The 144,179-nt window shown below is 32.2% G+C and overlaps 9 protein-coding genes and 1 long non-coding RNA gene across 14 annotated transcripts; 5 read left to right on the top strand and 5 right to left on the bottom strand.

The window, feature by feature from the left end:
• Positions 1–34,957: 34,957 nt before the first annotated feature.
• On the bottom strand, positions 34,958–40,651 carry LOC107430424 (uncharacterized). The gene is made up of 5 exons (XM_016041257.4): positions 40,140–40,651; positions 38,826–38,887; positions 36,550–36,640; positions 35,950–36,052; positions 34,958–35,853 (listed from the first exon to the last, which is right to left on the bottom strand). Exons 1-5 carry the CDS (start codon positions 40,451–40,453, stop codon positions 35,122–35,124), a joined length of 1,302 nt encoding a protein of 433 aa, XP_015896743.3. The 5' UTR covers positions 40,454–40,651; the 3' UTR covers positions 34,958–35,121.
• Positions 40,652–49,270: 8,619 nt separating this feature from the next.
• Positions 49,271–57,784, top strand: LOC107405405 (lon protease homolog 2, peroxisomal). Its single transcript, XM_048463720.2, has 17 exons — positions 49,271–49,630; positions 50,272–50,384; positions 50,470–50,578; positions 50,906–51,075; positions 51,842–51,933; positions 52,303–52,482; positions 52,574–52,657; positions 52,954–53,081; positions 53,373–53,574; positions 53,692–53,898; positions 54,204–54,334; positions 54,543–54,756; positions 55,036–55,338; positions 55,661–55,855; positions 56,104–56,349; positions 56,887–56,988; positions 57,358–57,784. Exons 1-17 carry the CDS (start codon positions 49,524–49,526, stop codon positions 57,439–57,441), a joined length of 2,667 nt encoding a protein of 888 aa, XP_048319677.2. The 5' UTR covers positions 49,271–49,523; the 3' UTR covers positions 57,442–57,784.
• Positions 57,785–59,340: 1,556 nt separating this feature from the next.
• On the bottom strand, positions 59,341–61,670 carry LOC132804292 (uncharacterized). Its single transcript, XR_009639420.1, has 2 exons — positions 61,190–61,670; positions 59,341–61,079 (listed from the first exon to the last, which is right to left on the bottom strand). It is a non-coding gene; the product is annotated as an uncharacterized LOC132804292 (long non-coding RNA).
• A 1,255-nt stretch (positions 61,671–62,925) lies between these two features.
• On the top strand, positions 62,926–65,853 carry LOC107405406 (large ribosomal subunit protein uL2mz). 2 transcript variants are annotated; one of them, XM_016012452.4, is made up of 3 exons: positions 62,926–63,081; positions 63,324–64,313; positions 65,443–65,853. In XM_016012452.4, the coding sequence occupies exon 2, from the start codon at positions 63,369–63,371 to the stop codon at positions 64,263–64,265; it is 897 nt and encodes a 298-aa protein (XP_015867938.3). In that variant the 5' UTR covers positions 62,926–63,081; positions 63,324–63,368; the 3' UTR covers positions 64,266–64,313; positions 65,443–65,853. The 2 variants fall into 2 exon arrangements, with proteins under 2 accessions (XP_015867938.3, XP_015867937.3); XM_016012451.4 differs by having other exon boundaries at positions 65,315–65,853.
• A 4,857-nt stretch (positions 65,854–70,710) lies between these two features.
• On the bottom strand, positions 70,711–86,596 carry LOC107405408 (uncharacterized). 3 transcript variants are annotated; one of them, XM_048463716.2, is made up of 23 exons: positions 86,307–86,596; positions 84,412–85,425; positions 83,500–83,615; positions 82,202–82,410; positions 81,628–81,747; positions 80,545–80,673; positions 80,304–80,429; positions 78,567–78,622; positions 78,350–78,449; positions 78,028–78,145; positions 77,725–77,934; positions 76,979–77,303; positions 75,427–75,520; positions 75,086–75,194; positions 74,710–74,975; positions 74,454–74,578; positions 73,907–74,141; positions 72,985–73,173; positions 72,609–72,892; positions 72,111–72,321; positions 71,783–72,022; positions 71,569–71,648; positions 70,711–71,216 (listed from the first exon to the last, which is right to left on the bottom strand). In XM_048463716.2, the coding sequence occupies exons 2-23, from the start codon at positions 85,236–85,238 to the stop codon at positions 71,057–71,059; spliced, it is 4,329 nt and encodes a 1,442-aa protein (XP_048319673.2). In that variant the 5' UTR covers positions 85,239–85,425; positions 86,307–86,596; the 3' UTR covers positions 70,711–71,056. The 3 variants fall into 3 exon arrangements, with proteins under 3 accessions (XP_048319673.2, XP_060674177.1, XP_048319675.2); XM_060818194.1 differs by having other exon boundaries at positions 86,406–86,596; XM_048463718.2 differs by lacking the exon at positions 86,307–86,596 and adding an exon at positions 86,131–86,287.
• Positions 86,597–91,348: 4,752 nt separating this feature from the next.
• LOC125418865 (uncharacterized) lies at positions 91,349–92,110 on the top strand. Its single transcript, XM_048463548.2, has one exon. The coding sequence runs from the start codon at positions 91,349–91,351 to the stop codon at positions 92,108–92,110; it is 762 nt and encodes a 253-aa protein (XP_048319505.2).
• A 1,929-nt stretch (positions 92,111–94,039) lies between these two features.
• LOC107409346 (regulator of nonsense transcripts 1 homolog) lies at positions 94,040–106,591 on the bottom strand. Of its 2 annotated transcripts, XR_007237893.2 has the most exons (30): positions 105,748–106,591; positions 103,496–103,747; positions 103,245–103,415; positions 103,063–103,113; positions 102,774–102,866; positions 102,524–102,619; positions 102,351–102,401; positions 102,152–102,270; positions 101,591–101,699; positions 101,350–101,472; positions 101,198–101,269; positions 100,467–100,538; positions 100,300–100,366; positions 99,781–99,923; positions 99,631–99,702; positions 99,411–99,539; positions 98,496–98,651; positions 98,266–98,379; positions 98,062–98,160; positions 97,867–97,944; positions 97,251–97,385; positions 96,827–96,901; positions 96,611–96,728; positions 96,084–96,457; positions 95,912–95,974; positions 95,748–95,819; positions 95,307–95,438; positions 95,102–95,221; positions 94,737–94,998; positions 94,040–94,611 (listed from the first exon to the last, which is right to left on the bottom strand). XR_007237893.2 is itself a non-coding variant. In XM_048463719.2 (29 exons), the coding sequence occupies exons 1-29, from the start codon at positions 106,312–106,314 to the stop codon at positions 94,867–94,869; spliced, it is 3,855 nt and encodes a 1,284-aa protein (XP_048319676.2). In that variant the 5' UTR covers positions 106,315–106,591; the 3' UTR covers positions 94,040–94,866. The 2 variants fall into 2 exon arrangements, 1 of the variants encoding a protein (XP_048319676.2); XM_048463719.2 differs by having other exon boundaries at positions 94,040–94,998.
• Positions 106,592–107,479: 888 nt separating this feature from the next.
• LOC107406210 (cytochrome c oxidase subunit 6b-3) lies at positions 107,480–108,775 on the bottom strand. The gene is made up of 3 exons (XM_016013313.4): positions 108,340–108,775; positions 107,824–107,905; positions 107,480–107,692 (listed from the first exon to the last, which is right to left on the bottom strand). The coding sequence occupies exons 1-3, from the start codon at positions 108,540–108,542 to the stop codon at positions 107,639–107,641; spliced, it is 339 nt and encodes a 112-aa protein (XP_015868799.2). The 5' UTR covers positions 108,543–108,775; the 3' UTR covers positions 107,480–107,638.
• A 2,516-nt stretch (positions 108,776–111,291) lies between these two features.
• LOC107409034 (putative invertase inhibitor) lies at positions 111,292–112,231 on the top strand. The gene has a single exon (XM_016016467.4). The coding sequence runs from the start codon at positions 111,519–111,521 to the stop codon at positions 112,083–112,085; it is 567 nt and encodes a 188-aa protein (XP_015871953.4). The 5' UTR covers positions 111,292–111,518; the 3' UTR covers positions 112,086–112,231.
• Positions 112,232–115,916: 3,685 nt separating this feature from the next.
• On the top strand, positions 115,917–116,689 carry LOC107404742 (putative invertase inhibitor). Its single transcript, XM_016011732.4, has one exon. It carries the CDS (start codon positions 115,955–115,957, stop codon positions 116,516–116,518), a length of 564 nt encoding a protein of 187 aa, XP_015867218.3. The 5' UTR covers positions 115,917–115,954; the 3' UTR covers positions 116,519–116,689.
• The last annotated feature ends 27,490 nt before the right edge of the window (positions 116,690–144,179 follow it).

Here is a 144,179-nt window from a genome sequence, read left to right as displayed (position 1 = left end):
TCTTTACACAGGTGATTTCTCTTGGACTTTGTATTTGTATACATATATATATATATATATATATATTTATATAGTACCATGCTTGTTGTGCACCTCCACAACTCCTCTACAGTCTACCCACCACTACCTATGCCTTTTTTATCACACCAAAAACACTCCTAACCCATATCTCTTATCACAATCCCACAAGCAAATCACCATTTCATTCTTGTAACTTTTTTACTAATTCTTTTTTCTATCGTTAATTTTTAAACATTTCCTACATAAGCATGAAGTGGCTCTGTTTCTAACAAAGAAAAAAGGGTAATTGTTTTTTTAATATTATAGCTTGCAACACAAGATAAATCACCTATTACACATAAAATAGTAATAGCTTGCAATACTATTTATTTTAAAATAGTAAATGAAGAATTATATGGAACTATATGGTGGGCAATTCTAAAATGTATATAATATAGTATAATAAAATGGACATGTATTTTATTTTATGATTCATAAACCTAATGCGAGCTAACAAACAATATATAATATTGGAGGATTAAGTGATGTATAATCATGAAAGGACAACTTTTTGAGCCGTGACCTGAACCAAACCAAGCACACACACACACACACAACAACAACAACAACTTGTCATTTCGTGTTGAATTAACGGATAAGCAATAGTTAGGCTCATTAATTAATTTCATAAATCACATTTTTTCCCTTTTAATTTAAGTGTCAAGACAGGGAATTAAAGTCAGAAGCACCAGTAGTTGATGATCATAATATTCCTATATTGAAATCAAAATGGCATTATGTTTATATCACGGTTTTAATAATTGTACTTGAATACAATCTTCTAAACATTGTAGTTGAAAGCGGTAAATTTTATGATGGTAAATTTAATTTGTTGCAAACAAATCAATACACTGTTGTGACCCAAGTGCATATATATATATATATATATATGAGCAGAAAGAAAAAAAAAAGAAAAAAAGAAAAAAAGAAGAGCTTGTTATTCCAACTTTCTATATATATTTTGTGTTTCATCTTTTCTTGCAAGCTATGTAAAATAAGCACATGGTGGCTGGTGCTATCCATGAATGCCAACAATCAATCCATATAACAAAATGATTAATTCCATAATTTCTAGCTATGTATATATTATTGCTTTAATTGCACTATTTCATTTGACATATATATTATATACAAAAAATTTCTTTTCTTAATAAAAAGAATAATAATATACATAGAATTAACCAAATGGCATAGAACCAAAAAAGTCCAACGAAAAAAAAATTGAAGAAGATGGAGAGGTAGAGATTTTATTTATGATGATGTCAGTGGAAGAGAGGGGTGGGTGGTGCCACAATTTATGAGGCTGTGTGTATGTGTGTGTTTGTGAGTACCTTGAGTTTCTGACCCTCTGCTTCTGTGATGATGGTGCAAGTCACAAGAAGCAACAAAAGAGGAACAAAAAAATTAAATTTTATTTTTTCGCCAAAAAAAAAATAAATAAAAAAAGGCAGCTCATGGAGGGTAATGAGGAAGCAATAGCAGTATAGTGATGTGGTGTGGTGTGGTGGGGTTGGGGGGAGTTTGGTATTTGCTGCAAAAGTTTAAAGCTCTCTCTTCTTACACTGCAAAAACCCAACCTCCTCTCCTTATTCATTGTGGGCACAACTTTGATGCAATCTACAGGGCACCATGCTTTGGGTTAAAGTGCTTTCATTTCATTTTATGGTTGTTAATTTTTTTACTTCGTTCTCGGTATGATATTTGTACCTTCATTTTCGTATGGGTGGGTTATTAAAATTTGTGTATGATTTCTTCAAAGTGGAAAATAAAATATAAAAATTTTAATAATAGAGAAAAAGAAAAGGTAAAAGAGAGAAAAAAAAAAAAAAAAAGGAACAAAGAGTTTGGTTTTGTTAATAAAATTTACACATTTTGTGGATATAGATAATAATCTTATATATATATATATATATATATATATAAAAAGTGAAAAAATTCAAATTTAAAATTATTATTTCAAACAATAATTTTGTCATTAAATTATTCTAATAATAAAATAAAAATAATAAATTGAATCACCAAAATTTCAATGTAAAATTGGAAGCAAATAAAAAACGAAAAATATATTATAAGAAAATTAATTTCATGTCAATGAATAGTACCCACACAATTAAAAAGACACTAACTAAAAATCCTAGATCCCTGAGTTTAATTAATTTAAGACCTTCAACAATTTTGGCAGTCTATAAATAGTAACTCAGCAATAAAAAAATTAGAAGTAAAAAATAAAAAAGGAAAAAGATTTTTTGCAAGTTCCAGATCATAATGAATGTGAAGCAAAGTTTTTTTTTTTTTTTTTTTTGTGAATATACGAAGCAAAGTTCTGATTAAGAACAAAAAGTCATAAATACAATAAAGAAAAAAAATAAAAACTGAGTGGTCCCTTAATCGGACGGATCATAAGAAAGGTATCAGAATAATAAAATAGCACTGTGCCCATCACATCATGTATATCTGTAAAATAACAAATAATAATAATAATATGGAAAAATTTATAAAATATATGTACAGATCACAAATTTCTATATACATATGTAAGCCTATCAAAGAAGGCAGTTTTCACTGTTTATGCTGCCTAATCTGACACATATGCCTTATTAAGGGTGATATTTTTCTTTGGGACCAACCTTTCAGGGATTATGACTCTTATTACTCGCATACCCATTTTTTTTTTTTTTTATTGGCCCATTTTTGGTGGGGGCATAATAATTATTCATCAATCTTTTCTAGTTTTACAATTCATGTAAAATCCACATGCTCAGCACTGGTTTGTCTTTTTCTGTTAGTACAAAAATAGAAAAAATATAAATATAAATATAAATATATATATATATATATATTTTTTTTTTTCCTGGGTTAATATCATTTTGCTTTATGAATGTTTGGTCTAAATTCAATCATACTCTTTTGGTTTCAAAACAATCATCTATCTTTCAAATAGTTTCAGCACATTTTTATCTACTTTTTTAACTTATTGTTGTTCACATTTTCTTTCTAGTTTAACATTGACTTTTCTATTATTATTATTGGCATTTTTCAAAATTAGAATGTTTTGTTGAAATAATAAAGGTAAATTTAACTAGTGGGTTGGGGAAAAAATATCCCTTTATTTTTTTATTTGTTTTTAAAAAAAATAAAAATTAAACAGATTGATGAAGATTCAAGTAATTTACAAATTGGTCAGATAAAACAAGATGGGAAAGGAAGAGTGACATCTGACAAACAGGGTCTCTAATGAGTGTAAAGGCTTGAGGAGCTGATAAGGTATCATTTTTATTTATTATTTTTAATAATTTTATAAAAAAAAAAAAAAATTTAATCATTTTCTCTGGACCATAGTCAAGGTAGAAAATTTTTACTGGCCAAGTAGTGGTACACGATTTGCTTTAGTGTTAGGGTTTTGACTTTTACAACAGACCAGGGTACATATTTGAGATATTGAAATTCTTTTATAGATTACAATATGGAAAAGAACATGGGAATTTTTGTAAACCATTGAAATTTCTTTTTTTTTTTTTTTTTTTTTTTTTGGCATTTAGTTCTAGCTATTTTGAATATTCTTAAAATCTTTTTAGCATTTTTTTTTTGGGGCTTTTCTGTTGATCCCTTTGAATTATGTTTGGTAGCAAAATTTCTGAAATAATAATAATAATATTAAAAAAGGTGGATGGAGAGAGGAGAAGAGAAACTGATCAACCGTTGCTGGTAGAAAGATAAATATTGGAGAGGGGAAAAGAAAAATAAAAGCGACAAGAAACCTCTCTATAAATGAATAAATCCTTTTTTTCTGGACATACATATCGGAAAGAGGAAAAGTTGTGAAGCAATGAATATAGATTTTAAAAAGAAATGAATGTCCGTGAATTAATTGTATTGCTTAACTTCTGTATTTTCTGTATTTATCGTATACATAATAATTTTTATTAGTTGAAATTAATATGTTTCCATCACCGGGTATCACTTATCACTTTTCCAATTATATTTTTATGTTTAAATCAAAATTGAAGTGTCACTCTTAGCATTTGCCAATACAGTTTTCAATATAATATATATAAAAAAAAAAACATATTTCCTACAAATCAAAACTATATATAATTTTTTTTTTTTTAATGTTCAGATATCATTTTTCTCATTTCGTTAATTTATTTTTTAGACGTGCCCTTTTAGTTTATGTTAGATTTTTCAACCCCTATATATAGTCAATTAAGACTAATTCACCTTTATATGTAAACACGAATTTATAGATATTTTTGGAGAACGAAACAGGTGGGGGTTGAGCTGCAAGTAATTATTTTAAGTTGATACCATCTTAACTTAAAGCAAAAGTACAAGATAACTCTATTTTATCACATTATTAATCTTTCATTTTCTAAGTTGAATCCCTAAACTCTATATATATATATAGATTGCGCCCCCCCAACTATTGCACAATTTTTTTCAACACAATGGTTATATCGTGTTCCCTAAACTATGTTTATTGGTTCACATTTCACTAACATTAGGCGGCAAAAAAAAAACGGGGTCCATAAGAAGGAAGGCATAAGCAATGATGCTCACAAGGACCCCCCCAAAAAAAAAAAAAAAAAAAAAAAAACTAAAGAAGAAAAATGCAAATAATAACAAATTAATCTAGAGGTGTACAAGGTGGAAATTATAAAGGTATATATGGAAATCATGAATTATGAGAAAATAGTCAATACAGGGATTAATTAAAAATCCAAAATAATGTGGAGACAATGAAAGCAATTATAAAATTAATTATAGCAAACATATGCTATATAAGAGCTTTCCCAATTAATATTGACAATCTGTTTTTGGACATATTTGAATAGATTTTTCAATCTTATCATCAATTACAACACATATTATAATCTAAAACAGAATGGATGATTATATGAATTATAAATACAACTTTTTTTGAGATTGAAACAAGTAGTTTCGTATTTCATTGTCCAGCGGTCAATACGGCCAATGCAATTTTCCAAAATATAATATAATTAAAAAGAAAAGTATAAAGCATTATCTTTAAGTACTTATAAACATTAATCTTATAAAGTCTCCTTCTGTAATTTCAAAAGGGATTCTTGGTGAACAAACAATTAATAATTGTCTTATACTATATGTATATATAGATAAACATATAAATATATATATATATATATATATTTTTTAGGCCTTGAGGAACACACGTATAAAGAAAGCGATTTGATGGAAAATATAATAGAAAGAAGAATAAGAAGAAGAAGAAGATGATGATAATGATGATTGTGAGGTAACAGTGACTAAGATGCCAAGCCAACTGCAAATATATAAGCAATAAGCTCATGGGTTGTGGCTAACTTTTCATTATAACAACTAGCAAAAGCACGAGCCACAACCCACATATGACCCATGACCCATTAATTAGTTTCCTTTGTCCACACTTAGAAGCAAAAATATGCCACTACTAATTACAAATTTTATAGATTCTCTCTCTCTTCTTTCTTCACAAGGATTTCTTTATCATGGGGGACCAGAAAGGTAGGCAAGGGATTGATAAGGGTGGGGTGGAATCAAGCCGTGGGTTGGCAATTCTTTGGAATGCTAGTGTTAAATTGGCACCATATTGACTTTGGATGCAAACAAAGGAAGCTTCTCTTACTCTTTCAAAGGTGCCAATGGAATATATGTTTTTAAAATTTTATACATATAAGTAATTATTAATTTCAACCATCTAGCTTCCGCCTTTTAGCTATTTTGTTTGCCTCTTCTCCTATAAGGTAGAAAAATGAATTGTCCCTTTCAAATCCTAATTTTTGGAATGTGAAGGACATGGTAAAATTTTGATTCTCAATCAACAAAAGCTTGTAAATCGTAGAGAAGTAGTTGGAAAAAGAAAAATTAGCACAAAGAGTGAAGAAAATCAATTTTAAGAATAAAAAGCTATATATCGAATTCACATAGGTACTATTTACCCCATATGAAATCCCCACCAACTTTTGTTCTTGACTTTACTATTTACACCCCTATTCAAATTTCAAAACGTTTATATATATATATATATAGTCCTATTTTATAAAAAGAATCAAAGTAACATTGTTTCAATTAATTGGTGGTACCATATAGTTCTGGATTTTTCTATTCATCTCTTTTATCATTGGCTTCCAAATTTGAAATATTCATGGTTAAAAGTCATTGTGTTATTGCATCGGCTTAAAGGTAAGATGTAATCAATAATGGTTTGAAAAAAAGAACAAACCAAAAGGAAAGCAACAATTATGCAAAATCTCTTAATTGAAATATTTGTCAAATGGGTAAGGCAAAAATCTCTTTCTACACTAGCTAATAGCTATTGCACCTTTCTCATTAGCTTCGTTTTTCTGATTATTTTAAATGCGGACACAAAAGAAATACAAGAACACGTTCCAATATCTTGATGCATCTATATTTTGTATTCCTCATGCCTAAAAATCAATAAGAGAAATATATATATATATATATATACATGACTAAATATTTCGTGGACTGGCTCTAATTTGCTCTTGCCTTTTGTCAGTCACTAAGATATAACTGGATGTTATATGAATGCAATTTCATTATTGGGGCTTTTAGAATTAAACATAAAATGGAAATTTTATTAAATTTTCAATTAATTCATGCTTTTTTTTTCTTTTTTTTTTCTTTTGGCAATACAACTCTTGCTAGTTACTTAGTTCAATTTTAATTAGAAGTTCATCAAAATTCAAAAGTTTTATGAATCTACAAATATATGCTAAATATTTCCATCATCGATAAATTTAATTATAAAAAATGGCAACCTTATATGGGGGTTCTAATTAAAATTTTATTGGATTTTACAAACAAGAAAGTAGAAATCAATTAATCATACAGATTTTCCCTTACTCTCCATCTTATTTAGGATCTAAACAAATTATATTATATATATATATATATATGTAAGCCTCAAGAATTTGGAATCCCAAAATTCCTATTTGGATGTTCATGTGGTGGGAAAATGATCAAGTACTGTAAATAATGGAAAATCAGAATATTCAGCAATCTCAATTATAATAAGAATAATAATAATGCACATATATATATGTGTGTGCTAAGGGTCTAAAGATAAGAGAGACGTGTAAATGTATGTTGGATTATATAATTAATTTTCTTTCTCTGTCTGTATCACTTTCTCGCACTTTCTCTTGCTCTAGGAAAACGGGACGCATTAATAAGTTTCACGCGTCAGACATACACATGCACTAACAAAGAACCAAAGAGACTCTCTCTCTCTCTCTCTCTCATGTATGATTCTCACAGCTTTTCTTTCTTTGTTAGAATCCAACAAAGCTTCCAAACAAACAATAATAATCACTCAAAAACTGGTACCTACAACACACCATCTTTGGCATCTTCTTTTTAAATTTACTATTTTCCCAATCACATACATTTTTCTTTGGGAAGTTGCATCTGAAAAAGTATCCCACCAAAAAAAAAAAAAAAAAAAAAAAATTTCCCTTAAGTTTAAAAAAATCTCACTTCTTCTAAAAGAGACATACAAACAACAGAATTCTTGGTGCTGTTGGATAGAATAAGCAAAATATGCTTATCTTTTAATTTTCTTTCTTTTGTTTGTTTTCCTTGATTCGTGGTGAGGTGCTATTTGGGAATAAGGATTTTTTTGTTCCCCAAGAGTTTTTTTTTGGCTTGATTGGAAATGGGTTAGCATTCAAATTGCTTAAGTCATTATCAAAATGGAGCAAGTAAGAGCAACATGTTTGGTTTAAGTCATTTTCTGGAAAAACCCTTTTTTTTTTTTTTTTTTTTTCTTTTTGCACACAAATATAGGCATATGTACATGCAATTAGATTTAAACATCTTACACCCACCTTGAATTCCTATACAAATAGAGACCATTCCATGTGGGGCTCTTTTTTGGTATTCAATTACTTTTTTCTTTTAACTTCATTCAAAATTGTCATGCAAAAGAAAAAAAATAAAATAATAATAATAATGGTGGATTTACCTTTCGTTCGTGTTTGTAAAAGGAGTTCAAACTCTTAAAACCAATAAGCTTCTTATCTGCCATATCATTTTCACTTGTGATCACCCAAATTTGACCAAAGGGGTTCTGTGGAATTTAATTAATTTTGCTTACAAATAAGGTGGGCTTACCAATAAAAGAGATTGTGTCTAACAAGAGACTTCGTGGAATAATTATCGTTCTTAATTGAAAGCACAAAAAAATTGAATAAAATTGTCAACTAGGACTACTTAGGCATACACATTTTTTTTTTCTTAATTTCTCCTTAGCATAGGAAACTGTATAAGAAATTATTATGATGAGGAAGTTGTATTTAATTGAATACCTAACAAAAATAGAGGGATTTTCTAGTGGATCAACACTAATGATGTCTAGTAAGTAAACATGTAAATTCACTTTTTCACTGTGACGAATCAAGGTTTCAACAACTTCGACTTCTTTTAACAAATAAATTAATTAAATGTGTAATTAATAAAACAAAAAATTGTATAGTTTCTTATTTACACTAGTAATTGGTTATTAGTTGGAATCCATGTTGATATGAGGGCTCATTCAAATTTTTTCAACTTTTTAAAACTAAAATCTGCATAAAAAATAAAACTTTCAACCAATTAATTAATAGACACATAAACAAATGGAGCCTACAGATCACTAAATAATGATAATTAGCATTTTAAAAGATGATAAGTTAGAACTTTTTTATTTTACATCTAGGAAATAAGACTTCAAACAAAAGAGATCCCTTTGAGATTTTGATCTATAAAAATGGGAAGTGGGCATACATATTAGCTAGCTTTCAGAGACAGATATTTATAGAAAGGATATGTTTCTTTTATGAGATTTTTATTTTTCTTTTCTTTCATTGAGCCCTTGGAAGATAGCTAAAGATGATGTGAGAAGGCATGCCTCCTTGGTGGGTTGGGTCAATTCTAAAATCTTACATATCCCCTCGTCCCTCCCCACAACCTCATTCTCAACCAACATTATAATTAAGAAAGAAAGAGAGAGGCTCTTAAAAAAATAAAAAAATAAAAACGAAAGTCATTTTTTTATGGAAAAGAAAGAGAGAGAGAGAGAGAGAGAGAAAGAAAGAAGGTCTTTCTTAGCTAGAAGAAGTAGTAGTAATAGTAGTACAACTCCCCCCACCACATCCCACAAACAAACACCTTCCCACCCATCTCAAAGCATATTGGTGTCAGTATTTTCCTTTCCTTTCTTTTGTTTTCTTTTCATTTCCTTTCCTTTCCCTCCACGTTTGGCTTTGATGCCTCTTGACCTTCTCTTTCATTCCATCACTCACTTATTTGGCACATATCCCCAGCTCAAAATTTAATCACTTCCTTCCTTCCTTCCTAATTTGTTCACCTACCTCAGTTAAAATTTTCCAAAGAAAAAATGAAAAATGAAAAAAAATTAAAGAAAAGAAAAGGATGCATGCATGAGAGATAGATCGTGGAGAGAGAGGGAGAGAGAGAGAGAGAGAGAGATGGGACAAGCTTGGCTTTGCTAGAATCTTTTTCTCCCAACTAGATTTTTTTGATTTTGTATTAATTAAATGGGGCTCTCATGTTTTCTAACTTTCTTTAGGTCCCAAAGCAGTTTTTTCCTTTATATTTCCTATCACATGCATGTTACATCCTTCACCTTGTCATCCTTTTGGAAGATCTCACTCTCTCTCTAGATTAATTTCTCTTATAAATTTGACCTTAATAATTAATTGTTAACTCAATTTGTCGATGCTATAATTAAAATAGGAAAATAAGAAAGTCTTGGCTGAAAAAGTCCCCACCTAGGTAAATATTAATAAAAATGGTTCATTTTAGAAGAATGAATCTCCATGTTTCTTCTTAATGATGAAAAATTAATTATCGAACCCAAATTAACTCCTCTAATGGTCACCAAGCAATTATAGTCAATCTAGAAAATTTCTAATTAGCTTTTTATCTAGTTTGTGTTGACTTGGGGATGCAAAAACTTAATCAGCTAGATAAAATGTGAGCTGATATTCTCTATCCTCCAATAACAGTTTTGTGGCAAACCCGCTATTTAAATCTAAAAGTTTCAATCCTACATTCCCAATATAAAAAATAAATAGATAAAATTTCTCTGTAATTGAAAAACAAAATTGAGAGAGTTAATTAAATAAGAAATAAAGAAAGAGCAAAGTGTCATTTTGATCATTTTAGTAGCTTTTAGTAACAAGTGGAAAGATTGTTGGTTTGTGTAAATCTGCCTGCTATTGCGCCTTGTAGGCATACTTTTTTCCCTGAGACATCAAATCCAAGATTTGTAAGTTTTCAAATGCATAATCAATATGCTCAATCGTGAAAAAAATCTGTAAAGTCATATGGCACAACCAGAAGAGGCATCTTTCTTTATCATGTCTATAAATTCTGTATCCACCTCAATTTCCCAACTTAATAGGTTTTGTATTATATATTATACATCTAATATACAAAATTTTTCTTCTAAAAATCTAAAACAAAATTTGTTTAGAATTCACTCTGTTACCAATGATAAGGCTAGAAAAAGCTCTATCACTGGTAATAGGAAGCATTATGAATATTTTGTCTAGAATTTTTTGGATGAGAAAAAAGCTATGTATAAACATGTATATATGTCCACAAATACAGTGCAAACTAAAGTTGAGCAAAATGTTTACTTGTCTCTTCATATAGTCATGCTATATTTACATTAATAAACCATGTAATTCATGTTTGATTCTTCTATTAATGATCTGAGTTTAAATCTCTCAAGTATATATAAATATAAAGAAAGAGACTGAAAAACTATATTGTACATGGAAAATTTCATAGATATAATATTAAATGGAAGGGAAGCTAAGTGTCATGTATTTTAAGATTTTAATATCAAATTATTTATTATAAATTTAAACTTTTAAATATTTAGGTTAGATTAGTAATATTTCATAAATATTAAATATTAGTTATAATAGTTTAAAAAAAAAAAAAAAAACACACACACACACACAAACACACATTTTTTCTTTTGCTCCCATTTTATATTGTGCATGTCATGGGTTCTCAAGATAAAGTTAGCAATATTACTTAGAAGATCATAAATTATTTATACATGAGTAATACTAAGTCTAAAATACATATATATATATATATATATAAAGTGTTATGTGTTAATATTTTTTTAGTTAACATAGTAACATAACCTAGTTATAGATAAATGAACTCTTGAAAATGATAAATGTAACAAAACATAAGTCAATTAAATATTGTCAGATTACACTTGGTATACATTTTAATAGATTTATTTGGTATCTTTAGAAGTATTCTATGTATAGAAATAACTTCTATTCTAGTTAGCTTTGTCGCCGAGACTCTAACAGTAAATTGTATAATTTTTACCATAATAAAGAGACACGCTTAAATTCAAGAAAATTAGATATTCTTTCCAATTTTTCAGGATCTTAGGATTAATGGGTCTAGAGAATTAAACATAATTATAAAAGTACACAACACTGTAACAGCCCAGACCATCCGCATCAAGATATTGTCCGCTTTTGGCCCGGTCCGCACGGTTTTGCTCTTCCCGACCCCAGAACAACGGTGGGTCACAGGAAAAGGCCTCTTAAAGGGAAAGGTATCCACACGCTTATAAGCCATGCTTCGTTCCCCTTTCCAACCGATGTGGGATGTTACAATCCACCCTCCTTAGAGCCCAGCGTCCTCGCTGGCACACCGATCCGGGTACTGGCTCTGATACCACTATAACAGCCCAGACCACCCGCATCAAAATATTGTCCGCTTTGGGCCCGGCCCGCACGGTTTTGCTCTTCCCGATCCCAGAACAATGGTGGATCACAGGAAAAGGCCTCTTGAAGGGAAAGGTATCCACACGCTTATAAGCCATGCTTCGTTCCCCTTTCCAACCGATGTGGGATGTTACAACACACACAAAAGAACAAAAATTAAAAGAGACAAGAGATTTAATGTGGTGTGGCGATCAATCTGATCTCTATGTCCACGGAGTGTACCAACATTAAAAAAATCCACCATCAAAATATTCGAAGGTTTACAATGGTAAAGTCTCTATACTCTAATTTATGATGGGTTGTTTCTCTCTCTTTTTCATTACACAAGAGCAAAAGTATAATTTTTTAATATTAAAACTAGTGGTATATTTATAAATTTAATATAAAAACCCTCCATTTTTTATTATTGTAATCTTCACGCATAAAAATCTCCCACTTGAAGATTGAAATACATAAGCAAAACCTCCCTCCTGCACTGATTAGTGGATGCGGTTGACTCAACAACTGTCCTTAATCTCGAAGACCAAATGGAGCTATGCATAGTTTTAGTTTCTTTGTTATCATTGGTTTCGTCAACATGTCAAGAGGATTCTTACTCCCTAATATCTTTATAAGTGTTAACACATCATCCTCAAGTTAGTATCTTTATAAATGTTAACACATCATCCTCAAGGAATGATATGATGAAGTAATAACGAACTTCTACATGTTTGGTCCTAAGCTCCTAACATGGTATGTTGAGTTTTTGGCTAAATGTATAGCACTTGATTATCATTATACAAAGCATACACTCTCTATTTGATTCCTAACCCTTCAATAAATTCTCCAACCAAATCAACTCCCTGCTAGCTTCTATAACTACCACGTACCCTACTTGTGTTGTAGACAAATTAACAATTTTTTTGCAATTGAGAAGTCCAACTAATGGCAATATTATCCAAAGTGAATACATTACTTGTACTGCTCATTTTATTATCTAACTTGCCAGCAAAGTCTACATCTACATATCCCTATACTTTCAGGTCACCCCTTGTAATGCATAAGCACTTCTTTGTAGTACCCCTCGAGTACCTAAATATCCACTATACTGCTTCCTAATGCTGCTTGCATGAATTTGACATATATTTGTAAACTACTTCCACTGTATAAGCATATGATCCAATGCCAACTATGGCATACATCAGACTTCGAATAGTTGAGGCATATGGAATCTTAGCCATGAGATTTTTCTTCTCAGCTATTTTTGGACTCTTTCTTTAACAACTTGAAATGATTAGCCAAAGGTGTTCTAAATGGCTTATCATCATTTGTTCTAAACCTTTATAATACTTTATGAATACACTTCTTTTAGGATAGCTACAAACACCCTCCTATATATCTATGTTAATCCTCATCCCAAGTATTTATGTAACATCCCGTCCCAAAGTACATAGGAATTTTTGCACGTTGATTGAAGTTGACCATTGACAAAGTGGGTCAAAATTTTGATTTTTTTTTTCCGGATGGAATTTCTTGTTGACTAAGGCCCATTGCGGAGTACACATCGACCCGAGTTTGTAGATTAGTAGCACATAAAAAATAGAGTTACCATTTGAAAGTTACGAGCAAGATAAGTTGCGGTCCAAATTGTCCAAGGGTGTTAAGTTTGACTTTTTAATCTTGTAAGATTTTAGTTTGACTTTTATGTGTATGTAAAGTACCTGTTGAGACGAGTCCATAAACTAATGGCACGCTAATTTGGATATCTGATTAAAAAGTTATGAACTTGCAAAGTTTTTCGGATACCACATTATTTTATATTATTTTATTGGTGTGTAAAATGTGTGCCACATGTCGAGCTCTCAGCCAGTCCCGTGAGTGCATAGTGACACCCACGGGAGGGCTTCTTATGGGCTCAAACCCATGTGTGAGCTGTGTGAGAAGAGAGAGAGAGCGAGGAGGAGACAGAGAGGAGAGAGAGAAGCCACCACCCACGGCTACTCTTCGTTCATCGTCCTCCAGCCCCTTCTTCCTTACACACATCTGACCACCACCTTGCCCCTTCCATTTCCGGCCAGCCCACCAAATCCCACAGCCAGCCGACCGCCGACGCTCCCAGATCGGGGCACTTTCCGACAGCAACCCCAAAACCTTCCCACATATATTTCTCCCCAATCCGGCCTCCGTTTGCCTCACCGTTGGTCCCATCAGTTCATCCATTCTTTAATCTACCTTTCCTCCAAAAATCATGGCCAATGGCCACCGGACGCGCCGCCGGCAGTGACAGTTTCCGATGACCACAACAGCTCGTTGGGAAATCAATTTCCGGCTAGCTTCCAATCACACCACCCATCTTCTCCCACTAATTTCGATCCCCTGAACTCAAATCCGATGTCCTTTTTCTCCAATTCTTAATAGATTATGAGAATCGAGGGTTTAAAATCCGAGAGATTTTCGACGAGATTCTGGCCACTACAGATCCGATCTCCAGAAAGTAAGACCAAGTCCATAATCCTCGTTTCACAAGCTTTGATTCGGTATATCATTCGTAAATTTTGGTTGTTGTTTGTGTTCGCTTCCCTGGGTGTCCGTTTGTGAGTTACCCGATTAAAATATTAACTTAATCGATTTTATGTAATGTTGATATTTTAGGTGCACGTGTGGGTAGTGGAGTTGATCCTGAAGAGGATCTTAATTGATACATGTGCTTGAGGTGAGTGATCCACCTTCAAAATTATTTTGGGTTGATAAATTGTGTATATTTTGTGTTGATTATATATTTGGAAATTATATTTCATTGTTAAATATTTAGTAAATTTATATTTGGAATTTTGATGCCAAAATCGAATGAATTATAATTATTTGTGCATTAAGAAATATTTTAATTTCAAGAATTTTATGGATATGGGATTTTGTTAATAATTGTTAAATTTTATTGTTGGAATATTGTATAATTAGAAATGTTTTCATGTGAATTTTAATATATGTTTAATATTTAAAGGAATTTCCATTTAATTTTACAATGCCGATTTATGATGGTTTTAATATATGTGTTGTTGCCAAAAATATATTTGGGATTTTAAAGGAATTATGGTTTAAGGTTTTTAATATATTATTGTTGAGTTTGATGTTGATTTTATGATGCATAATAAATGCGTTTACATGATTTTAAGAATATATGAATTTCATATGGTTTTAATATTATTTTTGACATAATGGTTTTAATGATTTCAAAAAAAATATTTGTTTAAGTTGGTGCTTCCAAGATATATATATGTATGCACTTAAATTATTAATTGATTGATTTTATGGTATTGGAAAATTTGTATAATTATATCAATGGATTTATGATAAGGATTTAAGAGAATGTGGGTTTGAAAAATAGTATAATTCCCATGGTGAATTTTGAAAAATTTAGTAATTGATTTTAGACGCACTTATACAGTACTGGTATTCTATACTGTATATGTAGATAAGCACACAAGTTGTAATGTCTCCTGTGAGTTGCTATGGACCTGAGTTCAGGCAACTTTTACAAGTCCACATAAGCCACCCCCATCCATGGCCGAGATGACTGTTTAAGCAGCGGCACTGTCGGTACGCCGAAGTGACTGTATGCAAGTTTCTCTCTTAAATGTCCCGCTAGACGATGCTCAGGACGCTGGGTATCGTAGGCATCACTGATATATAATATGGTGCGTTAAATATTTTTCAGATATAAATTTTAAATCCCAAAGTTTTAAAGTCGTGTTTAAATTAAATGTATTTAAATTTTTTTATCACCTATTTCTAATTAGTATTTTCTAAAATGTGTTTATTGATATTTTATGTCAATTATTTTAAATCAATATTTCTGAAATGCATCTTGCCATATTTTTATTATATAGATTGATTTAATATTTCAAAATGAATTTTATAATATTTTTACCACTTATTTTTTACATGGCTGTTTGTAACTTATTAAATTATTTTTTTGACATTGTTTATATTGAATTATTAAATCAAATTTTACGAATTATTTATTGAATTTCACTTTTATGTTACATTCCTCTAATGCAAGCATTTTAAATTTATTTTATTGTATTTTATTTGTATTTTGATTATTTAATTGCTTAGTTAATTATTTTCTCGATTTTGCAGTTACAATAATGGGTTTTGTGAAAATATTTTAAAAAGAGAAACTTTTCCAACAGAGCATAGTGTGAGGGTTTTGAGAGAAAATTATTTTAAGTTACTACTATTAATTATATTTATGCTTATTTAATATAAAATAAATAATTTGGTTATATTTTATTGTTATTATTAATTCATCATATAACAGATGAGGTCACTCATTAAGATGGCTAACATCTCATATTTTTTTTCTAAATCCGTTCCCTTAGGTACAAGAATTGGTAGACGTTCGTCCGGAGCAAGCTTGACCTTCATTGCGGTCGTGTTTCGAGGTGTTCTCTTTCTTTTTATTTATTTCTATTTGTAATATTTCTTTCTACCCTATGTTGTATAACTTTAATACTTAATTGCATCCTATAATGCTATGTATGTTATATTGGATATATTTTATTAAATACTGCATTAGTTCTCTATTTAATTTACTGAAGTGCTGATTATTGTGAAAATGAATTATAGTAAGGTGGGAGGAATAAGGGGATATTTCTATAAATGCATTTTGTATAGGAAATTTTGTGGTAAGTCCAACCCTTAAGAAGGATGCTGTTGAATTTTCTTTAGAAGGTCCGATAAGGTTTTCCCTGGAATTGGAGCTTATCTAGAGTTCCAGTGATGAATCTTGGATGGATCCTGACATTTATATCTAAATCTTTCATCTCAAATTTATTACCATTTCTTCAAATTATTGATCTCATTTTTATCCAGCTACTAATATATCATCGACATAAAATAACAATATATATATAACTAGAACCAAACCTTCTAAAATAACAAAAATGGTCAGTATTGCACCTATGATAACTATTTTTCTTCATAAGGCCATCAAACTTTTTTGTACCACTTTATCAGGGCTTGTTTTACACCATACCAATTTAAACACCAGATTATCTTTGCCTTTCATTACAAAACCCTCTGTTACTACATATATACCTCATCTTCTAGATCACTATGGAGAAAATCTATTTTCACATTTAGTTGTTCTAAACGTAGATCCTTTACTATTACAATAAACAAAATCGACTGAATGGTAGTTAGTTTCACAATTGGAGAAAGATGTCTATATAGTCAATTCATTTCTTCTGGTGAAAGCCTTTTACCACCAATCAAGCCTTATATCTCTTAGAACCCTTATGCTTCTCTTTAATTTGATATACCCATTTACTCTGTAAATTTTTCTTACCTTCTGAGAATTTAGATAACAACCAAGTCTAGTTATATATCAAAGACTTCATTTTTTCATTCATCGCAATCTTCCACTTGTTTGTATCATTCACCTAACATGCCTCATTATAGCATTCAAGTTCACGTCCATCTATAAGCAACAAATAATTCAAATATTTTTGTTTGGTACTTGTGGTTTACTAAATCTTCTAACTGGAATCGGATTTAGTGGCAAATAAACCTCTTGTGTAGTAATTTTCTCAACCTAAGTAGTATGACCGATTTTATCTACCATAATACCATTTGGAGCATCATTTGGCTCAAATAGGTTCAAGTTATACCAAACTAGTAAATTGTGTTGCATCTCCATCTTTATATATAACATTCTCATTAAAAACTACATCTCTAGTTTTAATAACTTTTTCTATTCTAATTGTCCTAGAATTTATAATCAAAGTAGAATTTATAAAGTTATTACCACCATAACCAATAAAGTACATTTTACTGATTTAACATCTATAAGTTATTTCTACTTTGATCACTAATATGTATATATGAGACACAACAAAATACCTTCAAATAAGAAAGTCTCACCTCTTTTCCACTCCATATTTCTCTCGGTATTCTATGCTCTAACAATACTATTAATCTGTGGTTAATCAAATAAGCTACTGTCTTGACTACATCTACCCAAAATTGCTTCATAAACTTGCATGTAGATGCATACTCTTGGCTTTTAAGTTAATGTTTATTTATCCATTCTGCTACACCATTTTGCTGGTGTGTCATTGGCATAGCCCTCTCCAATTTAATTCCATTCTCGTAATAAAACTTCCTAAACTCAGTATCTTCATACTTTCCACTATTGTCAGATCTTAACTTTTTGATTTTAAATCTATCTCATTTTTCACCATGGCCTTTCACCTTTTGAACACCTCAAATATTTCGGTCGGATTTCTACCTCATAAAGTATATCCATCCTTTGCACAAATGATCATCAGTGAAAGTCACAAAGACTTTCCACTCATTGATGGTATAGAAGTTAGCCCCTAGACATTAAAGTGAACTAGCTTAAGTTTCTCTTCCTTTTGAAATTTTATCAATTTTCTTGAAATTAACTCTTTTTTGTTTCCCAAAAGTACAACTTTCACACATATCAATCTCAACTAATTTCAAACGAAGTAGTTTCCTATTCGAATGCATAATTTTCAGCCCCTTGATACTTTTGTAGCCAAGCGTATGGTACCAAAGATTAGAATCTTCTTTACTTTCTATACCTATAAAAAAACCACAACCATCTTTTTTCAAATAAAGACTATCATTTTTCTTACCGCGAGTGGCAATCATAGCTTCTTTGGAATCTTCCAAGTATCACCTGAAAAAGTTGTCATATAACCTTCTTTAGCTAGCTAGCCATAGAAACCAAGTCCTTTTGCATGCCTGTTCATCACTTAGATATGGTTTTCCTATTGTTTGAAACATAATTCTCAAGTAATTATTTGTTTGGGGTAGCATGAAAGGATGTTGCTAAATATAACACCCTTGCAACTATCTTGCTTTCCATGAAGCAACTGAAAGCATCATTTGATTCTTTTGAAGCAACACTTACTTCTGTCTTGTCAGTAATGGCCTTTTTAAAAGTCCTGCCCTGATTCTAAAAGTGTCTAAGCTTTCTACAATTCCACCTATCAACACCTTTTTTACTTCATCTCTGTTGATTTCTTTCCTAATGGTAAATACAATGCCTTCTGGATAGTCCCTTATTACATCTTTTAGAAGCCAAAATTGGTACCATTGAATTCCTCAATGTTTGCATAAATCTTTTTCTAAATCCATTGCTTCCACTCAAACTATGAGTTGAATCTTCCAACCTTTGGTTTACTAACCAAGGTTTTGGATACTAGGTGTTGAGATTTAGGTTTTCATCCTAAAAAGTTAACTATATAAGGGGATTTGTGAAGCCCCACATCAGTTTGAAAGGGGAACAAAGCATAGCTTATAAGCGTGTGAATACCTTTCCCTTGCGAGACCTTTTAAAACCTTGAGGGTTGGGTTGTAAGAGGATTCTCCAGACCCAAAGAGGACAATATTGCATGCGGGTGGTCTGGGCTATCACAGATGGTATCAGAGCCGAACTCGGATCGGTGTGCCAACGAGGACGCTAGGCCCCAAGGGGGGAGGATTGTGAAGTGCCACATCGGTTGAAAAGGGAAATGAAGCATGGCTTATAAGCGTATGGATATCTTTCCCTTGCGAGGCCTTTTAAAACTTTGAGGGCTGGGTTGTAAGAGGATTCCCCAGGCCCAAAGAGGACGATATCGCATGCGGGTGGTTTGGGCTGTCATAGGATTAGCTCAAGCCTTATATGCCCTTTAGAATCCCTATGTTTAGCCAATGTAAGACTTTATTTTCACACTTCAACAATCACATCCTCATACTTAAGACCATTTTCCCTTTCTCTTTTGAGCACCCTTCAAATTGACAACCACTATTTTGTATTCATCTCATTGAGAGATTTCTGTTGTGGCTATATGTTCTGCTCTCCACCAAACAGCTTCATGAACATGGCTTTCTCCATGTAGGAGTTGGTATAAAGGTCCTCAATGCCCCATCACTTTGCATGAACTTTTTATCATCAAGTTTCAACCATCGATTATAAGGTTTGTATTCACCATTATGGTCCATCATATGAGGCCCACCATCATTCAATACACCTCGGGTTCATTTCATACTTATACATGGCTTTGTTTGGGTCTTAACTCTAATACTATTTGTTGGGAAAATTTAGGAGTTCTCCCTAATTTTTCAACATCTTCCAACATCTTGAAATTAATGGAACTAGAAAATTAAACAAAAATATCAAAACTTACATCACACACAAAGACTAGAAATTAAAAGAGTTGAGAGATTTACCATAGTTTAATGTTCAATTTGATTTTAACATCCATAGAGTGCATTGGCACTTAAAAAAGACATTATCAAAATATTTGAAGATTTACAATAATGAAATTTCTTAATTTCTGGTAGCTTATTTCTCTTTCTTTTTCATCACCCTGAACACAAAAGAATAATAAGGTTGCATATATTATAACTATTATTTAATATAAAAGTCCTCTTTTTTTAATCTTCATGCATAACACAAATTACAGTGGACGTGCCCATAATGTAGAACTTATAAATTGTATATATATAAAGCATGCAAGAATTTATTTTAGTAAAAGTTGATCATGAATCTTTGAAGCTAGCTTGATTTTCAATTTTTTTTCTCTTAGAAGTAGCCTTGAAAAAGTATTGATATTTTCATTACATGCTTCGTCGTGCTGCTCATTTATGACCCGTTAAAAGAATCATTAACATAAAATTTTATTTATAACTTCATGTCACAAGGAATGCTTCATTAAATTTGAGTGATGACAAAATGAATCATGAACAAAACTGAAGGAAAACTAATGCTGTCATAGGAAATTGAAAATTTAAAAATATATAGGGAGATGTGTCGCATAACACAATGTGTTAATTTTATTAATTAGTATATACCACATCATACACATGAAAAGTAAACAACAATACCACAACAAACGTACACCAATTTTCAAGGAAACAAAAAAAGACATATATACACCAATTTAAAAAGGTATTATTATATACATTTTGATACCAACTTAGCACCTTTTTTTTTTCCTTTAATTTTTTGGATTAATTTGAAGGGTCAAGGTTTATCCAAGCAGACACACATCTATCAACTAATCGCTTCTATAGAGTGAATATTAGACCTAGCAATGTGTCATATTGAACCGTATTCGTGTGAAATTCAGTTAGCCCAAACACAATCCATTAAACTTTCATATTAAAATAGAAAATCCGAACCCATACATTAAACTATCGTGTAACCCATTACCCAACCCGTTAACCCATTAAGAATACATATTAATTTGAAAATTCAATTTAACTTTGTGAAGTCTCACATCGGTTAGAAAGGGAAACGAAACACTCCTTATAAGTGGGTGTGGATATCTTTCCCTTGTAATGCCTTTTAAAACCTTGAGAGCTGGGTTGTAAGAGGATTCCTCAGGCCTAAAAAGGATAATATCGCATGCGGGTGGTCTGGACTGTTACAAACTTAGTTTTCAAATAATAAAATGATGTTTTTTAAAAAAATCTTGTAAAAGACTTGTTTGTTTTTATATTTTTTAAAAAATTAAACTAAAAAACAACAAATCAATACGTGTTTGAAAATAAATTAAATAATTTTAATATTATAAAAATTGTATAATTAAAAAATATACCTCTTTAATGGGTTTAATAGGTTTATCGTGTTTCATCCTTTAAAATCTATTAATTCATTGAATCTTATTGGGTGATACTGATACAGATCCGACACGATATCATCAACCAAAACCCATAAATTATCGTATAGGTTAGTATCGTGTTATCATGTCATGGGTTCGTATCGTGTTATTATGTTGTGTGAGATTCAGATGTAAAAGTGATCCTCATAATTTGAAGGGTCAAAGTTTATCCAAGCGGACACGCTTCAATCAACTAACCGCTTTGTAGAGTGATCCTCATAAGAATCGAATCTTTATTGACAAAGAAAAGTAGTGCCTCCCCTTCCAATTCGACTAACCCCTTGTGGATAAGAAAGTTCATTTGTTTAAACATTTATAAGGCTAACTTTGCAAAAAAGATAATAAATAATAGGCTCACATGCATATATAGATTTATGGATCCTATTATGTAAGGCAATAAAACAGTAATAGGCAAGTTATTTCAAATAAAAAAATGGAATTGTAACTTTGCTCTTTATCACAATAGATCAACATCCTAGTTTTAGCATTTACCGCTAGAATTTAAAAATTTATAATAATCTAATATGAATTTAGTGATATGCTAAATCATGTTTAATAAAAATAAATTTAAAAATAATTTAATTATTAATAGAGACAGCCTAATAATGAAATTATCAAATTAATCCGATGTAAACATGATAGAATATATATTTATATATATATATATATTATATAGAAGAGTTTGATATGATGATGCTTTGAGTAGGAATGCCTTACAGCAACGACGTTCTATGTGCGCCAAACATATTTGCAAATAAATTTTTGATAATACAATTTTGTTTGTATATTTTCTCAACTTTTTTGGACATGTCATGTTTCAAATTATATGATCATAATAAAAATACAAAAAATATGATCTACTGGGTTACCTAACTCACTTTATGATTGACTATCTAAGAGTATGATCTCACTTTATGATTGACTATCTAAGAGTATGATCGATAAATTATATATGACAATATTAATTTAAAATATTTTAAATTTCTTATTTAAATTTTTTTTAAAATTTTTTAATACTAAAAATTTAATAAAAATGAACTTTTTAATGACAGTTAATTAAAACAGTAAATAGCATTAGATTTTTTGAAAATAAAAAATAAAAAAATTATGCATTTTCTTCTTTACCTTTATATTACACCACATCAGTATCATGTACTACAGATAATGCATTAGATCAAAACTCAATAATATATTTCCAATAATATTTTATATTGATTTTGTTTTATGCGGCATGGTACATGTGTTTATGAATATGAATTTTTGATAGACAAAGTAAAGAGTAAAAAACTACATGCTCGAGCAAATTCATTGATTTACTGTCAATTTTTTATAAAAACATTTAAGCTACCGTGAAATGGACCAAGTCTGTCAACTAATTATATGTTGTTACATCACTTGGTATATACAAAATATTAGTAAAATAGCTAGTAACTATAACAGGATTTTTCAAAAAATAATGTTTTATTAAATTATATGATAACATTTTACATATATCTTAATAGCTCCAGACACTACAGATTTATATCTTCCTAATTCTTACCCATTCACAATTTGTCAAAATTTATATATATATATTGCTAGGAATTTTGATATATAAATGAATGTACAATAATATATAGAAGATTAATTTAATATATATTTACATACATATGTATAGTTAGAGATACATGCAAATTTAACATAATTTTTTAATTATATATTAAAATGTTTAAATGTCATATAAAAAGAATAATTAATTTTGCTTTAAAAAACATCTGATTTTTTTTATAGTTTGCGCATTTAACGTTAGATAACATATTATCTAACGTTAGACGGACACACTATAAAGCTACAAGCATTTTCTATAGCCGAACCGATAGAATAATTATTAAATATTATGGTTTTTATTATTTTTTTTTTCTTTTTGGTATGCATGGTTTTGCTTAACTTTGTTGCTTGTAGTTGTTATCTTGTCAGATAGAACTAATTTCGCAAACATGACAAAAACGAAAAAAAAAACATATAATAGGCTTAGAATATCAAAGACAATTCATTGATCAATTATAGAGTAAGTTGGTCATATTTGAACTTATCTTTTGCTTAAAGGAAGGTAAAAAAAGAAGAAGAAAAAAAAAATATAAAAAATAAAAAAATAAAGAGACAGACCTCCAAAAAAATCTTAACCCAGCTTAATGGAATCTCCTTTTTTTTTTTTTTTTTGTCCTTTTAACTTTTATGCTTTTTTTTATTATTATTTTGAAGAATATCTTCATGGAAACTTGTATGAAAAGAACTTAATTAACTCTTGAAATTAATATGCAGCTGAACAACTATTCTAGTCAAAACTAATTATTTTCTATATATAATTATATTTCATCATCTGTTTCAAAGATTGTGCTATAGCAAAAACAGTTAATGAGATTGTGAAAACTATGAGCCTCTTAATTATATCTATTTGTACGCCATAGAAAATATTTGTTTTTGAAAATTTTTCTTATCAAATTTCAATTTGACTTGAATTTTAAAAATATAATTTTTTATGGGAAATAATTATTCAAAAGGAAATCATTTATTTTTTCTTATTAAAAAACATTTAGTAAACTTCAAAATTCATTTTTCTCCAGGAAGAAAAGCTTAGAGTCATTTTCGAAGGCCTTTCAATTATTACAGCCATTTACGACTTTTATGCCAATATATATGATCGGACTTCATTTTTCAAGATCTTAGCAGGTTAATCAAACTTAGCAAGTAAAAACAAATATAAAAAATATAAAAAATAAAAATAAAAATCCCAGAATTTATTTTCCTGATTCCCTTATAATTTATTTTACTTTAGCTTCATTGGTGGTCTCAAAGCATTTTTCTAATTTGGTTGTTAGAGTGTCTTTGACTGGTATTACATGAATACCGTAAACGCTTCACACTGTTTCTCTCTTGCAAGAATCATTCATTCAGTGGTTCAAGAAGGTAAATATAGACAGCGATTTTGTGCATCAAGCATTTCATCTTTCGCTATTTGACCTTTATAATGACTTCTTCTTTCGTTACATAATAATAATATTGTCTTTTATTAAAATATTTTTCTTTCCCACCTTGCCCAAAAAGAACATCAGAAAGAAACTTGACAGTTGACAGAACACTACAGCACCCCAAAATAAATAAAAATAAAAGAAAAGAAAAGAAAAAAGATTTGGGCCCACTGGTATCATTCTTGGGCTAGGTGATAGGACCACAGCAGGTATGGTGTACCCGACCCATTGATAGCCCCCATTGATTGGGTCTAAGTTGTCTTCTTCGCCAAAAGGGCCCCATTTGATACCCAATGTTTAATGTGTATGTGTGTGAGGGTATCTTTTTTCAAGCAAATTATAAATTATGTGACAAAGTAAAATGATCAAGCATATCATGTGCACCACATGTGACTTTGGGACATATCGAATACAAAACACCACTAGTACAAAATCTAGTACATACATGGGTCCTATCTTTTTCCACATTCTATGGCATTTATATCTACTTTAAATTCTTTTTTTTTTTATTTATCTTTATCGGTACAATACATCAATCTCTCTCTAGTTAAGTAATTTTATTTTAAGTTTATTAATTAATTGTAATCTCTTTTAGTTGGGTATGGTAGATTAGGCCTTTGTTTTAACCTTTTTCTATAATGTCAACAACCAAAATTAGAAGGTGAGTTTTCTTAGTTGTAAAGATATTGAAAAGAATTATATATATAATATATACTACCCAACAGGTAAACAAACAAATTAAATTAGATTAATCAATCAATTAAATTAAATTAAGCGATGGTGAGAAGGTGGCCATCTATGAAATCATCTGTCATAAAGCTCTCTATTTATACTGTCTATTTAGGCCAAGATGATAAAGCTAAAAACAGTGCTTTTTATTCATTAGTTTGATTAGGTCATGTATCTCTCTCTCTCTCTCTCCAAATGGATATGCACACATATACATAGATATATTTTTTGAAATAAGCACATTTAGATATATAGATGCACATGCAATCGATTTCATCAATATATTTCTTCGCATACCATCTGTCCACTATTTTCCTTTTTGGCAACTTCTGCCTTGTATACATATATACACACCCTCTGATTATATACATAAATTCATACATACTGCTACATATACATTGGGAGAGAGATAAAAATGCTGTAATATATACTAATGCAAGGTAAGAAAAGGTGATGAATTTATGCTACAATGTTTCTTAAAGCCCTTTTTGAATTTCAAAAAATAAATAAATAAAACGTTTTTTCTGTTTGCTTCCGAAAATGAATAAAACTTCGTTTTATGAATCAATAAGGAACTTTAATATTTCTGAATTATTTATTTATTTAGCATCCATATTAATATTGTTTCGAGGCTGAAATTAATCTCTCTAGTAGGTAAAACTTTTACTAGGTTAAAGTTTCTACATTTTCCTTTTTCCTTTTAAGCTTCTAATCATTAAGTTAATCAAAATATTAGAATCATTAAAATATTTATCAAATTTATTTACCAGATAATGTGGTAACATTTAATTTGTTTGCTTTTTTAATTTACTTATAATCATCATTAATGGACATTGCACATGACATGATCAATTCGACTAAAGGTATGGGACTAATAGAAGTTGCTAACTCTCCTAGTAGCAAAGGAGAAGGGCATTACTTTTTTCATAGTACTAGTGGGCGGGTTCCATAAGATCTATGCTGACTGTCGGAATCAAACGAAGGTCAAAGGACCATTCGATTCATTAAAGACCATGGATTTAGGCCTATTTGTTTGATCAATCACCTAGGCTTTTTGGTTGTTAAGTTATAGCAGCATTGAGCAACATCCAAAAGCTCTAGTCTTTCTGGTTTGCACTAAATTGCCTTAAGGAGCCCCTTAGGGAGTCCATTTATTCACTCCGTCTAAGTTTTCAAAGATATACCGACGGTAGGTATCTTACCATCAGATACCTGTCTTCTAACGTCACCGACCTTTAAATATCAGGTTTTCAACAATTTCGCTTACCACTGTGATGGGGACCCCCGAATTCGATTCTTTTGCATAGTCAGGGGGCCGACCACAGCTAAGCAACAAGGCATAGCAACGCCCTCGCTTGGCGTCAATCCTGGACCCAGGTTCACTTTTCCATATGCTATTTTGATAATCAAACTTCTTCACAATTTCTCTAGCAAATCAAATACTTAAATAAAATTCCAGCTTTTTTGTTTTTTTGAAACCTAACATTGATAGTTCTAATATTAGATTGTCCTTTATTAATCCTTGAATCAAGAATTAAGATTTAAAATTAAAAATGTTTAAATATTAATTTATTGACATATTAAAACCTATATCTATTTAAGGAAAATGAACTTTGTCAGAACCGATAATTAATAAATATAATTTTAAATTTAACCTTTAATACAATCCAAAAATTTTTAAAAAAAAATTCTTACATTAATTTTAATTTTAAAAGCTTGATTTGAACTTGGTTGAATATACATACATATATATATATATATATATATATATATATATATATATATATTGGATATAGAAAATTCGAACTCTAAGGAGGAAACATAACTTTTACAACTAAGCTGTCGTGGATGGGAGAATAAGAACCTTAAGGAAACCAACTCTCATATGTTAATCATTTGTATAGTTTGAAGTTGAAAAGACTGATGAGTCATATGTGCGTGTGTGTGCGTGTGTGTGTGTGTGTGTGTGTATGCACGTACGTATTTGTGTGTGTGTGTGTGTATGTGTGTGTGTGTGTGTGTGTGTGTGTGTGTGTGCGCATGCATCACTATCATGTATGTAATTAATTAACCAGCATTTTCCAACAAGCAACTTTAATTGATTCACCAAACAAATATACGTCCAGGTGCTTTGCTTGAGTTTCATTCCTCCGTCCCATACATGTGAAGAAAATATAATATATATACATATATATATATATATATATATATGAAAATGAATGATATATTATATTATATACGCAATAGCTAGCTAGAAAAGTCGATTTCATTCTTAGGCAATGTGCAAACAATAGACATAACGTGGCTAAACCTAATCCGCAGTAAATGGACACACGGCAAGAAATAATTAAATTAATATATAATATTCCACGGAATTAGTCCCAATCAAATTTCGGTTCAAAAACGAAAAAAAAAAAATGGAATAAAACTGAAGGTATCCATATTCCCCCCCGCTTGTTATGGCAGCAATTATGGCACGTAGAAGTAGTATAGAACTACTACTGATGAACTGCCTGTTTTTCAAAATCAAGCTAAGGGGTGGCAGATTGGAGGTTACAGAAATTGATTTAGCCTGACATTGATATTAGCAATAAATATATGTATTATATATCTATATATGTACATATAGATAATATTCTTCGAGTACCCATCAATGGGAAATCACGATTATGATGGAAATTAAAGTAAGGTGGAAGTTTTTCTTGAAGACAAATATGATAAAAATCACATATTTAACTATGAGAATTAGGTCAAATTTTTGAGAAATTTGAAATTTTCTTCGGGTTTTCCTGGGAAAGAAATTTTAAGAGAAATGTAAAACAAGCAAGAGGGATTTTATCTTTTGCATATATATTATACATAGAGGAGGTTACGGTGTGAATCTGCATGGGGATGGACCGCATCAAAATTGATGCTTTGAAAAAAAAAAAAACATCAGCTTTGCTATATATGTATATATAGTTGTACACAACAAAATCGATGTTTTTTTAAAAAATATCGGCCTTGGTGAAGGTCCGCATACAGACAGACAGCACCGTAGCCTTTCTCTATTATATATATACATATATATTTAGAACAGTGCATATAATGCTAAGTGTGACAGTCACATATATCTTGTATTTTGGCTAAATCACAAAGTTCAAGTTCATCCAGAATTATTAGTCAAGTCCATGGTCACTTGTTTAGATTTTATATTTTGCGTTGTAAAAAATAATACAACTATAATTTCTCGCAAATATTTTGATATATATTCCTATTAAGATAAAAAAGGCTAAATAAGCTCTTTAAAAAAAGGTGTTAGGCTAGACTACTAGCATAAGTGAAAACTTCTAATGCATGCTTATAAACTCTTTGTTATTCCCTCTACCAAGATCCAATAAAATGAATACATTTCATTTAGTTCCATTGTTGCCTTTGTGTGCTTGTTTTTATCATTATTGATTATAGTTATTTATTTTATTACTTGTTTGGTGTTTGTACATTACTAATATTATATAGGTTGTTTGCTTACAAGGAATATTAACGATTGGTTTACTATCCGGGAAGAACTAGTAAGCATTGCACGACCCACTTTTACTTACTCCAAAAAATAGAACCGTGACACTAAGCTTGAAAGGCAAGGCACACAAAAATGTATCAAGACTTAAAATTTAGAGCATTGTATCTATAGGTGCATGTTTTGGGAGATTGGGCATATGCCTCTGGCTTCTTCATTTTTTTTTTTTTTTTTTTTTACCTCAAATATATGTGGCTCTCAGACTTAGCACATTGCCTTTTAAAACACTAAATGTTTCTTAATGGATATGCATGTGTGTGTATATATATATTTACATGCATACTCATTTAATGATGTGTGTTGTACTTGATAAATTTTTATTTAGGATTTTTTTATTTTTTATTGGATAATATATTATCTAGGATTCTTAAATAAGAGAAAAATCATATATGTACATATATATTTATATTACAAATTTCTTGCAAGGTCAATACGATAATGTTATATTATGATTTCTAACCTCAATTTATTGAATTTATTCATAATTGTTTAATTAGGTTAACCTATCTTTTAAAGTTAAATATAAAAAGGTTGATTTTGTAGATCTTTAGTAGGCATAATATTATCATACCAATATGATAATAGATAGTATATATTCCAAACTCACATTGAGTTGATAAGATAATTTTAGTATCAAATTTTTATTTATTTTTTTAAAGGTTAAGATTTAAAAACCAGTTAACACCTAATATAAATTTAATAATATATTAAAATTTTATCTAAAAAAAGTAAATCTTGTAAAATCGAAAAATTAAAAATGTATTTTTATATTTTACCTTTTGAAGTGATTGAATAGTTGAAGTAAAACCATTAGTCCATATGATATAATCACGTAAAGCTAGTTATATATATATGGTCAAATATATATATATATATATATATATGGTCAAATTAATATCAAAACTATGAAATAGTTTTTATATCAGATTTTCTTTTGTTAGTTATTAAATTGTATCAGCCAAAAAAAAAACACAAAAACAAAACAAAAAATATATTAAATGTTAGAATCTAAAATTTAGAATGATCAAATTTGATTTTATTAATCTACCAAAATTCCATTTAAGAAAAATAAATTATGTTGAGACTAATAATTAATAAATATATTTTTAATTTTTAATTTTTGATGTAAAAATTGAAAAAAAAAAATCTTAACATCAACTCTAATATCAATAACCTAATTTGAATCCCATCATATATATAGACATATATATATATTGAAATATATATTTCATAAAGAGTAAATAGAGATTGAATTGAATATATATTTTGATCAGGTGCATGTTTTCTAGCACCTAGAAGCCTGCCAGCTGTTCTAGGAAATAGATAGGGTCGAGTCCTAGCAAGTAGTTAATTAACACATTTTATCTTGATTATTATCCAAAAATCAAAAAACTACCTTGATTTTTTTTATTTTTTTATTTTTTTTTATTTTTTTTTATTTTTTATTTTTTTTTATTTTTTTTTATTTTTTTTGTTGGGGCCATTAGTAAATGCCGACAGCCTCCAATTATTGTAAGTTTGTTGGTAGAGCATGCACTTCTTTTTTCAATGTGCAATATCAACTTCCTTTGATATATCTTTGTCCACCATTTACATATATAATTATATAACATATTAAAAGGCGTACGACCTATTTTATTCATAGGTCTTTGAAAACTTAATATATCTCGTAATTATATATTTGATAAATTTGTTGAAAGTTGAAACGGCCTAGTTATATGAAAATCATCATTGGAAAATTGCTGCAAATTACCTTATTAACACTGCCTTTAAAGAAAATAAAATAATAAAAAAAATAAAACAATTTCATGAATGAGAATCAAACACTGCACATCAGGATATAAAATGTTTTGTTTTTCAAATTATAAGGTGTACATACAACTATTAACCACAACCATTAATCATGATAGCCTTTAAAGCTTATTAATTTTATCATACACAGTAACTTTGCAGCAAAAAAGGACATGAAAGTAAATTCTAGAGATCGACGCAGTGGGATAGATAATATTGGATGCGTTTGTCTTTTACCAACTAGACAATTAATTGGCAATTCACCAAACACAAACAGATCAGTAGCAAAAGCGTGCTTGAAATTCAAAGGTAGAAAACACACATAGTTAATGTGTGGTGGACAAAGCCTATACAGTCTCTAGTGATACGGTTCAAAATATAAACTTAATTTAGTGAAAATTTAAACTCAGGTCTCTATCCTAAAAAACTAGCTCTAATAGAGTCTGTCTCTCTCTCTTTTTTTTTTTTCTTTTTTTTTTTGATAAAACGGCTTTAATTTTATATATATATGTATATATAATCATTAAGGATGAAAGATTAGAATTTAAAATAGTAATTTCTAAACTGTTTTCTGAAGGATCTAATGAGGATTAAGTTAAAATGATCAAATTAAGAGTCATAAATATTTAGTTTTCAATTATGAATTAACAGAAAGATACGATTATGAATTACGAAACTTGGAATCAATACTCTATGATTGTCTACTAGCAACCATATGAAATTTAATTACTTCAGTTAGGAGTTAGAACATATCACAAATTAATGTGAAAACTTAATTGAAGTAGATTGGGCGTTTTGGAATTCTGTCTTTCCCTAAATACCTTACGCAACACGCTGTTATACACCTTGTGCCTAAACGTGGCTAAATGTGTGGAAATGAGTTATTTCCAACTGCTTCCCTTGACCATCCAATGCCACAAAACAACACTAATTCATGCTAGCTAGCTATACACAATATATAAATATAAAGATATAGATAATACCCAATGAAGCAAACATCATATTTATCAATCAATAAAACAATTCTTAAAAAACTTGGAGACAAATTGAAAAGCCAGCCAAGCCACTCTAACTGGACATATGTATTATGCTTAATAAATTTGGAAAGGACAGGTTGCAGCTGTTGAGGGATTTGAAAGCCCCACAAACTAGGGACCATATGCAAAGTACCAATCTCGAATTTTATTACTTTCTTTTTTCATTAAGAATTATCACCTTAGGTTTTGCCTAACTAACCCAAATATGTCATTGTTTAGGTCATTTTCATGCATATAAGACGGTGGGCTTTATACTTATAGTAATATTATTCCATTTAAAGTCTTCCATACAAAGATTGAGACTTATGGGGGAGAAAAAAAAAAAAAAAAAGTTGGATGAAATAATTGGAATCATCTTGAAACCTCTCCTATATGATTGATAATCTTGCAATTAATGCTATATATGTATATGTATATGTTAAACAACTACCTAAATAAGACCCAACTTTGTAATCATGTAGTTTTCTCTTTTTTCGAATGGTGGAGTGGAAATATTTAATTTGGTTTTGAAACTTAATAAATTAATATATAAATTTAATGAAATTTATCCTAAAGTGGAGAGCCTACTATTTCATATTGGACTTAAAGAGAGAGAAAAAAATAAAAAAAAAAATTCTGATCCAACCATGCAAAGCATTTCATTCATGCCTATATGATGCCCCTAAGAACCTAAAAAAATTGGATCGTCAAAAAAACTAGTGTATTTCTGAAATAGAAAAACTTGTGGAACTAATACGGATTCAAAATAAACCATTGATTTAGGACTCAAGCATGATCTAGTATGCTTGAGCGCGCACACACACACACAAATAAAAAAATTATATTAAAAAGAAAAAAAGGGGATCTAGAAAGTAAAAAGTAAACCTACCCTTCAAAGGAGATCAGTTATATAAGTCTTAATACATTTTTAGAATATAATGTGCAAAACCATGTGAGTTCTGTGTGACTTGACAAGCAAACAAGACCCTATTGAAAAACTTTTTTGAAGCACAGTTTAAACCATTAACCAGTGGCTTTAGGATGGCATCAATCAAAGCTAAAGAAACAGTACAAAACATAGACAATTATAGAGGGAAATAAAAACCATGACTCTTGGCTGCACATACACATGAGAAAGAGGACCTTTTCAAAAGAAGAATAAATAAATTTGTACATGTTTATATAATATATATATATATATATACATATGTGTGTGTGCCAAACATCGCAGAAAGGATGCTTCCTCCCTAACCTGATCTTGGGGGATATTAATATTAAATATATGTGTGTTTTGATTTTAATGGAGCTGCAAATCACCATTAGCATACGTAAGATTCTCATATCTTTTCTTTAGTCCTTATCTCCAACATAATTATAGTTCGTCACCGTGTGGTCTAAATTAAACAAATGGATTTGATTTGAATCAGGAAAAATAAAAAACTAAGAATAAAAATAAAAAAAGGTTTCCAGATGGAAACCATGTGAGAAATGAAAGTCCAAATGCACCAGTAAATATTTTGTCATTTCGATTTTTATGCTGTGCATCAATATGTTTGTCAATAGAGAAAAAAATTAGTATATTATGCATTGCTAATGAATGCATTGAAAAGTTGGGATTGATCATTTGGGTATCAATGGAAATTTGCCAACTTGGTAGTGACAAACTTTTTTTTTTTTTTTTTGGTATGACAAGCATTTTGCACCTTGAAAATGGATTTCTTTCCTATGTTTTATTAAGATCCTTGCCATAAATATATCTCCACTACAATTTATTCTTTAGCAATGACATATTCTTTGCTGTTTCTTTATGAATGGGCTAATAATTGAGTCTATAAACTGCATCTAAATCAATGAAAAAGAATCATGATTAAGATCAACAGGTTTTGAGAGCAGTGGACATTATAATGGGGTTTGATAAAAATGCAAAAGAGCCTCTTAAAAAAAAAGTTGATGTTGAGATGAGTAGAGCCATTGAAATTGAAAGCAATTGACAGCCTTGTTTCAAGGGAAAATGGCCTAGAAAAGTTTGATTTCCACCAAGAAAGTTGTTGTGGATTTGAGAAGTATATAGTAGGGGAATAAAGGGGGGCAAAAAAATTTTAAAAAAAAATAAAAATAAAAAATAAAAATAAAAAAGGGGGCACTATCCATTAAGAAACCTACAAAGCTTAATGGTTCAGGAAAGAAAAAAAAATAAAAATAAAATAAAATAAAAAAAACCTTTTTGCCCTAAAATATCCTAAAATATCAGAAAGTTGGGATTTCTATGTCGTAATGGTATATCTCTTTTATAACCAATTAGGATTCTTTTAACTAAGGCACAAGCAAACCTGCTTAGCCAATATAAAAACTTTGATTCAAAGACAAATATTGAATGAGGAAGCATTTAGGTTGCCCCTTCAGATTTTCATTATCTTATACTAATGTTATATATTATTATGACATAAAATAATTTCAGATTAATTTGATAAGGCATCGAAACCAACCCTAGAAGTGTGACTTGACAAAAAGCAATAAAAATATGAACACTAACGACATGATATCACTTGAAAACCACATATTCCAACTCGGTGTTTTCTTAAAAGGTTGGAGAATAGGAAAATATCAATAAGAAATGATAAAATACAGATTACATGGCCTGCTTTGAAGTTTCGGTCTGGCTGTTGACCCACTTGCTTAGCCCAAAGTGGCTGCCCTAGGCAGGTTTTCTCTTTTCCAATTCCTTTAATTATTATTATTATTGTTTTTTTAACTTTTTAAATCTTCAAGTGGAACACTTTATAATAAGTTGCCCTTGAAAGTCAAAAATTGGAAAGTCAAGGCCAAAGGAGCCTGTATGTGTTATTGACCATTGAAAGTTGGAACCCTTCTGTACCACCAGACCGATCATACCCATGCAGAGTCAGACTAGCAGAAAAACTGTCTGAAAAATAATTTTAACACAGTATACAGACCCCTGATTTCACTCACAACTCACAAGTAATTTGATAATTGGTCACCTGTAGTGTCTCACTTTCCAAATGGAAAGTTTTTTCCCAGATTTTTTATTCAAGAAAAAAGTGTATATTAAAGAATTAGGTATTTCTAAAACATTAAGCAGATGTAGTACTTATGCTATATCAAACTGGCGGTGAAATTCAATTTTTTCAAAGGTAAAAATAGCTATTTAAAAGAATGAACCAAAAACTGAAGCACAGAAGGATAAAAACTATTGACTTCCAATACAGCATATTAGAACTGCTAAATTAACCATTATGCAAGTTGTGAAGCCGTAGGGTTAATCATGTATGCAAATCCGGGTTCAAAATGAAAAATGCAAAATTGGACGTAGTTACCAGATAAACATCGTTGAGTTAATAGACTAAATGTATGAACATGCATTCACAAATAACATTACATGAGCAAGTTATGGCAGCTATCAACTATTTTTGAACTCTATCCTTCCAACTGGGCTAATCTACAAGTCCATATTCTACACCAAAAGCTTACCTCTAATTATAGACCTTCTATTTGCTGTAAGGAAGAGAAGTGTGCATCCACATTTCTAAGAGTTTCTTGATCAATTTCAACGGAAGTAACCAATCTGGACAATGAATAATTCGATACTTTTGTGGATTCCAAATTATTATTGGCATTCTGGTCCTTCAATATCTCAGAGTTAGATCCTACGTGACTTGACGATGTGTGATGACTGAAGAGCTGAGATTTCAGCTCCAAGCAATATTTTAGATCCTCATCGTTTCGGGCCTTATTTAGTCTATCATTGAGATCACTTAAAGCTGAAGCCCTTTCGGCCCATAAATCTTTTGTTCTTTTGGGCCCTTTATCCAGTTCATTTTGGTTAATTGGTTCATTAAGGGCGTAATCTAACTCACACTTCTGAAGCTTGTTTAATCCTTGATCAACAATTTGCTTCATCCGCTCTCTGAAGTTATCGGTTCTCACAGGATCTGATCTCAGCATCAACTTCAGCCCCGAGACCGTAGGCCCAGTTTCATCATCCATGGAAGTAGGGTCATGGTTAGAAGTTCCATCCTCCATGGACCTTTCTGGACTAGAATTCACATCCTCCATAGACCTTTCTGGAATAGACTTCACAGAAAATAATTCCTCCAGCAAATTAACATTTTGCATGTATCGATCAAAAGCTTCATCTTCCACTTCAATGTTTCTATCCTTGTATTCCTTTAGCTTGGAAAATCTCCATTCATTTATAGCTGCAGCATCCTGCAATTACTTCCTAAATTAGGACAATTCATTCTTGCACAATAAAATAGCAATTGGGAACAAAAAAAATTTTCTTTTTTTTTAAATCATATGCACCTTTCTGGTCATTGGCTTCCTTGAACGGAGTGGAATTTGCACATTATTGAACTGAGCAAAAGTGTTTGAAAGTTGCCGAAGTGATGCAACTCTATGTGAATTCCTGAAACAGATCCAAGATGTTAACACATTAGAGAGAGTGGAAGCTTACGTCAATGCATAAAAGAAGTTTAGAGAGAGAGAGAGAGAGAGAGCCATGGAAAAGTATTTCATTATTCACGAATATCCTATCTTCAAATCAAATGTAGAATGGAAAAATCTATACAAGGTAAAACCCTACAGAGCACTTTGGCCAATCATCTTCAACAAAATAACTCAATAGTCATCAAAATCAGCAAGTTTAACACCTATCCTGATGCTCACTTCAGGTCCGCTGGATTGGATACTTTTGGCAAAGGTGCTAATAATTGTAGGCTTTGAAAAGTCTGACCAATGTTAGAAATGATGGACGAGCAGTGTAGTTCTTTCTAGCAGAAGAATGCATTTCTTTTTTAAAACAATTGCACAACCCATACTTTAAAATAATAAAACTAGAGAATACAGATGACATTTAACAGAAATATAAAAAGCCAAACTGGGAGGTTAATGCTCAGAACTCACCCTGATGGTGATGCCTCCGTAGAATGCTGGTCAAATAAAGTAGAATTTGAAGGTGGCGTCTTGTCTGGAAAAGTCGCATTTGCTTTCAAAACTGCAGTTGTAACATAGACAGTAAGGTGAAGAAAAGTACAAGGTTGTGCTCCTCAAAAGATAAAACGTATTATAGAAAACAGAACTTTATTGAAGTCAATATGCTGTATTCAACTAAAAGGAAACCTTCCATTAAATCAAACATTTAAGTACTCCTTTGCACCTTGGAGTTTACTTAAGAAGAATACTATCAAACTAGAATTGCCAATTGTATAATTTAAGGTTGTGCACAATGAACTTAGGCCAGAGTTGTGATTAGGAAACAAAACTCTGCCAGAACAAGCATGCTATATCTGATTCCTCACAACTCGTGCCAACATTAATTTACATCAACATTTAAGTTCTCTACACAAATTTCAAAAGGTGAGTAAGCAAGCCTCATTTTCAGAATTATTTTATACAAAAGACATAGTTTAGCAAAATTATTTAGTTTTTAGTTCAATAAGCTTCCAAATTACAAATATAAAATTATGGTGAATTGTGTAAGACAAGATCCAGAAAAGAATTTTGTTGGCCTTCCAGAATTTCTCACTTATAACAACATATGGCATGGACAGCACCGACTTAAATGCATAAATGCATAATTTCTTACTATAATATCCAGTGAACAGAAAGTCCTCATAGAACTTGTAGTAGTAGTACTCTTTGCCTTAGTAAACAAGCAAAAGGATAGGAAAGGTTATTTCGAGTATCAGCCTTAAGGGAAGTCTCACTTTGGTAAAAGGCATATATTGCTAGCTTTCAAAATTAAGGCCACCAAACTTAATGTCATGTTCTGCAAATTCACCAACACAGCATAGCACCAAGGCTTCACCACATTAATGAAATACCATGTTGTTTGAGTATGTATTAATGATGGGCCTCCTTTAACACTGTGTGAAGTTGTGCCCACGAAGGGTCGGCAAGAACTGGCCATAACATGTATCTGTCACATACGTCACCATGTTGAGTTGCACATACTCAAATCAAGTCATCAACAATGGCTCTCAAAATAGTGCAACAAAAGCATTTTGGATTATCATAACCAAAAGCTAACGATGCTCACATTTTCATTACCCTATATGTGTTTTCTTCACCTAGGCAAGAAATTATGATCAAGATCCAACACATATAGTTACACCCCTTCTTGTCCCTATAAGCTTAACATATCCACAAGCCCTATAAGCTTAACATATCCACAAGCATGGTCAAACCTTAATAACCATGTATGGCAAAACATGACTTTGGGGCACAATGCCCCACAAGTAATAAATTTGCAACAAATCATAAAGTGTCTAGAAAACTACGTTCTCATCATCACCCATGATACTTCTTCCATCATGAACACACTAAATTCTCACATCTTTGCCCCATGTACACTCTAAAGGCCATTACTGCCACAAACAAGTAACAGAATGGATGTGGAACCACTAGCAATATTCCATTCCTTGAAGCTTTATAAGCCTTAGCTCTTAACCTTAAAGGAAAAATCAAATTGAGTTAATAAAGAAAACAAAAACGGAAGTATAGGTGGTCAATGGCCCATCACCATGCCTACAGGTATAAGCCGTATAGTAGGCCAGAAGGAACCTTAAGAGACTTCCTTGACAACTGTGCACTTGTTAATATCATTTCAGTTAACCTTTAAGCTACTTTTCCTACTTCGTTGACTTCCAGCCATATTAGAAGTAATCCACACTTGCATTTTCCAAGGAATTAACGCCGATTAATACACATATAAAATCTATCAGCCAAATATAATAATACATGCAGGAAATTGCCTGCATGCAAAAGCTTTCTTAAAACCGAGAATATCAGCACTAGCATCAAACAGTAAGGAAACCCAGCTAAATAGTCAAACATTTAGTAAATAAAAGTTCACAAGTTTCCAAACTAGCCAAAGCAAAACAAGGTCAATATGCCTTTTCACTAATTGCACATTTGAGGTAAAGATGATCTGACACAAAATGAAGCAAGAAAAACCAATATCAAGGAACAGTATAAATTCGCTAGTAGAAACTTTGAATATCAGCTTTAGAGAGCATAATCAATATTCAATTACTTGATATTCTATAACTCAGCAATGCAACTTCAAAGCAAAAAAATAACCAAAAAAAGTACAACCAAATAAACTATTCTTGAGCGGTAGCCACACTCTTGAAAGTGCCAATCCTATAATAAAGCAAACACACTTGAAATTAGCATACCATGAATATAACATGGATTTTGAGCTTTGGCACAGCAACTCTTGCATGATTCATATGGACACCTGCATAGGTTATTGATATAATCAAAACATTTTAGGAAAATATTAATTTATGATATATGAATAAAACAAGCATCATTTAAGAACAAAAAAGGTGAGAAACAATTGTGATGTAGAGCCTCATGAAGCAACAACTAACACCTCCTACTACATATTCAACCATCACATAAACAAATCAACTTTCAAGCAGACCATGGATTTATCCTTAACCAGTGGTCTGACAGAAGATAAGCAACCTGTTCCAGCAAACCTCAGATGGCTCACAAGCTATCTCCAAAGATGCAATTCTCTGTTTAATATAACAGTTGACTCCTTTATCCTTACATTATATTCAAGGTGCAGATTATGGCTTAGAGTTTAATCACCTTTTACACAATCCTAAGCTTATGCTGATTTCTACAGTCAATAAAGAAACAATATCATTGATTTTAAGAACAAAATTGTTTTATCACGATTTTGCAAAATTGTAAAACGTGTTCTGAGTTTTTAAAATTAGAAATATGAAATATGTTATTATATGTTTAAAGAAAAGAGAAGAATGTTGGTGAAAATTTAAATGACAATGACAAGATAGTAGATCCCACTGCCTATTATGGTTCCGGAAAACTGGGTTTTTTAACATATATATATATATATATATATATATATGTTGTCTGGTTTGTTTGTTTCCAAATACAAGAAAACTGGAAGAAAGAAAAAACAATTTCAAGTACCTCAGAGCTAGTTGTAAGGCAGGACTGCAAGTTTAGTTCTATTTTCTACTTCCAATGGAGACAGTTTATGCAGTAATATAACTTCTCTCTCTCTACCCTTCAGTACACTGACTACAAATTCAAGAACTAACATGTTTATAAAGATCGTTCACATTTGAGTAATGGAAAAATGCCGAGCGTAATATCATATCAGTAAGAATGACCTAAAAAGGACTTTCATATTTCTATCTACAAAATTTGTATGCGTATTACCATGTGCCACTACTCAGTATCTCCTACGTTTGCTTCTAACAGCATAAATAACATCAATTTCTAGCTCTAACAAAAAGTTAGTACCAAATTTCGTTCAAATTGCAAACAGGACACACAGAGGAAACAAATTTTCTTAAAATAACAATAAATAATAATAACATGTGTAATTGCGGTGTGCGTGTGAGAATTCGTATATCAGATGGTGAATGACGAAGCTGTTAGTATTTTTCAGGACCTAATTCTGTACAGAAGAAGCAAAGATTTTCGATGACATAGAGGCGACGATTTACCTGGAGCGAGCGACATTGCCACACTGCTTGCACTTAGGCTTGTTAAGACCGCGAAGTGTCTTCGGCGGTGTGTCCGTACGATGCACCACCGTGTTCGCTGCGGGGACGGAAGAAGCAGCAGCAGCAGCGGGAGCGGGAGCGGAAGCTGTGGCGGTGGCAGAGACGGCGGCGGTGGTAGTTTTGGCGGCGGGTAAAGCAGCCGTATTAGCGGCCGTGGCCGTGGCCGTGACGGCGGTGGAGGCTACGGCAGCGGTAGTTGTGGCGGTTGCGGTATCGGAACTGTTGCTGCTTAGGGCTGGTGAAGGGGCCGCCATTGAAAGCGATAGAGCGAGAGGGAAAGAGAGAGAGAGAGAGAGATTCAAATTGGAGAAGAATTGCGGGAAACACTGTGTTTGGTTAGCATTCTTTTTTTGTAAAAATTTGATTTGGCGCTTTACGCTTATATGGTTCAGCCACCGGAGACAGAGTGATTTGTTTCAGGGATCCGATGGCGAGCTTCGGCATTTTTTTTTTTTTGACCTTTTATTTGGGGATTGGGGCTGCCACTCAATTATGGGCCGGGTCGGATTTTCAGCCCATTTTAAAAGTTTTCACTATCTTTCTTCTTCTTTCTTTTTTCTTTTTTTTTTTTTTTTGGGTTTTTTTTGGGCCTCACATATTTTTGTGTATAATTATTGATTCTTTTTAAGTTTAAAAATAAATGTTTTTAATAGATTAAATAATTAAAATTATTCTGAAAAGCAATAGGTCAACTTGTAATAAGTAACATATTATAACGAGAAATAAATAAGTATAATAGTTTTTTTTTTTTTTCTTAGAAACTTTTTGCACACAAGCAATTTTTACCATATCAAATAACTAAGTTGCTAATCTCTTTAAATTTTTTCGTTATAAATATATATATATATATATTATTTTGACTAAATTGATAAGAAAATAATAGCTTTCGAGAGTAACTTGAAAGGTTTTATAGTTTTGAAGGTAAAGTATAAACATATTTTGGAAGGTATTAAAACGATATGTATTCTTATACATATAATATCACAAACTCATGTTGTGGTTTGAATTTCGAAAATTGTAGAGACTTACCGTTATATTTTTCTCTTTCTAAGTAACCTTTTTTATTTTTTTGTGTAAATTGAAACATTTGCATACTTATAATTGTATCTTTACTTTTTTAGAAAAAATTCGCCATAAATTTATTTTTCTTTGCATTTCTTCATTTTTTTAGGCATAATATATCAAGTTTAATATATATATATATATATATATGAGTTTAAAGACAAAAACAGTCTAGTAATAATACTATATACATATATATATATATATACATAGCTACAAGTTAACTAAACTAAAATAATTAGAGTTTGAAATTTTATTTTTAAAAACATATATATTAAATATCATAATTAGAAATTATAATTACTGTATTTCAATTTATTTCACGTAGGTTTTTGTATATCTGTCCACATTAATTTTGATTTGATTTTTATATTGTATGCTAAAAAAAAAAAAAAGGAAGAAATTGACAAAAAAAAAAAATTCAAAGGTAGGGGAGTTTTTGAAAAAAATAAATAAATATATATATATACAATTGTAAGTACGCAAAATTTTCAGATAACATTTAAAGCTTTTTTAAAAAGAATTTAAAAAAATGATATGCTAAGATTGCAAAAATTTGAAACTACAAAAGAAGTTTGTGAAATTATCAAACTTGATTAACTTCAAACTTTTAAATATGCATATTAATTTGATAAAATAAAATGAACATTATTTAAAAATAACTATATATTTATATTTGAGCAAATCACAATAATTTATTCCATACATATATTATTCATGAACATACATTCTCTGTTTTGTCTTTTTTGAATTTTTGTTTGTACTTAAGTTTCAATATTAATTATTCATTTTAAAACCGTTTAATCCAATTATTAAAATAAAAGATCATCATTCAACATCGCATGCTTTCCACATAACTACTATAATTCACCTTATATGCAATAGAAGTGATTTTTTTCCTTTTTCCTTTGTTAGAATGTGGTGTCTATGGAAAACGACATCTTCAGAAAACGAACAAGGAGAAGCAGCTAATAACCACAAAAAAAAGAACCTAAATAATACTCCAAGAAGATTCATATAAAACTAAGCAGAGCGCCTAAAATTTTGATTTTATTTTTCTTTTGTGTACCTCAATTTGACCCCAAATTTGTGTATCATACGATACACCATCTAAAAGTAGATTATGTCTCTATTTTTAATTTTTTTTTTTTAATTCTGATCATCGCTACCATAATCAATAAAAGAGCATTTTATGATTTAGCATCCAATTTATTTCTAGTATGATCACTAATTCACATATGAGTTAGGATTAAATACTGTCAATCATGGACGGACCAAGTGGGGTCTGGGCCGCAACAACAGCTCCCAATTGGCAGACTAGTGAGTTTTAATAGTTATGTGAAAAGCATGTGGTATTAAATATGATGTATTATTATTTTAGTGATTGGATTAAATAATTTTAAAATAAATAGCTAAGATTGAAAACCAAATACAAACAAGAATCAAGAAATAGAAGCGAGGTTCGAGGTCCATACTTACAATTATAGTTTAAAATTTAACATCATCTACTTTTTTGAAAATTTGAGTATCAACTAGCTACAAACAATTCAATTTCAAACCATTTTAAGTCTATTTACTCTTTTTTACATTTACATATTGCAATAACAATAATTTTGAGTTAAAGTACTCCTTGCTAACAAAATATATATACATATATATATATATATATTATTAGAAGGGAAGAAGCAAAATTAATACTTATAACCTAGTACACCACGCAACCTAGCTATTATTTTATAGTTTTATTTTATTTTTTGCAATTGTCTTATTCATTTTCCCATTATTTTAATTGTATGAATCATGACGAAAAGCTCTTCCTGGCTGCTGCTTAGTGGGGAATTTTTTTTATTTAGTTTTTGGTTGGGATGAAGAGTGGGGGAAGCAGAATCACACAAAACTGTGGGGCGGAAAGCAATTGTTTCCTGCCTACGATGTCATATTTAATTTTATTTATTAATTGTTAATTATTTTTTAACTGTTTATCAAACTAGTGGGCACAATAGCTAAATGGTCAAGTTATAATTAATTTTAATGATAGTAGACTTTGATAGTAATGCACTCTACTCAACTTTGTCATTAATTCACTAACATAAATAAATATGATGGACTAGTTTTCCAATTGCACGAGTAAAACAATGCAAAATACTTTTTCAATTGTAGAGTTTTTTTTTTTTTTTTCTTTTAGCTTTAAAAAATCATAATTCTTTTTTTTTATTACAACTAGGACACTGGGATTTTTTTTTATTTTTTATTACAAATCAGGCTCAAAATTTGAAATAGGAACATATAAATGTATTTTAATACTTTCTTTACTCAATCAAGCCTATCAATTCAAAATCATAACTTGTCGGTGCTAAGATAAAGCTCCCTTAACCATTTTGAAACTTCAACTTCACGTGGGAAGACTATAGAAGTGAAATGCTTTTTCACTCGTACTAGCGCTCGTTGCTTTTGGAAGATTAGGTTCCTTATTACTTTTTCAACAACAGTAAAATTACTAATGTAAAATAGTTACCATAGACAATTATAATATTGCCACTCCTTTAAATAATATGCGTCTAATATTTTTTTTTTATATTTAAAAAAACTATTTTTTATTTATTATAAATTAAAAAGAATATATAATTTTTTGGCTCAATTAAAATAAAATACCGATTAAATAAAATTATCATAGAGTAAAAAAATTAATAAAACATAACTTATTTCAGTAATTGACACACAAATATTCTATTTTATTAAAACTAATATTCATAATATTTGATTGTTCAAGTATCGCATAAAATATTTTACTTTAAGATATTAATTTTCTAATATATTTAGTAATTTGTTTTATGTAAATATTTTTTATTCACAAATGAAGAGTAAATGTTAGTTATTTTGGTTTTTCCAATAAAAATAAAAATAAAAATATTTTTAAGAAATCAATTATTAGAATAAGTTGCATTTTACTATTTGATAATTTTGGTGTATTGGTATTTTTTTTTTCATTTATATAAACAGTAAAATTTTTAATATATAAAATCAATAAAAATTGAATATCATTTGAAGAAATGGCAATATTATAATTGTTTACAAAAGAAGAGTAATTATGTCACATTAATTATGTTACTGCTATTGAAAAAGTAATAAGAAAACGTAACAGTCTTCTAAGACACCAAACGTAAGAGCAAGTGAAATAGCTATTACACCTCGCACTCCTCATGCCCAAGAAATATCCTAACAGTACTCTCGTTTAAAGCAAGTGTTTAGATACCCCAAAAAAAAACGTGAAAATCATTTTTTTTATTTATTGATCTACTATTGTTTATTGGAAAAAAAAAAAAAAAAAAAAAGGAGGGGTTAGAAGCTCTTGAAGATGAAGTGGACCGGTGGTGGAGGACCCCATAAACTACAAGATTTTTGAGAGTTTTTGGATATCCAAAAACAAATTATATTTTTTGTTCTTATAATTAAAAAAAAAAATATATATATATATATATATATATATTTTTTAATTACGGAAAATAACGGCCCAACACTTATAAAATTTTTAAAATAAATTTTAATTTTAAAAAATATTAAGCTATTTCTGAATTATGTGGTTTTTCAAATTTTTTGTTTTTTTTTTATTGTTTACAACAATTTAGCTTACAAACTATACCAACCCCATTTAATATTTTTATAATATTAAATTATATGGTTAAATAGGTATAAAATGTTTCCTTTATATTTTTTTGATTTTTTTTTGATTTTTTGATTTTATCCTCGATATGTAGTTTTCAAGATATAAATGGTTGGTATTTGCGCAATGACATGCTTTGTCATCCTCCGTAGCTTGCTATTTGCATAGAGACTTGGCTTTTTGGAAGTTATTTGTAATATATTGAGTCGGACAATGCCCAATTTGTCTATGATCTAACAACTAACTATATATTTAAGTCATCCTTGAAATTGTGGTGTTATTATTAATTATATCCTTAATCTTGTATCTTTTTTTTTTTTTAAATGAATAAATATAGAATGATTAAATTTTTTATCAAATTTTGGTATTTATGGTTTTGCATATTTTAAATGGTTTACCTTTTTATGCATATAAAAAAATATCAATTTAACACCATTAAAAAACTATTATAAAATTGATTATCAAAATTTTAGTAAAATAATTTAGTACTTATAGTATTGCTCTTTAAGAATATAGATTTTATTTTGTTTCTCACACCACTAATAAAGTAGCTACTTGGATGGTCAATCATGCTTTATGGAGTTTACTTCCCTATGAAAAAATTAGGGGTGTGAAAAAAAAAAAAAAACAATTGATCAAACTGACTAATTCAATCTGATCAAAACTTTTTTGGGTTGATTTTTTCATAATAATTGAATTGGATCGGTTTTAAAAATTCACAACCAATAATTAAATCGGTTTTAACTGAAAAAAATTAATAAAATTGATTCATACCAAACTAGTTAAAATACAAACAAATAAAAAATAATTAATAAATTATTTTTTGTTTTATTTAACATTTTATATTGGTTTGCATTATTTAGTATAAAAATTAATTCTAATTAATAAATTATTTTAACCAACTTTATTTTAAAAAGATATATTTTCATTAATTTTTCTAAACGTTAAGAGATTTTGATAAAAAGAATTTGGCTATTTTTACAAAGTAAAAAAGATCAAAATCCAAAGTTTCAAATACAAGATTCAATCCAATTTAAAGTAAATATAATCAAATTTGATTTAATATTGAAATTGATTTGAATTGAAATGAAAATTACAAAACCAATTAATAATTAGATCGGATAGAATATTGTCAAAATAGGTTTGAGCCTACATACACCCTTAGGAAAAATATAGATTCCTTATTCTTCTTTACCCCCCCCCCCCCCCCCCCCCCCCCCCCCCCCCCTAAATGGATTCCTTTTTCTTAATGAAACTATATATTTATTCACGTCCAAAAAAAATTATAAGTTGTTGCAAGAAAACAATATTTGATATTTTACAGCCAGATTCAATGTCCTAATCCTATGCCATGGAAAAGACATACATACATATATATTTCCAACTTCTTCCTTTCCAAAATGGGAAGAGCTTGGAAAATCATACTGATTGTGAGCCATGGATATTATGAACCAAAAGATTTTATTTTACACCTTGGATTAAAAAAATTTACTTGAGGGATACATTAACTTATCGAAAGTTATACTTTCTTTTAAACAATATATAATTATAAATATATTTGGGTCTTTGTAGGAATAGATTCGTGGCAATGTTCACATTGACATATCCGCGTAATCCCATTGATTGAATATATATATATATATATATATATAAAACAAAGGAGGTGGTAAGAAATTGGATCACTGTGCTTCTGACGGCGAATGCACAATCGACCTAATGGAAGATATTTTAGTTGGTGAATGAAACAAATAAGCTCATAATGATTGAGGTTTGATTGCAATTTCCAGTCAGGGAAATATCCAGACATTTTACTTTTTTATTTTTGCAAAATATAGACATTGCCTTAACAAGTGTAAAATGTAGGAGCCGTTTTTCTTTTGGAAAAAAAATTGATTGTGCTGCCCTCTTTCACACAAAGATCTTGGAATCCAACTTGAATGGAGAATTGTGCTCATGGAGCATAAAAAATGAGGACCATTTATATATAATGGTCTCAGTTTTTCATTCTTCTTTTTATGGCCAGTGATAGAAACGATAAAATTGAATAATTATGCATAATTAGAAAAAAGCATAAAAATTTAAAAATAAAAACTAGCCATATATAGTTTATGGAGTTTCCTTGATATTACCCCTAATACATCTTGAAGATAAGCAAATTATATATAATTAAATATAAAAAACACATTACCAATAATCTTACATTATTTTAAAACTGTTTCAAATGAAAATTGATTTTCTTATTACATATTTATAATTGGATAATTATCAAATAAGATTATCTTAATTAATATATTATTTATATTTATTTTTAAAAATGATAGATTTGAAACATTAAATCTAAAAATAATTATTGTAAATGATAAAAAATCAATCAATTAATTTTAGATTACATAATTATTTTCTTGTTTTGAAATATATATTACATAACTATTAAAATTTTACAACCTTATAAAAATAAATGTAAGATGAAAATAATCCAATCTTTGATTATCAAAATTTTAATCATTGTAGCCAAACAGAAATTGCCAAACACAAATAGAAAAAAGAAAAAGCATTTACCCAATTGAATTGACAGATAAAAAAAAAAATGAAAACTAAAAAGTAAAATAAATAAATTCAGATGGGAAAGGAAAGAAAACCAGTTTGTATGGACAAGGTTGAAAGGTACACTGGATTCCCGAACGTGTATATAAAAGTTTTTTTGTATGTATGTTCGGAAACTTTCCGTATCCAGACATTCCACGTGTCATCGATTGAGATGGGTCCCACCGGCAGATGTGCCGGCTAAATCCACCATACGCCATGGATGACGTATCGTGGTTGACGCAACCACCCACTTGTCAGTGGCGCGTATCACCCACCTTATCCGGAGATCCAACGGTTCTGAACTCCCCACCAGTTCGACGTGTACTAACCTAAGCCCTTCCCTGTTTCTCTGTATGGTTTCTTCTACTTTACACTGTCCCCTTCCAATGGTGGCATTCTCATGGAGGACTCCATTTTGTGTCAATTATCATTTTTGCCCCCTCCATAATGAACCTTCTTTTTGTTTTGTTGTGCTTTTTGGATGGCCAATGAGGTCCAACTAGAAAGAGCCTTGTTTATCCACATGATTAATTTATGTATCAAATCGTTTGAATAAGATTTTGTTGATGGCCAACTTAGATATTAAAAAAATAAATAAATATACATTCTTTTTAGGTACAATTATAAACAGCTTTGCTATCCATATGATTATTTTATGTATCAAATAATTTGAATAAAATTTTGTTGGTAGCCAACTTAGATATAAAAAAATTAATATACATTTTTTTTAGGGCTCATTTAGAAGTGTGATTCTTACGAACCAATTTAAGTGATTTTTCAAAAAAAAAAAATTTAATTGATGTCTTTTTTTAATCACCATATAAGTAATTTTTTAACAACAAAATCATTGAAGATGATTTTAAATTCTTTTTGCCAAATACTATAGGTTGTGTTTCTACTTTTTTTGCAGCGCTTTTATGCTTCTACTAATCACTCTCAAACAGACTTTTAATTTTATATGGGAGAATTCGAACTTATTTTAATTGATAAAAGCAAAAAATAAATTGGAGATACATACAAAAATAATATAAATCAGATAAATACATATAAAATAGTGCTATACCATTTGGTATTTAAATATAATAAAATGTATTGCTAAGTGAAATGAAATGTTTCTCACATCTACCCGTATAAAGTCATTTGAGATATTGCACCGTCCTTTTAAATTATTAAGTGCACATGCAAGTGCATTAAAATCAAGCAAAAAGATATAAATTCACTGTACATGCGAGGCACACGTTTGAAATATCTAATCGAGTAAAATGGGGTGCAAAAATTTTAGTCACTATCATTGTCTCTCACCTAATTTTCTACATCAAATATTTTACCATTCAAAAAAGGGGAAAAAAAAAAATATATATATATATATATATATATAAATAGTTTTTGATATTCACAAAAAAAAGCTTTAAAAAAAAATATTTCTACCTATATAAAAAAAGACAAAGTTTGGGATAATTTAACCAAAATTTTGTGATACGCTTTTTCCAGAATAGGAGATTGAGGCTGTATTTAGGGGAGTTACATAATATTTAAACAAAAAAAATAATAATTAGAAAAAGTGAAAGTAAAAGATAGCGGCGAGAATAAAAATATTTAAAATAAGTTTAAAGAAAACGGAAAAAAGCGCTGGTAAAAGGAGGAGGTAATTGAAATTACAAAGAAATGCAAGGGGTTAAGAAAAAACAAAAAAAGAAAAAGAAAATAGGGCATTTTAGTTTAATCCTATAAATGTTTTGGGAAAAATACAAAACAGAAGTCTTCCGGAGGAGAGAGATAAAACGGAGCAAAGGCGTTGCCGTTTTGAAATTTCTCATCTCTGCCATTAAACCAAACGAACCTACCCCGCACAACATGTACAAATAATATTCACCACCATTCTTCTTCTTCTTCTTCTTTCCTTGTTCTTGTTCTGTCTCTGACTTATTTTTGCTTCAGTTTCTGTCACCCGCTTGATTTCGTTGTTGTTGTCGTTCTCGGTAATTTTTTAAATTATTGTCCTGAGTTGCAAAAATATGGCAGAATCGGTGGAGCTGCCGAGTCGACTCGGTATCCTTCCGTTCAGGAACAAAGTGCTTTTACCTGGCGCTATCATTCGTATTCGTTGCACTTCACCTAGCAGGTTGCTTCATTTTTTTTTTTTTGTTTTTTTGTTTTTTTGAGTTCATTTCTTTCTTAATTTTCTCGGAAAATTATACTCCTTTTCCAAGCTTAAAGCTTTTGGATTTATTTATTTTTTTTTTCCCTTTCTTTGCCTCTTTTGAGCTCTTGAAGTTGCGATCATGGTTATGCATACTCGGAATTTAGTTTTTTTTTTTTTTTTTGGGTGAAATTAAATTGATAATTGTTTATCAACTTATGCCTGAGCCTGTCAATTGAATTAGCTTACATTCGATTCTTTTTTTTTATGTTTTTAGTGGAAATTTTCCACCTTGTTTCTTGAAATTGGTAGGAGAATCAAAGAAAACTTCGAATACACAGCTTGTTTGACAATCTGATAATCTAACAATCTTACTTCTTTCTTCTTAATTTCTTTGCGGCCAAATAATGGTGATTTTCTAGGTTTGGTTAGTGTTCGGTTACAGTTTATTTATTTATTTATTTTGTTTCCCAAAATCATATAAAAAAGAAAAAAAAGTCAAAACTTGTTAGAAATTTGAACTTACAGTATACCCATTTTTGCATCTGGGTAATGAAAGATTGGAAATTTGTTACCCTATGCTTGAATACATAGTCAACGAAATTGATTTTCTGGTTATGCAGTGTAAAATTAGTGGAGCAAGAGTTATGGCAGCGTGAAGAGAAGGGATTGATTGGCATTCTTCCTGTTCGTGATGCTGCTGAGACGACAACGGTCGGAACTGTGTTATCTCAAGGTAATTTTGACTAACAATGTTTTTTTATGCTGTAGAAGAATGTCTATCTTTGATTAAATGCCTAAAAGAATACAATTTGGAATAGGTGTTGGTAGTGATTCTGGAGAACGAAGCTCGAGAATTCAAGTTGGTAACTCGGATCCTCAGAAGGCTGATGGGAAAAATCAGCAGGAAGTTATTCATTGGCATACCAGGTATGGCTGGTCCCATTATAGGTTTTCTGGGAAATATTTGGCTTATAATTTTAATACTAAAGAAGTATAGATATTAGGATGGTCAAACTCATTGGTGCCTCTTCATACTCTTACTGATCAGCTGGATTGCACCTTTGTAACTCAGTAGGACAATGTTATGATCAGTTTAGCAGCACTTGGAACACTTAAATTGATTATCATTTAGTCTTATCATCTATTTCTTCTTTGTCTTGATGCAATTTACACCAATGGTTTTATTTTGGTTGTTTGTGCAAGGTGGTTGTAAACTAATAAAGGTGTGTAATATTCGCTATTTTATGTCCTCAGAGGTGTTGCTGCTCGTGCTTTACATTTGTCAAGAGGAGTGGAGAAGCCTAGTGGGAGGGTTACATATATCGTTGTCCTTGAAGGTTTGTGCAGATTCAATGTTCAGGAACTTAGCACAAGAGGAACATATTATACTGCAAGGATATCTCCTCTTGAAATGACAAAGGCTGGTAAGTTTTCAATTAAATATGGACATATATTTTTTGTCTAGCTAAAGTTATCATTAGTTTCTATTGGTGGGCTTACATTTGCATCCAACTCTGTCATTATTTTTTTGTTCATATGGATTTTATTTTACCACAAGTACTAGATTTTGGAATTTAGATGTAAAAGCATTGGCTTCCAGCTCACTGTCAAGAGTTACCTCTAACACATGGATCATAAAATTAGATTTCAGTCCTGGTTCCCTATTCCGTAGCAACTGGTTTGTGATAATGAAGTTGTTTGTGGATAATTATATGATGTCATGAGTTTGCTTTTCTGTGTCAAGGAAGTTGTGTACGTGGGTTGGCCCATGTCTGCCAAAAGTGACCTGTTTGTATTAAAAAATAAAAGAAAAGAAAAAAGAAAGAAGTCAACTATGAAAAGAGGAAAGGATGCACTTATCTTGGTCTCTATGGGCGAGTCTACTTTTTTATTTATTATAGGAACTGATTGGCTTGACAAAACTTAGGTGTCTCTGCTTAAGTTTTGTTTCTTTCTCCGCATTGAATTGGCACCTTGGATTTCTTGAGTTAAATGGACTGATTTTTCAATATTTAAATATACATGATGAAGAAATTCTTAGTGCACCAAACATCTCGTACCATGCTATATCATGTTGTTTATTAAGATGTGGTTGTTCACATTGTTTTACTAAGCTAATTGTTTTAAATTTGGAATCTGCATCTTTATGTGCTCATCATGTGGTTGCTTTATTTTTCTTAATTTAATTAGACATGGAGCAAGTGGAGCAAGACCCAGATTTCATAACGTTGTCTCGCCAGTTCAAAGCCACTGCCATGGAGCTGATTTCTGTTCTTGAGCAGGTAAAACTTGTGAGATTATATTCTGCTCTATACTTTGGAAACTTCTAGAGATTGAAAGCTTTTAAGCGCTATAGCTTCATCATGTATTTTTCGCTTTTTTCTTTGATTAATGCCCCCATTAAGAGAGTGTAGGTTGACATCGTAAGATTTAATTGAAGAGCATCTGTTAGTTCTGTTATGGAATGACAGTGTTTATTCAGGCTCTGAGTTTTAACTGGAGCCAGAAACTCTTTATTAGTATGCTTTTTATTGTTCTAAAATTCTGCCAAATAAAATGTGTTTTGCATTATGTTACTCTCTCTCTCTCTCTCTCTCTCTCTCTCTCTCTCTCTCTCACACATAAACATCCACTTTCATTTCTGCTCATAGAAACAAAAAACGGGAGGAAGAACAAAAGTTCTCCTGGAGACGGTTCCGGTTCACAAATTGGCAGATATTTTTGTTGCTAGCTTTGAGATAAGTTTTGAGGAGCAACTGTCTATGTTGGATTCTGTTGACCTGAAAGTAAGGCTTTCAAAAGCGACTGAGTTAGTTGACAGGCATTTACAGGTAATCATTGATTTATTATTGGTTTAGTGTCTGATAATCTTGATGCTTTCTCAGGATCTTATGGAGTCATGTTATTATTACCTTGTGACAGTCCATACGTGTAGCAGAGAAGATTACACAAAAGGTTGAGGGTCAGCTATCAAAATCGCAGAAAGAGTTCCTTTTACGACAGCAGGTTAGCTCTCATATAATATCCTGATTTCTGAGGGAGTGAAAAATCAAGGAACAAAATTTTCTTTTGAATAATAATTAAATCTCTTTTCTTTCTTAGATCTACAATAAAATTTTCTATTGAATGATAGTTTAACCTCTTTTCTTTCTTAGGACTACATTAGAGTCATTTTATCCTACCGATGGTAGTATGTATTGGCATCTTGCAAAGACCATTGTTTATGTATACTTATCATTTCTTACATACTTTTTGCTTAATGATTGTTTCTCTTCCTTTGTACTTCATGAAACTCATTACAGATGAGAGCTATCAAAGAGGAGCTTGGTGACAATGATGATGATGAAGACGATGTAGCTACCTTGGAAAGGAAAATGCAAAGTGCTGGAATGCCTTCAACTATCTGGAAGCATGCACAGAGGGAGTTAAGGTATGTTCATCTTACAATTGCAGGACATATTATGTGTCTCTGTGGTAATGAGTATAGTTTATGCATGGATTCCGCCCCTTTTGTTTTATTTTTTATTTTTTTATTGTTTGTGTGTGTGTGTGTGTGTACTTGCGTGCTTGGTAGACGTAATAAATCTTTCTCATGCTTATTAATTTTTGTGAGGTTTCAGATTGAGAATTCTAACTGGTGCTTTTCTCATATTCCAAATTCTAGACTGGAGTGGGAATTGTTCATTTCTTTGATTTTTTTCTCCATTTTCTTATTCTTCAGGAGGCTTAAAAAGATGCAACCTCAGCAGCCTGGATATAATAGTTCACGTGTTTACTTGGAGCTTCTTGCTGATCTTCCATGGCAGAAGACCAGTGAAGAACTTGAATTGGACCTGAAAGCTGCAAAAGAACAACTTGATAGTGATCACTATGGATTGGTCAAAGTGAAGCAACGGATAATAGAATATTTGGCAGTTCGCAAGGTGGTCACTTATATGATGCTAGTTACCTTTGGTGTTTAGTGCTTTTGAGTTTCAAAATTGGTGTTTATATGGATTTTTCATTTTATTTTATTTATTTATTTTTTTAATGTGCTGCAGCTCAAACCAGATGCCAGAGGCCCTGTGTTGTGCTTTGTTGGCCCACCAGGTGTTGGGAAAACATCTTTAGCTTCATCTATTGCCACTGCTTTGGGCAGAAAATTCATACGCATATCTCTTGGCGGTGTTAAGGATGAGGCTGATATTAGAGGGCATAGGAGGACATACATTGGAAGCATGCCGGGGAGACTTATTGATGGATTAAAGGTATTTATTTTTCGAACATTTTTTCCAGACTTATATCTAGTTTTGTCACGTAAGTGCCTTTCTGTTATAACGCTATGTCCAACCAAGCATATACAAACAAAGCAAAGAAAAACAAAACACTTTGGAATTTATATATCTAGTTTTGTGTATCATGTAGATTGATAGTATCTGTTAACTTTTTTAAAAATGTGTAGTTATTTGTCTTTCTTCCCTCCTTACTTTTGTTCTATCTTTAATAACTTGAAATTGTATACTGAGATTGACAAAGTAGACTAAACTGTTTTAAAAATTATTTTGTGTCTCAGAGAATAGGAGTTTGCAATCCAGTCATGCTGCTGGATGAAATTGACAAGACCGGTTCTGATGTGCGTGGTGATCCAGCCTCGGCTTTACTGGAGGTTCTTGACCCAGAACAAAATAAAACATTCAATGATCAGTATCCTATTTTCTTCTTAATGTATATTGATGAATCATGGTTGTGGATGAATTTAGCTATTTATTTAATTTCTATCTATATTTTTACTGGAAATATATATACATATATATATATATATATATGTATATAATATATTTCCCGTGGATTAATCCTGTTACACTCATGGTTCCGGTATGTCTGACTTCATTCCTTAACTGAAGGCCTACAGCTATTTAAATGTTCCATTCGATCTTTCAAGGGTGGTTTTTGTGGCAACTGCAAATAGGGTGCAGCCTATTCCTCCACCACTCTTAGACAGGATGGAAGTCATTGAACTGCCTGGATATACACCTGAAGAAAAGCTGAAGATAGCTATGGGCCATTTACTCCCACGAGTTCTTGAGCAGCATGGATTGAATTCTGAGTTTCTCCAAATTCCAGAGGTAATGAGATTACTAAATATTGTACTTTTACCAAGTAGTAATAATGTTTGTAACAATCTCCATCGTGTCTTCTTAATTTCTAGAAAAAAATCTTCGTGGATTTCTTCATTTTATTAATACTTCATAGTTTCTGTATTTTTTAGACTCTATAGTTGCAATTTGCTGTGATGGCTGTTGATTATGTAATAATTTACAGTATAGTAGCATTTGCTTTAGCCTTTTTTTTATTTTATTTTTTTATAGATTTTATTTTATTATTATTTTCCCCTTGTGTGGCAGGCTATGGTGAAACTAGTAATTCAGAGATACACCAGGGAGGCTGGTGTACGTAATCTGGAAAGGAACTTAGCTGCTTTGGCACGTGCAGCAGCTGTTAGAGTTGCAGAGCAAGAACAAGCTGTCCCACTGAGCAGAGAGGTGCATCGGTTTGCTTCACCACTTGTGGAAAACAGACTTGCTGATGGAGCTGAGGTAGAAATGGAGGTTATTCCAATGGATGTAAATAATCATGAGATATCAAACACATTCAAGATCGCCTCGCCATTGATTGTGGATGAAGCTATGCTGGAGAAAGTACTAGGGGTAATTGCTCTTCTTGTTTTCATTTTTCAATTATTTGGATGATTAAAAGTTAGCTGTATTTGCTTAGAAGTTGGAAAGTAGAAATTTCACATCTCAGTTTTAGGAGGTTGCTTGGTTTTTGATGGCTATCCGTATGCAACTTTTTACCGACAATGCTTTTAGTTTGTTATTCTGTCCCACCCTTTATTTTCAAAGGCTCAAGCTCCTATCATTTAATGCGGTCCGGAAACTGGGACAAGCCTCTTATTAAACAAAACAATTTGGTCTTATCATTTGTTTAATTTGCAAGCTCACTGTTTCATTTTTTGATATTGTAATGCAGCCTCCGAGGTTTGATGATACAGAAGCTGCAGAAAGAGTTGCAACGCCTGGAGTATCTGTTGGTCTTGTTTGGACTACTTTTGGTGGTGAGGTCCAGTTTGTGGAAGCTACAGCCATGGTAGGAAAGGGTGAATTGCATCTTACAGGTCAACTTGGTGATGTTATAAAAGAATCAGCACAAATAGCGTTAACATGGGTAATTCTTTGTCATAGAGTTTCTTTTTTTTTTTTTAATGTTTTTTTAAATTTTGAAATTTTTTTTATTGTTTTTTTATTGTGTAGAGCTTTATGCTTTTCCTCTTACCAATGAATTAAATATTAATGCTAATGCCTCAGTAATCTTGCATTTTACTTGGTTTTGGTACATTTTAGTTGGTTTTGGTTGTTTGCTTCCTTTTTTTTTGTTTTTTTTTTTGACACTCAGGACTCTTTTGTCAAATCTAGGTTAGAGCCAGGGCAACTGATCTTAGGTTGGCAGCTGCTGAGGAAATCAATCTCTTGGAGGGCCGGGATATTCATATACATTTTCCTGCTGGTGCTGTACCCAAGGATGGGCCATCAGCAGGTGTGACTCTGGTAACTGCACTGGTTTCATTGTTCAGCCAGAAAAGAGTAAGAGCCGATACTGCAATGACTGGAGAAATGACTTTGAGGGGTCTCATACTACCTGTCGGTGGCATCAAGGATAAGGTTTGGTTCGGTCGCTCAATTCTCTGTTCTGCTTTAACATCCTTTACTAGCGATCTGGGTTGTGATTGTAAAATATGAAATAGGCTGCAAAATGAAAATAATGGTTTTAAGTTATACAGACCTTTGTTTTTTTTAAACCTCTTCGTTAGTGCCCTATGTTTGCTTTACTTTTTTGCACGTTGAGCTTGACAAAATGGTTGTGGATATTTCATGATTGTTTTTTCTTCTTTTTTTTTCTTTTTTTCTTTTTTTTTTTTTGGCTGATGAGGTTTGAACCCAGCTCATAGGCTGGGATGTTGGTGCCTCTAACCATCAGGGCTACCACACGACCTCAGATATTTCATGATTGTTGGACATAGGGATAGTAATATTTTTTATTTTTTATTTTTTTCCTTCAAGTCCTTAAGAAGCTTATATGTTCCAAGAAAACACCAGATGTCTTACAACAATATATATAAGCAAATTTATGTTCTTTCCAGTAGATACATTAGAATTACATGTTTTTCTATCAATAATTAGAATCTGCCATTTCTGCAGATATTGGCAGCGCATCGTTGTGGCATCAAAAGGGTTATCCTGCCGGAGAGAAACTTGAAGGACTTGGTCGAAGTACCACCACCTGTTCTAGGCAGTCTGGAGGTAAGTAGTTTTTTATCTATGGAATGCTGTTTGTCAATAACATAAGTGCATGTTTAAACTAAAATATAGTAGATTACAGGAATTACAAACACTATATGCACACATAAATTGATAAGCGTGAACATAATGGGATTTGAAACATGTCAGAAAGTTCATTTCAAGACTAAAAGATCATGAAACAAAGATATATGATTTGCAAAATAGAAAAAATGCAGTGTTTAATGAATATGAATTTCGGCAAGTTTTCTGTGTCAGTAGCTATTGTCTGCGAACAGATTAGGATATTTCCACCATATGATTTTCTTTTTCTGTATAGAAGTTGTCTGTAAGCCACAACTTATAAGTCAATCTATCAAAAATTATAAACAGATTCTACTTGCAAAGAGAATGGAAGATGTATTGGAGCAAGCTTTCGAAGGTGGATGTCCATGGCGTCAACACTCGAAGTTATGACGGGACGTTAAACTTATCGAAAACACTTGTAGAATTGGTCTGTTGGTTAAAAATGCCTTAAACTGGTTGACAACATCCATATTGGGATATAGCTTCAAAATGTAACTGTTGAGAAGCTGCCCTTCACCGTTTGAAGACGGAAGCCGTTGGACATGATAGCATCATATGCTCCATCAACTTTTCTTTATGAGAATTTTGGATGGAAATATTTGGTATAATATGTCACAGAAAATCATTCCCTTTCTGTCTTCGTTGTTGTCATATTTTTGTTTCTGTAATTATGAATTATTTCTCTATGTGTATAAATTATTCATTTGAGCAAGGAATTCCTTTTGAATGCCTACTTATTATCCTCTTCTTATTTTAATCTGTATTTTCTAGGTTTTAGTTTAAAAATTTTAGCTTCTGTTTGCAAAAGTAAATGAATCAATTTTCTTTATGTGTAATGGCTAGATTTCTCGTTTGTTTTTGTCTTGAATTTTTATGTTTGCTAACTGTTTCGAGGACTTGTTAAACTTTAGAATCGCATATTAACCATCAGTTATTACTATTTATATAACTATTTTCATTCTATTTTTTGGCATCGGGATCAAATGCTCAAACTTAGAGCCGGCTTAAAGCATTGCTATTTCTTTTTCCTTCTTTTTTTCTTTTTTTAAAGAAGTATTATGTCCATCTCTTATCATAAAGTTACCTCTAATATACTATTTTTACGGTACACTCTATTTTAACCATTCGTTTTAATATAGTAATTTTTATGAAAAGATTTTAGTATAATTTATTAAATATTTAACAAATATGTATAGTATTTTTTGGGTTTTAATAATTATATACAGTATATTATATATTATTAATAGCATAACATAGACACGCTTGTATTATATATATAGATCAGATTAGATTGTATTGCCAAGTGGTAAAACCTCTTTTTGAATATTAATCTAATAAATATGAATTAGTCAAAATGAAATTAAATAATGAGGTTGATTTAGTTGTTAAATCAATACATTTAAATCTATAAAGTCTGAAAATTTTATGGAATTTTTGGTAATTGATAAAAACAAATAATAATAATTATTTATACCTATATATATCTATATGTTATGTTCAAATTACATAAATTTCAATGTCAACTTCCTCAAACTGCTAGTAGATTCAAATAATAATTTGACATTTTATCAAAAAGAGCAATCATTTGACATAATATAAATTAACAAAAACACCCTAAACTATTAACATTTACAATTATTTAAAACCCAATTTATCTCTAGTTGATTTTGCTTGTTAACATTTTTTTTTATCCCTAAATCATCCTCACATTATAGGGACGACAAATATATTAAATAAAAAGTAAATAAACAATAGTTTAAGATGCAATATCGAAGTTTTTAAAGATTAAGGTTCAATATGTATTTATATATTTAAAGAGAAACGATATGGTTTGGAGATAATGAAATGTAATTAACCCAAAAAAGAAAAAAGGTATTTGGATCCAATATGATTATTCGACAAATCAAATGAAAAATAGAACCACACCCGCTTTGGTGTGTTTGGGGAAAAAAAAAAAAAAAGAAGGTGATTTTTAATTTTTTTATTTTTATATGGTTTTACCATATATTGGATATGATTTAATATTTTGAATTTTTTATTATAATTTTTGTCGTAAAAAGTAGAGGTGGCAATTCGTGTTCAGGTGTCGTGTTCATGTTAATCCGTTTAATAATCGTGTCAAAAATACTAAATCCTAACTCAATTCATTTATTAATCGTGTCAGGTATCTAAAACACTAACTCAACCTGTTTATAAACAGGTATATAATTACTTTAATAAGTCTTGTTAACCTGAATATTGATCTATTAACCTAAAAATTGATCTATTTATTGAAAATTAACATATTAATTCAAAATTAATTTATTTATTGAAAATTAACTTGTTTATTAATATATATTCTACTAATTTGAAAATCAAGCTCCCTGTCAGGACCCGTCCAGAATTCCTTCCTCGGAACCCTAGACAGCCCTGATCCCAGGGAAACCCTACTGGACCCTCCAACGGAAAATCCGGCAGAGCCTCCCCTAAGGGATTTACTTACCACAAACTACCTGCACTGAAAGCACACTTCTAAAAACATCCCCTTATTCCTCCCACGATACTACAAATTGGTTCCACAAATTGCAGCACTTCAAAATAAAACAACAGCAGTAACCCAGTGCATTAAAAACAACTACACGTCCAATACAGTATACAGAGCATTATACAACAAATGTGGAATTTATAAAATGACAGATAAAGAAACAATACAAGTTCAAGAGGAAAAAGGGAAGAAAAACTTCTTGAACCTTCGGCAACGAACTGAGACGTTGGGCTCGCCCCGGACAATCAACGTCTCCGACCTGAACCTAGGGGAACGGAATTTAAGAGTGTGAGATGCTAATCATCTCAGTGAGTGACCCTATCTACTATACAATATAATACCACGGTAATACAGTAGATAGATAATAATTAATTGGAAAATAATAATTTCTCTCAAAACCCTTACAATTCTCTCAGTTGGAAAAGTTCCCATTTTAAAACATTTTCACAAAACCCTTGTACGTACTTCCCAAAAACCAAGGAACCAAATAATTTAATAAACAACAAATAAACAAATAAATAAATAAATAAATAAATACCCCAAGTATAACTAAACTGCAATAAATTATAATAAATAATTTTAGAACACCTTTGGGGTTTAAAACATTATTTGCAATTTACACTGACGCACCACACCATATACCGGTGATGCCCTCCGATACCCAGCGTCCTGAGCACCGACTGGTGGGGGGTTAAAGAGAGAAACCTGCAACGGTCACTTCGGCGTCCCGACAGTACCGCTGCTAAAACCATCAACCCGACCAAGGAGGGGGGCGGCTGTGCACAACAATAACCTTGCCTGCCCACGGTCCAATGGCAACTCACGGGTGAAGTAATAACCGCACGCTAAACCACATAATAACCGCGTGCTACCACGTGTCCATACACCATACACCAGAACACCAATACTGTATGAGTGCGTCTAAAAATAATAATAATAACCAACCGTACCGTTTTTCCAAAAACCACCGTGGAAAATACATTAAATTCTCACACTTACCATCCCACATATTTTTATTCAATAACCCGGTACGAAACATTGATAACAGATAAAACCATACCTTTTCTCGTAATACGAGATTCAACAATTGAAATACCGCGGGCATAATTTATAAAATTAAACCACCAACTTAAACAAATATTTTCATAAAATATTTAACCCAATTATGCCCGAAATTTATATAAAATCCAAACACAACGAATTACTGAAAATACTTACTCATGTGGAATAAATATCATTTAACCATAATAAAATAATAATCGGGAATTTCTTAATGACTCCAAAATTTCATTTAGCACCAATGGGTAAATATATATATAAAATAATATTTTTTCCCGATTGTATTTAAAATACACCACATGAGCACAAATTACAGATATCAAATTAATACCACATAAATACAATTAATTATCCCAAAAATATTTTTAAAGGTGGGTCACTCACCTGGAGCACGCAATTAACCCATGATTCACCACGGGATCAATTCTAGTACTCATCGGTGCTCCTAGAACAAAATTCACAGACAGTCAAATAAATTAATATTTTAATCGGATAAATAATACCCGGTACCGGGGGTCAAACACAAACTTTAACCAAAATGGTCGAATAATATACCGAATCGAAGCTCGTGGGACGAGAATCACCAATCCGGTCTCCATCGACCCCAATTCCGCCGGAGGTGGCCGGAATTTGGTAGGGAAGCTTCGGCCGGTTTTGATCTTGAGGGATCTTTCAAACGGTGGGGATTTTGGGCAATCTAACCCCGGAAATGGACTCAGAGTGGTCGAAAATAGTGGGATAGAGGTATGGGACGGATTGGGTTGGTCGGAAACGGCGAGAATCGCCGGAAAAATTTCACCTCGCCGCCGCGACTTCGCCGGCCCGATCTGGGCGCGTCCGGCGGCGGATGGCCGGGAAACTTGGTGGCCAAGGTCTCGAGGTGGCGGGATACACCGGGGGCCGGCGCGTGTAGCATTCTGGAGATTGAAATCCGGCGAAACGCCGGTCAAACAGGGAGAGGGAGAGAGTCAAAGGAGAGAGAAAGGGAGAAAAAATTTTCTGCATATTTTGTCTTTCGGGCTCGGGGAAGAAGAAGGAAAAAGAAAAAAAAAGAAAAAGAAAAGAAAAGGGAGGTGTTTTCCCACGTGGGGAAAAGAAAAAGAAAAAGAAAAAGAAAAAAAAGAAAAGAAAAGGAAAAGAAAAAGAAATAAAATAAAAATAATTAAATAATTAAACAAAAATATTATCATTTAAAATAATAATAAAAATAATTTGATTTTTAAACATGGTTGACATGTGGCATTTTACCATGGTGACACATGGTCACCTTCATTAAGTCACACGTGGCACATCATTACGCGTGTAAAAAATAATAATAAAATAATACAGTATTTGAAAAACTTTACAGGTCCATAACTTTCAAACCACATGTCCAAATCGGACGTGCCGCTAGTTTACGGATTCGTATCGATGAGCACTTCACAACCATGCATGAGTCAACGCTCAACCTTGCATGAATAAAAAGTCAACTCCGGCATCCCTTGGACAGTTTGGACCTCAACTTGTTTTGCTCAAAACTTTCAAACCGTAGCTCCGTTTTCAACGTGCTACCAGTCTACGAACTAGTGCCAACGTGTACTTTGTAACAGTATCTCAGTCAACCTAGAATTCCAACCGGATCAAAAAGTCAACTTTTGACCCCTTCGGTCAACGGTCAACAGTCAACTTCGGTCAACGTGCAAAAATTTCCGACATGGTTCAGGACGGGGTGTTACATCCCTGTTTGAAAAAATTAAAAAAACAACATAAAAATAATTTAAGAATTAAAAAATTAAGACTATTTAAATTTCATAGTAATATATTTTTAAATTATACTTGCAAATTTTAAGCCACAATACATAAATCTCAATACATGTGCTTCTATAAATAATTACTTTTATAAAGTTTTTTAATTTATAATATTTTTATTTATTAAATAATATATTATGGATAAAATTATAATTTAAAATTTAATATAAATAGGTTGTAATAAATATATAATTGTGTCAGATTGAAACTGACACGTTTAATAAATGGATCATAACGGATCAATTTCAAATTAAATAAATCAATCTGAAAATAGTACGATTAATAATCATATTAAACAGGTTGACACGATTATGTTATAAATTTATTTATGATAAATTCAAATTTAATATTATTTTTGAATCCTATCGGTTTGTTATGATACAAATTTGAAAGTTTATGGAAGGGCGATTTTATACCGTACGTGAGGGAAATTTATCTTTTTTTCTTATTATTTGTGCTAGACGTGTCAATATTATATAGGTAAAGTTAATACATAGTACTCAAAGCGTAGTATAAGATTAGTACCATCAGGGTTTCGTTTGAGCACCTCGACGTCGTCGTCTCTTTCACTCCGCTAACACTCGTTTGCTCACTCTTTTCCCATCATCTCAAAGCTCTCAATCTCTCAAGACTCCCATTCCTTCCAACTCAAACCCGGGGTTTGTATCTCCTTCTATCCAAATCACTCTCTCTCCCTTTTTTTATATTTTTTTTTTCCTTTTCAGCTAAAAATTTCTTTTTTCATCGAAGTTTTGTGCTCAAAATATATTGATATTGAGAATCAAACACACCCACGTAGAAAATGTTAAAAAGAACTTGAATTTCTTTTGGGTTTTTGAGGAAATTTATTAATTTGTTTGTCATTGTAAAAATCATAACTTTTTTTGTTTTTCATTTGCAGGTTTCAATTTCGTTTTTCTTTCATCGAAAAAAGGAAAGAAAAAAAATGCTTGGGACTAAGGCTCTAATGGCGGCGGTGTCTTCTGGAAGAAGAAGAAGAACAGGAAAAGTCGACGAACTTACAAAAGCAATATCAGCAAAAGTCAAAATCAAAACCCCATTACTGAGCAAGACCAAGATCGCTGCCTCGGGTCGTTCTTCATCGGGTCGAATTACCATCTTCCACAGAGGAGGTGGGTCGAAGCGATTGCTTCGGAAAATGGACATGAAACGAAACAATCCGTCATTGGGTATTGTAGAGAGTATAGAATACGACCCAAATCGGTCTTCTCGTATAGCGGCTGTTCGATGGGTTGAAGGTGTTCGACCACAGCGGCAGAGAAAACCCAATTCTTTGGAAAAGTTCACTCCTGCTCGGAAACTCGTCGAAGCGTCCACGACCACTGTCCGTGGATTGTTTTCCTTGGCTTCCATGCCCGGGAAGGTTGTGGAGCAGAGAAAAATGGCTTATTTACCTCCAGGATTGGCTGCTTCTTCTATTACCGTCGGTATTCCTAATGTTCCGACTAATGTTAAGCGTTTTGTGAAGGGTCCCCTTTCGGATTTTGGAATTGGAAGCCAAAAGACCAGCGTGAAGGATGTTTTCTTGTCTGCGTTTTCGGCTTCGAAGGCCAAGAATAGAGGGAGTTTGGCTTCTTTTGGTGGGTCTATTTGTTTCCCAAGGATTGGAGTTGCTGGTGCAAAGCCTGGTTTCATTTCTACTAGGATGAGGAACGAATTTGGAGGGAAGAATACTGATTCTATTTGTTTGGTCCAGAAGTGGACACCACAGAGTGTTGTGTGGGAACATAGGGCTAAACGTAAAGCAGCAGTTTCTTGGCTGAGTTCTAGGAGGCAAGAAAGTTTAGGTCTGGCTGGAGCTGCTGAGCTTGCAAGCCGATAGGCAACAGGGTTGTAGGATTCCAAGTTCATCAAACATTATACTAATCAGGTCTCTCTCTTACTTAATGAATTAGCTTTCGATCATACATGATGTTATGATTTATAAACTGCAGCTTCTTCAAATGTTTGATGTGTTATAATGAATGTAGAACTATAGAAAGGATGATAAGTTTTTTGCTCTTATTGTGATAAGCAGAAGAAAACGAGAAAAATGTGGTGAAAAAAGTAAAAAAACCATTAAAAGCATGTTTAAGTTTTGATTGGGGTCAATGAATTCAGATATTTGTAGATTTAGGATTTCCAAGTTCTTCATGCTTTATAATCATTAGGTCTCTCTGTTCCTCTCTCTTTCTTTATTTTACTTAATGAATTAGTTTTCAATCCTTCATGATGTTATGATGTATAAAGTGCAGCTTCTCCAAGCATACTTAAGTTTTGGTTAGTGTAAAAGAATTAAGATATCTGTCTATAATATTGCTTGGTACAAGAGAATAAATCTTGGTTCTAGCTACAAACTGTGGTAGATGAGAGGAGAGAATGGTGAACAAGCAAACCCTTGATAAATGTACATGTAGGTTAGACATTTGTACTTGTTTTGCGTGGTATTATTATTATTATTTTTTTTCTTCTAAGCTATCTTATTTTGTCTTTTACCTTTCATAGATTTCTACTTTTCCTTTCTTGCTTTCTTATTTATATTTTTCTACGAAAGCAAGTACTCACTTCATTTTGTCTTTTGATTTTGCTGTAAACGAAATTCTTTATTGGAAATGTCGTTGGCATGGATTATGTATTTACTTTTCTTTTAGCTTGGTTATCTTAACGTGTGAATTGGCATCTCAAAATGGATATGGCAGTGATTATGACATGTATGATCGAACTTGGGTTACTGTTGGATTATCCTAACACACTGTTATCCCTGTATAGGCATTTAGAATTATATTGGTTACTATAGAGTCAAGTAACTCTGCTAAAATTTTACTCCTTCCAAAAGCTTTCTTGCCAGCAATACTAAGGTTTCAGATTCCTTTCTACGTGACACTGATACAGGAACTTCCATGGATGATACTACATGAAATGTTGCCTCAAAATTTTTGTTTCATCAAGTTTCTCTAGAAATGTGTATTCTTATCATCGAAACTTGTATGGTGGAATGACAAAGTAATGCTGCCATGCAGAACCCAGCAAATAAGGTCTTTTGTGATGGAAAGCTAAAGACAATCTTCCCGGAAAGATACAGTAGGGTTCCTGAAGATGGCTGGATTGCTGCCCAAAGATTGGAACCTTTGCATTTCATTCACGATTGTAGTATGCTTCATTATCATTAGATTTAGTTCAAGATTAATGGAACTTAGCACTGTTCGACTGGGAAATGATGATAACTAAGCCGGAAATTCGATACTTTGTTGCATTCTAGTGGTAATTTTGGCTTGCTTATGGATCAAACTCTGAAATTTTGAAATCTTGCAATTGTTGCAGATATAATGATACTGACAAATTTACTGAATTTAAGTGCATCCACTACCAGATTATATGTTTTATCTGAAAAATATGCTCAAATGCAATTTAGTATCTTTTATTTTCATTTTGTAAGCGTTTTAGTATCCTTTATTTTCATCTTGTTTTCGCTTAGGAGACTAAAAAAAAATTTGTTAATTGCTGCCCCCAACATGCAAATTCGGATCGCGTGATTTTTTTAATTTATTATTATTATTATTTTTATGATTTTGGAAAAAAAATTCCAAAATTATAAGAAACTATAAGGGAAAAAATAAAAAATTGGGTCGCTTGAGCAGTGCGTGATCACCCTATTGATGGATCTATATGTTTTTCACGAAAACGGTAATAAGGGATACCGACTGTTAAATTTTTTTTACGGCCCTCTTAAATGAAAAGAAAGTAAAAATAGTGAGTATTAAAGTGCATTTACACCCATAGGTTGGTAATTTATAAAATTAAATTGCCCGTAAAATGAAATTACCTTTTAAATGCCCTTTTTTTTATTTTTATGTTTGTTTTGCAAAAGTTATTTTTTGGACAGTAATTCATAAATAATTTTAAGAGTTGAAAGTTTTGTTAATTGTATGATTAATTAATTTTATTTAAACTATATGATAGTTTTTCAATTTAAAAAAAAAAAAAACTATACGATGATTTTAATCAAATAATCTTTTTTGATTAAGTGACAATCTGTCAAATACATTTAACTAAATGTATTAGAATAATCAAATATATTCAACTAAATATATTATAATTCTTCAAATATATTTAACTAAAGGTATTTATCAAATATATAATTTATTTGGAAAAACTTGTGTAATTAAAATTATCATTTAAAAAAAAAAAGAAAAAGTGATCACATAGTTTAAATAAAATTTAGGTAAAAATAAAGAAAAAAGATTTTAAGGTCTTCTAATTAATTATTGCCAAAAAAAATAAATAAATAAAGAAGCAAAATAAATTTAAAAATAATGTAACTCTAAAAAGGAATAGGGGTAAATTTATATTATTCCAGGGTATGAATGATTTTTTCCAAAATTGAAGAGATGCTTAGTATTGGTTCTATTCACACTATTAAATTTAATAATCACACTACATTTTTACTTATTTTTAATATTTTAAAAATATCTTTTTTTTTAAAGGTTATAAATACCTTTTATGGCCTTTTATACATAGTAAGAATAAGGTCTTAGTTTTTTTTTTTTCAAAATAAAAATAAAAATAAGGTCTTATTTTTTAAAATGAAATATATGTGAAAGAGTCATCCGCTATATATAACCTGGATGATTTGGATCTATGAATAATATAATCTATATGAAAATGAACAATATGTGAAGAGTCATCTGATATATATATAACCTAAATGATTTGGATTTATTCGGATTCCTGTATACTAGATTATTATGTTTTATTTGGATTATATAATCTAGACCAAAAACAAAAGAAACGTGAAGTGATCGTCTAGTATGCATAATTAGATGATTTGAACCTGTCTAGATTTTGTATATCTAACATATCTTGTTGCATCTAGATTATATAATCTGGAAGAAAACAAATAGTATCTGAAGTAGTGGTTTGGTATGGAGAATCAATTTCCAACTAAAATAAGACAAGAAAAAAATTAAATGAAAAAAAATGAAAACAAACAAATACTTTTAGAAGGATGTTCTTCCGGGATTGCAAATAGGAGTAAAAGCTTTCTCACATTTTCAAACACAGACAGAGAGAGAGATTTTGTTGAAGATCAAAAATAGAATTCGAACAAACAACTTTCTCTTGAATTGTTGCTATTTTTGAAGATGAACTAATTTGCATGGAGAAAGATTGTTGAAGATGAAGAATAGCAGGACAAATAGCTTTCTCACATCTTGTATTATTGTTGTTTTTGTTTATGAATTAAACGAGATCAAGAAGAATCGTTAAAGATGAAAAGATAGAGATTTGAGAATTAAGCCTGTAATATTGTGTATGTATTACGTGCATTTATACCAAGCCGGCAAGTATACTTTGATGAAATCAGTAGTCAATGCTATCTCTATCTACGCTATGTCCGCGTACAATCTTCCTTCCAACTGGTGTCATGATATTGAGAAAATGGCGAGCAACTTCATTTGGAACAGTAGAGAACACAGTCAAAGCTTTATACCAATCTCTTGGTCCAGAATTTGTAGGCCCAAAGCTGCTGGAGGACTTGGCATCAGAAGACTTAAAAGACATGAATCAAGCTCTATTCAGTAAATTGACATGGAATCTGGCTATAGACTCAAAGTTTGGGTTCAAGCTTTAAAAGAAAAATACTTTGCAGGAAGTACTTTCTAGAGGTGCAAGAAAAAAGAAAAGCAATTCTTGGAGTTGGAACAGTATTTTGCTTTCTAGAAAACTCATGTTGAATGGACTTTGTTATAGAGTGGGCAAAGGGAATGAGATCAACGTTTGGGAAGATCCTTGGGTCTCAAAACCCAGATTTTAAACCAACCCCACTCTCGGTTGAAGGTACCAGAGCTGTAGAAATGGTTGACTCTCTTAAACTCATGGATGGGACTCGGGAGTTGGAATGTGGAGAAGTTCCAAAATATTTTTGAAAGAAACACTGTTAGAAATATATGCAAAATTCCATGAACCAACCAAAGTCTGGAAGAAAAACTCATCTCGAGTGGCAACTCAAATGGATGTTTCTCAGTTAAGTGAACTTATAAAATGGAATTCTGGAAAAATCTTCCAGTCTCTCCTTGGTGGAAGCCTCTATGGTCTTCAAAAATTCATGAATGAACAAAATTTTTCTAATGGAAACTAGCCAACAAGGGTCTTGCCATTGCTTCCAATTTACCAGACAGGAATATGATGGTTGTGAGCCAAAATCGTGTGCATGGATGTGGTTGCCGTGAGACAAATAGTTATTTGTTCTTTCATTGCCAGGTTGCTAAGGCAATCTAGTTAGCTACACCTTGGAGCATTAAGTGGGATACGCTTGAAAATCTTTCTCTAGAAGAGAAATTAATGATTTTAGCAAATCCGACCGGAGTGCTTCCAGTCCATGTAGATGACCAAGAAGAGTTCTTCCTCTATGCCACTCTAATCTTGGATCAAATTTGGAAAATAAGGAATATTGCTATTTTTGAAACAAACCCTTCTCTTTAGATGATACTATGATCAGGTTGAAAATCAGATTTCAAGAAGCAAAAAATCTAACCAAGAATTGCTTGGGAAGCCACAGCAAATAACTAAAAATCAAGGCGGTCAAATGTTAATCAGATATTCCGTGTGAAGTTCCACATCGGTTGGAAAGAAAAACGAAGCATGGCTTATAAACGTGTGGATACCTTTTTCTTGTGTACGCGTTTTGCCAAAACCATGCGGGTTGGGCCCAAAACGGACAATATCTAGGATTGGACTCACCACCTAGCTCCCAAAACGGACAATATCCACATGCGGGTGGTCTGGGCTATGAAGTCCCACATCGGTTGGAAAGGAGAACGACGCATGGCTTATAAGCGTGTGGATACCTTTTCCTTGTAGAGGTGTTCTCATGAGGGAAAGTAAAACCGTGAGGGGTAGGATTTGGCTCACCACCTAGCTTTCAAAGCTCGTTTGGGCCTGAGAGGCCTGGGCCAGTGGGACTAGTAGGTAGGGGTTGGAAGAGGATTCTCCCTAACCACTAAGCCCATGAGGGAACGTAAAAACGTGAGGAATAGGATTGGGCTCACCATCTAGCTCCCAAAGCAGACAATATCGATGCGGGTGGTCTGGGTTGTTACATTCCGAAAGTGTGATTGACTCCTTTTTTGGAGTGCTGCAGGGATTGATATTAGCAAAAGAAGAAGGCTGGAACAAGATCTGGTGTGAATCAGATGCAAGGAGCATAATTCAAGGCCTAAACAATCCGGAATCTCAATCCATTCAGTGGGCAGCTGCAGGAATCATTTTTGACATTTTGCTCTTAAAGAAAGAGTTCTAGTAAGTTCATTCCCTAGGGAGGAAAATATCCTAGCCAATTATGTCTGCAGTTGGTGTATTAAACACAATATTTGTGGTATTTTGTCTCAAAGTTCCCTCTCAAGTAGCTTTTATGCCTTTGCAACCCAGGAGAATTGTGGCGAGTAGCCAACTCTCTGTGCTTTCTGTGTATTTTGGGTTCTTTTGGTTAATAAAACCCTGCTTTAAAGCAAAAAAGGAAAAAAAAAAAAAAGATGTATTACATGCATTTTAACTGTAAACTGGGTCTATTAAAAGTGTGAGAATTCACAGATTATTCTCAATATAGAAGAGATCTTAACAAGTCAGATCACCATCTATAGAAGGATTGAACGGTGGATTGATCATCGACTCAAGCACGTATTGCCAGCTTCACACTAAACAATTTCTCCTGAAAGGTCAACAAAGAGTGCCTCCCTCCACGCTTAACCCAAAACCAGACCCAGCTAAACCAAACCAACAAAGCATCCCATTGAATAAAGCCCAATTTCCTCCTAGAAAGCCACTTTCGGGGGATAACTTTTGGTCACAGGCTCCTGAAACCAAGAGACGTGACAGAAGATGCAAAGGATACTTTGGATAAATAGTAAAATTTGAAATAAAAGTGAATATATGCATAATGTAACATGGATATTAAATTTTATAGTGTGAATATAACAACCCTTAATCCAAATTTCAAAGGGTGTAAATCAAACAATCCTCATAATTTTTCCGTTTGCTTATTCTACATACTCTGACCATTTAATTTAAAAAGATGCTAGTGTTAACTGAAAGGGAAATGATGTAATAGATAAGATGATAATACTTTCAATTGTGTGCGCTCAAAAAAATTAGAAAGAAATTATAATTTTACTATTAAACCAAGTGGACAATCTATTCCACCCAAAAAAAAAAAAAAAAACAAAACACCGATTCTCAAATACCAATGTCAAGAATCTAATTGTTTGTATATATCACAAGAAAAAAATAGCCCGAGTCTCAAATATCAATTAAGTTTAATATTAACAAAATGAACATATTCATAGTGGTATAATCCCTGGGGAAAAAAATAATAATAAATAACTACGAATCAATTTCCTAACTCAAATTCTGATCTATTAAAAAGGCCACCGAAGCTTCAATGGATGAAAAAAAAATTAAAAAAAAATTAAAAAATGCACGCCCCTCCAAAACCAATGCTCTATACAACTTTGCACATATTTACACTGCAAAACTGCCGGCTCCTGTGCCAAAAGCATAATCCAAGGCTCTTTCATGGCAGCGGAGTATAGCGAAAAAGGCAAATATGGATGAGTATTTTATAATGCCTTTCTCTTACTTTCATGACCCAGACTCGTATGCCCAAAATGCATCTGGATCTGGACAAAACAGAGAATAGTCTTGGATTTCTAAATTTGCAATGTGCCAGTCCACGAAACGAGCTTGTATTGTCTTGAACAATAGAAGGATGGTTGGCAGAAGCCACCATCTATCTTCCTCCCTGAAAGGCACTCAAAAGTGCAAAAGTTCTTAGGATAGTTGAGCAATGATCAGAGAAATAAATAGGAACACAAATCTTGAAATAAGAAGAAATTGAAGAAAAGAAGTGAAGGAATAGAGGCAACCCCATTCAGTTTTAAAACGTAGACATATCAGATATCATGGCCATATCTTCTTGAATATCTTGTCAACCCAAAGATCTTACTTTGAGTCTATCATATTTTGTTTTGTTGTGCATGTGGAAGAAGAAAAAGATGTGAATTGTGAAAATGTGTTTTGACAAGCAGGAGGTAGTTGTTACTGGAGAATGTGGCATTAATGTTAAGAATGAGTAGAAGAATATGCAGACTCACCTTCTCGTGTTCCATGAACTGCCCTTGTCATGAAAAGAGGAAAATCCATAATGAAGAAAGCCACAAATAAATGCAACCGCCTACGAGCATCAAAACCAATTAATCATAGAACTTCAACAAAGAAACTTACTCGCACTAAACATACAAAAATAATTCCAGTTAACAGTGAAAGCTTGGTACGACCTACAAAAGATAGTCATAAAAAAAAACTTACAATATTAGATAGAGATGTAGCATTCCACAATGCATATACACGAGCTAGTGTTGCCCTTCTGGGCTCTTTACTGAACAAGGCATTCAATCCAGCTGGGAATGGAGAGAGTAGGGATAGAGGAAGTATAAGCAAGACAGCAAGGAAAGCTCCAAGAGAAATCCAATAAAACTGAAGCAATGTAAGAATTGTGATAGAAAGATCTGTCAACAGCATGAGAGTGATAAGCAGCTGCAGGGTTTCCTGAAAGACAAAATTAGGTTTAGACAATGAATGGTTTCAAAATTAATCAAACTCTATTGCAGGCAGTATTGTGATCTTGTCAAAGTACCTGACGACTAACAGGTCTTGTATTATGCAATAAGAGAGAAAATGGAAAGAGATAGTCCCTTTTAAAATCCAAAGATTTCAAGGTAATGTCGTTTATAAGACCTCCATTTATTCCTCCTCCAGTTTTTCTTTTAAGAAATAATGCTTGACCCATATATGGCCAGCTTTGCTGAGACTGCTTAGGATATTTACTTGCATTTGCTGAATTAGTCCTGCCATATTAATCAAAACAAACAAATCAATACTCATTCAAACTAATAAGTTTATACAAGGTATGCTAATTAAGTGGGTCTAACCATATACAAAGTTTGCTAATTATTATTATTATTATATTTATTTTTGTTTTGTTTTGGGCTTTTTTTTTTTTTTTTTTTTTTTTTGGTTTCTGGTTGCATGCATCTTAAAAGCCCATAAAATGATGCAAAAAGTATGGTGTATAACATGTATAAATAGTAGATGTAACCTCCTAGTGGAGTAACTTTGAAATTACTAGACTTACCTCGGAGATTCATTGCTACTACCCGCCACTTCAGACTGATGCACATTACGAAGGGGAAAGTCACCAACTTCTACCCATATCCCCAGCTGATAGTAGCCAGAAGCTGTTGCTTGGAACCATCCAAGCTCAACTTTAACTCCATGGAACTCAAGTTGAGGGTTTGCATGGCTATTTGTCCAATTAATAACAGGGAGCAGATGAGAACGGATAGATCCATGCCTCACCATTCTCAATTGAGCATTTAAACCAGCCACCAGACGATTCCAAACGGTTGCTGGGACATGCTGAGAATAAAATGGCATCATACTTTTTGTCAGAAACAAGGGTAATGATTATATAATTGTCAAACTCAATGGATTGAAGACAACAGGGAAACCTGGCCAAGGAGATTGGTTAACAATGTATCGCTGTGAATATTGTAAGGTGACATATAGCTGCCATCCCCTCCAAAGATTATGCACATAGGGAATCTTTTCTGTATGAATGAAACCATGTCTACACGCTTCTCATCACCACCAAGGAAAAAATCAATATATGCTACCATCAAGTCTGGTGTTGCTCCAACCTGCATCACTTACACTTTATGAGATGTTACAAAGTAAATTAACTGTTAAGTCATCCCATTCCTTATGCAAAACTTTATCTAATTTTAACCTTAAAAGTTCTACCTATACTCACCATCCATGTGTGGATCTGAAGGCATGGAAATTCAGCCTCTTCGGGCAAATATTTTAGAGAGCCTAACATGTTGCATATAATTGAGAATAAAGGCGTAGATTTGAAATGTGGGAAAATTTTGGGTGCATGGTACAATAAGTGAGTACCATTTCTAAGAAAAGTTGGGAATAGAAGGTCGATGAAGAGAGGGAATCATGATGCATAGAGGGAAATAACAATTCATGATGCAGCAAGTGTTTATCAAGGTTTCCAAAAAGACAAATGGTAATAGAATCCTTCTAGTTTCCTATTCCTGTATTTCTTAGACACTTATTTGTGTTACATCTAGGTTTCTTATTGTTTTAATTTGTTTATCCAATAAGCATTCAGGCGGAGCAAACTGATCAAAATATTCAGACATAATAATGCCATACACTTAAAAGCCTAAACTTATTAGGGATTGACCAAAGTGAATCCCTTGAACTAACGTCAGATAATTTCTTTGTTAACCTCTCAAACCTTCCAAGTATAAACACAGAGTTGGACTTGTATGAACAAAATTGACCAAAAAAAAAAAGATAAGGAAAGCAGGAACACGATGGATCCACAATTCAAACAAGGAAATACATAAAAAGTACAACCTTCATCCCTTTGTATAAGGCTCGAGATCTGCAAGAGCGGAGACATGAATGATCGTATTCGGACTTGACGAATTCCTGAAGACGATGAACTTTACATCTCCGCCGCCACTGTTTCCAGGACCAGGCACAAGGATATGCAAGCACTGAAAGTATACTATGCACTGATCCTTCCCACCAATCATAAGCAGCGACAGAGTTTATGTCATCGATAAATCTATTGAAAGCATCTTCATACCTGGCGCAGGAGGATTACAAAATATTAATAGGTAGCGATATAGCTGCTTTACTAGAGTGATTTATTGAGGAGATTAATATGGCAAACAATGACTTCATCAGAATAGTGCTAACAGGACAATGTAGTCTTTTGATTAACATCTACACAAGAAAAGGTTCAATTAAAATGGTAAGAACCAAAAAGAAATTTAGTTAAAATGGCTAGAAAAGCAATGCAACGCCATTACATTAACAAACTATATCAATGTTAATACACTATTACATTAACAGTGTTATATATCATATCAACTTCAAAAATGAGTTATTTTCTTACACTATTTCAATGATGGCATTGGGAGGAGAGTAAGGAAGGTGCCACGGTTCCCTAAAAGTATTAGGGCCCATAAAGTACATACGGTGGACATGGCTTTGTGCTTCCTCAGATCTGGTTCCCCGCACCTAATAATTATTTCAAATAAAAAAAGTAAATAAATCAGTGCTGGAAACAATCTCAAAATTCGGCCACTGGACAGTCATACTAACAGACAACATAAACTAAAACAAACCAGCACTTGTTATACAAAATATACCTCAGACAAGGAAAGAAGATGTGGGAAGTGGCGATGACTGTGGTGTTCAATCGAATCTGTACGGTTATAAGAAACTGATCCCACCAATTTGATTCTCAAACTATTCAATGACACGGCCAGAAGTACCAAAATGCATGACAAAAGAATTGCAAAAGGTAAGGGCCCTCCAAAAGTATACATCAGGTCTTCAAGAGGAGTATAGCAATTTGGCATTCTATACTTGTCAGATATACATTCATAGGGACAAGATGACTTAGTAACTCCTCCTGAAGCAAATACAATTTTCTCTCAGATGAGTGCTCAAAGGGAACAAATAATAAATGCTAAGGGCAGACAGATTCTTACTTAAAAGTCAAATCATAATCGATAAAGTTACCTCGTACATATATGAATTCTGCACGACTTGGAAGAAGATCAAGTGAACAAGGTATGCAAAGATTTGAATCAGAGCCATCAACATTTTTGTATGTCGCAATAGGGCATTCCTGTAAAACACACACACACACATATGGTAAGCTTCTTTTCATTAAGTTTTATGACAATATCTTAACATCACTGAGGTATAAGATTTTAGAGCAATATTTGAACTGAAAGTGCGAGCTACTCCTTATTTTAAACTATAACGATGCCGCACAACCATTTATAATGAAACATATGTATATCACTTTCAACAATAAAATCAAGCATCTACTACACATGAAATAAAATGAAGCACACCTTGCAGAAGGTACCATAGAGGCCCTCGGGGCATTTTTTTCCAGTAATAGTGCCCTCCTCCCCATAAAGACCACGATCATCCCCAGCACCTCCGCTGCTTGGCATCATTGTTACATGCAGTGGATCTGGTTATTACTAATCAAGACTAATACTCAATGACCAAATGAACATACCTCATTAAAGTTGACGGTTGCATGACTACAACACCATTAAGTATACTATAAAGCAGAATATCAAGATGAAGACATGAACCTACAATGCATATGAGCATAATCTCTTTTTTCCTCATAAAGAAAGCAACCCATAGTGTCAACTCGAAAAAAAATTGTTGGATTTGAAAGAATCTTGCCTTGAAATTAATTTCCTTAACTAAAATAACTTAAATTTTGACTCTTAATTTTCTTTTCCAGAGGAAAAGTTGTGTTCATCAGATACGTTAAAGTTGATGGTACATTACTAAGCAAGACTAATATTCAATGACTAAATGAGTGGATTATTATGCCTCACTAAAGTTGATGATAGCATGACTACACGCCATTAAATATGCTATAAAGCAGAATATCAACATGAAGACACCAACCTACAAGTGCCCATGAGCATAATCTCTTTTTTCCTCAAAAAGAAAGCAACCCATAGTGTCAACTCAAAAAAATTTGTTGGATCTGAAAGAATATTGCTTTGTGATTGATTTCCTTATCTAAAATAATTTAAATTTTGACTCTTACTTTTCTTTTCCAGAGGAAAAGGTACGTTCATCAGATGCATTTTTATTAGCCTAGTATTGTTCTGTCCCCACCACTGCAAATGCCTACATATATTAGGTGTCTTAAAATCATTTTAAACAAGAAGCAGCTATCAAGTCAATGGTAGTATTATGAATTGCTCCACTGATCTAGGTAAAATTCAAGCAAACATTCAGTCAAAGAATTCAAAAGGAAAAAAATTGAAAAAAAAAAAAAAAGAAAAGAAAAAAAGAAAAAAAAAGGAAAAAAAAAGAAGAAAAAGTTGAACGGCCATCTCCTAGAAAGTATTAAACTCTTTACTTATCCTATTAGAGAAGCAGAGGGAACTGGACCAAATAAAGAAGAATACTTGGTTCAATATATAGTTGCATACATTTTAAATCCTAGTGCAAGGATAATGATGGAAGTAACATAAATTTATATTAGAAATTTTACATTAACAATTGAAATAATTATACTATCACTCAAGCTGAAATGAGTATAATCTAGTATAAGATTTTAAGTTAGGCATGAGATTCACCAACATGTTGCGGATGGAACTCTTATAACAACGGTTTTAGTTTTTCATTCGTATGCACCCATGGATGGAATCCAGTATTAAAAAACTTTGCATCATTGTGTGTGGTGGTAATACTGTAATAGTATGTAGGGAAAGTCCAAAAATACTTGTAAGCCACATGCATTTAGTATGAGGATTTTATATCATTCTTAATATACTTCAATCCAAATCCAAAAGAATAGCATAAATCTAGATATTAATTAGTACTTGCCAATTTTGAAATTAGATGTGTCAAGAAACTTAATCATACCTGCTGTTAAGGGAGCCGCTTATACTTGCAACAGGAATATATTCATCCCCAACATTTATCTTAGACCAGTGAAAATGAACTCTACCACCTCCACCACCCCCTCCACCAAGAGCACCACCATTGCCCCCGACAACTGATAAAGATGAGTTCTCAGAAAGTCTTAGCTCTTGAAGGAAAAGGAGGACTGTCCCACCTGAAGCTCCACCAAATCCGCCAATCACGGAACCATTACCGTTTCTTGCTGTTTTACCAAAGCTTTGACCATCAGCACTCAAAGATCCAAAAATATCTAGCATTAAGAGTGGCCACTGGATGGATCCCATCACTAGTAAACAGGATATATGAATCAGTAAAAATTACATGGTTATGATGCAAGTGAATCAGTGAATATACACTCGATTTCAACTATAGAAGCACAAAGATCATTGTAGCTAACTCTTGCAGCCACTTAATTTTCATTGATTTTCATTATGATACCCAGTTACATGTCCATACCAAAATAAAACTTGGCAGGATGACTGCTCATGGTCATAAATTTTCAATATTATTGTAGTAAACAACCCTTCTGAAAAATTGAATCCGCAAGATCTTTCACCAGTTCACTACAGAAATTACCATTACAAAACAAAAAGGAGATATTTTCTTTATTTTTATTTATTTATCTATTCATTATTGATGTTGTTATAATTAATATTTTTGGGGTTTGAGGGAGAGGAGAGAAGAGGTTAGTATTTTAGAAATTTTACCAATAATTCCACCTCCAACCACATTTCCATACGACTGATTGGGCCCCTCAGCACCACTTCCCAACTCACATGGGAGATTAGCACTGCCATATGTATTGCCACCATTGCTCATTCTCCCATTGAAATATCCAGAGCCACCTCTCCCTCCATGCCCAGCGCCACTACCAGCTCCATTTGAATAGTTTCCCTTTCCAATACCTTCACTGCAACCTGAAAGGAGAGGGCCTCTTCAGACTCTCTACAATATGAAGGTGAAAGCTTGTGCCAAGTTGTGTCTTAGAATTATCTCTATTATGAAATTACCCAAATTTGATGCAGTAATCAGGCCATAAGTATCAATAATTACAGTCCTTGCCCTGTGGATGTGAATTATACTTCCCTTCACCATGCCATCCACAAGAAGGTCCTCAACACGACATATCTACAAAACGTGGAAAAAAAAAAAAGAAATTTTTTTGAATAATTATACTCATAGAAGTAAGAATTAAGTCTTCCATGGGTATCTGACCAGAAGAATTGATTCGAAACAATATTTAAGCCGCAGAAGGGATATTAGAAGGGGAACCAAAAAAAAAAAAAGAGAAAGAAAGAAAGAAGGAGAAGAAGAAGTCGTCTTAACACTTACTTGAAGTGAAAAGGAGAGTGTATAATTTACATGGCAGTCATCTGGCGGAGTAATCAAATCCTCTGGACATGTCTGACTCTCACAAAGAGAACTTGTTACTCTACAAATAAAAATAAGAAAATTAAATAGAAATGTATAAAATGATCTTCTTGTTGTGAATAAATGAACAGAACCAGTTTCACAAACATGACTGGATTTACCCAAGTTTTTCACTCACATGTTTCTACTAGCATCATCATCCAATGGAGCCTGGAGTAAAGAACCACGGCCAACCTGTTAATTGAGTACATTTATAAGGAAGTTATATGCAAATAGAATTTGAGAATGGCAATGTTAATATTAAGCTATCATCAATTGCACTAGATAAAAGCTTAAGGTTCCTTGAGCCATTTGGAGGCAGAATGAAGCATAAGCCTCAATTTTTTCTAATTATAAAAGCATCAAACAGCAATCAAAATACCATTGAATAGAAACTAAAGTTCATAGTTATAAAGTTAGTTATCAATTTTAGAAAATGCTTTATTTATTTCAGTTTTTTGTCCCCTCCATACAGTCTTCTATCAAATTTTCTTCAACACCATCACCGCTGCACAGTAAAGGGAAAAAAAAAAAAAGAATCAGTAAAAAAAGAAAAAGACAATTAATTTAATAAGATAAAATAACAAATAAATAAGGAGAGAGAGAGAGAGAGAGAGAGAGAGATGATGTAACAAAAAAGAATTGAAGATTGACACTAAAATAGCAAGTTGAATTGAAATAAGTAAAAGACAAAAAGGGTAATTTCAAATAGCCCTGTCTATTTTGCGTTTTTGGATACATGCTTCTTTGTTGTGGGAAATTATATTTACACCTCCCTTTACTTTTGTTTTAATTTAACCTCATTTATTATTTAAGCAGTATTTAACTGTTAGTCAACGTGTAATAGTTTTTTGAAATGAAATTATCATTATTAAATTAAACAGTCATTCAACAGAAGCATAAATATGTTCAAACTTTTATAAATAAGAGTCTATTTATCTGTTTCTAGTGTTTTCTATTTAAGTTTCTAAATACTTTATTTTAGAGTAAAGGATGCCTGGAAATAAAGAAAGAAAGAGGTAAGCAATAGGCACATGGGTTGACAGAAAAGTAAAAAGGTAATGATTACTAACCAACATTTAGCATCTTCTTTCACACTTTTTCTCAGCAGCCAGCACTTAGCAGAAAAGAACATTCCTGAGCTGCAGCTCACTCTCTTTTCTCCTCATTCTCTTCCTTTTCTTTTTGGGAAAAAACAACATTCCTCAGCTGCAGCTCACTCTCCTTCTTTTCTTTTTGGCATATCCACAAGGATTGGTTAAACCCAAACCAAGATCCACTTACCAAAATCCACTAAAACAACAAGCCAATTTGAGTCATACAACTCAACAACTTCCACGCTTAAGCATTGAGGCTATATGCATCAATGTCATTGTGCTGAGGCTATAGCTTTGAGGACATAACTCAGCACACCTTTCATGCGGTGCTCCTCAAGCAGGTGCCTCAAACAATTTATATAACACTGCTTAATTAATAAAATCATACAACATTACTAAAGATATCACATAAAACTAACCAAAAAGGTGGGTTCTCAAGATTTCAAAAATGGAAGAAGATGGAATCTGAAGGCAAAAGCTGTTTTCTTTGGCACAGTTATGAAATTTGCCCCAAACATTGTTTTTAAATATTGACGGGGAAGGTTATCATATTAATCACAAGCATGCATATATGTTTTATATTAAAAACTACATTCCACTTTGCAGATTTATCACATAATGTTTTTGATTTTTCTTTTCTGTTGGCTGTAAAGATTACATTTGGTTTTATAAAATCATCATAGCACTTGACAATCAATACAAAATAAGAGGAAAAACAAAAAAACGCAAAACATCTCTTATTTTGAGATGAGACATCTATAAATGCTAAGTTTGCTTACAGTTATGTTATAAAAGAGAGAAAGGGAGAGCCGCTGGCCTTTGATTGCATCACCATCACCAGTCAACCTCAGTAGGCCCTGACCATATAGACCCAAGTTTTTGTTTGAACTAATAACCGAGTTTTGCTGCAAAATAAAGGCATCTAGTTATTGAGACATCTTTTAATTTACCAAAAATAAATAAATGCTTATAGACAAAGAATTCTAATAATAAATAGGGACGTGACCCAAACCATCTTACCCTGAGAACAACTAGATTCCTAACTTCAAGGATTGAAGCAGTAACACCAGAATTTCCACCGCCATCAATTTGAATTTTGGAGTTCCACATGAGTAACATTTTGACCGAGACTCTAAATGCACCATAAACCTACATGGACAAAAAGGAGCTATTTTAGATATTAAACAAAAAAATAAAATAAAAATAAAAATTCTTTGTAGAGCTTGAAGGATGAAAACTATGATATACGTACAGACACAGACACACACACACACACAGAGACAGAGACAGAGGCACCCCATAGCTTAATAAGACCCAAATTTCTTTTCTAGCAGAAGATAAAATATCTCAATAAAAGCATATAAAAAAATTGCCAAGGATCTGTTCTACATAGATTTCGCAGTTATGGTATGAATAGATGGATTGGTCCCATGAAACTCACCCTTGGGAAGCCTGAAGCAAGTTTTATAAAATCCACAATTACATTTATTTAAACATTATATTAATAAGGTCAAACCCAATATCAAGGTTTAACTCATCAACAGGTCAAGCTTGATATCAGAAAAGCCCCACTCAGACTCATCTACGAATCATGAATACATTCATATGGGTGCCAATGCACATTTCCTCAGTAACTCAGGGATGAATCATAGATTCTAAACCATTGGTGTAGTTCCCAATGTAATAGCTGTAGTTATTTGCAATTCAAGAATTCTTGTTTAGGCAGTTCATATTTTATTACTTAGGTCTTAGGTCCTCTTTAGAATTATGATTTAGATATTTATTATTTATTGCTTTTTAATGAATACATACAAAATAGTTGTAATCTTGAGCTGGTTAGAAACATGATAGTTTAAATTTAAAACAAGGCTTCAACTAGAGTTACTGATTTTAAGATTGAGAATAAACAAGCATTTTAAAACGTTTGTTCAATAAACACAAGTTTCATACTTGTTGAAGTTCATCTTAATTTTGCAGCTTGACTATATTTTATTAATATTTGGTTGAGATGATCAAACAATTCAGAGCACAGCTTGGAATACTTTTCCTTGTTTGCAGCCCAATGGTTTACATTAGCTAAAAAGCTCCAGTATAGAAACTTGCCTTTATGATGGAATCACTCATCAAAAGTTCCTCTGCAACAAGCTCAAACTCTGAGACTGGATAATCTGACAATCCAAAGATAATGCTCCCTCCACATAACAGACTAATCTGGCCTCTCACCTTCACAAGGAGCACATGTAAATTACACTTCAAGACGACAAATTAAACAGCATCATCATTCAAAGAAACTTCTAGAAAACAAAATTGAAACATAATAAACATTTGTCAGAAATGTCATTGCTATTCACACTGAAAAAATAAATCTCAACATATAAAGGCATGAGCCACTGAAAACTACCTAAACTGTCCTTGCTGCTAGTTACTACGCATCAATACATGATCATGGTGCTTCATTTCTATGCTAATTTTAGTGAGTAGATTTTTTATCCACAATACGCTTATAAGAAGTGAATCCCACTATGTCTGTCGGTGTGGGTGAGTGCGTATGATAAACTTTGAATTCTAATTGTCCAGCAACAAGATATATGCATGACAGGGAAAATACATACATATATACACATCAGACAGCAAAAATGAAATTAAAAATTACTTTGACAATTTAAAATTTGGCTACCTGAACTCTAGTCCATATCAGGGGAACCAACACTTTTGCATTATTCTCCACAAAAACATGTGACCATAGCGGGGTGGTAGAGAAATCAAGCAAAGGTGTTTCAGTTTCTGTTGTGACATTATCATTGCCAACTCTTAAACTAAGTAAATCTGCATTAAAGTACGTGCCAGCTGCTCCAGCATTCCCAGGACAGCCAACACTCAAACCGCCTGACGCACACCGGAAAAAAAAAAAAAAAAAAAAAAAAAAGCAGATAATGTAGAAACATCCTTCTAGAAGATATCTTTATAAAAATACAAGCACATCTAAAAGAAAACAGAATATTTCCCAACAATTGTTTTGGACAACTGTAAATGAAAAATATTATAAGTTACTATGCATGTATCTCTAAATACATATGAACTGGAAATATTAGTCGGAAAAAAGATGAATTTAAATATTTAACACAGCTGTCCAGTGAATGACTCTTTTTCGATTCTATTCCTAAGGTTATATCATTTGTCATCTTCATAAATCCAATCTATTTACTCTGAGTCCACATTCAGCCATGGTAATTGGAATTTCAATTTCTTCAGGAATTTAAATGATAGAGAAAGATCAGAGTAATCTCGATCTCAGAAATAATTGGAGGAATTCTTTTGAACTCTCATTCCTGATACATCTAAGGGATTCTCTTGCAGATCTGTTTTTCCAACTCTTAATTGATGATCCTTCAGTTGTCTTTTAACCTGTTTCAGTTAATATGGAGAAGGAATGCATATTTTCCATCAAGATTAAAGTATATGCTTGGTTGATCTCCCTGGGGAAAATTACTACCACAGATCAGTTGTAAGAGAAAATGGGACCTCATAGTATTCCCCTGAATTAGTGTGTGATGGGCAGTAACAATGCTGAATCTGTTAATCATTTATATCTTCACAGTGATGTTGCTATGCAGCTGTAGTTTAATTGCTAAAGGAAGCAGGAGTTTGTTGGGTATACTCTTCATATGTAAAACACGACTTAGTATTAAGAGTGTTGTGGGGCCAAAAAAAAGGTATAGGCATGGAATTGTGCCATAATGGCACTATTTTGGAGCATCTGGATTCGATCCAAATAAAAAACTAAACAGAAGCATGCAGACAACAAGAGGTTTTGTTTGGATACTTGAATAAAATCATTCCCATCAATAATGACCGTTGGCAATGTAATCATTCAGATTATAAAGCAAGTTGAGACTCTTACACAAGAACAAAAAAACTTAGCAGTTCAGTAATCGTTGCTTCAACTACCAGATACAGATGTGAATTGGTACAAACCATGCACTGTAACTTTTACATCTTCTTGTATGCTGTAACAATCCAGAGATATTCTTCCACCACCACCTCCACCCCATCCTGCTCCACCAGCTGCACTTATAGTTCCATATCCCTTCCTATGTGACAGGACATAATGCAAAAAATTAAGAGTAAGACTTAGATATTCATTTATCATTTTGCAATGCTTCAAATACTAACAGCAAAAGAAAATTTTAATTATAACTGTATGAGAATCATAAAATCATTCATCACTGTCAACTTCCTGAACTACATATAAAAAGATAATAAGATACCTACCAGTTATAATAGACTTAAGGGAATACAGTATGCTAATTCCATAAAAGACAATTAGCAACTGCTCCATAGATTGGTCCACTTGGACAACTAAATAACTCTAAGCTGAAAGAGAATGGTGAAATACAGAATATTAAAAGTTCAGTTCCAATGTACCTTTACTTTTAATCCAGGTATAGTCGGCAAATATAGATTGGGGCGTAAACCAACTGGTGTAGCAATTACATTAAGTTTTTTCAACTAATTATCTAGTGGACCAAGAAATTGACTAAGTTCTTTAGACCTCATATATGCACTCCAAAAACCAGGGTATTTAAAAACTTCAAGGTGTTAATATATCCATGACCTATTCTTGTCAATGTCATTTGAGTATATCCATGACCTATTATTGTCAATGTCATTTGAGCTATTTGAACACAAGTTTGAAAATGTTTTTTATCACTTGTGGAGTTACCGCATGGTGCAGAGATTATGGTGCCAAAACAGACAGATCCAATTTGATATGACTTTCATATTTAATTAAAACCCATTAGCATCCCTATAAGCATATACATCACACCCTCACCCCATCGGTTGTACAAGCATAAGAATAGATTGAGCAGGGGAGCAATTACTCACAGCTTTACAGCATGAACAAAGATACTTCCACCTGATCCTCCTCCAACAGTTGAGCCTCCTTCACCACCTTCTGCGGTTATAGAACCATTTACATATAGTGAATCCTTTACTAGTATTTTCACACGTCCACCACCATTACCTCCATATGGATTCTCAGCAGATGTGCCGCCACCCTTACTTCCATAACTCCATGGCTCAGACAATGAAGACCAAGCATAAACATCACCACCCCAAAAGCTTTTATTACTTTTCAGGCAAGAAGCCCCTCTGCCACCATGTCCTCCACCAGAACCATCATAGCCAACTGGGGTACCACTAGTTTGAGAAGGAGGTAATCCACCCAAGGATGTTGTATTTATAGAAGAACTATAATCCATAGTAAGATCGGAAGCAGAGACAATAACAGAACCAGCAATGATATTTGCATGTTGACCAATCTTAACATTGCCAGACATATTAAATGTAAGCATACAACCTTCTATTGGACAAACAATGGACACGTGAGGGAGTATCTCCAAGTTTCCAGTACCAAAAATATAAAGATCAGAATCCAAATGCAAGTCTGAATTTAGCAAACATGTTGTGTTAAATGATCCAACACCTTCTAGGTCTTCACAAGAAACCAAATTTTCTGATAGAAATGATAAAGTTGGAATTCCCTCATAAGTTTTTGTATTGCTTATAAACAATCCAAAGTCATGTGACCAGTTGTATGATTTGGCGTCTCCACTTATGTACAGGCCTGAAGTAAAAGAAAGGGTGGATATATGAAAAAGTCCTACTATAATACACCACCAAAGACATCCCCATATTAGCGAAGGATGCATCACCGGTCCCAGTAACTAAATATCAAAACTTTTGCTATATACATGTGGGTTTGTGTATAAATCTGAACGCAACTTAGTCTCAAAAGGCAGTACTGACTACTGAGTCCCTCAGAGTTCAGACCACCTCCAGCACCAAGATCTGTTTCACAATGCTACAATTCCAAAATCCGTACACAATAAATGTTATCTGCAGTTAAGACCATGAAATCATATGGTAAACAAAAATACCAGAAAAATCAAATGAAAAAAAATTGCAATGGCAATGAATAGAAGCCACATTGAATAATTCTTGATGTGAAGTATATCCATATGAAGTCGTTCAAATTCTTTAGCCACAAGGATCTTCAGTTGCAAAAACTACAATATACAGCTAATATTACCAAATGATAAGGACAACTCATACACAAAAATACTTTGCTTAGACGTTTTACAATATTTATACAGAAAAACAAAAGGGTAAATTCAAAATGCAGTATTCCAATCACATTCAGGAATCAGAATTCCTTTAAGCATTCTCTTTGTTCCTGGCATTCTTTGCGCATTCCTCACATTCTTTTCGAGAAGTAACTACAAGCTTATACTACTTTTCTGATATTCTTCACAGCTATTATAATCATCAATTCAAATGCAACTCCAATTCACAAACACATAACAGAAACCAATCCATGATCAATGCCCGCCTATTCATATAAAAACAAATATACTCATGCAATTGCATAAACACATAGGAAAACAGAAAAATACACATTAAAAAAAGACATACCAAACATACACATCCATACACACATACATAAAATACACAATCCTCGCCGACTTCAAAAAAAAAAAAAAGAAAAGAAAAAAGAAAAAAAGAAAACAGAGCAGAGACAGAAAAACAGAAACGAAAACACACAGAAATCAAACGATCGGCCACTTGAATTTTCGGATTTCACATTTTCCACGGAGAAAATCACGCTTTAATAAGCCATCAGAAGAAGAATCGAAACCAAAAAGACACCAGAATTACACATAATTTTCCTACGAAACTTTAAGAGTCCACTAGACAAAGAAGATTGTGGAAACGCTTACCTGTTTGGCTAGCGAGAAAAAAAAAAAAAAAACACAGAGTGAAAAAAATGACAGTGAACAGGAAAATTGAAGTGAATCTAAAAAGGAAGCTTCACTGACTCTCTCTCTCTCTCTCTCTCCATCTCGTCGTTCACTCTTTTGTGACTGTTCTCGATCGGTCTCCGTAGTCAGAAAATGGTTTTCGCTTTGTCTCTTTGCTTTTTGTTTTAGCTTTTTTAATTTTTTAAATTTTCTTGTTTGTCTTTTGGTATTTTTTTAAGTGTGGCTGAACAAAGAGAGAAAGAGGCAAAGGAAAGTCACTAACCGGTCCAAGGTAACCAATTTTATGCTCAGCTGGATTACAGTTAATAGTTTTTCTATGTATTTATTTTTTATTTATTTTTTAGCTTCATAACTGCCCTCCATCTTATCATTTATTACTTTATTACCCTTTATTTAATATTTTTGGCAAAATATATATATATATATATATGGCCGTTATCTTGTTTCACCAAATTGGGATGAGTTTAGAAAATTTTAAAAGTTATTCTTACTAATGATTATTATTATCATAATAAAATAAATTATATTATTTATTATTATTATTATTAATTTTAAATGAGATTGTAAATACATTTATTTTAAATTAAATTGCTGTATTAATGATAATGAATTACAAATGGTAATATTTATAGCATTATTCTAATAGAATAGAAAAAAAAAATTATTAGATGTATGGCACATGAATTTTTATGGACATCTTTGTTAATTTAAGATTATTTTAAAAATTAATTTTTTTTCGTTAATTCAAATTAATGTGATTGACCAAATATGGTCATTTTATTTTTCCTAAAAGTTTAAAGATTTATTTGGCAACACATGTAGATATTTGATTAGTAGCTTACGTTGGGGAAAAGATGCCAATCAATTATCTTCTAATGGGTATAGATTTGGGGCCATATGTCCATAAGACTTTATTATTTTATTTTACGAATCTTTCATGCATTATCTATTCTTCAACAACTCGAATATTATATTATCACCTTTGTTTGATTATATACGTTACATCTTCTTGAGGAGTATTTAGACTTCACATATTATTTTAATGGCATATTTTAAAAAACTATTAGATATCAAATTCAAAATTTTATTATTCTCCAAAAAAAAAAAAAAAAATCAACCCAAATAAAAAAATGGAAAAAAATATATATTTAACAAGGGTATTTAAGTCCTGGTGGCCAAAAAGAAGGGTATTTAAGTCCTAATAATTATAGGCATTTCGAGTAGTTCTTATGTGTATTTTCTCATTCTGACAGTGGGTCCCACTTTCCCTCTTTTACATGTTCAATGTTTATTGGCGATTTGGACCTCTGACGGAGTTAGCGTTGGTAATGCGTAGGTGTCGAGCATGCCACTTAACCACGTGTTGGTCTATGATGACTTGGTTCATGATTGTTCTCATTTCTTTTTCTTTTCTAAGTTATTTATTTATTTATTTATTTTTTGGCTGAGAAGTATAGAAACTGTAACATTTTGTTGCGTTGGTTTACATTGGATTCAACTGGATTATTTTAGGTCCTATGCATTTAATATAAAACCATTGAACAAAAAAAAAAAAAAAAAAACTGGTTTGAAAGATTTTAAATCGTCCAACTTAATTCAAATTGTCCTATTCAACAAATGGGTGCAAAAAGTACTATCTAACTATACAAATACATATATATAAAAATAATACGTTAAAGAATTAAAAAAATTGTGAAAAAAAACATTTATAATCGTTAAATTTATATGATTATATGACATAATAATTGAAATGGCTTAAATTGGTTATACCGGCAAAACTCATAAGCCATTAATTGTCTGCATGATATTAGTGCATGCAGGTGTTTTTTGACTTATCGTTTGGAGATGGCAATGGCGTTTGACGATTTGATAGAGCTCATTTTGGGCATACATGCTTCCATTTGCAAGTTAAAATTTATGCTTTTAGCTTAGATTTTTTTTTTTTTTTTTAAACCTTACTTGAAATAAGGTTGTCCTTTGAAACTGTTTATCTATTTAATTATTTATTTTGAATGTATTTTTTCTTCATTTTTAATAAAATTATTTAGGTTATGAATGGTTAAATCCATGTTCATCCTAATCACCTATTGTAATAATACTAAAGTCATCAAAAATTATATATGTGGCAAATTATTATTAAATTCACTTTTTTATGGATTAAAAAAAAATATATATATATATATATATATATATATATATATATATATTGATCTAACACTAACGTATGGTCACGTTGTTTTGTATGCAAATTTGACGGTCTTAACAGCAAGTATATATTTGTTTATTATTTTTTAAAAATATTATTTTATCTTGGATTCTGTTTCTTTTGCTTCCAAGTAGAGAGAGTACAAGAATTAAGTTCAAATAAGGTGAGTTTTACAATTTTTTAAATAGAATTCACTTTTAATACATATTGATTCAATAAAATTATAAAATTCTGTCCAATTATATAGAGTCTAATATGCATCTCGTTAGAGCATAACTGATATATAATATTTTTTATTTGACACTTTTTTTTTTTTCTTATATAACATGATGCATCTTCATTCTCAAATTTATTTGTCCTTTCATGGCTAGATTTAACTTATTATTTTGCATAAAAAAATATATATATATAATTATATATATATATATATTTTTTTATAAAAAAATAGTAAACTATTTCAGTCAACACTTTACTGATAGCATAAAGAATCGAAGTATCCTATTTCCATCGGATTCTTTGCAAGGATCAAGGACAAGGAAACTTCCCTTTTGCGACCGACCTAAAGAGATCTCCTCGTTTGTATAATTCTAAAATTGGGTCCATTTTATTTATTTTCGCAATGTCTATTTTTATTTTCTTTGATTTGGATTTTTCACCTTCAACTTGCATACTTATTCCACTATTCATATCATATTTATGTGATAGAGAAATATTGCTAACCAAAATATATATAAAACACGGGGAGAAAATACTAAATACTAATGTTTTGTACGTAGAATATATATAAAAATAAAATAGTTTAATTAGGTATTTCTACATTTAAAATATTTTCTATTCCAAAAATATCTCCTTTATACTATAATTAGTTAAATATGAAATTACAAAAATAAATAAGCAGAAACTTTATAAATCTGGTATATATATATATATATATAATACATTATAAATTAAAAAATGCAAATATTAAATATGTATTAAAATTCGTTATTTTTATTTTACATAATACAAATATAACAATTAATAAGATAATAATAGTTTAATATGTTAAAAAATAATAACTGAAAAAAAATAAAAAAATATGTATTTTATACACAACTTTTTTTATGTTGCTGTAAAGAGGAAAAAATAATTGAAATTATTTATATTTTCAAAAACATGTTTTCTTTCATTTGCATAATATGTTTAACACATATTTTAAACTTTTCCCTTAAAAAAAAGTGCATTTTTCCATAAATTTGAAATTGATATGAAAAACAGATTTTTTTTTTAAAAAAAAAATACATACCTACATAAATTATTCATCAATTTACTTATTTGGTTCCATAAGAATATTTATTCCTCCGATTCAAATAATAGTCACTCTTTTAAAATGTTTAGAATTGGTATTTCTTTAGATAAATATTGTTATTGTATTTAAATATAGATTAAGTTTTAATTAATTTTAACCAAATTCGATATTTTAGAAAATAAAAAAATATTTATGAAAATATTTATGATGAATAAACTTTGAATCTAATTCAACATAATAATCAAACATCAATCCAAAATCTTTATCATGTGATTTTTAATTATTAAAATGCATGTATAATGCACATAAGAAAATTCTCCTTTCCTAAACAGGGTACAAACAAAATGAAATTTTTGTTTTGGTTGGTATAATTTTAGTAGTTAAAAAAGCATGGTGGAAAGGTTTTGAATTTATGCTACTACTATTTATAAACTTCAATCCACAGAGCGTTGGTGCTAATTTAATACCATATAAAGTGTGAAAATGTTGAAACTAAGAAAGGTTTGAATTTTTTTTTTTTCCCATAAGAAATAAAGTTTAAAAATGTTGAAACTACGCAAGACATTTTTTAGATTATATTATCTTTTATAGGATTATAAGATTCCATGGGAAAGTAAATTTTCTATTGGTTGGATAATATTTTTAAACCAAGGAAATATGGATCCAATACAAAATAATTTCCATGATTAAAAAAAAGAAAAAAGAAAGAAAGAAAGAAAGAAAGAAAGAAAGAAGAATAATTTCCAAAATGTGAGAATGTTGTGAGAAGCTGCGTCTCCTAAAAGAGGTTATGCTCTCAAATTTTATTAAATGTGTTTATTTATTCATAAAATATACTTATATTTATATATAGTAAGAAAAATAATAATAATGTTATTAAATAGGTAATAATAATCACTATCCTTTTTAATCATTTACAAAATCATGCAATATCATTTTTTTATTAGACATTATTATTTACTAAACATTTAATACTAATTTTAAGATATATAACAATTATAAAATAATAATTTATCAAACAATAAGCTTACAATTACTTCTTTAGTAGCACAACAATGTCAAACCAAGCAAGCTCAGAAATCATGTGAAACCAATTCATGCCAAAGAGTTTACCACGAACCAAAATATGGATCTCAATGAATCCAATATCTTTCTCTTTTTGTAAGACAATGTAAGAAGAGTGGGAAACAACAATTGGACATTAAAATAACGTTTTGTTACAAATTGACAATTGTAATGAAAATAGACTTTTGTTTTGTTTACTTTTTATTAGTGGAAATTTGTTCCGATGCTAAAAACACAAAAGCATTTAAAAGAATAATGTAAAAGAAAACGCAACCACAACTTTACAGAAGCAACTTGTCTTCATTTTATCCTCTACAATTGTCCAATTGTTCTTTAAATAACATAAAACTTAAAAAAAATAATTAAAAAAACAGAAAAGAAAAATAATACCGTATTAAGAAGTTTGTGAAGGAGCTCAAGCTTTACAAAGTTTGAATACAAATGGGCTACAGAGAATTCGAAATCGCCGGCAAAACCTTAACCGTCTTTGAGCTCGATGACGTCAGCAACTCCGCCACGGCCCGACCCCTAACCGGCTCATGGATTTGGGACTCGGCTTTGGTCCTGACCGAATGGATGGCCGAACAGGCCCAGCTCGACTTCACGTTTCAAGACAAAACCGTCATCGAGCTCGGCGCCGGAGTCGGTCTACCCGGCTTAGCCGCGGCTCTACTCGGCGCGAAACGAGTCGTGCTCACTGACATCGAAACGCTCTTACCGGGCCTGGTCAGGAACGTGGAGGCCAACGGGTTCGGAGACCGAGTCGAGGTAAGGGAACTCGTGTGGGGATCGGACGAGTCCGAGGTGAGCGGACTCGGTGAGTTGGGGGGAGAGTTCGACCTGGTTTTGATGTCGGACGTGTTTTTCGACGCGGAGGAAATGGCGGCGCTATCGAAGACGATGAAGAAGGTGTGCGGGAAGAAGACGAGGATATGGGCGGCGAGCGAGGTGAGGCCGTGGACGGTTGAGTGCTTGAACGAGTTGACGAAGGAAGGGTTTGGACTCGTTGAGTTGCCTCGCGAGGTGGGTAAAGTTAGGTCGTCTTCGTTGTTGTTGGGAAATGAGAGTTTCTTGGAGTTGGATTCGTTCGCTATATTTCGTCTGAAACCACCTAATCAAAAAGACGACGGTCACGTGACCGCCGTTGACCATGCGTGCCCAAAAATAGAAGAAGAAGAAGCAGAAGATAGATTGTGTTTTTGACACGCGTACACTCTACTATGACACGTCCTTGTACACATACTTACACCGACATAAATGGTTTCTGAAGCTTTGCTATGGCTACTCAATATATATATATATATATAAATTTTTTTTTGCCTCTGAATTTTACTTTTCTTGCCTCTGAATTTTATTGACTTTTCTTGCCTATGAATTTTATTTTTTTAAATCGTAGATTTTGGGTCAATTTTCAACTCATGAAAATTCAGAACAAGTATGCTCATAATGGCCCACCTTAGGGTTTTTCTTTTTTCTTTTTTATTTTTTTTATTGGTCTAAAATAATGCATTTGTAACCCACAAGTTTTTCTAGCTCATGAGGTGTAGGGAAATCCACGGTGTGAAGCAAGAAAAAAATAGTGCTCGCCATTTTTACATGAAGGAAAATGAAAATGAACACATAAAATGATATACTTCCCATGCTCACAAATTGCAAATCCATTTAGAAAAAAATTTCATTACTTTTTCAATTTTATCAGTTATTTCATTTATAAACTATATTTTTTTAAAAAATCATTATTTACTTTTTTAATTTTTAAAAATTATTAAAAAAATACTAATATGTCAATTTTTAACCGTTTTTATTGGTAAATACCAAAATTGTATTTTGACCAATGCAATTCAATCTTAAAATATAAATTTTCAGTTTACTTTTAACAAAATTAACTGATAAAAATTAAATCATATTTTGATATATATAAAGAAGACTATAAAAAAAATTTAATGATAATTTTTTTAAAAATATGGATGTTAAATAAAATAATGACAAAAAAAAAAAAAATTGCGCCATCAATTTATAATGCCCAAATATGATTTGGTGCATGTTGGTAGGGGAAATCAAAGTCAACATCATTGTTATTCAAAGTCATCTACTACACCAACGCAAAACAAAGGCAGGAAATCGCACTTGAACCCCTTGTGGGAGCAAGCAAAGCAGGAGTGGTGTGCAATCACATGTGAGATGCAAACTAGGAACAGAAATATACATATTATGAATTGTAGCATACAAACAATGAATATTATCATGTATGCCATGAATAGTAGCAGTATGTAAATAATGAACAGTAGCACGTAGAAGTGAGATAAAGACACCTGGCACCTTGTAATAGGCTAGGATATAGTATAAATAAGGGTCAAGTCCGCATCATTGAGGAGAAGCTCATCCTCTTGATAGTAACGTCTATAAAAGAGGAATAAAATACAATGGCTGCTAATTTTCGTTCCAACACTGCATAAGCATAGATATTAGACCAAAAACTTCACACCTTAACACAACAAGAATGTGTATGAATTATTAATGTTTGGATCTAACTGTTATGGATTAGGTTTATGTTAATGGTAAAAATCTGTTAAAATCAGCTTAAAATGGTATTCATTTTCATTAATTTTATTGCATATTATTATATCATTTATATGAGATTCAAAAGAATGAAAAAAAAAAAAGCATTATTTTTTAGATAGTTTTATATTATTATAAGATGTCCAATTTAATTTTTTATTTTATTTTATACATTTGATTTAAAAAAAGAAATGAATGTATATTAAACCCCTATTTTTTTAATTGTCTAATTTCGTACAATTGCCAAGTTAATTAATAATGCATAAAATATATTCTATTATGAAATTTAATTTTTTTTAATAACGAATTAAACAGTTAACCGATAACATTGAAGCATGGGATATGTATTTTCAAATTTAAATCCATCAGGATCATGGCTAGGTTGTTATTGATTCGGGTTACTGTCTTCTTTTTTTTTTTTTTTTTTTTTTGGGCTTAGGGAAAAACAAAAATCCTAAAATTGTAAGAATATTTACATCCTAATCATTCAATTCTTAGTGGTCATCTTTATTTATAAGAAAACAAACTTTTATATTATTATTATTGTTGTCATTACTACTTAATTCAAATATATAAAAATTCAAATACCTCATCTATAAATTAACAAATAATAATGCGCTGGGCCGTTACGATACTTGCATACACAATACACAATATCATTAACTAAAGAGTATTCATATTTTCAACCAAAAAAAAAAAAAAAAAAATCTTATGGGGCCCCAGCCTAAGGCCTTTAGTGGGACAAGCACTTTTAGCCAGACCCAGTCCCAATAATAGATGTAACGTAAGAGTATAATTACATGTCAGGAAGAGCTGAAAGGGTTAGGGCGACCTTTCTTCCCCTTGTAGCATGCTGTACAAATAACATAATTTTCTCGGTGGTTACTGCTTCATCTTTCTGTATGGAAAACAAAAAAAATGGGTCTTCTTCCCCAGCTGTGTCAATGTAACAGTAGTAGCTTCCCCGCCTATATAATTCCGATCGTCCCCGAAACCCTTCCCGCCAGAAACCATCTCACGTAAATTATGCTCTCTTATCCATTTTTCATACAAAACTTCAAGCACATTACCGGGTTATCATTTTCTTTTTCTCAGCCTCGGAAGTGCCTGCTTGTGTTCGCTCAAAAAGACCTCCTTCCCTCCTGCTGCAGCTCATTTGCCCACTTTTGGAATTAAAAATCTTATTTTCCCAACAACACCCAGTATTTTTTTTTATTTTTTTTATTTTTTAAATCGAACTATTGGGTTATGGAGATTAAACCAAACTGACCTCAGTACGGCAAACCTTTCTGCATTCGTAGGGCAGATATATTTGGGCACACAAGAAAGCACAACCTTAAAAGTTGCTGAATGCAAAAAGACTATAACCCATCACAGCAATTATTCCCCTATGGTCTCTTCTAACCATTGAAGTGGATTTTCTGGTTTTGAGAGCTGTGGCCATGCTGTGGCTGTTGTTGTGGGGCCTGCAAGTTCAGTGGCTGTGTGTTGTAATGGGCAAATGGCTGGGAGTATAGTGAATTCATCAAACCCTGCATAATACATTTGTAAGCAAACGAGTTTATCTTGCACGTTTCTGATAGAAACAACACTCCAATAAATTCCCTATCAAACAGCATTGGAAGAAGAAAAAACCTGAGACTGGAGTGGATTTGCATTGGCCACGCCATAGTGGCTCTGTGTTGCGTCATCCTGTGATGGGTCATTAAACCCAACCTGAGTAAATAGACCCTGGTTTCCATGAGCCATGTAATCCTGCAACACAGACAAGAGTTCAAAATGGACAGAAAGATTAATCAAACGAGATGCTGAGATAAGGATTGAAGTTGAGCAAGCAAACCTGTGACATGAAGTCATTCCCAGTACCAAACCGAGAATATCCAGCTTGAGAATTCTGGTTCAAAAAGTTCCCTGGAAAGCCACCTTGTGCTCCTTGTGTAACATAATCAACACCATATCCACTTTGAGAAGCCTGTGAGGCAGGCCAACATGTCAACTTACAAGAATTATTTTCTCTATCAAAGAACTCAGATCAATCCAAAAATGAAAAAAGATCCCGTAGAGTGACTAATAAAAAGCAACAATAACAAACAAATAAATGGTTTCACATCATCTTCATCAAAACTCATGAAGACCCTGGCAATAAATAGCCATTTCCGTCATTGTTTATCTAATATGAAATTGACAAAAAATCCAAAACCCAAAAGTAAAAACAATTCTAAAGTTTCCAAGATGAACAACCAGCACTGAACAATAATGTAAGCTCCTCTCAACTTAGTACCTGAGTGGAGAACTCCGCAACATTATAAGGAACATGTGATCCCTGACTTTTGAAGTCATCACCCAAGAAGTCCTAAGGACAGCAATATAAAAATTAAGATAACAAACTCAAGTACAAATAATAATGACAACAAATAACTTATCTATGCAGAGTACAATAATTACCTGAGACATGCCTCCCATGGAAAATCCATCACGAAATGTTTGGCTTGGCCCTTGAACTGGCATCTGTCACATACAAACACAGACACTCAATATCAATACTAGAAAAAAATACTCTTTATGGGATCAGAATTATAGACTTATCCTTTAAAAAAGAAAAAAGACCAGTACTGACATTATTCACAAATCCTGGTTGAGATAGTGGACCACCCACAGATGGCTGGCTATTTGGATTTTCTAGAGCAGGAAAATTAAAAGTTGACCCAAGATTTCCAATAGATTGCTGTGACCCTTGTTGATGTGGGAGATGACTGCCAATAGGAGCACCAGCATTGCCACGCCCAGCTCCAAAACCACGACTTCCAGGCTGAGGGACATGAGGCACAGCTCCAACTGGTCCATGTACAGCTCCACGAGTTGGAATAGCATATGGCTGAGAAGGGGGACCGCCATGAAATGGTGTAATGGGCACTCGAGGCATTGGATATCCACCAGGATGCACCCCAGGCTTATGGGTACCATTGGGGGGGCCAGGTGGTAAGTAGGAACCTGCAATTGGCACAAAATGATTTCTTATGTCAGATGATAAAATAACAGCTCTAGTAGGCAAGGGAACATCATACAACTCTTTGATTCCATCCAGATCCTAAAGAAGACCGGCAAGAACTCCTACAATTTAAAGATATACTAGCTTCTACATACCTCTACCACGATTGCTTCTTCTTTCTGCACTTTGGGCAGATGGGGAAACAGACCCATAATTATCATTAGGCACAACTCCAGGGCCACCCCCAAAGAAAAGACGCCGGTCATTGTATATCTGCATCAATATTATAAATAACCATGAGATGAGCTCACATCCATTGTTGTGAAATGCTTTAACAAATCATTATATAATACTTTCACTAAACACCTTACCTTTTTGGGCTTCTGAAATTGAACCATACTCTGCTTCAGGTTATTTAGAGGCCCTTCAACCAAGCACTCATGTTCCTGGTAATGGGAAAGGGAAACAAAAACAGTATATTAGCTAATTGACAAAAAGGATTAACAACACTCATAGCCATGACACATTCTTGTTATCTGAATTTCGACCCACAACTATCTCATTTCAATTGATGACTTGACTGCCATAGAAATGTGTAATCCAACACAACGACTCTCAAACGCAGTCTAACCACTCAGATATCAAAAGCTAGCTAATAAGCCACTAATATTCCAAAATCGAATCCATCTTATGGCAAAGATACTCTTCTTTCCCCTCCACTCCACTCGACTATGGCAGATTCAAACCCATTTTCACTTGTACAAAAGAAAGAGGAAAGAAAAGCAGCAGCAATACCTTGTAGTGTGTCAATAAGCTATTCCACAGAGGCTGTTTGCTTAAAACTTTAGGGTTTCCTAGGATGACAATACCATAACGAGCACGTGTTAGAGCAACATTGAGCCTGCGAGGATCATTAAGGAATCCAATGCCCTGGAGAGAAGCATTCCAGGAGTCAAGAACAAATATATTATAATCATTTATCTTTAGAATATCTGAAAATAAATGACATAGTTAAGAAATTGAATAACTTATAAAGCATTCAGCTTGAATATGACAATAATGAACAAATTTTACTATTATTTTACAAACAATAATGAATGATAAGAGGATGTATGCCCTACTTTTCCTTCACTATTCTGTCATTATCATTTGATTTGCCAGACTGCACTAGCAAAATTAAATGCATTTTGAGAGAGAGAGAGAGAGAGAGAGAGAGAGAGAGAGAGAGATTGAGAGCAACCAAAATGAAATTTCATTTAGTTAATCACGGGGACTATATTTGGGCAGCAATAATAGAATCAAAGCATTGATGCATATAAGAAGACAAGATGACATCAGAATCCAGTTTGAAGCTTACAAACAAGTACATACAGCGCATTGAGGTGTTTCTATTTACAATAGATTAACTGACCTGATGTTCATTACTCCTAACACAAGACAGGATGATATAATCCTTTTCCCTTCCTTGAAATGAATCCACACTTGCAACCTATAGCAAGAAATAAAATATTACAATCTTCATATGTTTAGCATACATATATACTAGCCTTGCAGCCTGCTAAGGCAAACATCAAATAAATCCTCATTTATATAGTAAAAACTATACCTCAATTTCCTTGTAAAGTTGCTGTCTGAGAGCACCATTTCTTGACATATAGTTTACAATATATGCTCTCTGTCCCTCATAGGGTGTTATAACTCCTATCTGTTGAAAAATTATATCATATGAAAATGGCCCAAAATATACAAAAGACATATTAAAAAGTGATCAGAAATATATGTCTCACAAAAAGTAGGATTATAGATTTACCTGACTAGGGACCACACCACTCCTTAAGAAAGTTGTTACAATCTTTTCAACATTAGCAGCCTCAGTCCTATTTAGGTAAGATGTTCCACTGGCACTTATCTCCTCTTGCCCCATCTATAGAACATAAATGTGCATGCGAAAGGTAATAAGAGAAAAAACAAAACGGAAAACAGAACTCAGTTCTTTTTTATATGAAACAATTCTAAATTTTTTACGCAATCATAATATACCTGCACATAAAAGAACATAGGACGATTGGGAACCGGCCAAGGAAAATCAATGCCAGATGACTGCCTCTCATTGATGGTCACTCCATTTTGCAGTGTGCCTTCGTAGAAGCTGTTAGAAGGAAATTCTGATAGAGATGGATGCATACGGTATTGAACCTAAACATATACAAGCACGGAACAAAAAAATATCAGCATTGCTACATTATTAAACAATCAAATAGCAGATAAACTGTCAGACCAAATCCAACTGAGAGGAATATTAAAATAGCATCATCAAGGGAAACAAGTTATTTCAAGTAGAATTTCATGTTTAAAAGACAATGGAAGTTAAACATAGGAGATTCAAGGATGGTCCATGGTTTAACCAATGCATTTATCATTTTCATTCAAACCACCAATTTTATAAGGAAATCCTAGACAATGGAAGTTAAACATAGGAGATTCGAGGATGGTCCACGGTTTAACTGATGCATTTATCATTTTCATTCAAAAGACCAATTTTATAAGGAAATCCTTTTTTCTTTTGCCAAAAAAATGTGCTCAAGAGTTGAATCATAAAGCTATGTTGACCTAGCAAAAAGTGGAAAATAAATTCAAACCAATGAAAGTCATAAGATAAGTGCAAGGGACATTAAGAAGGGGACCTGCATAAGCAAACCTTATGAAGATATGATAGACAATCAAACTTAAAATATAGTAAGCCGCAAGAACAACAATGTTAAGACTCATAAAACAGTCATTTGGGAGTAAGTAAACCAGTTGTAACAGCAAGAATTAGAAATCCTAAATTGCTAATCTGAATAACATCAATTGAACATAGATCCATTGAAGGCAATTACTATGCATGAACTATCACAGCTGTCTACACCACAAAGGATGTTCAGCTGAGGCATGTGGCAAAAATGGATAATTTACCTGCAGTCTAATTGGTTTCACACCAAGTAGAACAAGGCGTTCAAAAAGAGACTGTGCTAACCCAGCACGAGCTGCTTTCTTGCACATGATTACTGGACCAAGCTGACAGTGGTCCCCAACAAGAACAACCTGAATGGACATGGAATTGAATGGATGGTAAAATATGAAAGCATGCCAAATGATGCCTAAGAAAAGGGTGGTTGAACTTATATTGAAATACCTGCTTTGCACCAAGAACTAAGGGTATTAGGCATTCAGGTTCTGTTGCTTGAGTGGATTCATCAATAAGTACCTGAAAACAAATATAGCTTATATAAGTCTATCTAAGGTATAAAAGTTAGTCATCGGTTTCATATAAGACGCATTCAACCTGACGAAACCTAAAATTTGCCAATCGAGGGTCTCCAGCTCCAACACATGTGCAGCATATAACATCAGCGCTCTGAGAAATCTCCCTTTCTGTTGCACGCTTCAATGCTTTGTATTTTTTCTCATCACTGCTGGACAATTCTCCTGATTACAATAAAATTGTTCCATGTCAACAGAAGTAGACCACAACCTGGCCTTGAATATAATAGCAAGGATAACTACAATTCCAAACTGGAATATACTCTTCATATACTCTTCTACAAGATTAAAAACTACAGTCCCGTGTCTCGGGTGTAAAATACTACAGTTGTTTGTACAAAAACTAGATGAAAGAATGCAGGTCCATGGACATGGTACTATAATCAAGAAAAGATGGACCAAAAAATAACTCTAAAAAAAGATAGCCCAAATCAACGAGGCTTGTATAACTCCCATAACTGAAATAAGATAACACTAAAGTATATTTTACTTTCTACGGAATCAATATGGCTAAAGGGAGGGGGAAGGGGAGAGGGCTTGCCTTGTTCATCTTTCAATTGCTGTAACTTGTGAAGTTCACTCTTTTCAGATGTGTCCAGATGGCGAACCTGATATTAAAATAATTGTTATGCATCATGCTAAATAGTTAACATGGAAAACAAGCAGAAAGCCACAAATTCTTAAAATAAATCTTTTACGTCAACAAACCTGGTAGTGAAGGGTTAAATGCTCAACAGGAGAACTTACAGCTTCCCTTGATTTTGCACAAAGCCTAACCACCTAATGCCAAAAGATGCAAAATTAATCACCAGAAGACAACAATGGCGCTCAATGGTAAAATGGAAATCATTTACAGCATTATTGGATGAAATGGATAAGTGCTAGTTTTAAGACTAGGAAATCAATGAAGGCAAACTTTTACCTCACTGATACAAGCTATAAATTTCGCTTCAGTTATGCAATTTCTACCTGGGTCTTTTCCTATCAATCTTCCAAGCTCTCACTAGTTTTGGCTAACAAGTCCTCAAAGCCCAGAAATCTTAAGGTAAAGTATACAACACTCCTTGAAGCAGCTTTTGATCCACAAAAGACAAAACTGATTTCTAAAGCATACAGAATCTCAAACATCACCTATCTACCCTAATGCTAATATTTTTGAAGTTTTAACACATTGAAATTTGTACTATAATTATTTGTAAAAAAATCCAATTTATGCTACCTTCCATCTACACATAGTTATTGAAATCACCAGAGGGCCAAAAAAAAAAAAAAAAAAAAAAAAAAAACCAAAAAAAAAAAAAAAGAAAACAAAAACAAGAACACAAAAAAATACAAAGACAAAAACAAAAACAATACTCTACGACCACCAACCATCAAGAAAATGACCATGCAGATATAGAGTTTGTGCAAGCGCAAGCAAAGCATTATTTCTCCTTTACCTTTAAACCAGTGGCACTTATCTTTTCAGCTAGTTGATCAACTGCAACGTTACTAGGAGCACAAACCAAAACCTAATAAAGAGTAGAAATCACAATTAAAAAAGCATTAAAACCAAAAGAAAAAATAAATTGAAATATGTCAATAATTTCACCTGTCCCTGCCCTTGTTTGGCCATGTGATACACAATTGCTGCAGAAGTAACAGTTTTTCCTGTGCCAGGGGGTCCTTGAATCAAACTTATAGGCTTCTGTAAGACACTCTTTACAGCAAAAACCTAATATGGAGACAGAATGAATGAGCAAATGCTTAGAAAGTATTTAACCAAACACACAATCGACTAGATACAACATTCAAATTGGATAAAATGGAACTGCATGCTAAGTATTGCATACTTGAGAGGCATTGAGCTCTGGAAGACCAGGTGCACCAAAACGACGAGGCAACGTATTTCGAACCATCTGAACCTCTACTTCATGGCCTAACAAGTGATGGTAGATATACCTGCACAGAGATAACCACTAAACAATTTCACACCTATATTGAGGACCCAACAATACATTAGCATTAAATACTTCTAAATATAGAATCAACATAAATATACTCAATAGTTTAGAGAGACCATCCTATCAAATATACCAGATGCAAGCATTTCATACAGAGAAAATAGTGTCAACAACAGCCCTCATCAGATAACATCAAATATGGTTACATGATATTATAATTTAGTTGCATTAGCACAAGCGGTATATGGTGTGTCTATTTAAGATTGAGAAATATATGGATTCCTTTATTGAACATTTTATCCATAAGTCAATGAAGACATGGATAAATTGTTTAAGTAGGTAGGGTTATTAGAATCCTGCAAATCATATAAGAAAGACTTAAAGAGCTAATGCCATAACTTAAAATCACATAAACAAAATGATAAAACCATAAGATATTTGCCAACCTACCCACTAACACTTGTCTCATCCACTGCAAAAGTCTTCATTGCTCCCTGCATGCGGTCAAAGCTTGTACTCTTCCAAACAAAGTCCACACTAAAGCCATGGTTAACATCAACTGGAACTCCCTGCAACATTTAAAACAAGAACCAATAAAAATCAAACTCGCAAAAAAACTTACAACTAATACCAAAAGGTCCATAAATACCTGACTTGCACGAAGTTCAAGCGCAACCTCCTCCTGTGCAGTCAACTTGATCTGAAAAAGAAACAAATTATATAAGATGCATACGTGACATAAATTCTATAATTCAAGATACAAATGGAACAAAAAATAATCTATTTGGCCATAAATGCTTAGATCTTGCTGAAGAAGCATACCACATGCCCTACTGACTGCCATGCTGGGTGAGCAGCATCACCAGAATATCGCAGTCGCAACTCATCTCCAGGCACAAGACGCAATTCATTGTCCTCCTACAACAACAGAAAATGCAAGCTAATATCCACACAAATTACGGCAGCATGCCCAGGAAAAACTTTAAAAAGTTAAACAAAACAATACAAAAAGACAATGTGATGCAAAATATATACACAAAAGTCTCAAGAAAAACTGAGATAAAATAAGTACCTTTGGGAAAACAAAGTAAGCAACTCGCTTCTTATTAAGACCGATATCCCATCGAATTGTGACATTGTCCTTACTTTGAGATTCTTTCATCATCTGCAACGAAATTGAGAATATAAGATGCCATAAGGTACTCCTAGGACAAAAACGGCATATGCAGATGTTTCCTCCAGAAGATTAACAGAGAAAATGACCACCACTAAGCTGATTTATTTCTAGCACAATCACACCCCCAAGGACACAGCTCTAAAAACATAAAACAAGAGTAGAAGGGATAAGTTTCAATGCATACTTTATCATAGTCAGCTTCAAGCTTAATAAGTGGAGCAAAAACGTTTTGATACTGCAACAGAAAAGAGAAAAGCCCATAAGTAAACAAACATATATCAAGAAAAACTTATCATGCGATAAAAAATCAAAGGCCTTCCTATGTTTGAAACAAATAAAGCAATCAATCATTGCAGACAAGCCCACCTGGTATGCATCTTCATACTTCAAGGCTACAGGTTGAGGTTCATCATCCACTCCAGGTTTCTCAAGATCTTCAAGTGAAGCTTCTGGGTTTGTCTTCCAAAGTTCTTCAACCTTATTTATTTGTTGAGCACTGATTTGGCGTGCTCTCAATTGCTCCTGTTCTGAGGGAACCTGCAAAGTACAAGTTGGAAAATCAGGAAACAGTAGTTAATATTACAAACAGCCTGAAACTGATGATGAAAAATACCAACCTTAACAAGCCACTGCAAGAAACACCTATCATCAATCAGGGGACACCACTGGCTCAGGTCCCAGTTCATATCCTTCAATGCATTAACACTTAAGCAAGGTTCCCTACACAGAAGAACAACAACACTCTCTGTCTTGGCCGATATAAATCCAAGAAGGAACACATTTCGACATCCACAGTTGTAACATTCAAGTATTGTTTCTCCCAAGGGACTGTCTTTGTGAAGACAAACTTCCTTGTGTTTTGCTCGAACCTACAAGAGACCCAACATATGATGCCATTTCAGAAAAGTTTGGTAAGCACAGTTATATCCTATAGGAAAATGGTATATGTTAAATATGCCACAAATGGATATTACTAAATATGCAAAGAAAGTCAACTAGTTTCTCAGAGCTTCTACATCGTCCTCCATTCAACTATGACCGTACAGAAATTACCAAATGTTTTTGGATGATAACTCAACCTAGGATAAATTTTAAGTATAAAACCTGTTTGGATTAGGTAGAACACCTATAAATGAGATCAAGCAAAACAAATATATCAAAATTGATATTACTTGCAATGTTGTGCAAATACTTGCAGCTTTGCTCATAAAAAGGGAAAGAGGAGAGAGCAAAAAGAAAGAGAGGCTAAAGGGAATGGAAAGGAGGGGAGAAAGGAAAAGGGTGCGTATATATTTACTTCTCTGAATATTAAGCATTCCGAGGCTATAACAAAAAGAAATACTTCTAGCTACTTATCAAAGCTCAAGGTGCTCAACAAAAACAACAATTAGATTAAGCAACTCATTCATTTAATTAATCTTAGCAGGGGAAAAAAAAATTTGAATAGCCTAAAATCTAAATTAATAGTAAAATAGCTACATAAATCAAAATACCTTTCATAGGTGGCCTCTGCCTGACAAATTAAACTTTCAATTTATCAGAAATCATGTTAAAAGTATTCTATCCAACTTTAGCTCTGAGGTAAAAGGGACCAAAAAAGGGAACGAAAAATCCTACCCATCAAAATCTCCAAAAACATAATTATGCAAACAATTTCTTAAATTTGAGGTCCATATAGAGTTTAAGATCGGAAGAGGAGGAATATATATAGAGAGCATAAGAATTTCTCTACAAAGCCATGATATGCTGACTGTAGATTCATAAAGGTTACAAAGTCAAAAATAGCTATAAAAATAGTGGAAGCCTACTGCAACTTTTAACTAAATTAATGCAACCACAATGTCCCACAACCAAGACCAAAACTAATGAGTAATAGTGACTTCTATATAATTCTCACCACAATAATACACTAAGGACCTGGGGCCACAATGTGCTCAGTAGCTTTTGGTTCTATCTAAAAGGTTAACTATTCTTTGATTCAAACGAGAGGGTTTTAGATGGACCAAATGGAGATGTGTTCATACAATATTGACAAATGATCAGTCTCAAGCTACTCCTACTTAAGACATCATCAACTACAAAATAAAACATGAATACCTTCAACCTCTAGCAAACAGCATATATCAAAGCACGTTTTCATCTATAAATGGTTCTTTTGATTAGCCAATGATAAAATAAACTAAAATGTGCTCCTGTACATGCACTTACAAGGAGCAAAACCATATGTGATTCAAAAGACTAAACTCTAAACGAGGAGGATGCATGATAAAGCAGTATCCCCAGTCACTACTTATCCCATTACAAGTCAACTTAACCAAGAGAAAATTAGCCAGTCATTTCATACCTTTTTATTAGAAAACCCCATCTCTCCAAAATGAATAACATAATCTTTGGGTCTAAGTGAAAACATTAATCACAAACTTCTATTATATAACATACATGCTCCTATAAATACATATAAACTATATTAACTAGAAAAGTGTTCTTTCTCCATGATTCTGACCCCCTAATAAAATACCAAGTCCAATATCAAAAATTGCAGTCACCTCAAATCTCAATAATTATGATGCCATATTCGCTTTCAAAAAGGAGGGGGAAAAAACAAAATCTACAACCATTATTAGGTACAATACAATACTTTGAACGTCACTTTAGCCTAGTTAATTAAATATACATATATACCATTTTTTTGGCTAAGTAATGTCTATTTATAACATCTGTAATCCATTGTCCTATGTTTGAACCCCAAATCACTCTCGTTATGAACAAAATTTCAATGCCCCTGCTACTCAAGGTCTCAACCGAACTCACCAAATAAATGAAAAATAAAAGAGAATAACAAACCAAATGTCTTAGCCCAATCACTCACCAGGTGATTCACAATATGCGAACCGGACGTGTTCCCACGAGAATTACAGAACCACTTGCGGCACGAAGGCACATTACACCGAACCACGCAGGCCGGGTTAGAAACCCCACAATATCTACACGCATGCTCCGTGAAATCCCCTTTACCATAATCATAATTATCATCATCCCCCGTGTCCTCGAAGTTCAACCCACTCATTCCCGCCGCTAAAGCATCCACCATCTGATTATTCACGCTGCTACTACCCGACCCGCTTGCCCGACCCTTCGTTGCGCTACCGGGTGCAACCGAAACCGGCGAAGCATCAGACTGGTTATCAGACCCAGGCCCACCACCACCGCCTGCACCACCACCAGCACCACCGCCACCGGCACCACCACCGCGGTCCGTGTGGTCAGCTAAGGAATCAGAAGGCGTGGGCCAGGCTACAGGAGAACGAATCGGGTCGCGAAACTCTGGGTAATCGAAGTCTTCGCCTTGGGTATTGAATTCGAGAAACGTATAGGCATCGTTTCCCGTATCAGGCTGCGAAGCCGTCTCGAACAAGTTGTTCTGCTGAGAATCCATTTGGGAGGAAAAAAAAAAATTAATTGCAAAATGCGAAATAAAAAAGGGAGAGCGAAGACTATTTGATATTGTTTGGAATTGATAAACCAAGTGCTTTCCCTCTAGGGTTTTAGAACGACGAGCTCTCTGAGAGGTTTGTGTGTTTGAGAGGAAAAAAAAAATAATGGGAAAAAAAAAGGGGTTAGGGTTAGGGTTTGGTGAAGGGAATGAATGAAGAAGGTGGGGGAGAGAGACAGAGCGAGAGCTGGGAGGGTGTGTTTGGAAAAAAGAAACAACGTAATGAGAAACTGGGAAGGAGAGAGAAAATAAAATGACAGCGTTTAAGCCACGCGCCTCTTTGATTGGGCGGGTAAATGGAGGTCGCGTCGCTGCTCATACGGGTCGTTTTTAAGAGAGAGAGAGAGAGTGAGAGTTTGTATTTGGCACGTGCGAACGAGGTTCTTTTTGAATTGTCAGTTTGTGCCGTGAAATCAGAGGCTGCTTGCGTTTTCGAATCGGAGTGTGTGTTTTCGGTAATTATATTACATTTTTATTATTATTCATCTTCATGACAAAAAAAAAAAAAAAATTATTTTTGTTTAACAAACAAAACACAACAATATCACTGCAAATTATATATATATATATATATAAAATCAATTTTACTGTATATATATATACTACTTTTATGTTATCTATAAAACTAACGCTTTGGATCCATAGATAAACTGTATCATATTTTATATATATATATATATTTTTGAGTTTTATAAAATTAATTATCATTTTATTAATAAATAATATTAATCTCTTATAGATTAAACTAAAAACTATTGTGTTTTTGAATTTATTTAAGAGAAGCATAATAAGTTATTTAATTTTTTTTTAAAAAAAAAACTAATGTAATATTTGAGGTAAAATATTATATATATGTATATAGCTTGTATGACCGTAGTTTGACTATTTAAGATATAACTCAATCAATCAAATTGTAGTAAAATTAAAATTGAATCTTGCCTTAATTGCATGGTGGGAATTGTTTTGAGGTTCCATTTTTTATTATTATTGAATACCTAGTAAATGGCAAAAATTGAATTTAAGATTTTAAATAATTGTAATGGAGTATGCAATAAAACAACACTAGAATACTTACCCAAAAAAAAAAAAAAAAAAAAAAAAACAACACTAGAAATGGATGATATCATCATTCATCAACTTAAGTGGGTATAGCAATCATTAATCACTTTTGCAAGAATTTTGAGGAAACAATATCTACATTCATCAATTTATGCTAAAAAACAAAAGAAGACAGAAATTTTTTATATATAAAAATAATTTTCCCAATCTAAATTCGACCAGGAAAAGTTCCATTCTCTCGCTGCTCGTCCCACCTCTCAATCTGCCAAAAAGCAAAAAATAAAACATATATATATATATATATATATTCCTTAATCCATCAACATCTTTTCAAACCATATAATAAGAATTTAAAAAAAAAAAAAAAGAAAAGAAATATATTATAATACTTACCCATTCAACAGGACACAAGGACATGTAATGTCTTTCAAACTTCTCACACTCTGGTGCATCTTTTCCCTTCTCCTTAACGCATCTGAGAAACCCCAAAACATTTGGGAATCAATTTATTACGATTTGATACCGAAATTATTAGCCCAATATGTCTTTAGAATAAACAATCTAAGAGACAAAATTATTATTTTCTTTACAATTAATAATTCAAATCCTTAGTATACCCAAATGATTAAAACAATAAAAAATTAGTGACAAACTTTAGTTTCGGATAATCTACTAAATTGCTAGCTACAAATTAATTATTAATCACCTTAAAAAAGAATTGAACTTGCTAATATAAAAGCTTGAAATAGTTATAGTTATAAAAATCAAGATGGACACGAGATTGTTACATCAAATAGGTTTAGGTTTCCATCTATCAAATTCATATATACATATATATATAGAGAGAGAGAGAGAGAGAGATGAGTATGAAATTAACAGATTAAAAAATGAAATATAGGTAGGACAAACTTGTGGTACTCCAAATAGCTGGTATAGCAATGGCGGGGTTGTTCGGCGGGCAGAGATGGTGATGGTGATGAGGATGGTTTAGGAGGGGCCTCGTTGATGGAACCGTAGTCATGGGCAGGCCTTGGAGCTTGCTCTCCACGAGCCACTTTGCTCACATCTCTGGCTCTCATCTTGTCATGTGGATCTACTTGCGAAGCCGACATCTATCTCCAACCTACTTCTCTAACTAACCTCTTTTTCTCTATTTGCTTTGCCTTTTGTTAACAAAATAATTGCATTCCATACCTCTTGTGGAATATATAAATCCATATATATATATATATATATATATACATATTAAGTTTCTATGGTACATCAAATTCGATATTTTTTTAAAAAGTTATCAGCTTGCTGTGTATGAGTACAAAAGTGTACATAATAAAAAAAAAAATATCGACTTTAATATGGATATTTATAGAGATGAACCACACCGTAATCTTTCTCTCTGTATATATATATAAAAAACATGATGATATATATTAATGGATGCATGTCAAAGCCACGTTTCAATGTGGAAGACACTTGTTTGTTGTTAAGGCAGTTGACGTGTCGGATGCAATTTTATCTCTTATCTCTGCTCCTTGATTGCATAGCTAGACTTTCTTAAATATGCCATTGTTTAGGCTTTAAATACATAAAACGTTTTATTTCCATATTAAAAAAAAAAAGAAAAAAAGAAAAAGAAAAAATAAATAAAAAGAAACCCTTAACTTTTAAGAATAACGCTATGAACAATGAGATGTGTTTACCAATTATCTATTTACCAGCTGATGTAGCAAATGGCATAGTATTATTTTATTAGATTATATAATGGATTTCATTTAACCCTTTAACGATTTATTAATTATTTATACACATTTAGTTTATTATTAACTTTTCAATCATAAAATATGGCATATTATTTTGCTATAAAAGTTTCAATATCATATAATTTTCTTTTTTCTTAAAAAAAAAAATTGAAGTTATGAAATGTAAATCAAGAATGATCTGTATAAGACACTGGTATGGAAAGTTTATATGACTATGAACTATATATGTATGGTTGAATTTATATAATTATTACATGTCAGCTGTATAGTTGCAACGCTAATTAACGTCCTTAAACTTTGATAATAAGGTAAAGGTACGTATGAAAGGAAAAAAAAAAAAAAAAGAATTCAATATTAAAAGAAATGGCAAAGCAACATAAATGAATCTTTGACCCACTGAATATTTAAGTTAATAATTACGTTTAATTTGCAAGACAAATCACAAGCAAATTAAGCTTTAAGAAAATCAAATTTTGTTAGTTGGAGCTACATATATTTTTGTCTAATTGGGAGCTATCTTTCAAATATATTACTAATATAACACAACAACATTCATGATATGTCAAATATTATTGAACATGATATGTCAAATATTGAACGTCATGCCAATTAATTATTTAAAATTTAAATAAAATCTAACTGAAAAATAATTTTTAGCATCTCTAAGTTTTCAACGTACAGTAAAATTTGATTCCTAACATACATATATATATATATATATATATTCACAATAATATAGATGTACGTGTAAAGGATATATTAATTAAACCAATTTTATTTAAAATTAAATCTAAAAAAATTGATTTTAATTTTTTATACGATACTATCAAATCCATTTTTTTGGGATAATAAATATTATTAAATTGTTTTGATGAAAAACTGATTGTATTCTCAAACTTTACCATAAACACATGAAAGAGTCTTGATCATTGAGAGTAATTTTAAAACCAATGCATTTCCAGTGAGTCAAAAGTGGGCATTGCAGTATATTCCAGCTAGCTTTGCATTTGATCCGTATCCTTGTGGCGGCAATCACCATCCATTTTGGTCTCAATTGTTTTGTCAGAAAATTAATTCTTTTGATAAAGTGGTACATATGTACAGCTTGTGTACACGTATATACAATTTTAATCTATTAGAAATATAATTTTTATTTTATATTAGATATTTTAATAATCGTAATATATATTATAAATTTTTACGTATTCAATTAGAATTTTAATTTTATATATTTATATAATATTTTTAACATTTAACATGTTATACATATCTCATGTCTCATATTGAAATTATGTTCCTAATTAACAGATCAATTACCCTATATATGTATGAATATGTATATATCTATATATATATATATAGTATATTGGTTCTTCTGGTAATAAATAATCTGTTTGCTTACAACACTTCAATTGCTTCACGAAATAGTATTTCTTCACATGTCTAAAACAAACCAATCGAGCAAAATTAACCAACATCCAAATCAAAGCAAAACCAACATCCAAATCAAAGCAAAACCAATTAATATCATATGCGCATATATATATATATATATATGTATATATGCGTGAGATATATCATATGGTATTAGCAAAAAAAAGAAGAAGATATATCATGTGGAATTAATTATCTCAACTACTTTCAGCCAAAAAAAATAATAATAAAAAATTATTATCTCAACGAACTATGACTTTTATATCTTCAAGAGTGTTGAGATCTTCTAATAGTCCCTTTCTATTTAGTGCATGTCATTTGATTAGGTTTTAGTTTGTCTTTAATTATATATTTTTTTAAAAACTTAACGGTCTGATCTTTAATATGTAAGATAATATATTAAGACTCCTGGTAATTAAAAAAAATCAAATTACAAAGAAGAAAAGTGCATTTAACCAATCAATATAAACACATTATTACAAAATAAATAAATAAATAAATAAAATTACACACATTAAAAACTAAAGTCATGGGCTAGTGGCGTATCTGCATAGCCAAAAACCATAAGAGAACAAATCACAGAAAAAGATCAACAGCATCATGTTTGGTCTACCATAATTTCTGCTAACTTTTCTATAAAGATAAAAGAACCCCTCAATATCCTCTAAAAATCTCAACTTTTGAGCTTTCTCCATAAAGTCCCACTTCTCATATCCATTTCTCAAAAGTCAATCAATCTACCTGTTAGAAATTTGCACGAATTGTATAGAGCCATTATTTCTATATAAAGTCCCATTCTTCTTTATAAAGTTTCATTTTATAATATTCACTTCTCAAAGAACAAGCTAGCCATTGAAAGAGGAAGCTTATTTCATCAAATCATCAAAAAAAAAAAAAATGGTGAATTCCTTATCTTCCATCTTTAATATTATCTTTCTTCTCACCATGATCTTGTCCTTTCGATGCTCTTTTGGTTCGGATTTTCTACATTCATCTTGCAAGAAAGCAGCAAAAAGTGATCGAAGCTTTAGCTACAACTTCTGTGTTGAAAGCCTCAAGGCCAACCCTAAGAGCCAAACTGCTAAGAGCATTGAAGAATTGTTCATAGTCTCTTTTGAGCTGACCATCTCAAACGCAAGCGAAGTCGCTTCCTACGTTTCAAAGCTTTTGAAGGACAAAAAGTTTGATGGTTATGCTAGGGGTTGCTTGCATGTTTGCTTGGAGCTCTATTCTGATGCTGTTTATTCATTGAAAGAGGCTCTTCGTGATTACATTAAATCTAAGGATTTGTCCAATGCTAATGTGGAAATCAGCGCTGCCTTGGATGCTTCTACTACTTGTGAAGATGGTTTCAAGGAGAGGAAAGGTCTAGTGTCTCCTTTGACAAAAGAAAACAATTTTTACTTCCAGCTGACTGCCATTGCTCTCACTTTTTCCAGCATGGTGCATGTTGGTCATAAATAATATTATGTAAGATCAATGTGTCTTTTGTTTTCTTTTTTCTGTTTGCTTAATTGTCTAAGACAAAAATTTCATATTGAATAATTTGGTATATAGCCTAATGACAAATTTACTATATTCTTGAATAATAATTTGAATTTGAATTCTCCCGAGATCATCTCAGTATACAAAAAAAATGATTATATTTTCATAAATGCTAATTAAAATTGTAAAATGCAACACGATTAGTTTAATAAAATTTGTGTTATGTTTCCTTTGTGTTTATTTATTTACGCATAGATTTGGTTTTGATATGTGTCTAAGATGGAGTGTGTATAATTAAAAACACATGTAAGGATCCAAAGAAATTCAAAAAAAGACGGATCTACATGTGAGAGGGAATGTTAGAGAAAAATATAAATGAAATGAAAATCCACATCTTATCAACTTAATCTTTTGGAATAAATAGTATTTCAACATAATATCAGAGCCAGAGATCTAAAAGGTCCTGGTTCAAAACTCAACAATTCGATCCAAAAAATTAAAAACACACGTAAAGACCCAAAGAAGCAAAAAAAAAAAAAAAAAAAAAAGGACCTACATGTGAAGAAGAATATTAGAGAAAAATATAAATGAAATGAAAACTCACCTCCCATCAGGTTAACCTTTTGGAATAAGTGGTATTTCAACATATATAACTCAATAATTATGAAGAAATTAAACTTGATGTCACATTTTATTATTTTTTACTAGGTAATTATTTGCATTATTTTTTAAACATTACAATTTAGACATGGATTTACAATTTGTTACAATTTTGTATAAATTTTCGCTTTCGGCAATCATTTTTGTCCCTGGCACAGCATGTATTCGTGGTTCATAATTCAATTTATAATAATCTTTTTGGGGGCAAAATAAGGACTGCCTTTTCCTTTTTCTAAAAAGGGAAAAAATATTCCGAGAATAAGAACTACCTTTGAAATCCCAGACATAAAGTTTTCGACATACAATTGGCAGCTAATGCAAGGAAACAATCCCTGCCTATATAATTTACCCAAAAAAAAAAAAAAATCCCTGCCTATATAATATATCTTGAAATTCTTCATTATCCTTTTTTTTATTTTTTTTTTTCTGAAACCAAAAATAAGAAAAACAACAATAACAGTCCAGACTCAAGAGTTTCATCCGGTATACTATTCTGAGCCACGTACAAAGCAAAAGAGGACGGTAGACAATGAGGGTCATTTGGACCGTAACCCCTTGTTTCGCCGCCCATTAGCCCACAATATAGACTAATCTGTTGGCCTTCTTATGGGCCCAAACAAAAGAAATATTATTAAAATTAGTACAAAAAGAGATAATATCATCAAATATGAGGTTTGCAGCCTAATGAAAACCTCTCCTATCTCTCTTAATGATAGCTTGAGTATTCATTTCCAGACATACATTTCTCCATCCAAATGATGATGCTATGTGAATAGCTTTTTGAGTGGCTTACGATTCTGCCATTTCAGGAATGGACACTTCCTACTTGAAATTATGGACAAGTATAACATTCCCTCTTTCATTTCTGGCGACCACCACCAGGAAGCTAACATTGTTTCTCATTGCTAAGTCTGTGTTAACTTTGACCACACCATGCGTGGGGCGTCTCCACTTGTGAAGTATCGATTCATTCGCCTCCAAAGGGATTCTCTCTTATTCTGGCTTGTAAGCTTCTAGCAGTTCCTTGTACTTAGTCATGATTAAAGCCATCGAATGGTCTGAAACTCTTCATTATCATGAAGCATCAATGGAGTCCAGGGGCTCAATGATTGGTCTTCATGGAAAATTTGATGGAAAGCAAATTGTTTTCGATATTTTTTTTAAAGATTGAAATCAAGTGATTGATTTGAAGAGTAAAATATGACTTAAATAAAGATACACATATATGTAGAGAGATAAACATTTTTTTTTTTTTTTTTTTTTTTGTCTATAAACTTATATTTGGATAAAAAATAAGAAGGAAGATAAAAAATACAAAAACAATGTTGAGCTTTGCAGTGATTTTTCTCCTGTGCATGAATCCAACAAGTTTTTATCTAAAATAACACTTAAAAAAGAATGCGCATATAAATAATACGATATATGGGTGTTGTAGATTCCTCGATAATTACTGAACTTTGCTCTTCCTTACAATTCCAATATTCCCATCCAAAAAGTTTTAGGAATATCACTTTATTTAATATTAGATAAAGGAGTCAAACGCTATCCTTGAAATCTCAAATAACAAAAGAGGAATGAAACACAAAACAAAAAAAAGAAAAAAAAAAAGAAAAAGAAAGAAAAAAAGGGGTCTCCCGCTCTTGTTAAAGTCAGATCCTTGGCCTTTGGTATACCTGGCAATTCGGGTTGGTGGGTCGTGTTCGTGTCAACCCATTTAATAATCGTGTCAAAAATGCCTAACCCGAACACGACCCATTTATTAATCGTGTCAGGTACCTAAAACACTAACCCGACCTTTTTATAAACAGGTCAACACGACACGACCCGTTTAACACGATTATTTTAACGGGTCGTGTTGACCTATTAACCCGTTAACCTGAAATTGACCTATTAACCCGAAAACTAACCTATTAACCCGTTAACCCGAAAATTAACCTATTAACCCGAAATTTTTTTTTTATTTTTTTTTATTTTTATGTTTTTGTTTTATTAAAGATGTATTTTTTGTTTTTAAAAAAATTAGTAATAGAAAATTATTTTTATAAAATTTTTAATTTATAATATTTTTTAGTTATTAAATATTATATTAGTGATAAAATATTAATTTAAAATTAAATTTAAATGGGTTGTAATAGGTATATAATCGTGTCGGGTTGAAACTGACACGTTTAATAAATGGGTTGTAACGGGTCAATTTCGAGTTAAACAGGTCAACCCGAAAATGACACGATTAATAATCGTGTTAAACGGGTTGACCCGATTATGACCCGAACCCATTTATAATAAACCCAAACCCATTTATTCCGTGTCGTTTTCGAGTCGTGTCGCCGTGTCATGATCCAAATTGCCAGGTCTAGCCTTTGGGACATTTGCCTCCGAGTAAAAAAGCAGAAAAGAGGGGGAAAAAAAAAACAGGAAAAAAATCAATTATGCAAGCCTTCAAATATTTGTAATTTTGCATAATGATTCAGTAATTTTCTATCTTTTCCTTATTGGAAAGTCCGAATGATACATTGACATGGCACATGATTTGAGTCCTCAGGAAATTTCACTGTACTTCCTTGTACTTTGTCACTTTCTTGGGATTTATCCTTAATTTACATCAATTTTTATTTTCTATTTTTTATAAATTCCAATATCTTTGTCCACCTGAGTTTCAAAGGTATCATTCACCACAATAGGTGAATTTGTACCGTGTTTTTATAAAACAGAACAGACACAAACTTAATTTTTAATAACTCTGAATAGTTTCTTGATGCATAAATAATTACAGGCAAGAAACTAAATTAGTATTTGTTTGAGTTGTTATTTTAAAACTTTCATGTCCTCCTCATCTGAGGCTCACTGTATAATATATATTTATATGATAACGTGAGCTAATTGGAATGACCAAATTCATCTTTATAGAAAATAACATTGGTGCATTTTGAACAAGCGCAGAAACTATTTTGTTCTTTTCACCAAAAAAGGCAAAACTATTTTGTTCTGTTGTGCCCTTGTGAATTCAAAAAGAACAACTATATAGGAAGCTTCCTCTGCATATATATTACCTCGCTCATACAGTTATACATACAAACACACATAATTTACCAACAAAAAAAACACAAACACACACACACACACACACACACACACACATATATAAGCTATACATTTACGTATATGAGAAAATTTAACCAAAAAGAAAAATGTGGCACATTTCTTTCTTCTCCATCTTATACTTCTGCTTATTTTTTCTCATAATCCCCCATCAAACTGCAATATCAATTGACATAATCAATCAAACCTGCAAGAAATGCTCGGATGAATCCAACATCTTTAGCTACGAATTCTGTTCAGTTTCTCTACAAGCAGTTCCTGCAAGCCATGTGACTAATCTGCAAGGACTAGCACTCATAGCAATGGAGCTAGCTCTAGACAATGCAACCAACACAATTTCAATCATAAAACAGTTGCTTACCAATGAAACCGCAGACCCTTTTGCCTTGGAATGCTTAAAAGATTGCTTGGAAGTGTATTCAGAGGCGGTCACTATGCTCGTGGACTCCATTGCTGGATTTCTTGAGGAGCACTACGACACTGCCAGGGTGTGGTTGAGTGCAGTGATGGAAGTGGCAACAACTTGTGCAGATGGTTTCAAAGAGAAAGAAGGAGTGGTATACCCTTTGGAAAATGAGAATTACAGTCTCTTCCAATTATCTGATATTGCACTTTGCATCACCCATTTGCTAAGTCAGGTTGTACGTTCTTAATTAGTAATTTGGTCCTGTTTGGATTCATGGGTGTATTTTTTTAGTCGCATTACTAGCTTTTCCTTTTTCTAGTATTTGCTTACTTGAACTTGGTTGCTAGTTCATCATGTCACTTTATAGAATAATATGATCCAAGACCTTGCTTTCCATAGCAGATTGATATTAGTTTAATTTTGGGGCTGGTTGTGTTCATTTAGTTATTTTGCGCTTGTATTATTACTTCGAAAAAGAAATGAGAGAGGGGCTTTATATATACGATATAGTCCTACTTACTGTAGCTTAAGCTAATTCACATAAAGGGATTTTGATTCTTAGCTGTTCATGGATAATTTACAAAATTCAGGAAGTAAAAAGAATTTCTTCTTAATTCTTCTTAATTATGAGTAATCCAAATGAATTTCTTCTTAATTATGCAATTTAGGGAATAAGGAAGTAAAAAAAGAAAAAAAAGAAAAAAAAATGTGGGACTACTTTTTTTTTTTTTTTTGTTTAATGGTGTATGGAATATATGTTTCCTTTTTTTGTAAATTATGGTGTTTGGATTGAAATAAGGATTTTTTCCCATTTCAAGTACTTCGCTAAAGTCCAAGTGAAAAGGTAAAACCAAAGTAAAAAAGAATACATAACGTGAAGAGGACTAGTTAGATGAACGAGTATTTTTGGTTAAGTAATGAATGGTTAGCAAAATAAGTAGTCCTATCGGAAACAATAACAAGAAAAAGGGTTAAATAGAAGATAAAAAAGGAAAAATCTCTATAAAGTTACCTATTTGCCACAACTCTCAATTTGTGAGAAAATTATAAAATCTAATCAATATTTCTTTTTCTTTGCTTCCAATCTAATCAATGTCTTTATATGTATATGATCTGATGCTAGTATATTTTTATTTCAAATTTCCTAACCCTCTCTACATAGTCATGACTTATGTGTAAGACTCATCTAAATAGCCATAACCACGGGATTGTCCTTTGGTAATCTCCGTAACCATCGACATGGTTGGCCATTTTTAAGCCAATCTACACTAAATTTTTTGCTAGAGGCAGAGTAGCTTTGGCTTTTGGCACCTACCCTAAATGTCACTTTTCACATTTTTCAAACTCTTCAATGGTTTGATCAATAAAGAATATATCATCTTTACTTTTAATGACTTTCCTAAAGTATATAACCTAATCTTTATGACCATACCCAATGAAGATGCACTACCTTGCTCTAATGTCGAGCTTTATTTGTGCATTTCTAGAGACATGCATAAATGCCTTGCATCCAAACATTGACAAATAGTCATACAAAATGTCTTTACTCGTCCAACATTTTTTAGTACATCATCGTTCAAGGAAATAGAAGGTGGCCGATTAGTAACGTTTATTGTTGTTGTAACAGTTTTGTTTTAATAATATTTGAATGATTTGTATTAATTAGGCTTTAATGTGAATTGATGAGGGGCTATTAATTTTCTAACGTTTTGGATTTTGATGGGTTGATTTTTTGACAATATAGTTTTAGGAAAAACAATTGTTATGTCATTTTGGAGTTCCTTGAGCATTTAAAGAGGAAAAATTTAGAGTTTTTGCATTGTTTTGTGTGTGGTAAAGCAAAGGTACTGAAAGTTCGAAGAGAAAGGCTTCAGTGGTGCCGTGTCCAAGCTTTTGCATCCGTTGTATCCTGGTAGATGATCGTCACAGATCCGTCTACATCGGTGGGGTATAAATCATCTTAAGGAAACTATGGTATCATACAAGCCTTGGATAGATCAACAAACCTACCAGCTACAAAGACATACATGTTTTTTATTTTATGTCTTATTTCCCCAAATTTATTCCACAGTTTCATATAATCCAACAAGCTTAAGATGAATTCCTTTTATATATTTATATATATGTGGTTATGTGGTTTCCTAGGTTTTCTTTTCCCTCCTCAAATCTCTCAATCAGAAGTTGGAGATGAGAGATGGCATATAAGAAGTGGAACTCACTTAAATAGAGAAAGCGTAGGCTCATCCATACGTCAGGGGTTAGTACGGCAAACGGGGGTTTCAATTCCCACAGAGCAAGTGGGAAATAAAAAAGATCAGTGAACTAAAGACTTTTCGTGAGCATAAAACTCCTGTATAGTCTTTACCGCTTGGGAACCTCACCTATCCCTTTGAAGTAGCTCTATGGCTTGCTTCAGGTATTACACTCGCTGGAGTTAAATCAAGCTTTTGATCATATTCAGCCTTCCACAGCTGATGAAAGTACTAACTTCCCTTGAGATTGATATTGGTTTATCAGTTCAATTGTCATATATTCTTCCCCTGAATTGAAAGGAGGAGCCCTTGCTTTATCTTCGTGCTCGATTACTTGTTGGTGCTTAATTCTCGAGGCTGGGAAGACAGAAGAAGAGATTTTGCACTCAATCAGCTTTCTGAACTACAGTATAGGACGGAAAGTTAGCTTTGAGAATCCTAAGTACTTCTTCGAGTAAGCTCATGATCTATAGACAGGAAAGAAGGCTAGCTCTTTCCTCTTGAGCTAGAATCCACTTCTTGCTTATGAGTCCGATAAGCTGCCTAAAGTATTCAATATTTCAAGTCGTGAGCTGAAATTGCTTGATTCTCTACTTCTAGCTTTAGTCAATTCTGTGGGCAAGTCAAGTATAGTAGTTACTACTGCTTGTTTGCTCCTTCGTATAGGTTCGGTGTAGGCACCTTTCCATATGATCAATTGAATATTGGAAAAAGACTATGGATATTCACTACTATTGATATCTGAAACTTTAAACTTGAAGTCTATTGCTCACTCATTTAATTTGATATAAGTTTAGAATCCACTGAGATAGAGCCAGATAGGGGGAATCCTTACAGGTCGAGTGAGCCTTACAGTTTGCTTGCTTGGCTCTCAGTTACCTTTAAGCTTTCAGGCTCATAAATGAGATATTTGCATTAGATAGTTGTTAGCAGGGGCGCATTGGTTAGCCCACGAGAGAGAGGTTTTGGGGCTGTTCAAGGTTGAGAGGAAAGAAAGCAGTTGGAGGTGAAGAAACTCCACTCTAATCTAAGCTCGCAGGCACTCTTGCAATAGGAGAATATGCTTTTCATTCACCAACCGCTCTAGTCGACAGAGACAACTACTATCGGATTCAGTTGAGCTAGCCTTATAAGGGGCCTTAGTGCGCTAGGCGGTAGTTCAACTGCAAGTGTCAACCAGTCGGAAGGAGAACTCATAGTAGGGGAGGAACTGAGGAGAGAAAATGAGATGATGAAGGGACTTTAAACTCATCTGGTGCATTCAGGAATAGCAAAAGCATTTGCCTCGCTCCTTTCGTACCTAACTTTTGACCACCTATCCATTGTGGTTTATCCAGCGAAAGACTAATTTCAAGCTGCTGATGCTATGGTCTCAACCAGTGCATTAGCTAAGGAATTCAGCCCTTACTCAATTGATTCAAGCTCATGAACTATTTCATCTGCATTCAAGAAGAAGAAAATGAGTCAGTGAACTCTTTAAATCTGATGTGAGGCCTAAGTAGGGTCAAGGCAGTGAGTTGAAGTCAGTGGAAAAGTATCCAATCTACTTTCATTTCAAGCAGAAGGAATTCTTTGAAATGTTGTTTCAGCCTTGCTCTTTTTCTCTGATTGGGGCTTGCAACATCACATCTTGAACGGCCTTTCACTTCTTTACTGTTCTACTAGTGAAATACGTCCCACTCGAAATGCTTACTGGCTTTAGATTTATAAAAGATAGAATAGATCAGAGTGTAGCTGTCTTATTATTGGTAGTCGGAGAGTGAGCAAAAGGAGACGAGTGGCTTAAAGATACCCGCCTAGTAACTTGTTCTTTAATATACATTGTATGCATCTACCAGTAAAAGAATACCATTTATAGCCTGAAAGCTTTTAGGCAGCTTGCTATCCGGGCTTACTTCCTAAATAATAGAATGGTATTTCCTGAGAGAAGTTGTTCGAGTAGCTAGATTAGAAAGGAGGATAGAGTTAGCATTGATTGTGAAGGAAGGAACTAGTAATCCATTCAAAAGGACCTTACCCTAGAGAACTCAAAGGGAGGGAAAGAATTCTTCAACATAGTCATAAGAAGGTGATCTACGACCATTAGACCCCTAGAAAGAGGAGCTACTGAGAAAAGAGGGATATAAAAGAATAGAATGTCTTCTATCTGGCTGTTATTCCTTGTAGGTTTATAGCACGCTAGGCTAGCTAAGAAAGGTATTTTATCTTTCTATTTTTGTTGTTCCGCTTGATAGAATTGTTTAGAATCCTCTCCTAGCTTCCTATATCCCTAGAGATGCATACTTTAATATGTTGATTACAGAGCAAGGTTGTTCTAAGATATCTAGGTAGTTAAGGGGTTATTTTAAGAGAAACGGGTTAAAATGACATGGATTGGGATTGAAAACGGATCAAAAAATGGGTAAACAGGTTGGTTTAAGTATTGTGGGCTGGAACCTATATTTTTGCTAGGTTTGGCCTAAGTGAAAGCCTAGCCCATGTGTATTCTAGCTATTTAGCCTAGAGGAGAGGCCTAATACCAACCTAGTCCATGAGGAACTTGGCTCAAAAAGTGGTGCCATGTGGCACACAGTGGTGAGGCCACGTGTCACACAGTTGCAGGGCCATGTGTCGCACAGTGGCAAGGCCACATTTCTAACACTGAAAAGGCCACATGTTGGATGGAGAATGGAGACATGTGTTGCTCAGTGAAAGGAGCCACGTGTCGTGTGGAGACATGGCCACGTGTCGATTAGCGTCAGTGGACACGTGCCACATAGGGATAGAGACACGTGTTGAGCCACGGTAGAGCCATGTGTTGACTAACGACTGGTGACACGTGTCGAGCCCTAGTAAGGCCACATGGCATCTGTAGGTGATGTCAGCAGCCATGCCATCTCAACATGTGGTAGCAACACATTAGCATAGAGTGCCATGTGGAGAGCTGATGTGGCAGTGCCACATCAGCACAGGATGCCACATGGTAGCTGCCACGTCACCACATATGCCACATTAGTAGATGCCATATCAGCATGTTGGTGCGACATCATCAGGTGCCACATCACCATAGTGCCATGTTAGCATGATATCGACGATGATGTCAGCCCTAGTGGAATTTTATGAGTGTATACAATAATTTTATGGGTGTATAAAGAGAAACCTAGAAAAATTACATTGGAAATGGCTTTAATTAGTTTATTGGGATTTAAAACAATAACTAATTGTGTTATGTTTTTGTGATTTTATAGAAATGTCAAGTGGATGAGATAATGTGACTTTTAATACTGTGCCTATTGCACAAGTGTCAATTCCAACTCCTATGGTCCAAACGCCTCCTCATAATTATGCTGAGCGACCAAAGAAGCTTAATGGAGCACATTTTAAAAGGTGGTAACGAAAGATATTGTTTTACTTTACCACCCTGAACCTTGTGAGGTTCTTGACTAAAGGTGCACCTCCGAGTAATAATGAAAGTGATAGAGAAACATTTATGATGGTGGATGCGTGGAAGCATTTTGAATATTTGTATTGGAATTGTGTCTTGATTGGCCTATCAGATACTTTGTACGGAGTGTACTGTAGCATAACAGCAGTAAAAGAGCTGTAGAAAACTTTGGATTGCAAATACAAAATTGAGAATGCTGGTTCCAAAAAATTTATTATAGGCCGATTCTTGGAATTAATGATGGTGGATTCAAAGCCATTGATGGGTCAAGTACATGAATTACAAGTTCTCATTCAAGAACTTGTTGCTAAAGGAATAATAATTAATGAAGCCTTTCAAGTAGCAGCAATGATTGAGAAGCTACCTCCTAGTTGGAAAGACTTTAAGAATTATCTTAAACACAAAAGGAAGGAAATGGATATGCAGGCTTTTGTTGGCAAACTTTGTATTGAATATGACAATAGAAGATCTGACAAAAGATTTTTGAAGGTCGAGGTCAAGGCCGATATTGTGGAGTATGGTCAGAACTCCAAGAATAAGAAGAAGACTGGAAGATATTCCAAGTTAGGGCCTAAAAAAGGGATTTCCAAGAAAGCCAAGTTTCAAGGCAAATGCTTTAACTAAGATAAGATGGGTCACATAGTGGCGAAATGTAAGCTACGGAAAAGGAAGAAGAATAAAGAGGCACAGATGATGGAATAGATCATTCAAGAGGTTGATGATATTGATCTAAGTGCTGTTTTCTCTGAAGTGAACTTGGTAGGATCAAATCCTAAAGAGTGGTGAATTGATATTGGTGTGACTTGCCACGTGTGTTTAGACAAGAACTTATTCACTTCTTTTGAATTAAGTAAAAATAGGAAAAAGTTATTCATGGAGAATTCCGCCACATCAAAAATCTAAGGGGAAGACAAGGTAGTTCTGAAGATGACCTCTGGGAAGAATCTGACTCTTAACAATGTGTTGTATGTTTCGAACATTCGTAAGAATTTGGTGGTTGGATTGCTACTGAACAAACATAGTTTTCGCTTAGTGTTTGAGTTAGATAAGGTTGTTTTGTCCAAATATAGAATGTTTATAGGAAAAGGCTATGTAGTCAATGGCTTATTTAAATTGAATGTAATGACTGTAAAGCCCAAAGAAATTAATAAAGCTTATACTTCTTTTGCTTACTTACTTGAGTCTTCCAATTTGTGACATGGTAGAGTAGATCATATTAATTATAATTCTCTGCAAAGGTTAATTAACTTGAATCATATTCCCATATTTGAAATTGATTCCAAAAATAAGTATGAAACTTGTATAGAGGCAAAAATAACGAGGTTATCATATCAAACGATTAAAAGGAATATCAAACCTTTGAATTTAATCTATATTGATATATGTGAGTTGAAATTTTCACCAACTAGAGGAGGTAATAAGTATTTTATTACTTTTATCGATGATAGCATGAAATATTGCTATGTATATTTGCTTAAGAGCAAGAATGAGGCAACAAAGAAGTTTATTCTCTATAAAACTGAAGTTGAGAATGAATTTAACAAAAATATTAAAGTAATGAGAAGTGATTTTGGTGGCGAGTATGTAACTTCATTTAGTGAGTATTGTGCTCAATATGGTGTTAGACATGAAGTTACTCCACCATATTCACCACAGTCAAATAGTGTAGCTAAATAGAAAAATTGTACCTTGAAAGATATGATGAATGCAATGCTGATAAATTCTGGATTATCTCAAAACTTGTGGGTGGAAGCCATTTTGTTGGCAAATTACCATTTAAATAAGGTATACTGGAAGGATGAAGTAAAGATGCCTATTGAGCTTTAGAAAGGAAGACAACCTTCCTATAAATACTTACCAGTGTGAGAGCATCTGGCCAAAGTAATAGTACCTATTCCTAAGAAAGTGAAAATAGGTCCCAAAAATAGTTGATTACATCTTCATAGGTTATGCACAAAATAATAGTGCATATTGGTTTCTTGCGTATTGGTCTGGAAATTCCTGATATACACAAGAATGCGATAATGGAATCGAAAAATGCATTATTTTTTTAGCACGTTTTTCTAAAAGAAGACCGAGTTCGTCTAAACAAACGTATGATGCTATCAGTGAAGATAATTATGATAGTGATCAAGAATAGGAGAATGAAGTTAAGACTGAGGTTGATCATAGACATAGCAAAAGAGTAAGAGCAGAAAAATCCTTCGGTCTGGATTTTCTTGTTTACATGCTAAAAAGTGAACCTCAAAGCTTCAAAGAAGCTGTAAACTCTCCTAAAGGAAATTTATGGAAAGTTAGTAGATCTTCCTCCAGGTTATAAACCATTAGGTTACAACAAGGAGAATGAAAGCTGGTGGAACAATAGATAAATACAAGGTAAGGCTTGTAATTAAGGGATACAAGCAACAAGAAAGCCTTGATTATTTTGATATGTATTCTTCAGTAACGAGAATAAATTTCATAAGGATGGTACTAACGATTGCTACATTGCAAGATCTTGAAGTACATCAAATGGATATTAAAACATCCTTTCTTAATGGAGATCTTGATGAATAGATATACATGGAGCAACCTAAAAGTTTCTCTATACCAGGACAAAAAAAGAAAGTCTGTAGATTGGTGAAACCTTTTATGGACAAAAACAAGCTCCTAAGTAGTGGCATCAAAAATTTGATAGTGCCATACTAAATAATGGATTTTAAAAAAAATATGAGTGTGATAAATATTTCTATGTAAGAGATATAGAGAATGGATATGTCATTCTTTATTTGTATGTAGATGACATACTCATTGTAGTGAGTGACGACAGTATAGTCCAAATTACAAAGTCATGTTAAAATCTGAATTTCACATAAAAGATATGGGGCTTGGTAATGGAATTCTAGGAATGAAAATCACTAAGACTTCGAATGCAATTATTCTTAGTCAAACACATTATGTGGATAAAATACTGGCTAAATTTAGTAAAGACAATACCGGTATAGTCATAACACACTTAGATATGAGTTTACACTTATCCAAGAATAAATAAAAGAGTGTGTCTCAAGTGGGTTATGTAAGGGTGATTGGAAGTCTGTTGTAATTAATGAATTGTACAATATTAGACATAACCTACGCTATAAGTAGACTGAGTAGATAAACGAGTAATCCAAATGAAGATCATTGGAAAGGAATTGTTAGAGCACTAAGATACTTACGATATATTCGTGATTACGGACTGCATTATAAGAGATATCCCGCTATATTAGAATGATACAGTAATGCAAATTGGATATCAAATATTAAGAATTCAAAGTCCACTAGTGGCTATATGTTCACATTAACAGGTGCAGCCATAACGTGGAAATTCTCGAAACAAGCTGTTATAACTCAATCTACGATGGAATCTGAGTTCATTACATTAGATTAATGTGGTGAAGAAGCTGAATGACTACCCAATTTTTAGAAGATATTACAAGGTGGCCTAAACATGTGCCAATAATAAGTATATATTGTATTAGTTAATATGCAATTGGCAGCGTATAGAATATTATGTATAATGGAAAGTCTAAACACATTTGTCGGAGACATAATTCCATTAGACAGTTAATCTCAACTGGAGTTATCTCTATAGACTATGTAAAGTCAAAAAATAACATTATGGATCCACTAATCAAGGGGTTAAATAGAGAATTAGTTGAGAAATCATCAGGGGGAATGGGATTAAAGCCTGTGAGTAAAGTCGATACGATGCAAACCTAACCTAGTTTATTGGAGACCCTAAAATCTAGGTTCAATGGGAGAATGCAATTGTAAAGACTAGTATGGATCACTGTGGAGTTAGTCCTTTGCCCATTCCTATAATTAAACAGTGATAGATGAAGGTTAATGATGCCAATATATGTGTGTTTAGTAATCTATGCATAATCATGCTGATTACATTAGAAATAGGAATCACCTATGTGATAAAGAAGAGTGGTCGCTTCAAAGGAGAATTGTTAAGGGTGCAATTTTCTAGAAACTCTCGCAGAACCAAGAAGGTGTTCAATGCCATAATGAACACAATAGTGAGAACTGAAGTATATCAGGAAGGAATCATATGTGGACTATATTACCATTTATACAAACGACGAAATGGTTCAAAGATATCACATCTACCATTAGTCAGTAAAGTAAATATGGTTTCACAAAGGAAGATTCAAAGAATAACATCTATCTATCCTACGTAGGTTCCAATTGTAGAGCTTTACCATCAGAGTCCAGCATTATCCTTAGTAATCAAATCATTCATGTAACATCCCACATCGGTTGGAGAGGGGCACGAAGCGGTCTTTATAAGGCTGTGGATACCTCTCCCTTCAGGACGCGTTTTGTGAGCAAAACCTTGAGGCCAGGGGGGAGAGAGGGTGTGAACCCTGGGCCAAAGAGGACAATATCCTGATGCGGATGGTCTGGGCTGTTACAGTGGTATCAGAGCCAGTACCCGGATCGGTGTGCCAGCGAGGACGCTGGGCCCCAAGGGGGGAGGATTGTAACATCCCACATCGGTTGGAGAGGGGCACGAAGCGGTCTTTATAAGGCTGTGGATACCTCTCCCTTCAGGACGCGTTTTGTGAGCAAAACCTTGAGGCCAGGGGGGAGAGAGGGTGTGAACCCTGGGCCAAAGAGGACAATATCCTGATGCGGGTGGTCTGGGATGTTACAATTCATGTGGGGGATTGTAACAATTTTGTTTTAACAAGAGTTAAATGATTTGAATGAATTGGGTTTTAATGTAAATTAATGAGGGACTATTAATTTTCTAATGTTTTGGATTTCGATGGGTTGAGTTTTTGACAAAATAGTTTTGGGAAAAACAATTAACACATCATTTTGGAGTTCTTTGAGCATTTAGAGAGGAAAAATTAAGAGATTTTGCATTGTTGTGTTTCAGGTAAAGCAAATGTGCTGAAAGTTCTAAAAGAAAGGCTTCGGTAGTGCCGTCTCCAAGTCTTTGCATCCATTGTAACTCAGGAGACGATCATCACAGATCCATCTGCATCGATGGGGTGGAAATCGTCTTAAAGACACTGTGGTATCACACAAGCCTCAGATAGATCAACAAATCTACCAGCTACAAAGACATACAGGTTCTTAATTTTGTGTCTTATTTTCCCAAATTTATTCCACAATTTCATATAATCCAATAGTTGTTATCGTTGCCTACTCTTAAAAGGACTTATATAGTTTTGCATGAGAGAGCATACAACTGATCCTCTCATTACTTATCCAATTTGTTCTCTTTACAACCCCGTGATGTTGTGGTGTTTTTGGTAGAAATTTCATTAATATAATTCCATGAACTTTATAGTACTCTTCAAATGGTCCTTTATATTCACAACTATTATCTGTGCGAAGATATCTCAATTTTCTTCAAGTTTTTTCTTTCAACAACGACATGAAATTTTTTGAATATATCAAATACTTGGCTTTTATCCTTTAATGTGAAACCCCAAACTTTTCTTTAGTGATCATCAAAAAAAGTAACATAATATTTAGCACTACCTAGATTCTTAGCATCCATATGCACTAAATCCAAAATGTTAATCTTTTAAGAAGGAAAAAAAAAAAAAAAAAACCTCTTAACTGTAACTTTGTGTTGCTTGTCAATTAGACAATATGTGCATATCTTATAGGATAAAACTACATTCTCACTTAGATGACCAAGCCACATATGCCACAGCTTAAAGGAAGATTCATCAACTATACTCACAACTTTATGTTGTTTTACTTGTAGCACATACAAAGAACAAGATTTTGTACATTTTATTACCACAAAAGATCCTTTGGTAAGCTTCAATTTTCCTTTACCAAAATAATTCTGATAGCCTTCATCATCAAGTACGTTTGTAAAATTGAGGTAGATATCAGGACCATGTCTGATGTTCTTTAACATCAACTTGCATCCGATACTGGTCTCTGAACATACATCTCCAATGCCTAAAATCTTGCTCGCCAATTAGACAATATGTGCATAGCTTCTAGGATAAAACTGCATACTCACTTAGATGTCCAAGCCTCATATGCCACAACTTAAAGGAAGATTCATCAACTATATTCATAACTTTGTGTTGTTTTGCTTGCAGCACATACAAAGAACAAGATTTTGTACCTTTTATTACCATAAAAGATTTGTTGGTAAGCTTCCATTTTCCTTTACCAAAATAATTCTGATAGCCTTCATCATCAAGTACGTTTGTAAAATTGAGGCAGATATTAGGAACATGTCTGATGTTCTTTAACATCAACTTGCATCCGATACTAGTCTTTAACCATACATCTCCAATGCCTACAATTTTGCATTCTTCATCATTTCTCATTTTCACATAGCCAAACTTATTTTTGTAATATAATGTGAGAAAGTCACGACAAGACGTGATATAGTACGATGCTCCCAAATCAATAACCCATAAGAATCATTATGAGTAAGATTTACCGAGCCACTGTCGTAAATTATAATGACATCCGTGTAGGATATTATTTCAGTCGTATTATCTTCATCATCTCTCTCTTTATTTTGTTCTTTTTTTCATTGATTGCACTAAAATTTTTTATAGCTTGACTTTCCATAATGAAAACATGTAATTTGCTTCCTTGACTTAGAACTCTCTTGTGGCTTGTAATCATAACCTTCATCATAGTCATGGTTCCTTAACTTTCGACTTTTACTTCTTCCTCATATTTTTAAAAATGAGTACATGAGACTTTGGATTTATCCTTTACTTTTTTTCTCCTGTTTTCTTCATTTCTCATGCTATCAGAGGCCATCTCACAGCAACTTTACCATCAAGAGTTAAATTACTTAATGAAACAATGAATATTTCCAAGCTATTAAGTAGTAAACATATCAATCATTGTTGTTAAAAATGGACGATTAACAATATGAATATCTGAGTCGTATTGGAATGGATGTAAAATGATACAAATTGTTTGTTTGAATCAATTTTCAAATGAATCGCACATTTCACCTAATTGAATCGCACAATTTGGTTAAATCACTGATTCACCAATTCATTGTCAAAGCAGCAATACCCTACCTCAGATACAATTCAAATTAGGAACTTGGAAATTAATTGGCCTTATTGAAAAAAAACCCTAATCCAAGACCTTTGGAGATCATACAAGACAACCTTTGCTGAGCCAATGCTTGCAGACAATGATGAGAGAGTTATGGTTGCGTTGTTGATGTTTTCGTTCCTTTATTGATCATTCTCACAAAACTTTATTTATTTATTTATTCCATAAATTGTACTGCAAATGCAGCCCAAGGAAAATTCTCTAATTGCTTTAGAAGAAAGTCTACTAGGTTAGTAGAGAAGACGATGATGATCTATAGAAGAAGTGGAGAAGAAGATGATGGTCTGGAGAAGTGGAGAAGAAGAAGATGATGATGTACACTTCTCCAAGATATAATGAGAGATGAAAGAAATTTATTATTATTTTATTTCTTTTTATTTTGATTTTTATTGGTCAAAGAGAGCAAATAACAAGTTTATTATTATTTTATGATAAATTGATAAGATAAGATTTCTTTCAAGTCCACATGGAAGTGGAATAAAAAACCTTTTTATTATTTAAAATAAATATTAAAATAAGAAGCATATATAATTATATAAACGTAATTTATTTAAACAGTAAAATGACGACAGTTGGTACAAGATTTTGCCTTTGCTTTTTGCCTCCTTCAATATTTCGATATGCAAACAAATTTTTTTTTCTTTATTTGGAAAACATGGTAGATTATAAAAAATAAAAAAAAAGGGAGGGGGAATAATGATCCAACTTGGGATCATTGTGAAAAACTAGACAGAGGAAAATATAATAGATTGAAGTTGAAGTGAATATGGAAATTTTTATTAGGGAGGTATTTTTAGAATCAAAAATCATTTAGTTGGTACACGAAAAGATTTTATCCCATGCATGAAAGTTCTGAATGATATTCGTGATTTATTTAAGCCATTAAGAGAAGGAAATAAGAGAAAAAAAAATGATGGAGATGATTTTGTTGATAATGAAGAAGATGAACATGGTAAAAAAAAAAAAAAAAAATTGATGATGGATGCTTTTATTAAAGGTGGTAAAAAATCAGCAACTGTCACTTTGTGGACTATATGGAAAAAAAAAAAAAAAGAGATAGAGATAGTGTTTATTCCGATATTTGAATATATTTTTTTAATGCAAATGCTTTCTCTTTTAATTTACTAAAAAAATTCTCATTTTACAGCTATGTTGGATTCAATTTCTTCATTTGGTCCACGTTTGAAACCTTCATCTTACCATGAAGTCTGGATTAAATATTTGAAAAAAGAAGTAGAAACAATTAATAAGAAATTATTTCAAAAATATAGAGTTGAATGGAAAAAAAAGGATGCACACTCACGTAAGATGGTTGGACAGATAGAAAAAATAGATATATTACTAATTTTTTAATGAATAGTCTAAGAGGGATTGTGTTTCTAAAAAGTGTTCACACATCTACAAAAAATTTATTTGAGCTTATTGATTCTGTAATATATGAAATTGATGAGGATAATATAGTTCAATTAGTGATAGACAGTGCATTAGCATATATAAAAGTTGAAAAATTTTGATGGATAAAAGGGAAAAAAAATAATTTTCGATCTCTTTGTGCAGCACATTGTCTAGATTTGAATCTTACTGATACTAAAAATTTACTCATACATAGTGATACAGTATCTAAGGCAAGCAAGGTTACAGTGTGTATCTATAAGAACTCTTGGGTTTTGAACCCAATAAGAAAATATGCTAAGGGAAGAGAATTAATTAGAGCTGTTGTGACTCATTTTGCTATTTATTATTTGACTTTGAGAAGTTTGGAAGAGAATTAAATTGGACTAAAGCAATGTTTGGCTCTGAAAAATGGCAGAGAAGCAATTATTCCAAAAAATCAGATAGTACAATAGTTACGGATATTATTCTTGGTGATAAAAAATATTGGATGACAATTAATTATTGTTTGAAATGTATACTTCAATTAGTAAAAGTATTGAAGCCTGTGGATGGAGACTTGAAACCTATTATTGGTTATATCTATGAAGCAATGGAATGTACAAAAGAACAAATTAAAGCTAATTTCAATAAAGTTCAAAAGCATTATAGGTCTATTTGAGATATCATTGATAAAAGATGGGCATTACAACTTTACAGACTCTTCATATAGCAGTTTATTTTCTTGTTCCGAGGTACAATACAACTTTATTTTATTTATTATTTAGTAATTTATCTATTTTTTTATATAGTAGTCTAGCTATTAATTATAATATTTTTATGACTTAATTGGATTTAATTATTTTTCTACTTGAATTAATTATCATATTTGAATTGAAGTGCAGACTTCAATATTCTCCTATATTTGATGCGGATTATGACATAAGAACTAGTCTTTATGAAATAATACAAAAAATATGTCCTGAACCAAAGTTAAGGATTATAATTGATAAACAGTTGGAACAATTCCAAAATACAGAAAATATATTTGGTATGGATATGGCTATTCAAATGAGGAACAAAAAACAATCAAGTAAAATATTAAATTTAGTTACATTTAAATTATATAAATAAAATTTATATATTAAATTTATTTGTTTTTAGTTTTATAGATTTATAGCAGGAGTCATTTGGTGGAAGTTGTAAAGAGCTTCAAAATCTTGTTTTTCGAATTCTTAGTTTAACTTGTAATGCCACTGGATATGAAAGAAATTATAGTACATTTGATCAGGTAGAGTATTTTATTTTTTTAATATTAATAGATATTATATATGGTATAGTTTAAATATTAATATTGTTTTTTAATTAGGTGCACTCAAAGAGAAAAAATCGTTTTTAACAACAAAGATTAAGTGCACTTATTTTTGTAAGACATAAGAAAAAATTATTAAAAGGTGAGTCCTATGATCGTATTTATATATCAAATTTAGAATCTGACAATGAGTGTGGATTACTAAAATAAAGATCAAATCTTACTTAATGATACAGCTTGGATAAATGTCAACGAATGCTTTGAACTTGAGGAAGAAAATAGTAAAAAAAAAAAAAAAAAAAACAAAGAGGTAATTATAGTATATAAAAAAATTTAAGTATTTTATTTTTTATAAAATATTCACTAACATATGAACATAATATATTTATTTATTTATAGGTTCAAAAGATCTTACCAATAAAGATAAAGGAAAACGAATAGTTGATATGGAAGAAAATGACAATAATGATGAGGAAGCACAAGAACATTATATGGAGAGTGGTGATGACTTAGGGGATGTTGATGATATCAATCCTTATGAGTCTAAAGATTGACATTATTTATAATTAACTACTTATAATTAATTAAATTTTTTTAATTTTTTTAATTTCAAAAAGTAATATACATTAAAATTTTGTTTTATGATGTAGCTACCATTTTAAAATTTAGATGTTGAATTTAGAATCAATAATCATATATGGATTGATGAATGATAGATCGAACTTACTATAATTTATTAATATTATTATTATGGATAATTTTAACTCAATATTAGATATATTAGTATTATAAAGAATACAAATCATTGATTACTATTTGTGACCCGATTTGATATGTTTCGTTCTATGAAACATTGTTCCTATTCAAAATTATTGAGTGTATCTAATGATACACCTTTTGTTTCGATACAAATTTTATAATTTTAACAAAACAATTTACGTTTCAATTCATGATTTGACAATATTGATATTAATAACAAGGTTTGTATTTCATTAACAAAAGTCATTTACAATGCCTCAAGCTAATTCAATAAATCTTTAGAGTTGCTCAAATGCTACGATGGGACTTCTATCTTAATATTTCAGTTTCATAAGTTTTTTTTTTTTTTTCATCAAAAGGACTTTATTTTGGGCAGTTTTGATTTCAAACATCTGTTTCAAGGTCTTCAACAAATTGTGCACATTGGTTTCTTGTACAATAAAATCATATACACTTACTTACCTATTGCCTGACTTTTTCAATAGCTTTTTTGTTCATCTTTACCTTTTTGGCATTATCAATATCACTTGATCTGGCTACACATTCTTCTATGGCTCATAGAGATCATGCAATAAATTATTCATTCAAGATTTCCAAATTATGTAATCTAAAGTTATTAGTTTGATCATAGAATATAGGTTCCACTCGATTCCTCCAATTAACTTACACAAAAACAATATCAAGATAATTGCCAAAACTCTAGTACCACTTGTTGAGGAAAAACCACACAAATAAAAGATAATAAAAAATTTGTTTGAGCTTATGTTCAAACCAAAGAAACCCCCACTACGCCAAAATTGAGATCTAGCGATACTCATTTAGCGACGCTACGAAACAAATGCATATAAAAAAATAAAACTGTGACTCTATGGTTAACGCGTCAGTAAAAATTCAATATATATGATGCATCCTACAATAGTCGATGTCAAACGGTCGCTAAAAACAATAACATATGACACATCTGTTAAGAGTCGCTGAATATGCGGCTGAACAGAGTCGCTTTTAATACTGTACGTATATTTTATCTGAATTGTATTGTTTAAATGCTAGACTTATGAAAAATGATTAACCATCCACTTATCTATGTTTACATAATAACAAAATTTAATTATACGGGATTGTTGTTCAGTCATATAATTTTTCATGTACAATTTATTCTTGCAAATTTCTTAAATTTTTTTTTTTTTTAAGATATAGGTAATAGGAGACGCACAGAAATCATTCCGAGTCACCTGTTCCTCTTTTTTTTTTTTTTAAATCAACCTGATTTTCTTGAAAACTTCAAATAACCAATGAAAATATTTAAGCAACATAATTGAGCTTTTTTTTTTTTAAAAAAAATATAGGTAACAAGCGACGCACAGTCTTCTTTATGCATTGCCTGTTCTCTCTCTCTTTTTTTTTTCTTTTAATCAATCTAATATTATTTCGACTTCAAATAACCAATGAAAATATTATAACAACATAATTGTGCTGGTTATTTTTCTTATTATTATTTTTTTTTACGATTTTGGTAATAGGCCACTCACATTATGCGTCTCCAGTTCATGATACGCGGTGCACAGGCGACGCACAGTCTTCTTTATGTGTCGCTTGTTCCCTTTTTTTTTTTTTTGTTCTTTTAATCAATCTAATATTATTTCAACTTCAAATAACCAGTGAAAATATTAGAGTAACATAACTGAGTTGATTTTTTTTTAATTTTTTTTTTAAGATATTGGTAACAGGCCACACACAGGCTGCATTGTGCGTCGCCTATTTTTTTTTTCTTCTTCTTTTAATCAATCTAATTTTATTTCAACTTCAAATAACCAGTAAAAATATTTAAACAACATAAGTGAGCTTTTGTTTTTTGTTTTTAAATATAGGTAACAAGTGACCCATAGTCTTCTTTATGCGTCGCCTGTTCTCTTTTTTTTTTTTTTTTTAATTTTTTTAATCAATCTAATTTTATTTCAACTACAAATAACCAGTGAAAATATTAGAGCAACATAATTGAGTTGGTTTTTTTTTTTTTTTTTAGATTTTGGTAACAAGTGATGCACAATGAAAATTGTGTGTCGCCTGTTCTTCTTTTTTTTTTTTTTTTTTTGGTTCTTTTAGTCAATCTAATTTTATTTCAACTACAAATAACCAGTGAAAATATTAGAGCAACATAACAGAGCTGTTTCTTTTTTTTTGTTTTTTTAGATTTTGGTAACAGGCGACGCACAATGAAGCCTGTGCGTCTCCTGTTACCAATATCTTTAAAAAAAAAAAAAAAACATCTCAGTTATGTTGTTCTAATATTTTCAGTGGTTATTTGAATTTGAAATAACATTAGATTGATTAAAAGAACCAAAAAAAAAAAAAAAACTCATCTCAACAATTGTGTCACCTTTTTTTTTTTCAATTTTTTTATTTACAAATATACAAACCCATAAAAAAAAAATCAAATAGGACCATGCCAAGAATTGAACCCAGGACCTCTTACACTCTCAAATAATCACCACACCACAAGACCAAATAACTTGGATATAATAATACAACAAAAACTAGTTAATATAGTTTTAGGCAACGCATTGTTTTAACAAAGAGTTGCCAAATAGATGAAAAGGCGATGCATTTTTCAACAATTGCGTTGCCTTTTCACTCAACCAATTTTTAACTTTTTTTGAATTTGAAAGTTGTTGTTAGTAATTTTTTTAATTTTGAAAATATGCTTTTTTTTTAATTTGTAGATGAGCAATCAACAAAACCAATTAAAGATTAAAAAATAATAATAAAACATAGAATAGGCGATGCATTTTAATGGAATTGCGTCGCCTGTTCCTTCAATTTTTTTATTTTTTATTTTAAAAAAAAAACAATTTAATAAACTTTCAATTTTTAAAAATAAGTAAGCTATCATTGACCACAAACACATGGAAGTTAAGCTCATTTAACATACTTATGTAGATAAATTGGTTAATAAATGCTTGTTGAATTAGAATTCTATATTCGGTATCCTATCTCAAATTAGGTCTTGAGATATTTTGTATCTCGTCTATACACATATATGTGAATAATTGAGAAGAGCATTGACAAAACTATTTTTTGTTTTTAGATCAATGGAATTTATGTTTATTGGACTGCTACATGAACATATTTGTAGATGAACAGTTAAAAAAACTATTTAAAGATTATAAAGAAAATATAAAAATTGGAACAGGCGATGCTTTTTGACCATAATGCGTCGCTTGATCCCACAATTTAAGAACAGGCGACCCTTCTTGAAGAGATTGCATCGCCTGTTCTCTCAATTAAGAAAAACAAAAATTTTAAAAGACATGCAAATTTTATAAAGAATAAAGGTGTACTTGAAAAACAGAAAAATAAACAGCAATATTCGATATTTTTGCTTTGCATTTTTAAGAAATATTTTCAATTTTTATTTGTAGATGAAAACTAAAAAATTAATCAAAGAAAAACTACATCAAGTACATTATCTAATAGATATTAGATTTGGAAGCAATCTAAGAGAGACTTGAAGAGTGGGATATTTCGGGTTTCATTTTTCATTTGCCTATGTTGTCGTCGGTCGGGAAGCTGGATTTCTCTGTGTTGCATGATTTTCTGGATTTCTTCTTTCTTCGTCTCCATCGTTTAGGTGAGTTTCTATTTTCTTTGTGGTTGGCAGAGACATGTGATGGGTTTTTTTTTTTTTTTTTTCATTTTAACCGCAGGTTAGGTTCGTTCGGTTTTATTAATCTTGCTTTTGTAGAAATTTTGTTTGTGATATTGCTTGACTATTTTTTGCTAAGTTCAACAAGTATTTTATATTGAAGATCAACTTAATTCGAGATGGTATGTTGTTTTAACTTCACCACAACATCGTACTTTTGTTGAAGAAGATGTTTTCAGAGATATTACGATGGCTCACAATCCATTTGTCATATAGTTATCAAGTATCGATAAAAATGATAATGAGGATGAATGTGAGAGTGATTGTGTTTGTAATGACTGTAAGGGGATATGGATAAACAATATCTTCTAAATAAATTGGTACATATATTTATTAACTTATGTTTTAAGTAATATTTATAACATTTATTATTATTCATTTAATTACTTTTTTGATCCGCTTCATTATGTGTTTTCCACTTTTAATTAGGAGAAATGCACCTCGCTAAATCTTAAGAACGATAGTAATATTCTTTAAATTTTCATTTACTAAATTACAAATTTAATAATGATTAATGTTTTTATTTATTTTGTATAAGTGTTAATAACTTTTTTAATTTTTCCATATGCAGTATGAGGGTGTAATATCGTCAACAAGAGGATGTCAACTTCCATCTCAATGAGTGTACATTCATGGAAGTTTAATTAATATTAAATTTGTTATGAAAAAATACAATAGTTTACAAATTATGTAAAAATATATCAATAAGATAATATTTAATTTATTTGATAATTAATTTGTTATGAAAAAATATTTATTTAAAATTTTTGTATTCTAATTATTTTGGATGAAGCTAGTTTTAGTTTTTTTTTTTAATTTTAATTATTTATATATTTTTACTATTTTAATCTCTTTTCACAAAATTAAAAAAAAAAAAGGAGCAACGCATTAAAACATAACAACGTCGTCTAACATATTTGGCGACCTTTAATTGCCTATTTTTAGCGACTCTCTTGAATAGCATCGCTAAATAATGCGTCCCTATAAGTGAGCCATCAAATCTGACACATTGCTGAGAGGGTCGCTAGAAGAGTTGATGCGTCGCTAAATAGGCGACTCATTGGCGACGAATATATTTAACGATGCTATATGAAACAGTCGCTAATATATTTTTAGCGACATTGTGATGAAGCGTCGATATAAGTGGATTGAAATAATGCATCGTTAAAAGTCAATATACGTCGCTAAAAACTCAAAGATAGGCGACTCACATACTGCGTCGCTTGTTGTCTTATGGCTTTAGAGACAGGACGTTAGGCGACGCCATGCGATACGTCGTTGTTTATTTTGTGCGACACATTTATTGCATCATTTATCAATGCGATTTTAGTAGTGCCCGTTTAAATAAGGCTGGAAAGAATACACACCAAGTTCAGGTAAGAGAATGCTTTCACTAACCATTAAAGGCTCGATGAAGGAATAGAAGTGCTACAGGGGAGGAAAATGCTTTCGAAGATTTGACATTTTATTTATTTGTTTTTCATCAAAAAGAAAAAGGTTGAGGATGGCCTCCAGTGCATATTATCTGAAGGGGATATGGAATAATTCTTTTTTCTCTCTTTATTCAATTAAATGGATTATCTAGAAAGCCCAAATAATATTGGAAATAAACATAAATAAGCAAATACTAACACTAGAAATTTTACGTAGAAACCTTTAAAATAAAAGGAAAAAAACAATGGGACCTCAATCCAAAATCACCATTATCCACAATTAATGGATTACAATAAGGAAACGCAGCCATGGCAGAGGAAACGTAGCGATCTACAACCAATTTTGAACTCGAAGACTGTTAGGACCCATTTTGCATGAGGCATGCATGCTTATGTGGTCAATAGGTGTTGGAAGTGTTTTCCACTTGTAGGGGCCATGCACTATGTGGAATATTGGAAGAACTGGTCTTATGGGGCTTGTTGCTTAGTCCTGTTAGTAGTTGAGTTTGTTGCTGTGAGTGTTGTTAGTGGAGTTAACATTTTCCTATTTTTATGTTATTAGTTGTAGCATGTTTTCCTATTTTATGTTATTAATTGTAGCCTATAAATTGTAGCCACGAAGTGATGAGAGCATAGGAATGAAGTATATTTTCTCCAACTGCTGCTTGTTCTTCTTTCTTTCTTCTCTCGCGGTCTCCTTTCTTCTTCTCTTTCTCTTTCGCCTCTTCCTCTGTTCTTTTGCTGCAAAACAGGGCTCTTTCTCCCCTGTTCCAACCTTTATTCTCTTGATGCAAAATAGGAACATAACAAAGACGAACAGCCATGGCGGGGGAAATGCAGCAATCTGCACCAGTTTTGAACTCAAAGACAAACAGTCATGGCGGAGGAAACACAGCGATCTGCAACCAGTTACGAACTCGAAGATGAACAGCAAAGTATGAGCAGAAGGTGGGCGATGGACTCATCAAGACCAAAGCAATGGCTTCTAACGGCGTTAAAAAGGTCACATATGGTGTTTTCGTTGGTTTCTAACGGATAAAGCATAAATAGCATAATACCACCTACAAGAACTGATATCATTTCATTTTTCCATCTTGTAACACCCGGTCTCGAAGTACACCGGAAATTTCTCAAATTTGACTGAGGTTGACCAGGTTTGACCATCATTGACCGAGAAGGGGTCAAATGTTGACTTTTTGCTTCTAGTGGAATTTCACATTGATCGAGGTCCCGTTACGAATTACATGTTGGCACGAGTTTATAGACTAGTAGCACGTCGAAAATGGAGCTATGGTTTAAAAGTTATGAGCAAAACAAGTTGAGGTCCAAATTATCCAAGGGTGCCGTTGACTTTTTATTTTTGGGGATATGAGCTTTGACTCATGTACGAATGTGAATTACTCATCGATACGAGTCCGTAGACTAGCGGTACACCTGATTTGGACATTTTGTTGAAAAATTATGGACCTGTAAAGTTTTTCAAATACAGTGTTATTTTAATATTATTTTTAAATATGTGAACAATATGCTACGGGTGACTTAATAAAGGGTGACATATGTCACAATGCCATATGTCAAACATATTAAATACTATATTATCTTAATATTATTTATTTATTTTATTATTTTTATTATTGTATTATTATTATTATTATTATTATTTAAAAACAAAATCTTTTTTCCTCACGTGGGGAAACACCCACGAAAATTTCTTTCTTTTTCTTTTTCTTTTCTTTCCTTCTTCTTCTTCTTCCTTCTTCCTTCTTCCTTCCTTCTCCTTCCTGGCTTCACCCCATTTCTTTTTTTTTTTTTTGATCATATGAAGCCACACGCGCCTGATGGGGAGGAAGAGGGGGAAAATTCCGGCCAGTAGCCGGAAAATGGCGGCCAATCGTTGCCGGATGTGGCCGGATCGGGTTTCATTGCTGACAACAGCAAGATTGGCTCCGTCGGCGATCCGGCCACCACCCGACCAACGCGAATTGGATGCGAACACCTACGGATGACTATGACTAAGGTGAAGGTTATCCGAGAGAGTTTGAAGACCGCTCTGGATCGACAAAAGAGTTAACCTGACGTGCAAGGAAAAGATCTTGAATTCAAAGTCCGAAATTTAGTTTTTTGAAATTATCTCCGTAGAAGAAAGTCGTACGCTTTGGTTGACAGAGAAAGTTAAGTTCTCATTACCTTAGTTTCTACAGGGTTATTGGAAGAATTGGTTTTGTGGTATGCAAGTTAGTATTTTCGGGAAAGTAGACATGGGTATGCAGCGTAATTCACGTATTGTTAGTACGAAAGGACATCGAAGACCTGTCATGTGTGGAACAACCAATACAGATCTTAGGTCACGAAGGATACGTATTGGTCGATGAGATTATTTCTTAAGTTAAAGTCTTATGGCGGATTTTACCTAGCCAAGGAAGTGACGTGGGAGTCGAGGCGTAAATTCGCGACTAATATTCCTATACGCTTTGATGATGAATGAAATTTCGAGGATGAACTTTTTGTAAGGGGGGAAGGTTGTAACACCCCGCCTCGAAGTACACAGAAAATTTCTCAAATTTGACTAAGGTTGACCAAGTTTGACCATCCTTGATCGAGAAGGGGTCAAATATTGACTTTTTGCTTCTAATGGAATTTCACATTGACTGAGACGTTGGCACGAGTTCATAGACTAGTAGGACATCGAAAATGGAGCTACGGTTTGAACATTATGAGCAAAACAAGTTGAGATCCAAATTGTCCAAGGGTGCCGTATTGACTTTTTATTTTTGGGGATATGAGCTTTGACTCATATACAAATGTGAATTACTCATCGATATGAGTCCGTAGACTAGCGGTACACCTGATTTGGACATTTTGTTGAAAAGTTATGAACCTATAAAGTTTTTTAAATACAGTATTATTTTAATATTGTTTTTAAATATGTGAACAATGTGCCACGGGTGACTTAATAAAGGGTGCCATATGTCACAATGAGGAGATGCCACATGTCAACCATATTAAATACTGTATTATCTTAATATTATTTATTTATTTTATTATTTTTATTATTATTTTAAAAAAAAATTCTTTTTTCCTCACGTGGGGAAACACCCACGAAAATTTCTTTCTTTTTCTTTTTCTTTTCTTTTCTTCTTCTTCTTCTTCTTCTTCTTCCTTCTTCCTTCCTTCTCCCTCTCGGCTGCACCCCCATTTCTCTTTTTTTCTTTATCATATGAAGCCACACGCGCCTGATGGGGAGGAAGAGAGGGAAGATTCCAGCCAACAGCCGGAAAATGGCGGCCAACCGTCACCGGATGCGGCCAGATCGGGCTTCGTTGCTGATGACGGCAAGATTGGCTCCGTCGGCGATCCGGCCACCACTCGGCCAAATTGATATTGCTTTCCACCTATTTTGGACTTCCAGAACTCGATTTTGAGGTCCATTCAACTCAATTCCTTGTCGTTTGGAAGATACGACAAGTTGAAGTTCGGTCGAAACTTCCCGTCCATTCTGCCAGTCCCTGCCGATCAAATTGAGTCCAACGGAGAATGGTAACGTATTCCTCGTCCCCTTAGCTTTTCGTTGATACCTTATTTATAAATTTTGGATACCGTTTGTGTTGAACCCCCGGGTACCGGATATTATTTATCCGAATAAAATATTAATTTATTTGACCCTGTGTAATATTGTTGTTTTAGGAGCACGTGTGAGTTGTAGAATTGATCCTATGGAGGATCTTGGTTGGATTGTGTGCTCGAGGTGAGTCACCCACCTTCAAAATTATTTTGGGATGTTAAAATATATATATTTTGTGTTAATTGGCTATTTGAAGAATATGTTTTATGTGTTGAATATTTAGTAAATTTATATTTGGAATTTTGATGCCAAAATTGAATGGAATTAAATATTTGTGCATTATAAAATATTTTGGTTTTAAGGATTTTATGAATTTGAGATTTTGGTAATTATTATCAAATTTCATTGTTGGAATATTTCATAATTAAATATTTGAAAAATATGTTTTATGTATTTGATATTAAGAGAATTTCTATCTAAATTATATTGCCAATGTATGTTGTTTTAATATATGTTTGGGTGCCAAAAATATATTTGGAAATTAAAAGAAATTGTGATTTCAATTTTCTTTTATAATTGTTATGTTTATCATGTGATTTAATTATATTTTGAAATTTGAGAAATTGAAGGATGATTTATTTTAAATTATTGTTGATTTCATTGATGGATTTGAAATTGATGGAATTTATATCGATGGATTTATGCCGGTGATATTAAAGAAAAATGTGGGAATATGAATTTGAAAAGTGATATAATTCCCATGGTGAGTTTTGGAAAAATTGTTATTTTTAAAAATAATATGGTTATTTGTTTTAGACGCACTCATACAGTATTGATGCTCTGTACTGTGTATGTGGAAGAGCGCGCAAGTTATAATGTCTCTCGTGAGTTGCCATCGGACCGAGGATAGGCAAGTTTGATATTGGCCATAAACCGCCCCCCTCCATGGCCGAAATGACAGTTTAAGTAGCCGCACTGTCGGGATGCCCAAGCGACCATATGCAAGTTTCTCTCTTTAACCTCCCGTCGGACGGTACTTGGGACGCTGGATATCGTACGGCATCACTAGTATATAGTGTAGTGCGTCAAGTTTTTTTTTTTATACGAATTTCAAATTAAGATACTTTAAACTCGTATTTAAAATTAAACATATTTAATTTTGTTTTATTGCTTATTACAAACTAATATTTTCTAAAATGTATTTATTCATGTTTTTATCAATTATTTTAAATTGGTGTTTTCGAATTTTATTTTACCATGTTGATATTATTTATTACAATTTTGAGATTTTAACATGAATTTTATTGTATTCTTTTATCTATTTTAAATTAAGGTTTAAAATCTATTAAAATGTTTCCTTGATTATTTAATTGATTTAAACGATAAATTTTATAATTTATATACTGAGTTTATTTTTGTTTTATGCCGAATTTCTTTAATACAAGTTTATTTATGATTTTATTTATTTTATATAGTGATGTTTTATTCTAAATTTAATTATTGGATTTTTAAAATGTCTTCAATGTATATATTAAGTTCTAAATTAATATTTATATTTATGTGCATTCTAAATTATTGCATTCTGTTTAATTTGATATTTCCTTGATTATTTTTTTATGTAAATATTATTGTGATTTTGCTTATTTTATTTATGACATTTTGTGTACAATTTAATAATTGTTATTAAAATTATTCTTGTTTCTTATTATACATTCTAGATCTTTAATTTAATGTATTTTATTTATAATTTATTTAATTAATTATTTCTTAATTTTTGGGGTACAATTATGGGGTTTTGTGAAAATATTTTAAAAAGGAAACATTTCTAACAGAGTGAATTGTGAGAGTTTTGAGAGAAAACATTATTTCAAATATTTATTATAATTATTTATTTAATTATTTGGTATTGATTAATTAAGTTTCTTTTATTGTTATATTATTAATATTATAATTGTGTAATAGATTGGGTCACTCACTGAGATGATTAGCATCTCATGTTTTTAAATTCCGTTCCCTAGGCCCAGGTTGGGAGACGTTGATCGTCCGAGACGAGCCCAACGTCTTAGTCATTGCCGAAAGTCCAAAAAGCATTTCCTCCCTTTTTCCTCTTCATCTTGTATTGCCTCATCTGTCATTGTATTAATTTCATATTTATTTGTATAATGCTCTGTGTACGGATTGGATAGATATTTGTTTAATTGCTTACTGATTCCTTGTTATTATTTTGGAGTGCTGTAAATTTGTGGAAACAAATTGTAGTAAGGTGGGAGGAATAAGGGGATGTTTCTAAAAGTGTTTTTCATGCAGAAAAATTTTGTGGTACGTCTAACCCTTAGGGGAGGTTCTGCCAGATTTTTCATTAGAGGGTCCGGTAGGGTTTCCCTAGGATCAGAGCTTGTCTAAGGTTCTGGTGAGGAATTTTGAACGGGTCCTGACAATCTTCTTCTTCTTTTTAAGAGATTTGGGAATGTTTTTTGTTAATTTTTTTTCCCATGAGGTATATTTTAATCTGAACCGTTTGTTTGATAAGTTTTGAATCTAATGATCACTAATTTTTTCACATTTTTAGACCGTATTATTTTGTTTCAGATCCATCCTGACAGTAGAAAGATTATATATATATATATATATAAATAGAAACTAAAAAAAATATTTAATCGAATTTTTTTATGGTAAAGTAATAAAATTATTTTTTTTGATAAAATAACACAATTAATGGATATATTTAGTTATTTGCCAAAATTTATATATCTAAATATATCTATTTTTTGGGTAAATTATCTAAATATATCTATATACATAATAAAACAAAAGAAAAAAAAATTGAAGCAAAATTTTGTAGCAAAATACGAGAATAGTAATGTAATAAAATTAAATAAGTATTTTTTTTAAATGGTATTTGTTAAAATAGTAATAAATATAAGTGTGTATATAATATTAAAATGTATAAGTAATTGTTAAGTTATTTTTTTAATTACAAGGGTACTTAAGTTATTT

Source organism: Ziziphus jujuba, chromosome 6, assembly GCF_031755915.1.
Source record: "Ziziphus jujuba cultivar Dongzao chromosome 6, ASM3175591v1".
Lineage (NCBI taxonomy): Eukaryota > Viridiplantae > Streptophyta > Magnoliopsida > Rosales > Rhamnaceae > Ziziphus > Ziziphus jujuba.
This window is presented reverse-complemented; position numbering and strand designations above follow the sequence as displayed.

Coding starts and splice junctions, on each gene's coding strand:
- LOC107409034 (XM_016016467.4), top strand. CDS start 111,519: ATGGTGAATTCCTTATCTTCCATCTTTAATATTATCTTTCTTCTCACC.
- LOC107409346 (XM_048463719.2), bottom strand. CDS start 106,314: ATGGATTCTCAGCAGAACAACTTGTTCGAGACGGCTTCGCAGCCTGAT. Junction 101,270..101,349: donor CCAAACAAGGGCAGGGACAG/GTGAAATTATTG, acceptor ACTCTTTATTAG/GTTTTGGTTTGTGCTCCTAG. Junction 95,222..95,306: donor GGAATGACTTCATGTCACAG/GTTTGCTTGCTC, acceptor TCTGTGTTGCAG/GATTACATGGCTCATGGAAA.
- LOC107405408 (XM_048463716.2), bottom strand. CDS start 85,238: ATGCATCCTTCGCTAATATGGGGATGTCTTTGGTGGTGTATTATAGTA. Junction 74,976..75,085: donor AGAATTCATATATGTACGAG/GTAACTTTATCG, acceptor TATTTGCTTCAG/GAGGAGTTACTAAGTCATCT. Junction 71,217..71,568: donor AGTTCATGGAACACGAGAAG/GTGAGTCTGCAT, acceptor AGTGCCTTTCAG/GGAGGAAGATAGATGGTGGC.
- LOC107406210 (XM_016013313.4), bottom strand. CDS start 108,542: ATGTCGGCTTCGCAAGTAGATCCACATGACAAGATGAGAGCCAGAGAT. Junction 107,906..108,339: donor AGCTATTTGGAGTACCACAA/GTTTGTCCTACC, acceptor GGGGTTTCTCAG/ATGCGTTAAGGAGAAGGGAA. Junction 107,693..107,823: donor CCTTGTGTCCTGTTGAATGG/GTAAGTATTATA, acceptor GCTTTTTGGCAG/ATTGAGAGGTGGGACGAGCA.
- LOC107405406 (XM_016012452.4), top strand. CDS start 63,369: ATGCTTGGGACTAAGGCTCTAATGGCGGCGGTGTCTTCTGGAAGAAGA.
- LOC125418865 (XM_048463548.2), top strand. CDS start 91,349: ATGGGCTACAGAGAATTCGAAATCGCCGGCAAAACCTTAACCGTCTTT.
- LOC107405405 (XM_048463720.2), top strand. CDS start 49,524: ATGGCAGAATCGGTGGAGCTGCCGAGTCGACTCGGTATCCTTCCGTTC. Junction 50,385..50,469: donor CGGAACTGTGTTATCTCAAG/GTAATTTTGACT, acceptor AATTTGGAATAG/GTGTTGGTAGTGATTCTGGA. Junction 50,579..50,905: donor GTTATTCATTGGCATACCAG/GTATGGCTGGTC, acceptor TTATGTCCTCAG/AGGTGTTGCTGCTCGTGCTT.
- LOC107430424 (XM_016041257.4), bottom strand. CDS start 40,453: ATGGCGGCCCCTTCACCAGCCCTAAGCAGCAACAGTTCCGATACCGCA. Junction 36,641..38,825: donor AAATCCATGTTATATTCATG/GTATGCTAATTT, acceptor TTACAACTGCAG/TTTTGAAAGCAAATGCGACT. Junction 36,053..36,549: donor ACGGAGGCATCACCATCAGG/GTGAGTTCTGAG, acceptor GATCTGTTTCAG/GAATTCACATAGAGTTGCAT.
- LOC107404742 (XM_016011732.4), top strand. CDS start 115,955: ATGTGGCACATTTCTTTCTTCTCCATCTTATACTTCTGCTTATTTTTT.